Here is a 141,333-nt window from a genome sequence, read left to right on the forward strand (position 1 = left end):
CTTGCATGATTGACACACGATGAACTGAGGTGGGGTTGATGAGAGACGATAGAAGATTATAATGAAGAAAATAAATGCTAACCCTAAATATTTTTAAATAAATTAAATATTATTGATCTGCTTCATTGATGTACCAGGTACCATGGCCCATGGTCAAGGTGTGATATCTTAACAAGTTCAGTCCACTTGTCGTGCCATTCTACATGTAAAGGGAAAACCCATAATTAGTAATGTGAGCATCCATATGATGTGTCCCTGAATAGGGTCAAATTGGGCTTGACAGGACGACCAGCAGTAGCCTATCTATGTAAAGGGGAACTGGCAAAGTGTGGATGGGTCATTCAAGGCAACACGTGGAAGGAGGGGAAGAGGGCTGAGGAGGCATGAAACACGAGAGGCAGGGATGGATAACGTTGAGTTACCTCACTCCCTCAGAGTAAATCTCTCACCAGCTCATCAGTGGCCGAGGAGGACAGGCTTACAGCGGGCTCACGACAGGACTCCAAAAGGTACGGTCAACTCCTTCTTTTGAAGTTGTTTATTCAATCCATTCCAAATATCCATCTGATTGTTATATATTTTCAGAATGCAGCACAGATCAGTGTATTCGTTTATTGTTGTGAATGAATGCTATTTAAACAATAATATGCAGTATAATTGTATCATCAGATCTGTGTTGGTCAAGAGAAGTATAACTGCAAAACAACAAAAAGTTGTTTAATTGACTCCCTACTGTGCACAAAAGTTTCATGTCTAGTTCCACAAGTTCTAGTTGAGTCTAAAGTATACATTATGTCCTTGATTTTGTAAGAAAATATAGCATTCAGCTATACAGGTATATCTGGTATATATTTGATTTTGAATGGTGTATTTAGAGCAGCACACCAGCCAGATGATGAAAAGCTAAATACAATAAATAAGTACACAAACTAGTGAGTCCATGACCTATGGAGAGCGTTCTATAGTCATGGTTTAGAAAACACCACCAATCCTCACTATGTGGTACTAACATTTAGCCAACGGCACTGAAAAATATAACCAATTTATTATTTTCCGGAAGGAAGTCCTGCTTTGTGTGTAAACTGATATTTGGTTGACGTGTTAATTGTATTGAATATTTGCAAAAAAAAAAGAGCTGTCACACCATTTGATTAATCAATTGGACTAAAATAATCGTTATACTCACTTTGACCATATGCTATTCAAATGACACACAAACACACACACGCTGCACTAAGAAAGCCCACTTATCTTCCTTGAAGTCCCAGCAGAAGCTGGCCATTAGGTTAATGATTTGACCTGCAGGAGATAATAAACTTAGGGCTGAATAGTGGAGATTGGCTGTGACATGGTTCTGTGGTTGGACCATCTGCCTCAGCTCTAAGCTCCATGATTCACGGGCGCCACGGCAACAAGAAGACACCTTACACACCACTTCCTCCAATATGTACTTCTACCATCAGGAGCCATCATCCTGGTGGATAGATGTGCCCTTATCTTGGCACTTTATTAATTCTACTCTCTAACTAAAGACCCCAGAATAAATATCTAAAGTATACATATTCACTATAATTATAAATAATACAACTTATAATAATTGTATTATTGCCTTGCATTAACGTTGATTTACATTTGCACATATTGCGATAATTTACCAGTGCCATGATATAGGCCATCGTGCTGCATGCGTGCAGGGAGAATTGACTGGCGTGACACACATAAACGTGCACCCGCCCACATGCCCACACGCACGCACGCACGCACGCACGCACGCACGCACGCACGCACGCACGCACGCACGCACGCACGCACGCACACACGCACACACGCACGCACACACCCAGCAACAGGTGGTGATTGGGATTTAGCTGTCACCTCACGGTCTCAGTATTTAATAACAGCTAACTACTCTTTAATGCACGGCAGCTTGTATCTAACAATACACTCATGTACTAAAACGGGAAGGTAGAGGCAGAATATGCTATATCAACTAATACTAATAGGGAATACACCAAATTCTATATAATAGACCCAGGAAAAGATATATAACCCCTCACATCCCTTTATAAGCCATATACTGCTGATCCCTGTATCCCTTCTCACTACATAAAAAACATGTATCAAACTGCAACCTTATACAGCATCTGTAATCCGTGTATATATGTTGTAATCATAAACATGAAATGCATTGCACTGAAACCAATGATATGCAATGCTTATTTGAGAGTCCTGCATTAGCCGGAAGTCAAGCCCTTATGGCCTCGGGCCACATCGGGTCAGTGATCGGACCAGCAGCAACAAGCTGGGGATGGAGAGCAGTCACGCCGAGGGAGGGTTAATCCATTCGTCCTGCCAAGAACCCTTATGTTTGTGTGTCCGCCTGTCCGCTGTCCTATTTTAGTGATCTGCTATTTGTGAAGATGTCTGCGTAATTAGTTCCTAAATCGTAGTTATGGTGAATATAACTTCAATACCCATATATCTAACCTCTCATGTCTTGTTCATAGGGAGTCTTCCAGCTCTGAGTATGACAAAGAAGAAACAATGCCATCAGGAATAAGTTGGATTCAAGAGAACCTCAAATTGACTTCATTTGGACCCCTTGACCAAGCTCTTTGAAACATCTTGAGTACTCTTTCTCTGTAATGGCGTGCTGTCCAATGCCTTTCCCTGTATCACAAATGAAAAACCCAGCGTGACTTTTCCTTCCGCTCGGAGTCGTATCTTAAACCGGAGAACAGGAACCATGACTCTGCATGAGTCTCTCTCCCGGCCCACCCTGCTGCCCCCCGCCCTCCTCTCCTCTGTGCTCCTGCTGCTGCTGCTGCTCCGCCCGGCGCCAGCCCTGGGGGGCTCCGACTACGACTACGGAGCCCACCCCCGCTTCATGTGCATGCCTGTGCCCGTGGACCTGGACCCTTCCTGCTTCCCCATGGGGGGGCCTAGCATGGGGGGGTCAGGGCCCAGTGGGTCGGCGCACCACGGCAGCACCACAGGGCCGCCTCCCCCCAGTGGGTGGGGGATGACGGACGAGGCCAAGACCACCATACTCCACCTGCGGGAGAGCCTGGTCCAGCAGAAGGAGACCATCTTGGACCAGAGGGAGACCATCAGGGAGCTCACCGCCAAGCTGGCCCTGTGCGAGGGCTTCGGTCACCATGCCGACGAACATCACGGCACCGCGGGCAAGCACTCCCGCCACGGAGGAGGAGGTCGCCCTACCTTTGCTGACAACGGGCCGCATCACGGCCCCCGACAGGGTCACCATGGTAACCTCGCACCGGAGGCGCCGCACCACCCGCCGGTCAGAGGTCACGGCACAAACAACAACAACCAGGGGAAGGATAAACACACGACGGCGGGGGAGGCGAGCTCGTCGCCGGAGCAGATGGAGAATATGCTGCACTCACTGAAGGACCGGCTGGAGAACCTGCAGGTGAGAGGATGAGCTAAAGGTTGAAGCCATTAAGGAGAAGGGTAGGAAAATTGATTAAAAATGAATGAGCGAGGGTGATTAACAATGTATAGGGGAAATAACTCGAGGTTAAGGTTGAGGGTAGATTGAGATCTGCAGGACGCCCAGAAAATGTCTTTCCTGAATCAGGTGCTGGACCGTAGGAATAATTTAGGATAAGCTAAAAGCATAGCTTATCCAGCTACTTCTAGTAGCTACCAGCGGCAGCAAATACCAGAACACCTGAGAGGATCTTCTTCTGTCTCTGATGGATACATGAGTCGGGCAGCAAGCACCGAACTCAGTGTGGCTGTACTGGAGGTGGGTTGAGTTGGGATAATGGGATTTAGCTTATTGTTTCTTATTCCCTGGTTCTACTCCTCTCTCTCTAGGTCAGGTAGGACATTTGTGTGGTCTTGACATCAAGACCACAATGAATCCACTGTGACCAGTAATTGTGACCAAAGATACCAGAGATCGGTGCCAGTGTGTGGGGGGTTTGGGAGAGGGGGGGGGGGGGGGCACAGTTCGAAGATCAGAATCAATTATGTGATCTACCTTGAGTGGGAGCTAATCAGGACATACACGCAGACAAAGCCTGGATTAGCTGAGAGGCAATGAGACGCAGAGAAGGACAGGAGAATACAAAAGGAATGTCAAATAAACTGTTTATCTTGCGACTCGTGTAAGTGTTTGTGTTTTGATGAGGTGTCACACCTGAACATGTATCGTGGGCCATCTCATCAGTCTAAAGTTGCTCTGTATCAAAGTGAGGAAATAGTGATAGAGCAATCGTGAAACAGTGATATATAATCCTATCCTTTGATCAATATGAATTGTGGTCTCATTCATCTGCTCTAACTGCTCCCCATGAACAGAAGAGGAACACGTCCAACACGTACTCCAACTCCTTGAAGGACCTGCTGCAGAGGAGGATCGCCACCCTCGAGCAGCAGCTGCAGCGGCGCACTGCGGCCCTCAGCGGCCCGGATCACCATGACGACCACGACGACACTCATCCCGATGACAGTGGACACCGCGATGGCGACCACGGCGAAGGGGAACACGGAGATGACACACACCCCAAAGAACAGCACGAGGAGGAAGAGGGAGGCCACGAAGACGGCAGCCACAGCGACGGAGTCCGCAGGGAGGAGCACGGCGACGGCCACGCGAGCGACGACGACGACCATCGCCATGACGACGAGGAGGACGATGGTGACCATGACGATCGCGAAGAGGGCCATCCCGACGGGAGCCAAAGCAGCAATGAGGCGGAGAGTCACGGTTTCCCTCCCCACACGGGATACCGCTCGCACTTCCACCACAACAAACTGGAGGACATGCTGAGTCAGCTGCATCTGTCAGGTACACTGTCCATCCGTCAGCAAGAATCACCTGGTGTCACCATAACCTGCAGTCCATGAAAACTGCAAGGCGAGACAAAGTTGTAACGGAACCGATGCTATCCCTCTCCGTTCACAGGGCCTAGCAGGAAGAACGTCAAGAGTTCAAATGCCTTCCAGATCGGCTTCCCCATTAGAACCAACTACATGTACGGGCGGCTGAAGAAGAGCCTCCTCCACGAGATCTTTGCCCTGACCCTGTGTCTGTGGATCAAGGCGGGCACGGGCCCGGGCCTGGGGACGCCCTTCTCATACTCGGCGCCCGGGCAGGCTAATGAGCTGGTGCTCATCGAATGGGGGAGCAACCCCATGGAGCTGTTGATCGATGATAAGGTGGGAAGAACTAGAGCATGCACACCTGTGGAGAGCTGGATTAAGCCATAGCTGGCTGTGAGTGTTGTGACCATGCATCGTGTAACACCTTGTCAATCAGCTTAGCTCTAAGACTCTCTCCCTCCACCTGATCTATAAGATGGTGTCAATCTGCTCGGGACTCACATTAGAAAGTGTCAGACCGAATTCAATAATAAGGGTCATCTTTGTTCAATGGTGTCTTATTGACCCATTATTTTTCCCAACACCATCTGGAAGTCTAAATCCATTAAAATACTGGAAAACAACCACCAGATTAGGCCTACAGTATGTCCTGGGTACAGACTCTGGGAACAGTGTTCAGTCCATCTATTTCTAGTACATATAATGGAACCTCTTCTCAATCTCCACCATTCCTCCCTCAGGCGGTGTCGCTGCCGCTGTCTCTGGGCGATGGGAAGTGGCACCATGTGTGTGTGACGTGGTCGACCCGGGACGGCCAGTGGGAGGTGTTTCAGGACGGGGTGCAGAGGGGATCTGGGGCCAACCTCTCTGCTTGGCACCCCATCAAGCCTGGAGGCATCTTCATCCTGGGACAGGAGCAGGTAAAACCCCCTCCTTGATGACCTGTTTCAAGGATAAGGTCTGAGCAATGTGTAGGCTCCATGTGGCTATTCTTTTCCCAAAGACTCACAATGCAATTTGAATGATTAACGTCTCGCCTGCATGTCTGTTCTCGTGTGGCCAGGATACTCTGGGCGGCCGTTTTGATGCGACCCAGTCGTTTGTCGGGGAGATCTCAGACCTGCAGATGTGGTCCCATGTCCTGACTCCCGGGGACATCTACAGCCTGGCGTCCTGTGGCAGCCATCTCAGCGGGGACGTCATAGCCTGGTCTGAAACCGAAGTGGAACTTCACGGAGGGGCCACCAAATACCCCTTTGACCCCTGTCACTGAGGGGCGGCCACCCGTGGAAACCTTTGAGGAGCCGAGGACGTTAGGGTTGAAACCTTGAAGGGCAAAGAACGACCACAATACCTGAACAACATCTGTTCTTCAGTCACATCGACCTGTATTCTGCTTCTTGATTGATCGCTCTGTGGCATCTAGCTCCTTTCCCGCTTTTTAAAACAATGCCTTCCTTATGTTTCAAACATTTTCTTTGTCATAAATTGTATTTATGTAATGCATTACCATGTACATACCTAATGTGTGAAGAGAATTGAGTTTTACTTTAATCACACATACAATGTGACATATTGTCATGTTCTTAATTAGATAGCGCACGATTCTGTCAGGTATTTTTGTAGAGGGCTGATATCGATTTTTATCATTTAAATGTGCTGTTAGATAACTATGTTGTGTAATCTGAATGAGAAGAACTGTGTCGATTGAAAGTGTTTGGGAATGAATGATCTCGATTCTAAAGGAAAACTATTCCTATGGAAGATATACAGCTAATTTACAAAAGAAACCAAAGAAATTCCCCATGTAGTCTTATTTAACATCCTAAATATGTTAACCCTTTTTTGTATTTTAATTTTTTTGTATTGGAGAACTGTGACTAGTTTGATGGCTCAGTTAGGTTACGTTATTTGAAAAATTTGGCTGGATTTAGCATTTCTACAATTAATCTTCTGAAAAGCACATACAATGCATAGCTTGAACAAGAGAATAGAAAATACCCTAGTGACAAAATGATATAGTAAGCTTACAACTTCAAGAACACTATCACAGCAATCATTTCTGTAATAGTTATATATAATTATATAACTAAAGGACTAAGGTAGAAAATAGAATATTTTTCACACAATATTAGTCATTTGTTTATATTGTTTTCACAATGGGGATTGCTCAACAGCTCTGGCCTTGACTGTATACTTGTGTATATCAAAACGTCATTACATTGCATTGAAGTAGGATTTCAACATTTATTTGCAATTATGTTGTAACATTTTTAGAAAATAACTCAAAAAGAAGTTATCATTTATTCTGTAGAGGCCTTTTTTTAAATGGGTCCCCAATCAATTAAACATAGATACATACATACATACATACATAACTGTCTTAACTTGTCATTAGTTAGAATCATTGTTTCAATAAAAACACCAAATTGCTCTAGTTCATTTCAGTTCACCTTTTATTGTTACACAGTAGTTTCCTGACACAACATACCTCGGTTTTTGTTTTGCTACATTTACAGATGATCTACCCATCCTGCAATAAACAAAAATAAATAAATACAAAATAAACTACATTTCTGGAAGAGAGGTGGTTGAGGAATCAGGTACCATCAGCCCAGTTTCAGTCATGTGGCTGATCATTAAGATCCATCCGTCAGTGTTGGGATAACTTATTGTAAATGTCCCAACAGCTTTTGGCAACTTTGCACATCAAGATTCCCCGGTAGATCAAGGCCCTGTCATATGACAAGTTCGAACCTTCATTCAATAGGAGCGCAGGGGCGGGGAGGCGGGGCTTTTAGTTTAGTGTATTTTGGTAAAACCCAGGTGAACAGAAGGCATTCCTTAATCTTTCCCACAAGGACCACGCTTCAGTTATGTCTTAGAAGCAACATCAGGTCAGATTAAAGGCTTGCCTCTACATTTAGCCGATGCACCAGAGGGCAAGGGCAGTGGTGCACAACAAGCAGATCTATTGCAATATATTGATCAAGTATATCTTTGCTGCTTCCTGTAGTGGGAACGGACCTGGCGATGGGGTTAGTGTTCACAGTTACATGTATCCCCACAAGTCACAGCAAAACCTTCAAGGACTTTGCAGGCATGTCAAATCACTGATAGAGGGCGCTAAGAGAGTATTAGTATCAACAGTCAAATATGAGCATTTGAAAAAGCTTCAAAATTGCAAAGAAAATAACAAAATGATAAAGTGCGGGACAGTTATCCTACAGAGCTGCAGCATTTCCAACCAACAGGTTCAATTCCAAGCAACTGGCAAACTAATGCACATAATTTAATAACTATGGAGCAGCCAAGAAACAATTTTCCACTTGGTACATAAGTAATAAGCATTGTTGAGGTTTGAATTCTTCAGAGTAATAACCGTGTTTAACATCTGGACAGCGAGGAGGAAGCTAACCGCCCGTGGCACAGCTCCCTGCTTGTGCTTTGTTCGACCCACTCAGTCAACCAACAGTTCACTTCTAACGTCACATCTTGATTAGCATGTCTTGACAAATGACAAAATTATCATAATCACGCTGATCATGATTCTCCATAATAAAAACAAAACATGATTCACAGATGAGCGACTTCAATCTCAAATCCTACATGTATATCCATCAGCACGTCTTCTCACGTCTCCAATAAATGTACAAAATATCCGCATGGCCCAACTCGCCCTATAATGCCTCCATCGATTAACATGCAGTCCTACAGTAGCTTGTAAAAAATGTGATTCTTCTAACAAAGACACAATAAATTAAAATCACTTCTATGTGTATTGTAAACAAATAAGCTAACAACTATTTACACAAAAAAAGGTGACAGTATAACAAAGCTGCCATTCAACGTCTTGCTAAAACCCAGCACAACGCAAAAACCTGGAAGTGTCCAAACCACCTATATTAAACGTAGATATTAAACGTAAAAAGTGAGAAAGATGTGTAAAGTGAGAAAGATGCAAGCAGTTATCTAGCAGCAGTAACCTGGGGGGGGGGGGGGAGAATGTGGTATGCCAATATATCAAGTCATAAACATGAGCCCAACTCGTACGTTTATATTGTGTTAGAAAGGCATTCAACAAGCCATCGAGAACAGCACCATGCTACTCTACTCGAGAATGACTATTGCTCATGAATACCAAGAAACATACAAGCGTCTCAGCCCAGTAAACCAGCTTAAGATTCCGCAAAAACAAAAACAGCTCAGCTAAATAGAAGTTGGCAACCGAAAATGACTCATTATCCGGCAAATAGTTAGATAACTTAGAGACCCAACTAGGCCGTACAAATGTAACTTCGTGAATGTAAATATGAACAGCGATGAACAACAATACTTTGGTGTGTTTTTTACAATGCTACCAGAGCAAGAACCTGTAGCTAAGCGGTCAATACCTACTTGGTAAATGTTGAACAAAAATAATTAAAGTTGTGACTTGAGTACTAGGATTGCTTGCTACCCTGAAGAAGACAAATTTCACAGTTCACCTTGACGTCAAACGAGTGAGGAGCGTAGTTAGAAAGGGGAAGTAGTAGTAGTACGGTGTGCTCTTAATGTGGCGTTATGGTCGCAGCAGTAGTAATCCTAGCATCACTAAGGTAGTAAAGGCAACCACAGTGAAGGAGCTCTTTACTCCGAGTATAGCTTCTGAAAAGTCGTACAAACCGGATGGGAAGGGGGCCTCGTGTCGGGACACAAGATGAGTTTGAAAGAGACAAACGCGTTGGCTAACTGACCAAGGAACAGTCCAGAATGATGGAGACAAAAATGCTGGGAGGACTCATAAGATGAGGGGGGAAAAAGACAGGAATTGGAAGCAAAACCCCTGCTGGGAGAAAGCATCTACGGCTGCTCTTCTTTCTTCTTCAGTGATATACGCTTCTTCCTTGCCGCCAGCATCTCATAGAAGGGATCCACGCTGACCGCAGAGCTGCAGAGAGACAGGGGAGCAGGAAGGAAAAGACAACAGATTCTAGGTCAGATGGGACCCCATGCGCCTCAGTGTCTTCCCAAACCTTTCCAATAGGACAGCAGTCAGCTGGGCTGTGGTCATGAAGAGACGTGTCGGGGATAAGCACCTTGCGCATGGTTAACTTGACGTTGGGGTTCGACCGCATACCGATTGAACTCAATTAATCCAACACTAGACTTCCGTGCCCTACCCCTAGCCTGGTGGGTCCCCCAATTAACAGAGCAAACACTACATCAACATTTAATAGGTCAACCTTCTCAACAGGACTCTCCCCATCATGTGGATGCTCCCACCAAGTTCTCCACCAATACAGAAAGGGAACACGTATCCATTACATACACAATAACCCCATGGTTCCCTCAATCCCTCTCTACGTACGTGATGCTGTGGATCCACTCGTCCTTCTCGTCGGGGGTAGGGGCTGAGATCCGGTATACCATGTGGTTCCCCTCCACCACGCGGCCGTCAGCCTCCGTCTTGCAGGCCTTGATCAGCTGACCGCGGTTGTTGGGGAGGTAGAGCTCAAAGCAGTTCTGAGAGGGGGGGGACGGACGGACTTGTCAATACTTCAGTGCCTGAAGCTTCCCAAAATCTCAGCTTCAGCTTATCACTCAAAACAACAAACAGGGAATAACGTACCGGTTTCCTTGGATCTTCGACCTCCCGGATGCTTAGGTTCTCCAGAGGAATGATGCCCCTAGGCTCCTTATCCTACAGGACAGAGACCGTTCGGTTGAGTTAAGCCATGTTCAAGCATTCAGCTTAACTGTTCAGTTGTATACTCCACCGTGGTTGGCCACTCAGTGAACGCACAGCTTCCTCCACCCCGAGACTCACCGTGGTGTACTCAAAGTAGTAGAGGCAGTTGTCCGTAAGGATGAACCATCTCCGCTTCCAGGTCTTCACCCGCCCCCCTGAAACACAAGAGCCCGGTAAACACCACCGCAACGGACCGAGCAACACGGCCGCAGCCTGGTAAAATGAATGGACAGTGTGGGTGTGTCCTCCAAGCAGCCTAGCCAGGGGACTGCGCTCCCCACAGTGAACAGGGTCTAAGGCTGTCTTGAGCGGTACGTACCTCCTGAGAAACAAGCAGCAACGGCAGCGGCAGCAGAGGGTGGAAATCAGCAGGAGGAGGAGGAGGAGGAGGAGGAGGAGGAGGAGGAGGAGGAGAAGCAGAGACAACAGGGCCCAGAGGATTTAGTGGACCGAATGGACAGAGGCGGGAAATAGTGGTGGGGAGGGGGGGGGGGAGAAGAAGAGGAAGGGAAGGAAGGAAGGAGATAGTATTAGTCACACACCAATTACAGGCCCCCGCCATGCAAGGAAGAACAATCAGTCAAAATAGGCTACTGTGACACGAGAACATCTTTGCTTTTCTCTCAGCTCATCATGGATTAATGCCACAGCAGCCTGTACACGTATTCGCTGGCCAGCTATTGACATTGGCGAAATCTTCAGAACCAAAACCCAACAAAATCTGATGTGTTGTTATCTGACATTTTCAAGAGATAGAGACGAGATAGAGATAGACATGTCCCAGCCCAAAGGCATAGAAAAGAAAAGAGCACAGTATGTTATGGATCATTCACCCTAAACAGACTTAAATGTTAAAACGGGTGCAAGTAGGGCAGCGTGGACAGCACAGGGTTAATTCTCAACTAAATATAGCGCTCTCTACAGAGCGTAGCAGCACTCCCCTGCAGTTCCCGTCAATGATATCTCACCAAGTTTGAGCAGCCAGCCTTCTCGGTCGGGGTTGAAGAAGGTGTGCGTCAGGTCATTTCCGTCATCTTCTGGGATTTTAAAGGGCTCGTTTTTAATGCTATCATACAGGTTCTAGAGGAGAAAGGACGCCAGGATGAGCACAATAGATATCCATGATAGTGCATCATTCACCACGTTTCCTAATGTGACAGGTGGAATAGGATGGCTGATGGACGGAAAACAAGATGGCGGGCCACATACTCTGAGCAGATCCTCTGGCAAGTCTCCCCCTTCATTGATGCCCCGGTTCATGGAGATGAAGCGGTCCACCCCCGGCTTGTCCCTCACGTTTGGGTTGTGAAGGCTGGTGTTCAACATGATGATAGCGAAAGACAGCACGTAACACGTGTCTGGGAGGAGGGGGAGGCGAGGAGACCAAACACAAGTTAATACAACCATACGTGGCTAGGGTAGAGGAGGTCCAACAGCGTGCGAGTGTGTGGCTGCGTGGGCCTCTATTTATACCGGTGCTTTGGAAGACCCCGGGGTTGCAGTGGCAGTATCTCTGAGCAAAGGCCTCCATCATGCGGTCTATCTTCTGCGCCTCACCGGGCAGACGGAAGCTCCACAGGAACTGTCTGCAAGGAGACAGAGGGGGGCGGCGGGGGAGCAGTGAGGTCAACCGACTAGACGTACAGAACAAAACAGGCACCGTCAGTCCTGAGACCGAAACCAGCAGAACGAGGTGAACGCCCACCTGAGGGCCTGGACGAGGTTGAGGTCGGTGAACTCGTGGAGGTCAACGAAGGCTTGCAGTACTTTGAGGTTGAAGTCATCCCTGAAGGAGTAATAACACATACCAGGGTAAGTATGTCTACAAGCTAAAGAGTGTCAGGAGAGTGTGTGTGACGGGGTGAGCGTGAGGGAGTGATTTGGAAAGAGAAACAAGACAACTCTCACCTCTCGCCAAGGTAATCCCCGATAGCAGTTTTGTTGAGGCCTTCTCCTTTATAAAGGAACTGAGCAACGTCCTCTGCAGTGTGTCGTAGCAAGTCGTTCTCCACTAGAAATACTATTCCCTACGGAGCGGATTTAAAACATGTTACCTTAACCAAAATCATGCATGCCCAAATAAGACCAAAGGGAATTACTGTCAAAGCGCTCTACCTTTTTGGGGTCCATGTTGAATTTCTTCCTCCCCATTGCGACATGCCTACTTTTTTGTAGAGTTTTGCTGTGTTGAATGAAAAAATAACACAACTGAAATATTGCACCATTCAACGGCGGGGTTTAGGTGGTGCCTACACACAAAAGGCGCAGCACATTGTCGTTCTTCTCACCTGCCCTCTGTGCTGCTCTCCAGCCCCTCCACCTCCAAGATTGCCTCCCTCAGCTCCTCGCGGAGCCTCTGGATCTCCTGCAGCAGGGCGCCTTTCCTCCTGCGGATGTCCTCCAGCTCAGAGCGCTCCTCTGGGCTCAGGTCTACTGGGACTGGGGCAGGAGGAGTTAAAGAATACAACCATTACTTCTGCTGCCTCAGATGCACCAAATCAGGTCAGAGATATGACCGAAGTGAGGCATTAACAATGTGGCTATTCCCCAGGCACATGCTGGCTGGTGGCCATTATATCCTCTGCCAGTATTGTTTAAAGACAAGTTATAATACAGTCAATGGAAGGAAGGAAGTGTGGTCACATTAATAAGCAATGGCTCAATGTGGTATCCATCAGAGCTTTAGTACCATTCATCACCACAAATGTACTAAATTTGGGTTATTATCTATCGTTTGCTTCTTCCCTGTTGACCACACCCGGAGTTTGATCACAGCCGCTATGTGAAACCGTACTGGGTGCAGCAGTTTGTTGTCAGATCAATAGGAGAAGTTAAAAGACCCAGTTAAAAGAATTCCCATGAATAGAGCTATGTGGTTGTGACTTTTGAACGCTTTGGGAGGACTGCACACTCAAATGGTTAATCTTTTATCAGACTTAATATCTAACCTAAATTCACACAGGCAACACTATTTACTTTCGACTATGGTTTGGGTCAATGTACTGCCTGGATACAATGTCCTTTTATGCATTTTCTTTTTCCCTATCGTAATTTATGCTTAACTATACAAGAACAATTGTAATTCAAACTGGTCCCGCCACGTGGTCCAGCAATTGTATGTAGTCCATATGTAGAACAGGCCTATAGAAACCAGAGATCCCATAGATGGAGTTGTAATCCACCCAAAAGGGTCGCATATTTATTATTTAGCATCTCTATTTAACGCTTCCATCGTCATGCAAATCATATGAGAAACTGCATCCTCCTATTGTCGGACAATGGTGTTGGACACACATCATCACACATGCTGTACTATAGGACTGCTTTGTATTCCAGATCCAGACATGACTGCACAATGACAGCTGCACTTCAATAACAACCACGCCCACAGCCCATGATGAATTACATGACAACCAGTGGCTTTAAATGGCTTATTGTTTGGGTTAAATAAAAGGTTGACTATTATTAATATAGCGGTTCTTCAGAAGCCGTTGCTGTAGAATAAACATAGTAGGCTGAGGCAGCCATTCCCTATTTATATTACATTTAGAGTCCCTTTAACACTTAACAATCAACGCAATTAACAACGAGTATCAAACGAGGCCATCGTTGAATAAAACGACACAAACTAACATTGAAATCGTGACACGAATTGTGTTTTCGGCTAAACTGAAAACTTTCGGCTAAGCTGAAACAATTCTTTCATGCCATGTTAAAGCAAATAAACATCCGAGTGGCGACAGCGCTAGCGTTAGCTCCCTTAGCGATAGCAAACTGAAACAGCGATTTTAAATGCTTACTGTAGTCCAGGTCATCCATTTTTGGCGCTTTGCTTTTAGGCATATATATTTCAGAGTCGACTGTCATTCAACAGCAGAAAAGTATGGATATATATGTGAATATATCCTCAAGATTATAGTGAAACGGATAGATAACAGTCCTGCGCAATCGCAGCCAGGGCCAGAGACAAAGAAGGTGGCGACAGCGGAAGTGAAGTAGTGCTGTCGGGCTGCACAACACTGCTTCCAAGCTTTTATTTGTCATTTTGTTTCAATCGATTTCTCACTATTCTGCATAAATACTTTGCAATGGCATAGAATTTAGACAACTTGAATGTTTATTTTTGTCTGTTCATGTTTTAATTGGATTTGATGTGTTGTCTGACTTGTTAATGTGCATATAAAAAGCCTACGAGCCTACGAGTAATGCAAACTTACTTCAGTATTAAGCAACCTGTCACGTTAAGCTTTACAAAATTCAACGTTGCGTTTAATAAAATGCATAAAGTGTATGTCAAACCTGAAAGGCTGCATACATTTGTCAAATGGGCTTTATTAAAGGAACATTTCAAGGGGTCCACTGCGTACACAAAATGTAAAAACAAGTTAATCAGAATTATTGAGGGTTGACGAATTGGATCCTTAAAAGTGTAAACTAGAGATATGTTCGTTTGTAATAAGATTGTCTGTGACATGATGAATGCCAATTTATTCAATCTATGCTGTTCGTGAATTTCGCTAAAATAATTTAAACAAAGTTATGCAAAATAAAAACATTTAAAATGACAATGAGAGAAACCTTCCAGTTACATTTATTTTTAACAAAATATAACTATTAATTGTACATTATATATCGATACATAATCATTTTAGTAATAAGCACAATTGCATTACAAGCAGTCGAATATAGACGAGACATTTAACTGGCATTTTTTAACTGATGAGTCAACTCCAAAACATTGTCATTACAAATAGGTCTAACCTGAACATTTTTTCAGTAGATTTGTCAAAATCAATTCCTTGATGTGAGAAAAAAATAACTGTCTGACAATAATTTAATCGATTCCACCATACCTTCTTGTTTTACAATTAGCAGTTCACTTCATTTATTTGCGTGAAAACAAAAGTATATATAGGTGGCTACCTAATGGGGCCACAGCAAGCCCAGGAACAACAGAAAATTCAAGGGCTGAGAAACAACAGTTTAGAGCCAAAATATAAGGTCAGAGTAACAAGGCATTGTTTTGTTCAGGCATGACCATGTGTTGGTGCTGGCCTGGCCGTCTGCCCAGTCACCTTTAATGTACATAGTTAACTAATTATGGTGTTACATGTTTCAAATGCCTTTTGCTTCCCATCCTACATATCTCTTGATACAAACTCGAAACACTGACAATTGATGGCAAGCTTTTATAAACCTGTTTGGTTGGTAGACAGTGCAGCATAATAAATCAGCAGAATTAAATCAATCATCTTTAAAGCACATCCATAAGAAATTGCTACCATCTGAACACAAGATAGAGGGCCTTTAAAATCAATTGAATCTATGAAAGAATATATAAATGTCAGATTTTTTGTATTGTCATCTACAGCAAGAATTTAGTTGAACAGCAGCCATGTTAGTGTTGAGCTTTGGGTCTTGCTTTAAACCTTAACAGTTGCTGCAATTGGCTTATTTTACAAGACAGGTTCAGGAGAAAAAAATCTTCAGATTACTTAAGAGTAGAAAAACAGGTCGGGGGAGCTTGAGGTGAGATGTTGTGCGTGATTACATAGGATTTGCTAAAATGTTAAAATTTAAAAAAAAAGTGTGAGGGTAAACCTCCATTGTTACGTTCATTATGAGGGGGAATGGTGTCGGCTCCGATCTGATTAGGATCTGATCCCAACTTCATTGTGCGTCCATTTCAACATTTCAACAACAAATAAATAAATAAAGGCAAACAGATGAAATCCATCCAGTAATGGACGCCATTTGACAAACGTGTTTGTGTGTGTGATGTAATGAACCCCCTACGGTTCCTTTATTGGTTGGCAGTCCCTCCAGGACGTTCCCTTCAGGGCACGCGTGTTCCCGCCTCCTCTTCCTGGAATGGATGTGGGTGAACGAAACAATAGAACCAGGGTTCCATGCGTGCACACACACACACACCTGGTTGCTCAGCAATGGACGGAATACGAGATGCTAATTCTTTTTTTGATTTCTTCTAATTGAGATGAAAATCAATATGTAGAGTGCAGTAGTGGACAGGGGACGGATGGTTCCTAATGAGAGGATTAAGAGCGGAGGGGGCGGGGTGACATTTGTTACGGGCTCGTGGCTCTATTCATCTGAACGGACTTTCCATTAGTGTTCAGCGTTGATTCCCATTATCTTTATCGTAAGGCAAGAATCAGGTAGTGCTTCACTGCATGCATGCATACGGGAATGTATACATCAAACGCATGCACTGGCAGCAAGTCTAGTACAAGTCCGCCACAGGTCCAGAAACATTCACTTTTTCCCCCTCATTGTTATATCAAAAGGCCGTGCCATTTCTCCCACTTCTTGTGGTAATCTGACCCCAATCTGTGCAATGACGCATTCTTTTCATCCAATTTTCGAATGTCCTATTAATCCCTCTGCAGTCATATTCCATGTAGGAACGATCCCTTGTACTAAAGCCCTGACATGCGGCAGCCGCCATCCAGGGCTTATATTTTATTTTTACGTTGTCCAGAAGGCTTTCTCTTGCGGACGGCAACAGCGATTACATAATGCAGGAGAGTGCAATGTCGGGTCGATGACCTCGACCAATCAGAATCTGGTAATCTTTTCTCCAGAGTTACCCACGATGAGACGGGCCATGGACGGGTGAACCTTGGGGTAGATAAAGAGAAATAGGCATTTTAACCACTCGCAGGCCTAACAGCAGGTGATTAACACAAAAACATTGGCTGGAGACATATATATTCGTATAGCGATCTGCAGGAAAAAGCTGCATATGATTTTTCTAGTAAGGTCAATTCATCAATGTTTTTGGCTTTTCTCATTTCCATCTTTTACTCAGCCAATTTCAGAGACTTTATGTATTTCCATCAGAATCTTGGCTCAGGACATCATCTCTGTCAATAATTGTATTATATTAATTAAATGGCAAAAACTACAAGTAGCCCTCAAACAGGCCTCAGTAAATAGCAAAATCAGCTACTCAATTTCCACTATGTAGTTTCAACGTGTGAATGCAAGTAAACAAGACAGCATCGTGGATTTGAAGACAAAGCCTATAATTAAGGAGGCAGCAACAAGTATAGCAGGTTTTATTTCCCTCCACATCGCCTAGCTCTGAGCTCCAGCCGTTTGGTTCAAAGACGTTGCGTCTGGACACTGACCTGTGCTTGCAGGGGCCCATAAGGCACCAGTTCTCCATCCACCGTCAGGGTGCCCCGCGTGGACAAAGGCTGCAGTCTGAAGGCCCTGCAGGAAACATGGCTCACATATGGAGAGCTCAGGGAGTGGTGGGTTCCTCTTTCCATGGCGAAGAACAGCCTGAGCAACGTGGCTCTGGAGATCCCAGCCCGCACAAAGGTCAGGTGGATAAGCCCGTCGTCAAACCTGGCCTGTGGGGCGGCGTGGAGGTCGGCCCCCAGGTGCGTCTGGTACAGGGCCAGAACCAGGACGTAGTCTCCCTCGATGGTGACCCAGTCCCTGGTGGGCAGCGGCTGGTCTAGAGGGGGCAGCAGGTCGTCCCTCGGGGGGTTGAAAGGCGAGGCGAATGGACGGTTTTTTAAGGACCCGGTCGGATCGGCTAGGTCAAAGTTGAAGGACGAGGACGGCAGGCGGTAGGAGGGCGAGGGGGAGGTGGAGCCCGGGGTGTTGGGACGAGGGACCAGGTAGGACGAGGCGTGGGGCGAGGCACAGGAGGGAGAGGAAGGCGGTGTCGGGGAGAGAGAAAGAGACAGGGAGGGAAGTTTGGGTGGTAGAGAGTTTGAGTGGGAGTGCTGGAGGAGAGAGAGGGGTCTGGGCCGGGTGACATTTTGATTCTGGTCCAGGGGCTTGGGCTTGCGGGAGAAAGGAGAATGGCGAAAGGGCGAGGAAATAGTCAGAGATCGTTCACGGGGGTCCGGCGGGTAAGGGTCTCTTTGGAAGTAAGTGCCATTCAGATCCATCTCTTCTACCCCGTACGACGTGCTGGACTCTGGGTCAGCCTGCTGACCGAGAGGCTGGTTGAAGAGGGTGTTTGCTATCTGGCTGGAAGGTGCCGAGTTCTTCCTTACAGTCTTTCTGGCCTCCTGAAGGCTCAAACAAGCCTCTACCTCCTCGTCCGCCTCTCTACCCAAGTCTAAATCATGGGTCTCCCCCAGTTCTCTTTCCACTCCTGCAGAGCTGACTCCACCCTCTGTGTCCTTCCCCCTCTCATCCTCCTCCATCTCGCTGGAGTCCTGCTCTACGCCTTCTTCTTCTTCTTCCCTTTCATCCTCGTTCCCTGCTCCCCGTTCCATGACGCATTGGTCTTCGGACATACAGCGCGTCGCAGAAGCCCTTTCCTCTGCCTCCATCTCCCTCTCTCTATCCTCTGCCAGGCTGCTTGCCCTCACGACTCCCGTGCCTCCACCCCTGGCCCTCTGCCGTCTCCTCTCCCTCTCCCTCTGCCTCTCCATCTCCCGTTCGCGCTCTCCGTCGCCCCTGCGTAGGCTCCTCTGTTCGCTGATGCCCATGTCGGAGCAGGTGCGGTGGATGGGGGTTTTGCAGAAGCCATCCAGGCCCTCTGTGATGCTCCGGGAGAGGGGTCTTCTGGGAGGCGGTGGGGTGCCGTCTGGAGAGTGGGTGACCACAGACGGAGGGAGGTAGGAGAGTCGGCCTTTGTAGGATCGTAGGGACGCTATGCGCACAAGGGTGCCCAGGGTGAAGCGAGCCGAGCCCAGACCACGGTACCTGATGCAGGGTAGAGGAGAGGTACCATGGTTTAAAGTGGTCACTACGGGTAGAATCACAAATGGTGCGACATATGTAGGCATGTGGTAGTTTCCCTTTAAAAATAGAGAGGAAAAACACACACACACACCTCTCACTCTCGATGTCCACATCGGACACAAAGCCCCATGCAACGGACAGGAAGGAGAACAGTCTTCTGGGACTGGCAATGCGGCCATTGTGAGAGGGTCCGGGGCTGGTTGTCACGGAGACCAAGTCCATTGGTCGCACCCCACCCCGACAGAGCAGAAAGCAGCAGTTGAGTAGGAGGGGCTCCCTAAGGCACATGTCATACCTGTGGGAGGGACGACAAACAACAATGCTACGTAAGGGCACTTCCTGTCAGATAAAGAGAGACAATCGTTCGGTACACAATCCTTTAGTAACATTGGTCTAGATAAACAGGGCATGATTAACTCAAGCTTATTCCAAGAACTAAAAGCCTTCTATTGTTATACAGAGACGACAACAATATTAATCTTTTCCCTGTGACATTGAATAATCGTAAAAAATTAAAAGTCTCAAATAGATTGTGACTTTAGTTGTTTGAGAATAGATGCAGAGAAGAAAGATGGTTGAAAATGCCTAATAACAAAAGCAGTTACAATGGTTTCAGTAGATTGCTCCAAGGAGATACGATACAGTTCGGTCTCATCATGTCATATCAGGTCTTATCAAGTCAGAGTGTCTGAAGTCCTAAGGTTCACCTCGATGGCCACCGATGTGATAACCACATGCGGAGTTCTCTTTCTTTAGCTTATCATTTCCAGAAAATGTTCCGTAACACTTCTGTGCTCACGGATGTAATAACTGTCAACAGCGTCCACCCTAATCTCTCTTTAAGGACTGTCATCAATTCAAAATTATTTTCGCCTATCACGTTAACTGTGAACTGACTTCAGTGAGGGTTAGGATAACCTTTGACGCACAAGCATTCCATATCCAGATTATCCCAGCATACACAGTGTTGCCATCAAAACGCATATTCTACCCAAATAAAACTTGATTGCCAACGAAAGGGACCCACACATACCCTGCATTGTGGTTGATCGAGCCAGCCAGTGCATTTCCAGAGCCACAGGGCAAAATGCCAACAGGTATCTTTATTGCTTGTTCCCAGTCCGGGCGCTCCATCAGGCCATTAATCACCTATTGCAAGCAAATAACAAACAAACAAAGGCCATTTAAAAAAACTAACAACATAGTAGCCGCCTCTTCCCAGATACTGAACAGAAATACAATGCAAACCTCATGCAGCAGGCCGTCTCCAGAGATGATAATGATGCCATCCCATTCGGGGAGGGAAATTTCTCTGATGAGCTCCCTTGCATGGTTCTGACGCTCTGTAGGGAACACATTCAAATGAGTCTGCTGTTAACCAAGGAACTCACTTAAGTCAACCATCATGTTCATCTCAGCAAGCTTTAATCTTTGCTTTGTGTGCATACATCTTACCTGTTTGAATTAGGTTGTAGCTGATGTTAGCTTCTCTGACCATTGGCAGAATGTGGGTCTGGCACCACTGCATTGCCTGGCCCCTCCCACTGAAGGGGTTGACCAATAGCATTAGCCGTCGTGGACGAGGTAGGAGACTTCTTGAAAACTCTAGAAAAGGGCAAGAATGAAATCATGCATCAATTCAATGATTGTTCAGTAGCTTTGAAAAACAATCCCGAATGTAGGCATCAGCAAGCTAACAGACATTGTTTCAGGACCAAAACATGAGCGCACCCAAACCTTTAGGCATATTTGATCATCAATAACGTCAACTTTTTGTGGCATAATGCCACATTACCTTCAACAAGCCTGTCTTACATAGTTTTGCGGTGGAAAAAAGAGCCTTCAAAATAATAAGCGGAATTGAAAGGAAACTACGGTAGCTAACAACAGAATATACCTATAAAAATTCACCAGGCTAAATTGCTTAAAAATGCTAAAACAATACATTGATCAAATGGTATTAACCTACTGCATTAACTCAAGGGTTGTTGTTTTGCCATATGAAAGGGTAAGCCTTAACCACTATCAAGAGAGCAAGGAAACAAAGCAACTGACATGTCATACAATCAGCCAGGGACTGTATACATCTAAAACTAAATCCTATAAAATAAACATATTGTGAAGTTACTAATAAAGCCAATGAGTTTAAGAAGAGGACATAAGTGCGGGCCGGCAGATTAGATACAAGGAAGGCTGAGGCAGACACTATAAGGAAGGCGATAACAGATAGGAATTTGCAACAGTGAAAATAACAAAGACTATAGGCACAAAGCGGTCGCTGGTGCTGTCTCTCCCTGTGTTTCCACCTTAACATGGCAGCTGTGGGTGTATTATTGGGGCTTAAAGTGCTCTGTGATAGACACAGATGGACTGATTTAGTTTTAGTTTATTCCCGGGAAGGGGAACAAACGTTATGGAAATTGCATCAAGGGGTTAATGATGATCAATCTCACATATTTACATCACATGGTCAGCCAGTTCCTGCTGAGGTCACATCAGATCTTGTGTGTGTGCGTGTTCATGCACGCATGTGTCCACATTGAGGAAAACACACTGATGATTGGTTGAGGGAGGGTACGAATTGAGAAACAAGGGTCAACACTACGATAGGAGAATGCTGAAATAAGAAGATGGTACAGATAGCTCCAAGCTGGCGTAAATAAAGAAGTGCACATGAAGCAGGGCTTTGAGATCTACTTGGGTGGGGTTTTCTTGGGGGCACATAGTGATGGGATTGGGAGGGACGTCTGGACTAGCTGTCAGGGGCGACCCCTCTCTGTCTCTACGTTTACCACTGTGCGATACAGACCGTGTGTGCACAGGAGAGATAAGACAACAGGACAGAAAGACACAAACAATTAGGAAGCTTTACCAAAAACAAAAGAAAAAACACACTAAATGCTAACACCAATGAAACAATCACAGCCTTCTGTTAGAGGTATTATATGCATTTTATTACTTGAAATTCTAATGCATGGAGAAAAAAAAGCAATCTAACCCATCAATAATATTCTTAGCTGTACTGCATGACAATCTTTCACACCAGACTTTTGCCAAGTTATTTAGAAATTAGGTAATTCTTCAGTGAACATTCCAGCAAGCTAGCAGCCCACATGCCTGTACACAACACCATCAATCACACAGATCTGCCCAACATGCCACTTAACACACACTGACTCACCTGTGTCAGCAGTTACAATCACCCCTCTCAGCAGACACTGGACCGCAGCCGACCACCGCTCTGCTTCGGGTCTGCTCTCAGCCAGGTAGGCCCTTAGTTGTCTGCGCCGGGAAACCCCTTTCCGCCGCTTCCCTGGGGGATACCAGTAGAGCACTAGGAGGGCCGGGGCCGGGGCCCGAGGGCAGCTGCACCCCACCAGCTCCGACAGGGGCAGCAGGAGACGGGCTTCCTTCCCAGTCCGCGGCGACAGGCGCTGGACGTGGATGTGGGTGTGCGTCAGGGTCAGGGCGTAGTTAGACGCTGTAGACAGGGTGGGGGAGGCGGCCGGAGAGAGCCCCCCAGGACCGCCAGGGCTATTGGGACAGCTGTTATTGTTGCTGTTACTGCCTGATCCCCAGCTCGCAAACTGTCCGTGGAGTAGGGCTTCGGCGGGGGGAGGGGCATGAGGCTCAGGAGATCGCATCCTTGCGAATTTGACTCACAAGGTTCAGTAGGCAATTTCGAAAAAACAAGTCTCTGTATTTACAAAGCACGGACTACTTGGAGTTCATACGATTGGAGGATGGAATTGAGCAATCCTTTGCTCAGAGTTTGAGCCTTTTATCCATTCATTAGGAAAAATAAATATATAATAATCTTGACAAGCCAAAAGGTCACTTCAAAATATATTCTTCCAGTTTGAGGAAATTGCTGGGTGGAGTATCAAGCAAGTGACAATCAAACTTCTCAAAAGGTCAGAAATAGTGCTCACTGATTTAGTGTGATATAAAAGTGCTACTCAGTTTTGACAGTTTGTAACTGTTAAAGTAAACCTAAAAAAGGATTAACAAATAGCAGTCCAAGATCTTCCCTTGAGATATAGAGCAGTGTAGGAACTCTTACTTAAATTACTAATAATTAAAACTACATAAATGACTCATGTGAAACAATTGGCATTAAAATGAAGACTAACCAAAACAAATGTTAGTGATTTCTTTTAAAAGTCCCAGTTTAAGGAGGACGTATATTAACATCATTTGATTTCATGAGTGAAGGGATGAGGTTTGTGTGGTTAACAGTAGAGTGACATGTCGTCCCCAAACACACACACACGCATCATATTCTAAATGTGGCTTTTACCTCTGAAGCCAGATAGAAACAATGAAGAAGAAATTACAAACAATACAAAGAACGACAACAATTAAAACAAAAAACTAACAAAACAGAAACGGCTCCAGTGGGGTCCTGGCGTTAGGTCATATTGAAGTCTTCCTAACGCCAAGCGTCATGTCCCCTCCCATAGACGCGTATGCCTGGACAATGGAGGGGAACAGAATTAGCCGCAGACAATTACCCAACTGTTGCAAACACTTCTAATCAAAAGTGGAAGTTGGACAATGACGTTGAACAGGAGAGCAATACCTCAGAAATGTCACTTCATTGGAATAAGACATGACTCACAGGTCCTCAATTGGCCTTCGTTACTGGCCTAGTGGTTGAGCACAAGAAATATAACTTTTTGGATAAGAACTACATTTATCTCTTACACCATTTATTTTACCAACAATTGATATCACTCACTGTACAGCCAAGTACATGCAACATGAACTGATTTATGCTAAAGAACTGGCATCTGTTTAATGTCATGCATCACTCCTGAGAATTATGTCATGAGTCTTACTTCCATATCCTCATTCAACTAGTACGAGTCAATATTTTTGGAACATTACCTCAGCTGTCTATGCACCCTACCCAAATTAAACTAGTTTAGTCATTGCAGACGACTTGTATTTAATATATTACGTTGAATGTTATATAAACAGCAGCCAGAGGCAATCGATACTGGAAAGATGTCCAAGACTGATACAGAGGAAAAGATCTTGACAAGCTGGGTGTAGAACAGACATTAGTAGGCTCACTTTGTCTGGTACACAATGGCATTGCTTGTTTAGGAAGGTTTCCCAAGCATTTGAATAGACCATTTAGTAAAACCCGAAGGTAAGTTACACACACCTTGTGTGTGACAACAATGTTTCAACTTACGACTTGCCACCCATCACACGTTAGCTTACTGATGGGCAGCTAACCCAGCTCTACTGGCCAAAGACCCCAACCCACACTTAAACTGTTTTATTTAAGACATGCATTCAAGTTAATGAACATTGTGTCACCGAGACTGGAACTTAGATTTTCCTTTTTAATAAAGTGAAAACTAAACGTTGACCTGGGAGTTGGGGTTAGCTTCACCGACTAGCGAGTCAGACGTCAGTGTTAGCCGGGATAGCCGGACATTTGCGAGATAAAAACACTAGCCCCTTTTCCATCTTTCACCATTTAAAAAGTACACACAACATAAAATAGCACATAGGTTTATAATAGTTAGTGCCTGACTTGGTTTACCGACATTCAATCGAAGACGCACCAACGCAAGGTTAGCGATCAATAACGGGCATAAGGATCAACATTTGGAAAACCCGTAGGATTAGATTTTAAACGCATTAAAGCGCTAAAGCAGATCGAGAAACACAAAACCCAGGGAATATTTATACATTTCAATTAAAAATTACCTCATTGCGACTCGACCGGGACGAAAAGGGGTCGCTGGACTCCTGTGTTGTACAGAGCCTCAGGAAGTATGGAGGCGCAGCACAAGAGCCAAGGAGGAAGTCCAGTAGTGATAAGGAAAAATTGCAACACCCACCCACATTCTCCAATTATTAACCTATTATCATTTATCCACCAGGTTACCATACAAGATTCTTTACATACCCCAGACATTTATACTGCTCAATATCAAAAATTGCCTGAACGTTACTTTAATGTTTTTCCAGAAACTTACTCCAGAAGTTCGTGCTATTTACACAAAGATTGAAATAAGGTAGGCTTTTAAAAAGAAAACAGACCTCAGAAAACAAATTCCATTCTTTTATATATCCAATCTTTATTTGAATCAAATTGCATGGAAAACAAAATGGACTGGTTAGTAATTTTATTTGCTTCCTCCACGGCCACGCGCCCTTTCGAACTTCCTGCCCTTGGATCGGATGTAGGGCCTGAAAATAGAGGATAAAAGGTTAGCTTTGATTTCACAATATTAATTATATCTGAAGAATGTCTAGGGTCAAGTAAACAACTCCACTGGAGATGAAAAAACATGTCAGGGACACAACTTCTGATACATGCAGCCTAAAATAGAAATGAAAGCCCTTTCTAGAACAATCTTTGCGTGTATAAATTATATAAACATAGGAATGATACATACTTGCTGTGGCTGTGAGGAGTTCCAGGGGCTTTCCCAAAGTGCCTGTACACCTCCCTGGCCTTGCGGCGTCCTGTAGAATAGATAATTTATTATTCCTGCACAACCTTTTGGAAATGTTAAGAGGTACACCTCCAGAGCATGTTAAAGCATTACTTGGCAAATGCACTCTAACATTTCACAGCCAAATGCTTCATGAGTTTCCAGCCATCTAAATGTTATCTTTACTAAATATATTTGATATCCCCTGTATTTGAAGTAGCCATTTGTCTTTAAAACTGATGACATTCACTGCAATAATCATGGACCTAAATGAGCCAACACTGTTATCAGTTGCCAAATGTAATAACACTTCATATAATCCAATTAACTAAATTATGGAGGATAATTTACTACCAAATTGCCACAACATATTGTTTGAAAGCTTGCATGAGTATAATGATATGACAGCATCTTAAATGGATCAGAATTCCACTAGAGGAAGGTAGATAATCACATCCGACATCTTCAGTACAAGTAACTTTAGTACAGTTACAATTTCAGCGCATTGTCAAAGAACGAAAAAAGATGGATTAGCCTTCCTAGGAAAAGCAATCCCTAATCCAAGTAAGAGGTTATGGTAGCCTACTGTAAGAAAAACATGCCAATTTAGTCCCTGTAAAATTACATACCAAGAATAATCTACCGAAAAATCAATAACTGAAGTCGTGTTTACAGCAAAATAATGTCCGGTACCACCAAAGGCAGGAAGTGATGTGGACGGGTAGTGATGTCATTAGGACATCAGGAATGCATCCACTAAAAGCTATTTTCCGACTTCATCAAGAACACCCGTGACTCAATAGATAAGACACATCTCAAAAACAAAATACCAAACCACAAAACATGACATTCCTGCGATACCGAGGAGAGAGTGAGTAATCACCTGAGAGCAGCACGGTTCCCTGTCCCTTGGGGGCAGCGAGAGCCAGCTGGTCAAAGGTCATGATCTCACCACCGGCCTTCAGGATGCGACGGCGGGCGCCATCAGTAACCCTCAGTGCACAAACCTGGGGAGAGGTGTAAATCCGCCACATTGTTAGGAAGACTCTTGGACAGTTGATTATCCTGTTAAACTCTGATATTGCCATCCGTTTAACTAACTTTTGTTTATTGAAGTCCAATTTATATTAAAAAAAATAAAAAGACAGTTGGCTTTGGCACTATACCTTGAGCTTGGGGATGTCCTGAATCCTCACATCATCGGTAATTGTTCCCACAACAACCGCGGTTCTGTTCTCGCGTCCAGCCAGCCTCATTTTGCGAATCTAAAAATGTAATGAAATAAACAATGGCATTATAATAATGACGATGAGCCATCAATTTTAACTACCAAGGCCTTGTTGATCTACCATGCTAATAATATTTCAGAAGTTAAAAAAACATCAGAGGACTCAAGATTTTTTAAATTGGGGGGGGGGGGCATGCTTTTCACAGCAGCAAACACAAACATCGTATTCAGTCTCAACTGAACATGGATAAAAACATGCATCTTTATTTTAAGCTCAGGTAACTGGTTAACACTACATAAGCATTATGGCCTTGTATATTACAAAATCATTACTGTGTCGGTTAAAAGCCTTTAACAAATGACATTCAAAAACTTCTCATATCTAAAGATTATGACAGACAAGGGGGTTATGACATATAGTAGGTTATGACAGTAGACAAGGGGGGAACACTTACCAGGCTTGAGACTGAGAGGGGTGGCCTGTTGGTCTTGCTCATGAAAAGCCTCCTGAGGACCACCTTGTTGAAGGGAGCATTTGAACGACGGGCCAGAAACCTGTACAACTAGGGACAGAACACAGATGTTAAGTTATAGTTTCGGTGGATAACGTATCTCGAGCTTGAGTAACCAGTAGTCAAGTTAAAATACACTTTATACAACTGATGACTCACCTTGACCAGGAGCCTCAGGTAGATGTCCTGACTTCTTGGCTCCTTTCTGTGCACCTTACGGTCCTTGTTGTGTCTGATGTCGACTCCCTACAAAGGAGATGAGGGGGACGGTATTATGAGTGCAATGCAAGGATTCGGTCACCTTAGCGTGCATGTCAATACACCGCTGATAAATCAAAAGCCATCAACTCCGCATGAAACGAAAACAGGCATCATTACACCGAGGCGTATTATTATGACCATTACTAGTTAGCTGAATGGCTTTTGGGTAGAACACGTTGGCACTGCGGTAGCATACATTTTGTATTAGTTCCTGTTCAGTCAGAAATGCTTAAGCCGCAAATACATCCCTTGTTGGAAATATATTAGACCGTACGAAATAGGCTGAACAATATACATGATATGTACTATAACGTGGAGTTACTGGTAACATTAAGCCATGAATCGTTAAGACTGGGGACACCGTTGCCTACGCGAACAGAGAAAGATAACATGCATGCATATGTAGCACAATCAAAATATAACATTTGTTTGTCTCGTTAATGTTTCAGGGTGAGGACTCATTTGTTTTGAGGAGAACAGGGATGTACAACAAGGCGGATGATCATGGATAGTTTATGTAGTAGCTTCTAAAATGCCATAGCATCACCTACCATCTTGGACTTGGAGCGAAAAGGGAGAAGGAAGAGCGGAGGTCTCGCGATACACAATTCTCCGTAATCACGGGCTCCTCATTGGCTATTGGGCTTCTGCTTCCGGCACAACGGGTCAATTTGTAGTGTCGTCGTTTAGGATAGTGCTTCCAGAGGCCTTGTGAAATTATATAGTAATTCAAATAATTCATTCGATTTATTTTATTATTACTTTATTTAAAATTGTCATGGTTTTATTTTATTGAAATCACAAGCTCTTTGTCCAAGTATAATACAATTCAGTGAGATGTACTTGTCTGCTGCTGTCTGAGGTGACACAAGTAAACAGTCCACACTAAGGAGATGCCTCCAACAAACACTGTCCGTGCCACCGGAGGGACCAGGGCAAAGTTCAATGCCTGAGAATGTGAGGTACAAAAGACAGAAAGTACAAATGGCAGAGTTTATTATTGGTGGTTATTATTATGGATTGCGTAGATTATTATAAATAATACTGACAATCTCACCTGCATTGTAGACCAGTAAACCACTCCAGTCTGGTATACACACAGAACAAGACAGAGAGAGTCTAATTGCACAATATATAATTGCATAAAAACATTAATGTTTGCTAAATATATATCAGTGGATATTCTTATTAGATAGCCTTTTCAGCTACCTTGTATGAAGTCCAGAATTTGCCCCTCCAGTCTTCTAGGGGGTCCTCTTTTCTTTCTAGTAGGCTGAGGCCTAATACAAAATACAGACACTTTTCAGATCGAGGAGTGCACACCCTGACTTCCAGGACAGAAACAAAGCCATCCACAGCAAACAGGTGTATTCATGATAGAATCATCACTTCTGGCCCATGCATCCCACTCACCTATGAAAAAGGCACTGATGGTTGCAGGGGCTGCAACAAGCTGATCCAACCCCACTTTCAGTGTTATCTTTCGGAGCCCGCCCCCTGGCAGCAGTCTTTCAAGACCCCTCAGCCAATGGTAATTAAAGTTGGCATGGAAACAGAACCCGACAAGTGCCACTTTGGCTGTCTGGGACCAGTCAATACCAGCTGTACTTCTGTCTGCCTGTGGTGAATCCCCTGATTCAGAGGCTGCGGTGCTAGGCCCAGCGCCCCCCAGCACGCTCTGCTGGAGGATATCAGCAGAGGCAAACAGTGCTGTGTATCCCACCATGTTGCTGACGTACGGGTGAGCCTTCAACAGGGCCCAGGCTCGGCCCATAGTTGCAACACTGTGGAACAATCAGGGCATTAGTAGAGGCCCTGCTTGGTGGATGTGGGGCTATGCTCATTCACAACCGAGCCACTGGGTGTCACTGTTTTAGCAGAACAGCCTCTGTATCCTTGTGACGCTTGAATATTGTCAAACGGCAAACAGTGTTGCGGCATTCAAAAGTGTTAAGCACATTTATTTTTTAAATAATTAAAAAATTCAAATAAGGTACTGCAGTACAATAACCGCAAAAGGTTCTTTAGAGGTTCTGTAACAATTGATTACTGAATTGTTGTCATTTCATGTTGTAAGTGTCAGATGAATGTAAGCATACCTTTAAAACAGGCTCTTCCCAATAACTTAGTCACAAAGAAAGAAAAAAGGCGGTTTTCTTTAAGCTTCACTGGTTGATAACTAGACATATCATTTTACGCTGAAAGAAGCCCTCTCTCTTGGTCAAAGGTTGGCCGCTGGACCACAGAATGCATGATAAGACTCTATCAGCAGACTGAGGAAGAATGTTAGGAAACACCACATGTGAACTATTTATTTAAAAGGTAATAGTATGTAGTAACTCACAGTAGATATAAGTATTTTTATTTCGATTTGTTATGATAATTAGCCTCATTGTTTTCATTTGCTGTCTATGGAACGGTGGCTGGAGACTTACCAATGAACAAACGGCCCCAGTGGGTAAAGAGAAAAGGGGAGACCAAATCATTATGCCGGTAGTGCCTACTGGTCTGAGGCACATGGGCTGACTATAAATAGAGGCCACTCCTGTAGCATGTGCAGCCCCTCTTTCTCATGGTATTTACACTTCTAGGCACATCTAAAACTAATCTCCCTCCAGGGCCTATAGCCTAGAGCAAGAAACATTTTAATATTTGTGTTAATATGTCAAATTAGCGTTTGCTAATATGTCAAAAAAGCCTTTGCCCTATGGCACTCTGATTAGTCTTGATAATATTGAGTCCTATAGGCCTACAGATCAAAACATGAACCATCCCCAGATATGAAAGCAGAAAACAGTTTCACAAAAACAATTAGTGCTAGGATTTGCTTTTTATGCACTCACTTTCTTTCTGTCTCTTGTGGCTGTTGAAGGAGACCAGCCTATTCACTCCTTTAGAGCCATAGATATGTAAAACTGAGTGGGCTCCATAGAACTGTAAGGATAATTAATGCCAGTAGCAACCATGTCGGCTCTTCGTTCTGAGAATGTGATAATTAGGGCCAGTTTAAGCAGATCAATGAAGGGCTTGGGAACTGCCTTAACTGGTGTGTGTCTGTGTCTCTTTGTATTTAACAAGCTGCCTTTAGTGGGCCAGACAATGTGTACGTGTGCCCACACTTCCACAAACGGTTGACTTCTCTGATAATTGGCTCTCCCTATTTTTATGTTTCCAATAGTCTCTCACTCTGACTCACACATCTGCGTACACAGACCCCTGACACACGCACACACACACACGCACAAACACACACACGCATGCACGCACGCACTCACTCACTTACTCACAAACACATCCACATGCACACACTCTCACACACACAGACACACACACACACACACACACAAACACACACACACACACACTCACTCTCTCTCTCTCTCTCTCTCTCTCTCTCTCTCTCTCTCTCTCTCTCTCTCTCTCTCTCTCTCTCTCTCTCTCTCTCTCTCTCTCTCTCTCTCTCTCTCTCTCTCTCTCTCTCTCAAACACACACACAGAAGGACACACACACACAGAATGATCAAAACCGCCTCTCTCGACACTAATTCACTCACCTTGGGGTGAAGCTTCACAGCAGATGCAGACATAGAGATACAAAGCAACCTGATTACTATCAAGGTAAGCCTGATTTTCTGCTAAAACAAAATGATCAAAATGAATTAAAATAATTGCATTGAGCGGACACATACATGATACATACGTATAATTGATTTAATCTAGCATCTTGAGTGATTCATTAGCCATGCTCAGTGTCAGTTTATTACAGTAAATTCCCTGTAATAAACTGACATTTTTGACCATTGTACAAGGTGCAGGTATTCCTTCTTTAAGTGCAATGAAAAGCAAACACTGTAGAAAAGCCTTGCTGTAAATTCTCTGAAAATAACTTTAATCAAAAGTGTGCTATATAATAATTAATAATTCATAAATAAAATAATTAACATTTTTTCTATTAATGCACTGTATCTGTCTATGTGTTGTTCATTTATTTTGAAATAAATAACTATATCTCTATCTCTTTATCTAATTTCAATGATTCTTCCACTTAGTCCAGCCAATCTTATTTGTAGTCATGCGACCGTCCAATTACTTTGCGCTGGAGGCGGGTATGGAGCAGGCGGTCCCCTGGGGTTGCGACCTCTTCACTTTTGTGACATCTGCCGCCGGTCACATGATGAGGACCCTACAGAAACCCCGCAAAAACCGTCCCTCCAAGCGACAGGTCAACCACCGGCGCTTCCTGCACAACATGATACAGAGGTCAGTATCAGGAGGGTGAATCTGTATGTGTGTGATTATTATTGTCTCCTCTCTATTGTTGACTTAAAAAAACAACACAACAACATGGCATTTCCAACAACTGATCTCACTATCTCTCCCAACAGGAAGTTCTCCAACATCGAGGCTGCAAACCAGCGACTAGCGTCTGCTCTACTTTGTACCAAGGAGGAAAACACATCTCCCTCCTCCCCGGGCCAGAAGCCTGTGACACCAGAACCATCCGTAAAACCCACCACTGGTGATGGTCTTGCTGAAACAGCCAATGACCCCATGACAAACACATCAAAAGACATTGAGCAGGCTTCAAAGTTGGGTTCTGACTCGGCCTATGGCTCCATTGAAATGGAGATCAGTAAACAGAGGCAGCCAGAGTCTAGACATTTTTTGGTAAGCCTTCCCAAATCGCAGGCCAGCACCGGCCCATGGAGAGGGAAGAGCCAGGGGCACGGAGCCCCAAATCCGGCACTCCAAAATATGATCGGAAACGAGAACCAAGCTAAATCAACTTCCTTCTTGAACTCTCCTGAACACACAGAGTTCAACCATCAACCTGGAGTCTCGCAGACCGCCTGTGACAGATATGAAAAGACAACCCAAAGAAACAGAATTCATCGCTCAGAAGTCAATATCTGTACTGCGAGGCTCAATGAAACTGACGACAACAACAACAACAACCAAGACCGACATTTCAAATCTGCCTCAGACTCAGATGTCATCTTTCATCTGGACGAGGACCTTGACCTGTCCCTCTCGCCGCCCTTCTCTCCGGATCTTTCCCCGCTCTCCCTCGACTCTTGTGACTTCTCCGTACAGTCCATGCTGGACATGTCCACCTGCTTCCAGAAGAACCACAAGGAGGACACCGTGGAGAACCAGTGGACAGACATGATGGAGGTCTTGCAGACAGAGGTCATATGTAGGGACGACCTAGAAGACTGCATGAACATGGAGGAGTTTTTTGAAAATGTGTGCATCTGTCAAGAGAGTTCCTCGGAACTGGAAGGCGATGTGTGCTGTGATGACATCACCACGTCATCTATGAATCATGAGCGAGGAACTTGCATGGGGCATGAGATCTTCCAGATCCAGAGCAATGATAATTGTGGATCCGAGGCAGAGCATTTGAAATGTATTGAAGGTAAATACGGGTATGGAGGTTCTGATGCTTTTCAGAGTGACCTTGGATTGCCTTTCAAAAATTTGACCAGTGATCAGAGAACCTCCCAAAATCTTCCAGCCAGCAGAAGTGAGATAGTCTTTAATGAAACAGCCTCAGACCAAGACAAAGACAACCAATCAAATTCAATCTTTAGCATTTACCTTTGCAACAACTCAACACTCAACACATACTCCTGTGCACAACAGGAGAGTTCCTGTGCATTTGAAGCGTGTAATAACAAAACAGGCACACACTTTGAAGGTGTGGCTCAGTCCTTCTCTGCTCTTACTGAAACCCAGTACCATCCCATAATCACCCCTCCATTTGAGAACGACTGGCTGTTCACAGAGATTGTGTAGCAGAGGATGAGTGAGAAAAACGAGTTTCTTATCTCAAAACCATTCCTCAAGGAGCATCGGGATTTCAGTTTTCGACTGATTAACTTGCATACACAATACATGTTGTCCTATTTTATTAATTTAATGATATTACCAGGTAAAATGTGCTACTATTTATTTGTGAATCTATTTATTTTATTTCTTTAATAATTAACTTAATGTGCATTCTGTGAAATGTTTATTTAACGGTAATTGCAGCAAGTAAAAAAAATATATAAATATAATAAATTATCAGCTGGGTGATTTGTGTATGACAGTGTATGTATGCACCTGAAAGAAAGAAAAAGCACTGTTCAACAGTGCTGAAAACCAACCCCATGTAATATACTGACCCCATTCTTATGGTTCATAATGTAAGCATCTTAAAACACAAAAGCAGCAGTTAATTTGAGCGCTAGTGTCAAATCCCACTAGAACGAGGCCGCATTAAGACGGATTGGACTGTTGCAATACTTTCTGTGAATAGAAAGGTTGGATGGATGCTATTTTTAAATATGTAGATAAATATTGCCAATATAAATGCACCATGCTTGACATTATTATCATTGAGTGTCATATGTTGTTGTTTACGAGCAATCATATTCCTTACCTAATTCACTCAGTTTGCTTGATTGTTTGTATGGTCATTGTATAGTAATGTTATGGGGATGATATTCCTATTACGGCCTAACACAAGAAATAGAACATGGCTTGAATGATCTTAAAATATGGGTGTAATAATTACATGTTGAACTTGAGGATTGAACTTCCAATGTAAATTAACACCGGGGCAAACCTTTGCAATGACATTAATCACCATTGCACTGTAGACTTATCACGAAACACAATAATGAACAAGATCAGGAAAACCCTTATAACCAAAGACTACAATTAGCTATTTAGCAATACATACCAGATAATGAATTAAGATTTAAAAACACTGATTCATGTAATTCCTTGTTTGATAAAAAACAACAACACAACACCTGTGGTCTAAGCTACACATCCTTTTCCACTTTATTCTCAATTGAAATAAAGGTGCAAACATCAGCCAACATCGGTATGTGGACGTAAAAATGTGTAGTACTACAAATGTGAGCCGTCCAATGTCTTTGTGTTTCTGTATCTGAGCCTCCTGCATACTTAAAGCTGTGTCAAACAGGCAAACAGGTGCTATGTACATTCCTAACAAAAATGCAAATAAAGACCTTTATGTCCTGGAAAATAAATACAACATACGTGAAAAGTGCTCAGATATCTTCAAGGCCAGGGTTTAAAAAGACAATGTCTATTTTAGAACTGTAAAAATAACAAGATTAATAGTCAGGTCCGGTCTAAGTTAACGCCATACGCATCGATAATTATGTAAGTAGTTTAAATTTAAAAAAAGGAAATAATTAGGACTTAAAAGCCTGCTTGCCCTTTACTTCAGGAGTCTTTTTAGACACAATACCGATGCCAGTGTAATACAAGTGCCATATTAATTACACTCTGTAATTCCGTTTTCCAATTTTCTTAACAGATTTTTGGGTGAAAGGCTTAGGAAAGAAAATCACCAGGTTGTTCTCTGAATGCTAGCCCTCTGTCGTCTACATTGATCTAGATCTACAATGATATTACCCTAAATATAACAAATCAAAGTCCCTTTTACCATCCATACGCCCACCATTTGGTTAAACAAAAAGCTCTCGTTTTTATAGAATAGAATACAGTTTATCAACATAAATGAATCATACATTTACAAGATGGCTGATTAAAACAAACATGATGCATTAGCTTAAAAATGACCCCATCAATCTTTAAAAGAAGCAGAAAAGCATTATTCCTTTGAGTAAAAAGTTACATTTATACAGTTCTCAACAGGCTAGAGTTAAGGTTGTTTTTGCAATGGTACACAACATGTAAAAGTCAACTTTTTTTTGTTTGTTCTGTAAGCAAAAATACATACAGCAAATAAACCAAAGAGTATGCCCAATATGTTGAACAGCACTAAACACCTGATTACCAAATAGCCATTCACCAGCGGATCAGCTAATAACCTGTTATGCCATCCGGAACCGTCACAAGACACTGACAGGCTGAAGAGACCGCATCGAGGGGAGGGCCCAGCCCAAACACCAGCACCAGCCACAACCACCGGGAGCCACCATGATATGCAGACCATAATAAACACTGACGGAACGCAACCAGCAATCGATAACTTAAGTTCATATTCAGAGCAACAAAAAAATATACAAATTCCAATTCCTGTAAGAAGTATTATATTAAGACTTAAGTTAAGCAGATGACTCATACACGCTACTTTAATCACTAACTACATACTATTTCTACGCTATTATTTGCAGCAACCGGAATACAGGAGGTGCGTTTTAGCATGGCTGCCTGCAGGTTGTTTCTTTTCTGCATGGATGGTATCGTTTTTATTTTGTATTTATATCATTATGACAATACGGTATGAAAAACATCATTTGGACTGGTCGAGTGAGTAACAACGTGAGGTAACTTTGATGCTTATCCAGTGCCAGCGGAGACCCTGATGTTTCTGAGAGGTGTTGCTGGCTTTGCGCCAGATGCACATACGGTGTGGAATCCCCCTCTGAGTTACCCTGCCTCACTGTCGTCACCCTCCACTGTCCACTCTCATCGGCTCTCTCCACCTCTCGTAGTTCTTTGCACTAGGTTTTATCATTTCAAGTTCAAATCACAATTTAGAAAACATGGTAAAAAGTTATTTCACAAACAAGCACTCTGAGCCTCGACACACACACCTTTCGTTCTGACTGAGTCGGCAAGGTCTAATTGACACATTGACCTTTGACCTTTTCACGTGGCATGCTTGCTATTCTCTAACATGTAAGATTGTTTAAACCCCTGGGAGGGTCAGTCACTCTCCTGTTCTGCACCAGCGGCTCCTCCACAACAAGGCGGTGCGACGAGGAGCTGCGTTAACATGGCTTAATACCGAGATAGCGGACACGAGCGATGGTAGCCGTTAGCATTCGCTGCTCATTCAAGCTTTGCGCGGGATCAGCTGATATGATATGATCTAGCTAGGCCTGAGGGGCTGAGCCCGGGGAGGAAGGAAGGACGGGAGTTTAGTTTTTCTCGACGAATGACACATCCTTGCGATTGACATGCTTTTGCGTCCGTTTGAACGCTTGAGTAAATGCGTAACCACTGCTTTTCATCTCTGAGCCTTTTCGAATCGATGTCTGCGTATTTTATCACAGGCGACATTATCAAGAACCTTGAACAGTCTTATGTGTTGATGTCTAGGTGTGTGTGTGTGTGTGTGTGTGTTGATATCTGCTCGTGTATGCACCATGTTTTGGGGATATGTCTTTTTCATCGACGGTCTATAAATATGGATGTAGTGTGTTTCTGTGGCATACCCCCCACCCAACGCCTCTGAGTAGCAGAGGACCAATACATGCATGTTTATGTATGTCTGTGTGTTTGTGTGTGTGTGTGTGTGTGTGTCTGCGTGTGTGTATGTGTCCTCCATGTATCTGTGTGTGTGTGTGTGTGTGTGTGTGTCACTCGGCGTTGTTGGCAGTGTTGTTGAGGGTGTAAGGGGGCAGGGCCTCCAGGCTGTGGGGGTCCGACGAGGACGGGGTGGGGGTGCCCGGGAGCCCGGAGGAGGGGGTGGGCGAGGCGGGGGGCTCCTCAGAGTCCGAGTTCTCCAGGGAGAAGTCGTCCACCAGGGCTCTGCGGCCGCGCAGGGCCAGGGGCAGGGGGGCGCGCCTGTGGAGAGAGGAGAGCGGAGGAGGGGGTCAGGGGAGACCATTAACACATTAACATGAGCCATGAGTGCTTTTTGGAAATTTATTTTTGCAATAATATTGTCGGTGATTGTTGTCTTTGCGATAAATGATGAAGTCATTATAGCGAGAAAGACAGTGTGGACCATGAAATTCTGGTGAAGAAAGGATAAGCGGAGGACAAAACACATAATAATAATAATAATACAAACAAATAAAGAGACAAAACAACAAAGAAACTGAAACGGACTCACAAACACATCCACACCAACACGCGTGTGCTACACAGACGAATGGACCTACTTTTCTGGTCTCCATTCAGGGAGGCTGGGTGGTGGTGGTGATGACAGAGATGAACAATGTTAGATGGATACAAGTCATGCGACACAAACACAACAAAAAACAAACAAACAAAATCATAGACCGTTATTGGGGGACAAATTAAAATTCATGGAATGAATCTTGTTTGAACTCTGTGTGTTTCTCTCCAGCGTTGGATCTGCCTCTGTCTCTCTCTCCCTCTCTCTCCTGTGTGGTTTCTCTCTGCAACTTTCTCTCTCTCTCTCTCTCTCTCTCTCTCTCTCTCTCTCTCTCTCCTGTGTGGTGTCTCTCTCTCTCTCTCCTGTGTGGTCTCTCTCTCTCTCTCTCTCTCTCTCTCTCTCTCTCTCTCTCTCTCTCTCTCTCTCTCTCTCTCTCTCTCTCTCTCTCTCTCTCTCTCTCTCTCTCTCTCTCTCTCTCTCTCTCTCTCTCTCTGTGTGATCCCCTCTCTCTCTCCAGCAGTAGATATGTCTCTGGAGCCCCGCGGCCCACCGGACAGGAGCAGCCCCAGGCCGGGTTACCTGAGCTGGCTGCGCAGCGCGGTGATCTCCCGCGCCATGCTCTGGCCGCCATCCGACATCTCCTCCAGCTCCCTCTGCAGCTTCCTCCGCAGGGCGTTGGAGCGCGAGTTCTCCTCCTCCACCTCCTCCAGCTGCCTCTTCAGCTGCCTCAGGCGACCCATGGATTTGTCCAACTGGAAAGGAGGAGCAGGAGGGGGAGAAAAGGAGGGGGAGAGGGAGGAGGAGAGAGCAGAGAGGGGTAGGCAAGGGAGAGGGGAAATACAGGAGCAAGGGAGAAGGAGAGGGAGAATTGTTAGGAGGTGAACAGAGCAGGAGAAGGGTAGCGTAGGGCATGTGATTAACCTCAATCAGGAGGATTGATGGTGTTGAGGGGGGAGATTAAATCCATCAGATTAGGACGTAGGATGTTTTTAAAGGGGGTCTGTGTGTCGCATTTCGCAGACAGATTATTTTGAGCCCCCCAACCTTTGTTCTATCCTTTCTCACACACAGACGCCAGGGCTGGATTAGGCTTATCTTGGATTGAGACTGATTCCTCTCCCCTTTAAGGCTCCTGTTCTACATGCTTTTTTGAAACGGTTCAGTGAGAGCTGTGAGCTTTGCCCTGGTCACTCTCTCACATTGTGGTTCATATATCTGTTAATAGGCGGTGGAGAACGTTTGGGTCTGACTGCAGATGTTTCTGTAGCCTGTATGCCTGCATGACATCCATCAGAAGGTTTCCTCACCTGCTCCCGGTACTGGTCTGCATGCCTCCTCTCGTCCTCAGACTGCATCATCACCTCCTTCAGCTTCTTCTCTGTTTTCCGCACCAGTTTGTTGGCTATGGCTCGTTCTCTGGGAGAACACGGGGTTTGGGTTACATAGCGGATTACACAAACTAATGAATAGGGGTTTGAAATTCTGGTATGTGCGCGTGTGTGTGTGGGTGACTTTGTGTGTGTGTGTGTGTGTATGAGAGTGTGTATGTATTTTTGTGTATGCATACATTTCTTGGATCGTGGTTGTGTGTGTATACAAATGTTTTCAGATGTTTGTGCATGTGTGCATGGGAGTGCATATATACAAGTGTTATATACACACAAGGATGTTTGTGCATGTATGTTTTAGCATACATACATTTGTTTGTGTGTGTTTGTGCATTCGCTTGTGCGTATATGCTTGCGTGCGTGTGTGCCTACGTGTATGTGTGTGTGTGTGTGTACGTGCATGCATGTCTGTGTGTGCGTGTGTGTGCATGCATGTGCGCGTGTATGTCTACGTGCGTGTGTGCGTTTGTGTGTCTGTGTGTGTGCGTGTACCTGCGTGCATGTGTGTGCGTGTGTGTGTGTGTGTGTGCGGCCCCCTCACTGTCTCTCCTGCTCCAGCTGCTCCTCCATGGAGTCTATCTTGGCCTCCAGGGCCGCCACGCTCAGCTTGTGCTTCCCCCGGACCGCCCCCTCCATCTCCCCCAGCCGGGACTTCAGCTCCTTGTTGCCCCGCTCCAGCTGCTCCCGCCCGGCCTCCGCCTTCTGGGTCAGGGTCCTCTCCCCCTGCAGCTGCACCGTCAGCGTCTCCACCTGCACACACACACACACACACACACACACACACACACACACACACACACACACACACACACACACACACACACACACACACACACACACACACACACACACACACACACACACACACACACACACACACACACACACACACACAGCGCCCCAGACCACCATGAGCAACATGTGTTTGAGTGTGAGTTTAAGTGTCAGTGTGCGTCCCTTCCTTGAAGAGTGTGACTGGGTGTGTGTAGAGATTGTATCAATTCACAACTACTAGTGTGCGTGTGTGTACCTGTAGTGCGTTCTTGCGCTGTCTCTCGGCCAGCAGTTCAGTGTTGGTCTGCTCCTCCTCCAGCTCCTCCTCCAACTGGGTGATGCGTGACTCCAGCCTCCTCTTCTCCTCGCTCAGGAGAGACCTGGAGACACACACACACAGACACAGACACACACACACACACACACACACACACACACACACACACACACACACACACACACACACAGACACAGACACAGACACAGACACACACACACACACACACACACACACACACACACACACACACACACACACACACACACACACAGACACAGACACAGACACAGACACACACACACACACACACACACACACACACACACACACACACACACACACAGTGTTAGTGGAGCTCACGTCCGTATACCAACATAAAGTGACCGTGAAGCGCATGTGGTGCATGGTATGTCTGTGGTGCAACGGTACTGACTTTCCAGAGCTGCTGTTGACCATCTCGTCCGCCAGCTCGTCTCTCTCCTGCTGGGCTTGTCTCTTCTGCCTGTCCGACACTGACAGCTCCTGCAGGCAGGAATACCAACAGATCACAGAGATGATAATGATATAATATTGTTATATATAATACACAATAGAGCAGGTGTTTCTCTCTATTTACCCATCCCTGTCACTCACATGTGCACCAAATATAACTAACACAATACTATCGCCAATAATTATACAGTAAAGTCATTTTATATATAATATGGATATGCATAATATATATATAAAATTATACATAATATGATTATAAAAAATGGTATGATAATAATATAATAATTATATTGTATTTTAATACAATTCGAACATAATATAGCATACTCAAAAAGTACATCAAAACCTATAGAAATAGACACAGACAGACACACAGACACACACAAAGTCAGACACAGACACACAAACAGACACATACAGACAGACACATAGAGACAGCCAGACAGACACACGCACAGACACACACACAGCCAGACAGACACACGCACAGACACATACACAGACAGACACACACACACACACACAGAGAGACACACACACAGACAGACAGACAGACACACAGACAGACAGACAGACAGACACAGACAGACACACACAAAGCCAGACACACACACAGACACACACACAGACAGACACACAGACAGACAGACAGACACACAGGCAGACACAGACACAGACAGAGAGGCAGACACACAGACACACAGGCAGACGGACAGCCTCGGACCTCGGTGAGCTGCAGCAGCTCAGCCTCCAGGGTCTGCAGGCGCTTCTCGCTGTCCTTGGAGTGGGCCAGCACCTCCTCGCGGGCCAGCTTGGTCTCGTCCAGCTCCCGCAGGATCTCCTTCATCTGGGACTGCAGCCGACGCAGCTGCTTCACCGCCTCCTCCCGGCCGCGCGTCCCCGCCTCCACCTGGGCCTCCGCCTCCTGCAGCTCCGCCTCCAGCGTCTTCTTCACCGCCATGGCCTGCGACCGCTGGCTCCGCTCCTCCTCCAGATGGACCTCCAGCTCCCGCAGCTGGGGAGGGTTGGGAGGAAGAGGTGGTGGTTAGGGGGTGGGAGTTGGTGTGTGTGTGTGTGTGTGTGTGTGTGTGTGTGTGTGTGTGTGTGTGTGTGTGTGTGTGTGTGTGTGTGTGTGTGTGTGTGTGTGTGTGTGTGTGTGTGTGTGTGTGTGTGTGTCTATGTGTGTGTGTGTGTGTGTGTGTGTGTGTGTGTGTGTGTGTGTGTGTGTGTGTGTGTGTGTGTGTGTGATTGGAGTAATCATGGGGGACTTTAAATGTTTCTAAGCAATCCAACTGACAGTCATTGTGGTGATCCTTATTGCCTTAACATCCTTATTAATTGATTACAAAACTGGACATCATGAAAAGTTTCGGCTTTTCAATACTACTCAAAGACAATAAAACAAGTGTATTGTATTATTATACCATTTAAATAATAGGATTATTATGATTAGTAGCATCACTATGGATATTATTTGTTTGAGATAGCAATGGCGACTTTCTGATCAGAACAACAGCATGCGTCCCCCCCGTCCCCTCTCCTCCGTCTCCCCTCCCCTCTCACCTGTTTGCTGAGGGTGCGGCGCTTCTCCTCGCCCTTCTCCTCGTTGGTGCTGATCTCTCTCTCGAACTGGGCCTTCAGGGCCTGCAGGGTGACCTCCAGCCGGAGGCGGGAGTTCTCGGCCTCCGACAGCTCCTCCTCCAGCTCCTGGGTCTGCCCCCGCAGGCTCTGAGCCTCCGTCTCCAGGGCCCGCCGCGAGCGCTCCAGCTCGTGAACCTGGACACAGTCAACACAACTTTAATCGTACAGACCCTCGAACACAGTTTCAGCTTCAGTGGGCTTCAAGGGCCACTTCTTCTCAGCCCTCTAAAGGGCAAGGAATAAACTTTGATATATAACAAGGAAGAAAGCTTGAGAAGGAACACAGAAGAGAGAGACAGAGACAGAGACAGAGAGAGAGAGAGAGAGAGAGAGAGAGAGAGAGAGAGAGAGAGAGAGAGAGAGAGAGAGAGAGAGAGAGAGAGAGAGAGAGAGAGAGAGAGAGAGAGAGAGAGAGAAATATGACTTATTACGTTTTTGCCAACGTCGTCTTGCTGGTTGACCAGCTGTTCCATCTCCTGACGCAGCTGCTTATTGGACCTCTCCAGCTCCTCCCTCTGATCCGTGGCCTCCTACACACAAAGAAATCAAGATCCACAATCATATATATTGTTTTTCCATTTAAAGAAAATCCCAACTTAAAACCAAAACGTAATATTGAATACTACAAATGTTTTGGCCAACAGGTGATAGTGAGCGCTGCGTTGCCGTGGGTTACCTGCAGGGCCCGGACCAGCGACAGGGAGCGGGTCTCCTTTTCCCGGTTGTCGGCCTCAGCCCGGTCCTTCTCCTCCGCCAGACGGGCACTCACGGCCTTCTCCTCCGCCAGTAACTGCAGGGATCACAGGGCAAAGGTCGGGGGTCATAGGACATATGAAGACTTTGTTTAGATATAATATCCTCATAGCCCATCATTAATGTTTAATCATGGGGGAGGATAGCGGAGGGGGGGGGGTCGACCTGACTCTGAGCTGGGTTTGATTAAGCATCCTATAGAAGGTGTCTACCCTCTACCTGCTCCCTAATTAAATGGATTTGGAAGCCCTCAGTTGGCGCATCAAACCGATGTCTCCTAAAGCCTCGGGCCTCCGAACTGATCTACTCTCCCTGCTCACCTGGTCAAACTTCTTCTGCCTCTTCTCCAGGGCGGAGCAGTTCTGCCTCTCCTTCTGCAGGGCCAGCGTCATGTCCTCGATCTCCTCCCTGAGACGCTCCCTCTGCCTCTCCACGCGCTCCTTCTCCTCCTCCTTCTGCCGCTCCCGCTGCACCGCGCCGTCCAGCTCCCGCTGCAGCTTCCTGCGCGCCTCCTCCGCCGACTCCGCCGCCGAGTTCACCTCCTCCGACTGCTTGCGGAGCTCGCCCAGCTGTCAGTCGGGGAAGCGTTGTTCGGTTGTGACCCTCGCTCGAATGTATGAGTGGTTTATAAATGTCCCTCGCCCCGGGGGGCTGGTTCAAGAAGCAGGTTTGAATGCCTTAGAACGTAAACAGAACTCAATGGTGGAGCGAGTGCCTCCCTGCACTGTCTGGACTTTTGGTTTCAGAACAGCTGAATTCCCAAGGCCTCGTTGCCATTTCTGGGTTGTCTTTTTGACTACTTGAAGCCTTTCCAGCCTGCGCCAGACCATGATTTATCCACTTCAATTTTTTTTTGCTAGCTCTGCTATTGCAGAGCTAGTTCGCTCTGCTATCACTGAGCTAACTCGCTCTGCTATCACAGAGCTAGCTCGCTCTGTACCGGGCTCGCGCCAGCTCATCTTCACAGATCAGTCGCCATGGTACCCCTTCTAGCCTTAAAGACCAGCAGGGGCCCACGCACAAACAGCCCACCTCATCTCAGCAATGTGGGGTGCATTAGTTAAATTGTCGTTAAAGTTAATTAATGTACTGTCTATTGAATTGACCGTTTTTGTGTTTTTAAGTTTCTCATGGTTACGGTCCAAAAATCCTATTAGATGGAGAATTTTAATAACTGAACAGGGAGGATATCGAACGAATGATTGGCGAAAACTATAAAATTGAGAGTTGAGCCACCTTGCATTCGTGGACATGGGACTACTTATACCAAACATTTCGCGTGGGCCAACAGCGACCTCTGTTTCTTAGAGTGCGTGAGGACGTCCATGGGCCTACCTGCTGGGCGTGGGTCTGGACCTGGCGCCCGTTCTCCTTGGCCCGCTCCTCCTCCTCCTCCAGTCGCTCCATCATGCCCAGCTTCTCGTCCTCCAGCGCCCGCACCCTGGAGCCCAGGCCCAGCTTCTGACGCGTCTCCTCCTGCAGCGTTTCCTGACAGACACACTCCAGAGTCACCGCCCAGCTCTCATGGCCTCTAAGCTTGTGGGCATGGCAAGAGGATTGTGTGTGTATGTGTGTGTGCCACTGTCTGTGTGTGTGTGTGTGTGTGTGTGTGTGTGTGTGTGTGTGTGTGTGTGTGTGTGTGTGTGTGTGTGTGTGTGTGTGTGTGTGTGTGTGTGTGTGTGTGTGTGTGTGTGTGTGTGTGTGAATAGCCCCATCATTACCTGTGCATCACGCAGCTGGCTCTCGAGGCTGCTGACCTCCCTGGTGAGACGGAGGGACTTGGAGTCGGTGGAGGACAGATTGACCGAGATGTTCTCAATCTCACTCTAGAAGAAGTCACGGAAGGGGGGAGCCTCATTAACATCAGCAACAAGGTGTACAGAGACACACATCAATGATAAACTATAAACAATAAGAAATATATGCACATTGTTCCCGACGTTCAGTTAGCATGACGTGTCTTGTTGTATATATTTTTTGTTAAGGGTTGAATATGAATGAGTTTTGGCCATAGACGTCTTCACGTCTTGGCCTGGGTGCCAGGCGCTGCATCCCCAGTGTGTACTGCTAAACCACAGCTACCTACTGTACCCCCTCACTGGTTCCCACCTGAAGCTTGAGGAGCCGCTCCTCCCGCTCCTCCCTCTCGCGGTCGGCCTGCCCCAGGCGGACGGTCAGCTCCTGCAGTTGGCCCTCGGCCCGCTTGCGGCCCCGGTCGCTCTCCATGCGGCCCCCCTGCAGGCTCTTGAGCTCCGAGGTCAGGTTGAGCCGCTCCTCCTCCAGCATGATCTTGGCCTTCTCCAGGGACTGGCGCGCCTGAGGGGTGGGGAACGGGGGGTTAGTGACGCTTCCGCTGTCGGAAGGAGAATGCTCAAAATAAGTACGCTAGAGAACAGCAAGTGCCTGGCTTCAAGCAGTGCAAGTATTAAAAAGGTGTTCAATCATTTTTATGCATATTCTAGAATTTTTATAAATTCTGTTATTTCTCTTTTTTTCGATATTCTTTTGAATCATCAGGATAATACCCACAGGTATTATTCGTCATCCGCACAGACACACACACACACACACACACACACACACACACACACACACACACACACACACACACACACACACACACACACACACACACACACACACACACACTGTCCTCCCCCCTCACCCTCTTGCTGTTGTCCAGCTGCTCCTGCAGGTTGTCGATGGTGGAGCTGTGCTTGATGCGGAGCTCCGACAGCTGCACCTCGTGGCGCCTTGTCTCCTCCTCCACGCAACGCTGGAGGTCGCTGAGCTCCGCCTCCCTCCGAGACCTGGGGGAGGGGCCGGGCCATGGGGCCGGTGGGTCAGGTATGAGTTGCATCACCCGCTGATCTCTCCCACACTATCACACCCCCTCTTCTGAAGTGTTACTAAATGGTTCTTCCCCAGCCTCTCAGGAGTTACATTGGGGCCCAGTAGTGGGTTCAGGCCTCTGTGCTTGGAGCTCCACACTATATATGTTATATGTCGCTGGTCTTGGACAACAACCTGTGTTTTCTTTAATTGGTACCTTCACAATATGAATACACCTTTACTTGATCTAAATAGATAATGTTTATCATAGATAAACATGTTTTTCGGGGCCCTATTTTGGCTGGTGATAGCTAGTCACTCTGACACATGGTGGTAACATAGGGGCCCACTAATTCTGAAATTCAAGTATATTATTGACAATATATCAGCCATAATATTAGCCAGTCAAAGTAGCATCGTATGAGCATGATATTTGAATTGTAATATATTGTTAAAAAGAAAACTCATGCAAACTTATCACAAAGTTTCTGGAATTTGTAGTGGGTATTTTGTAGATATGATTAGAAATAGTTAGAAATAGTGGAGCCATCACTCAGCTACTAGTGAGTGAAAGTCATTGAGAGAATCTCTGTTTTAATTAACTGTCTCTGCCTCTGGCATCAATTTAGATTCTAGAGCGCTGCCGGCTCCTTTCCGACCGATCACGGTCTCTCTTCCATGATTTCTTGGGGGAATCCATTGAGAAGGGTTGCCTTCACGCATCTGTCAATCACAGGTGGGTGAAGGCAACACTTCTCCATGTTGGAGAAACTCAGGAATTGTACCTACACTAAATATAGACACATCTACAGAAACCATAGTGTCTGTAGTGGATAGTACCTGAGCTCCTGCTGGGTGGCGGTGGTGTCCAGGGTGTCCTCCAGTTCCGTCTTCAGGGCCTCCAGCTCCTCCCCCAGGTCCCTCCTCTGCTTCTCCGCCCGCTCCCTCATCCCCCGCTCGTTCTCCACCTCCTCCTTCAGCTCCGACACCTGAGACATGGCCTCCCGCAGGGCCCTCTGCGCCTCGGCACGGCGGGCCCCCTCCTCCTCCAGCCTGGGGAGGGAGAGAGAGAGAGAGGGAGAGAGAGAGAGAGAGGGAGCGGGGGAGAGAGAGAGAGAGAGAGGGAGCGGGGGAGAGAGAGAGAGAGAGAGGGAGAGAGGGGGGAGAGAGAGGGAGACAGAGAGAGAGAGAGAGAGGGAGAGAGGGGGGAGAGAGAGGGAGACAGAGAGAGAGAGAGAGAGAGAGAGAGAGAGAGAGAGAGAGAGCGAGAGAGAGAGAGAGACAGAGAGACAGAGAGACAGAGAGACAGAGAGACAGAGAGAGAGAGAGAGAGAGAGAGAGAGAGAGAGAGAGAGAGAGAGGGGAGTACAGGGATAGAGGGGGCCAGAGAGCGAGAGAGAGACAGATACAGAAATAGAGTGAGTCATACAGAGAAAGTGGCAGAGAGAAACCACACAGGAGAAAATGGTTTGACCTTTGTTAGTCATTTCGGTTTAGTTGCACGACATACACATGTTATTGCATTACTTGATTATAGTTAAACCGTCCATCGCACATTCCCTGAAGGATGCACAAATCCTATATTTATCTCCTACTTATCTCAGTGAAATCCATGGCCATTAACAATCATTTGACGTGTCATGGATCATTTGTCGTATCCCAGGCTCCTGTGAACCAGTGTGTGTCCCACCTGCCCTGCAGAGAGGTGATCTCCTTCTCCTTCTGGGCCAGGCTGCCCCTCAGCTCTGACGACAGCATGCCAATGTCCGAGAGCTGCTCCTGGGCCTCGGCCGACTCGGTCTCCATCCTCCTCTTCCATTTCTCCTGCTCCAGGCGGCCCTGCTCCTCACGCTTCAGGCGCTCTGAACCCGAGAGAGAAAAACAGAAGAAGCAGACGTCAGTCCGCAATGAGGGCACTGCTGAAAGCCTTCGACAGGCCAGCAGACGACATGGAGGCAACTCGGCGTTAGCCAGCATGGCACTCAGCTGGGCGGTCCGCTGATTATGTATAATCCTTAACGAGTCAACGTTCTACCACTCCGTGAGAGAGTTTAGCTGGTCTGAGCCAGACGATAGAGTGAGGGGTACCTTCTAGGTCGGCGATCACAGCCTCCTGTTTGTTCTTCAGCTTGTTCAGGCTCTTGGTCTTCTCCTCCTCTTCAGTCAGCTGCTCACTCACCTCGCTCAGACGCTCCTCCAACTGCTTCTTCTCCTGGAAAAACAAAGATGGAAGCGATGGTTTGAGGTGCTGAAACAATGAATGCGCTCTCTCTCTCTCTCTCTCTCTCTCTCTCTCTCTCTCGTACCTTGCTCAGTCGGTCTCTCTGCTCGGCCGTGCCCAGCAGATCGGTCTCCAGACTCTTTGCCTTGGTCTCCAGGGAGACCTTCTCCAGCAGGAGGCGCTGTCTGGACCCCTCCTCCTCCTCCAACTGCTCCTCTAGGTCCTAGGGGGAGACACAACGATGGGGGGGGGGGGGGGGGGGGGTGAATGTGGTGCACAGAAAGTGTGATGCTATCCTAAGCTTGATTAATTCAATACACATATCCACTGGCATCAGTCAGGCTCACCTTCAGCAATTAGTAAAAGGTTTGACGTGATCTCTTTATACACATAATATAAGTACAATAGTGTTAGATCTGATTGTTTGTTGAAGGGATCCCCTCATCCTCCGCACCTGCACATTCTGCTGCAGTTTCTTCTTTTCATTGGTCAGCTGCACGCCCCTCTCCTCCTCGTCCTCCAATCGGCTCTCCAGCTCACTCAGCACTTCCTCCAGCTCCTGCTTCCTACTGGCCAGCCGCGCCCTCATCTCCTCGGCCTCGGCGAACAGCTCCGCCTCCGCCAGCAGCTGGTCGGCCAGCACCGTCTTCTCGTCTTGCAGCTGAGGGCGTGAGGCGCACGTCAGTCAGATAAGCTTCCCGACTACAACTTCGGACAGGACTACAAATAAGCCACAACCCTTTAAGCTCTGCTGCCAGCAGTATATCAGACATCCTGCATCCCTAATCCCCAGCTGAGTCCAGGTTAAGCAACACGTATGCAAGAGCCCTACAAACTAATTAGTGCCAGAAAAGGAGGTAAAACAAGGCAACATAAACCGGGGCTTGGCTGTGTTACAGCTAAGTTGAGATGAGTGTCGTGAAGCCCACCTGTGTGTGCTTCCTGTCAAGCTCCACGTAGTCCAGCTCCACCCGCCCCAGATTGTCCTTAGCCTTCTGTAGCTCCGCCTCCCGGGACTGGATCTCCTCGTCCTGCCGCGTCACTTGTAGCAGAGGCTTAACCTGGAAAACAAACCGAGCCAGGGGTCAAAGGTCAGACTCCCACCTGCCACACCATTCCATTCATTTCCCTCTTGCTCTCTCTCTCTCTCTCTCTCTCTCTCTCTCTCTCTCTCTCTCTCTCTCTCTCTCTCTCAACCCCTATGGTTTGTGTTGTGCTCTGTGTGAGTGTGGCTCTATCCCTGCTAATGACCCCCACTGCTAATTGGACGGGCTAAACCAGTGGGCAGATGGTGCCAGCATGGGGTGCTACCTTGGTGAACAGTCTCCACCACTGCCAGTTGCGGAGCTTCAGGTAGGCCGCGCAGTTCCTCTGCATCACCCTCAGCGCGCTCAGCTGCTGCTGCTTCTTCAGGAAGGCCCTGGGGAGGGGGGGGACGCACACACACACACACAGCACAGCAGGGTCAGCACCACCAGGCCGGGCGAGGAGAGGAGTTGCTCAGCAGCTAGCTTGTTAGTTTGGGCTCAGCCGGGGGGGGGGGGGGGGGGGGTCGTACTTGCGGGCCAGGTATCCGCGGGCGGCGCTCTGGAAGCGGATGATGGTGTCGGTGATCTTCAGGTCGCGCTCCTCCTCCAGGTGGCCCAGCACGCCCGCCCGGAAGAACACCTTGCTCTGGCCCACGCGGAACAGGTTGAGGTCCAGCTCCAGGGCCCGGATCTGGGGGAGGAGGGAGGGGAGAGGGCCGGGTGGTTGTTATGCAGGGAGTGGGGTGGTGGTGGTGGCAGGTCTCTGTTGGTGAGCTGAGACTGTGTTAAGTGTGGCTGGTGGTGGGGACTTACCATGAGCTCTGACGCCTGCTTCCCATCCATGAAGGTGCGAGGGATGGCGTTGGGTGTAAGGATCTCATATCTGGAAGATAGGTAGAAAAATGTTGATTTAATTTAGTGTTTGAATATGAGAGAGACAGAGAGACAGAGAGACAGAGAGACAGAGAGACAGACAGACAGACAGACAGACAGACAGACAGACAGACAGACAGACAGACAGACAGACAGACAGACAGACAGACAGACAGACAGACAGACAGACAGACAGACAGACAGACAGAGAGAGAGAGAGAGAGAGAGAGAGAGAGAGAGAGAGAGAGAGAGAGAGAGAGAGACAGAGACAGAGACAGAGACAGAGACAGAGACAGAGACAGAGAGAGACAGGGAGAGAAATGTGGTTGTGGACCGGTGGAGAGACTTACCAAACATATTTACAGGTGATGGATGAGGAACTTGAGTGAGAGGTGTTATTGTGTGCGTGTTTGTGTGCATGTGTGTGTGTGTGTGTGTGTGTGTGTGTGTGTGTGTGTGTGTGTGTGTGTGTGTGTGTGTGTGTGTGTGTGTGTGTGTGTGCGCTCGTGTCTGTGTGTGTGTGTGTGTGTGTGGTTGAAAGAAAGAGACAGATGGTTGTGAAAGGAGTTGGGTTGCTTGAGTTGGCTGTCTAGTATAGCTTCTAACACAGGGGTAAAACAAGAACAGTCTTCACACACACACACACACACACACACACACACACACACACACACACACACACACACACACACACACACACACACACACACACACACACACACACACACACACACACACACACACACACACACACACACACACACAGCATCCCTACCTCTGTCTGAACTCCTGGAAGGGGATGCGGTTGGGGAAGCCCTGTCTGCAGATACGGATCCCCTCCAGAACCCCGTTACACCGCAGCTGGTCCAGGACCAGGTTGGGACTCAGCTTACCAGCCTGGAGGGGGGGACGGTGAAGAGGGATCAGGACCAGAACAACACATGGGTACAGGAGACAGAAAGAGGAAGGGCAATGTTTTGATGAAGGAATGGGGGGAAATAGTGTGTTTTGGGGGGAAGGGGTAAAAATAAGCAGTAAATAAGAGGAGTTGTGGGAAGAAAATTCGAAAGCAATGTGGATGTTATATGTGGTGTGGAGAGAACATGGTGGTGGAGGGCCGCGTGGATGCTCTGAGCGCGCACCTTCTTCTCGTGGTTTGGGATGATGCAGCGCAGGAAGTTGGGGTTGGTGTTCCTGAGCGTGGCCATCAGCTTGGTGAGCGACTCCTTGTACAGCTGGCCCACCGTGCGGAACATCCCCTTCTTGGTCTTCAGCCCGGCCGCCCCGAACGTCACGGGGCCGCTGCTCTCCCCGCTGGACACCTGATCCAGACCCACGATCCTCTCCACTGCACACACACACACACACACACACACACACACACACACACACACACACACACACACACACACACACACACACACACACACACACACACACACACACAGGCGCACACACACGCATAGGCACGCACACACACATAATATGTCTTATTACTAAGCCACCAAATGGTTAATAATCAGTGAAGATAAAGAAGGCCAGTTCTACACATGTGATTCAAGCTGTTGAGTTTGGACTGAAACCATTTTGGTTCTAAAGTCACTTCATAAGGAGGCGGCATCTTTACCCGATCTTTAAAGCCAAAATGGAGCCCAGTCTGCAAAACTCATCAACTATATCAGACTCTGGCTGGCTTGGGTAATTAGATGGTATGAATGGACTTTGGCGCTTATTCAGGATTATATTTTTGTCTACTGTTTGCACAAACAATTGTCAACAGAGAATGTTTTTTTTATTATGGCTCGACTAATTTTACAATCCTGAATATTGTCCGAATGATGGAAACTAGATGTCGCTTCAATGAAGATGCGTGACTACTGTGATTATGTGCTAGAATCAAATGAATTAGGTATGCATGTATAAGTGATGAAGAGCTAGCTAACACAACCACAGCACGCTAGCTAGAAGCCAAAAAACGCGGTCAGTCTGCCGACGACAACGATAGCAGCCAACAACACGACTTGGAAAACTACAAACACAAACGCCTAAACTAGAAACACAAATACCAAACTACAAACACATACGCCTAAACTACAAACACAAACGCCTAAACTACAAACACAAAACGGCCTAAACTACGAAACTAACTCACACACGCTATAGAACACACACAAAAACACAAGGCTAGCTAAATCGTCCAAACAGAAACAACTAAACAAACAGACAGACAACAACCAAGAGGGGGGGGGGGGGGTGAGAGGCAGGACGGAGGGATGCGGCGAGGAGGAGGCGTGGAGGAGAAGGACACCTACTGTCGCCGCCATTAGCCTGGATCGTGGCATAGGAGTCAAAGAAGTAAACACGAGGAAGAGTCTGAATGTCTGAGGCGGGAAGCCGGAGGATGCACAGGAGAGGAAAGAAGGTATGGAGGAAGAAAGGGGGGGGGAAAGGGGAAGGGAAGGAGGTGAGTGGAAGGGAGCAGGATGGATGAGGATCGTTAGTAAGCAGGATGAGATGGGGAGTACACAAGGAGCAACAGGGGGAGGAGGAGGAGGAGGAGGAGGAGGAGGAGGAGGAGGAGGAGGAGGAGGAGGAGGAGGAGGGCAGAAACAACAGATGTGATGTCAAACAATTAATGTTAAATGATAGAGAGAAACAAAAGAGAGATAAATTAAAGTCAAGACACTTTGCAGCTGAGGTCATTAATGCGAAATTGGTTATCACATAAAAAGCAATATAAACAAGTCCGATTTTGACAGGAAATTAGAATGGCATTAACAAACAATAACGGTATATACTGTGCACCAGAATAAAGGAAAGCACTTGGGGCTGATGTGAATCTGGGAGCGCGGGTCTCACCCTCTCTCCACAGCTCAGATATGAAGTGGTCCGAGGACTGGTGGAGCAGAGACGCCACGTTGTCATTGAGTGGATCCATGTTCTTCACCAGCCAGTCGTTGGCCTTGTAGTCCACCTGGTCGACGATAACAAGCACACACGTTTTAACTCCGATACACAGCTCGGTATAAGTTAGCCAACCATTCTTCATTATTTACAATTCCATAGTTGACATTTATTTTCCATTTTTTTTATCAAAAGTGACGTAAACAGGGAAACAGGGGCGTGGCCTTACTCAAGGATGTTTACAACTAGACTACGGACATTGGCCTTTAAACCAGCAACCGTTCAGCAAAGATTCCACCACTATACTAACCTGTAGTATCAATGTGCGACTCACACTCTTATAAAGTATCAATGGGGCAGTCTGATGCATTCAGGAGAGCTTCACTACCTTTCCGGCGTAGTGAATGATGGCGAAGTCGGCCTCCTGGCGTGGCTGTCGGGGTTTGAAGAACTTGGGATGGGTGCCTTGTTCACCAGACAGCTTGTCCACAAAGGAGCGGTCCGTCGCCCGGGGAAACCAGCATTCCTCATCCAGCAGAGCCAGGACGCCCGGGGGGTGGGCCTGGGGGGGGGGGGGGGGGGCGGCCATTAAACCCACCATGAATGTGGCTTGGATAGATGCATGCGCCACTGTGCGCACACTAAGTAATTGGAAATGCGGGCAGGGAACCGAAGACCACTCTGGATCCATCCTAAATCATCGTGTGTTTGCGGCTATCCCATAATGTGAGGCCTATCATATACAGATATTAATATATGGCCATATCTGACATCTGTCTGCAGAACAGAGTTTAGATTTATTATCAATATGTATGAAATAGCACCAGCGGACACACATGTGTCCCATACGGTCAAGAACCCTGTGTGCGTGTGTGTGTGTACCGGTCTCTCGATGAGGTCGATGCAGGGCTGCAGGTCCAGGCCGAAGTCGATGAAGTTCCACTCGATGCCCTCCCGCTGGTACTCCTCCTGCTCCAGGATGAACATGGTGTGGTTGAAGAGCTGCTGCAGCTTCTCGTTGGTGTAGTTGATGCACAGCTGCTCGAAGGAGTTCAGCTGAGAGGGGAGGCAAAGGAGCGGGAGGTTAGACCACAGCCCGGGGGCAGTCCAGGGGCCGGCTCGCTTCAGTCAGCACGAACAACTTAACGTTAAGAGTCCATTAACCAGACTATAAAGATTCGACGCCAGGTTCACACACACACACACACACACACACACACACACACACACACACACACACACACACACACACACACACACACACACACACACACACACACACACACACACACACACACACACACACAGGCACACAATCTATAGCAGGGATAGTGCCTCTATTTATATTTTTTATCACAGAATACGTTACATTCACGGAAATACCGAACGAAAGCAAGAACACCCAAACCCACCTGGAAGATCTCAAAGCCAGCGATGTCCAGGATGCCTATGAAGGAGGCGCCCTGCCTCTGCCTGCGGTCCAGAGCTCTGTTTATCCGGTGGACCAGCCATCTGAACAGACGCTCGTACGTAGCCTTGGCCAGGGCCTCCACCGCAAAGTCTGCCTGGAGACAGAGACGAGGACAACGGTCAGATAATGGGGCAAAATGGTTCTATTCAATTAAATTTGATTTGTATAGCCCTTAATAACAGGAGCAGTTTCAAAAAGCTTAACAGGCCATATATTTATATGTATACTGATGGAGAGGAGGATCGATTAACAGATGGACAGATCGATAGATAGACTTAAAGTCCTCACCTGCTCTTTGGTCTGGGCTTTCTGGACGTATTCTCGCCCTACTTTGATCCTGGGTGTGAGGATGGCTCGGGTGAACTCAACCACACTGATGCCAAGCAGGTGGCACATTTTCTGGGCAGCCGTGTCGTCGGGCATGGAGGCCTGGTCGTGGTGCTTCTCCTTGGTGAAGGAGATGTTCCCAAACTGGAGACCCGCAGAGATGACCTTTAACATGGCTACGGGCCAGACAGGGGGAAAACAGAAGAAGAAGTGGAAAATAATGAGGACAATTAGGTATAACATGGCAAAACAATTTATGAGGCGCTTTAATTCAAAAGCCGTTCATTGATTTGTTGTCCTTGATGTCCTTAACCAGCAGTGAGGGGTTATGCATCTGGCTCAGGGATGCCCGTAGGTAGACGACAGCTCTGGGGGGTTCAAAACCTAGAACACTTTGCCTGGAACCTTTCACCCACCCAGCCTCTAGAGATTATCCTGGTATTTATTTTAGATCCTTTATATGTGACACTTACTCTGACCCCTGACCTTAACCCAAGCCATGCCCTCCTGTCTCTTACCCAGGGACTCATCGGGGTTGAAGCCCATGATGGTCATGGACTCCATGGTCTGGGTGAAGTTATCAGCGTCGCTCTGGCCCGGGATCGGGATGGAGCCCCCGCTCAGAAAGCGGTACTCGTCAGGGTTCCCCAGCAGCAGGTCGGCTGGGGAGAGGAGAGACCACCGATCATGTGATAGAGCAGGTGAGTGAGTAAGGACTCTAGAGTAACATCCACCCTACATGCTGTGCTAGTAGTTTGGAGCTCGGGGGTGTGGACCTTTGCCTTTAGGGAAGAAAGTGTTGAAATGAGTGTTTTCTCATTTTTGATTCTCAAAGTGTGGAGCCAATCCAAGTCCATTTATTTATGTGGCACTTAAACCACAATAGGTTCTTTCAAATAAATGTCCTCAGAAGACCAACACAGGTGTTTCTCATAACACATAATTAAGGGTCTGTTACTTTTCTGTACAAAGGGAACAGGTCTTAGTTTATCTTAGTTTAGTGTACTGGTGTCCTGGTCCATAAACATAGCACACCTATAACACGTTTTATGTGTGACACCTCTGTGAAAGGGTCTATTACAGTCTCACAGGGCTTCACATGTCCCATTTGACATATATGTATCTCGGTAGCTTTGTATGTCTCTCTCCTCACCCCTGGTGGCGTCTGACGCCCCAGACAGCAGCTGGTAGAAGATGTGGAAGGTCCTCTCGTCTTTGGCCTGGCGGATGGCCCGGGACTTCTCCAGGAGGTCTGGGCTCAGGGGTCAAGGGTCCTTACATGCTCAGTGGGCCGGACACCAGGCGGTGCCCTCTATGTGTAACACTTTGACTATAACCGGGGTCCACTACAGAGATTGGGTGGTGAGTGGGGACCCCGAAACAGGCAGCTCTTGGGTTTGCATGAAAGGATACAGGTTTCAATGTTAGCACCGACGATGTAGCCAGCCACATCGAAATTAATGCGAATGAATTTACCCTGAAGGGAAAGAATAGAAATAGGTAGATTATGTCTTCTCAATCAATATCAATACACAATACATCCCTAATGCTACTATTACTACTACTAGTACTACAACTGCTATTACTAGTACTACTACTGCTACTTTATTAATTCAAATAATAATAATACAAATAAAAATGCATAAATACAATTAAATGTTATTATTTGTACCACAACTACTACTACCACTACCAATACCACTACCACTAATAATAATTAAAAAAATATATGTAATAATAAAATATATATTTTACATATAATAATAAAATAATCAACAACTATTGCTTTCTTCAAAGTAATGCAAGGCTTTACAAAGATGTCAACCAGTCTTACAAATCTGGAAGAGTTGTCGTTCTTGACCGTCTTTGCGTTGCCAAAGGCCTCCAGGATGGGGTTGGCCTGTAGCAGCTGTCTCTCCAGCTCCCCCTGGGACACACAGCACAGCCTGAGTCAGCTCCCAGACCGCCACCACCGACACATGGAGGACACCTCCATGCTCCCTCATCACCATAATGCACCAACACGCTTCTTTTAATCATTTGTTTTCTTTGCATTTTCAGCAATAAAACAGATGTGGCTAATAGAGTTCAGCTTAACGGAGGCATGAGGAGCCGTAGCACACACAGCATTCACACAACCAGGACTGTTCTAACACCCCCACCCCCAACACTGCCCCCTCACAGCCTAACAGGAGCTCATCCATTAGTCCATAAGTGATGGCATTAATATTTAAACAGGCATCCCTGCAGGCAATGTACACCCCACCACACAGCTAGGGAAGGGACCAAGGGGAAGGCCTGGTGCTGGCTGCTGTACTTAGGGGTCAGATCTGTGATGCTAATAATCTCCAGTCGCTGAAGTCTGCTGAATTGCATTACTCTGGCTGTCGCATTGGCAAGCGCAGTACTGATTGTTGCAGTAGCAGTAGCAGCAGCAGCAGCAGAAGGCAAGCAGACACTAGGTGTTTTGTATTGGAAGAGCTATCTATGGGAGCTCGCTACGCAAGCATGGACTACAATACCATCAAGCCACATTAGGAGGAGACACACACACAAACACACATGCATGCACGCACATACACACACTAACACACACAAACACAAACATATGTAGACTAGGACGCCGATGATGCTTGTATTGATATCAAGCACACATTTCAAACAATGGGTACATTGAGTTGACACCTATAAACTCCACCAGATGCTGAGCTGCATTCCTGTGTCCATACTGATATATGACAGCTATACTAATAGCTAGCCTCAACAGCTACCCTTAGAGCTCAAATTCCAACATTTGGAACATTTTTGACATACTCTACTGTTCTGTAATGTGAATGAACTCATTGTTAGCCATCTGTGAATGTTAGAAGGATAATGTTTGCTTTCAAAACAAACCCCGGAGCATTTGTTGTGTGATAAACAGAGTGAAGTATGTCAACCCTGGGGCCCTCTGACCATTTACTCAGCTTTATTCAGATGGCACGCTGGTCATAGGTAGCCACTGGGGCTCCATATCCTCTTACATTGAGAATCCTATCATATACACGTATATACTAGGTTATAATAATAAGAATTGAGTTATATGTAATATTCCAACATGTTAATCCCATCTGAAGAAGCATAAAATTGTAAGCAAACAAATAAATAAATAACGTTAGCGTTTGTACGCTTTTATACTCACATATTGCATACTCTGGGGAGTTACAAAGGAATTGGTTTTAGGAGGAAGAGGATGGGTGGAAAGAATAAACAACAAATGAGTTAAATGGACACAAAAAATAAATAACACAGCAACAGCAATGCAAAAAGAACAAGAACAGCGTCAACAAAACAAGGACTACAAACATTTTGGAAAGAAATGCAACGCTGTTGTGCTTAGTTATTAAAGACCGTTGTAAATATTGTAAGTACATTTCAGAAGCTAAAGAACAACCTCACCCAATAACCAAACCCCCCCCCAAAAGCAGTTTAGACCCCGTCTCTTCCATTTTAAACAATTTAATTAGCACTAACGAGTGCCAGGGGATATCAATTATTTGTGGCATCGTCTGCTATCAGTTTCACTGAATCGGTAATGGCCCCTGCAGCGCCCTGTATCACCATAGAGGGCGCTGTCACAGAGGGTTGGATCCTAGGGATGGGTTGCTCTTTGAGCCAGCTGTCAGGGGCTCATTAGCCGTGTCATTAGGAGTGAGTTCAGAGCAGAGTAGACCAGAAGAAGATAGAACAGGACAGGAGCACTCACCCTGTTCACCAAACAGCCTCTAGGTAGAGACCTAGTGCCGTCCATCTGAGCAAGCAAGAAGGACAGAACAACCACAGACAGAGAGAGACAGGAAGGGGAGGCGTGTGAGAGTAGAACTGAATCCGACAGTATTGAGAAGATGGAAGGGAATGAAGAACCCAGCCTTACTAAAAGGAGGCTTTCTGCATTTATTATATTATGTAAGATGCATAGTAACATCTTACATAACATGTAAGATGTTACTAACATAGTATTTAGCAATACCTTTTGAAAAAAACAGTATTAAGGAAGACAGGGAGAAGGTGAAATATATTTGATGCCCATTTCTTGATAAGATAAGATACTTGAAATCCCCAGGAGTAAATGTTTAGTAATTGCAGATTGAAATGAATAGGCTAATGTGCTAATAGTGGAGCAGGTGTACTGATAGATGTAAAGGATGGAGAGATAATACAGAAGACATGTGCGAGTAACACCTGATCCTTCCAGCAAAGTCAGTGCAAAGTCCCGGGTTAACAAGGCGTCCCATCCCTCCATTACCCCTGGGCGGGCCTACCGTAGAAGACTCCTGTTTTCTTCCTGGAGCTCCAGTCTTGTGGGAGGAGGCCACGTGGGCCAGATACTGGATCACTTTCTTAGTGTTCTCCGTTTTCCCTGCACCAGACTCGCCTCTGGAAGACAACCACACACACACACACACACACGCACACGCACACGCACACGCACACGCACACACACACACACACACACACACACACACACACACACACACACACACACACACACACACACACACACACACACACACAGATATATCCATGTAAATTGTGGACAGTAACACAATCTTTTTTTATAAAAGTGGGATCCTCAAAAGAGAAAACCCCAATAAACACACACATGGTGTGGATAATAAAAGGTGTATCCAAGCAGAATAAGGAGAGGGGAACACAGGAACAAAGGAGCCAGCACACATTCATCAGCCTGGAGTGTGGAGCCCCTACTGAGCAGGGAACCACACAAGGGCCAAACAGAAAGCAGGTGTGCAGGAACAGTGGGGCTCATGGTTCTGGGGCTGTTACCCGGGGCTAGTAAACCCTGTCTGGGTGGAAGAGATGATCTCCAAACAGAAGCCCTGTCCCCAAAAGGGGGTGAGAACCCCAGTTCAGTAGGAACATAAACTGGGAACCTTTACAATGACAGGAAGTGGCAGGAGAGGAAGGAAGACATGAGGACAAAAGGGGGTTGGCAGATGGCAGGCCTTGAGACAAGTAGAGACACAAGACACACAAACACTGATGTCCATGGAAACACAAACACACACACACACACACACACACACACACACACACACACACACACACACACACACACACACACACACACACACACACACACACACACACACACACACACACACACACACACACACACACACACACACACACACACACACACACACACACACACACACACACACACCATTCAAGGACACAAAGCCGATGGACCTTCAATCACCACACAGCAATCACAGAGGTAAAGTCCGGCTACTCACGTGCACAGTATTGACTGGTCTTCTCTGTCTGTGGAGGGAAGATATAGAAAGGGAAAGGTCAGACGGACTCGTACTGACTTGGACATGTGCTTGCACACCAGTTCCTCCTCCCAATGATAAAGCAATCATCGGGTTCAGGGCCAGATACATGGACAGTGTGGTGAAGAGGAATCACATCCATTGTCATTTGAACCGTGTTTGTTATGCTTTTCATAGCATTGCCGCTGGTAACTAATTATAACCCTGAACATAACCGTCATAATCATTTGAGGTATTTGGATTGCACTTTGGTCCTTGTTCTGAACACTATTTGATCAAAGGTGTAGGATTTACTTTCTATTAAACCTCTACAGTTTAACTGGCAAAACAAGTAGAGCCATGGCCCTCATTATAAAAGCCTGCTTCATCTGCATATTGTTTGTGTTAGTGAAACATACCCCTTTCAAGAATTGCTTTTAAAATGCATAAACCAACATTGATCTATCAACATCGTCTTTCCCTCTGCAGTGTGAACCTGTCTGTGAACCCTTAGTTTGTTCTTCTGTGAACTCTTTGTTCACAGAGGAGAAGTGATTTGGTAAGAAGAAGCAGGAGTGTTGCTCAACTGGTCTTCTTTTACCAGCAGCGCACCACCCTGGGTCCGACACAATGGGCTCTCTGAGTTACCGCCAGGCTCTTTTCATTCAGATGTTGCTATAACCATTCCCACGCATGAAGCCAGAAAGAATTACCACCGGTCATACAAGTTGGATATTGTACATATTAACACACCTTTAAACACCTTTAGATATGGCAGCGGGCGAGAGATAGAGGGGGGGGGGGGGGGGGTGTCTCGATTCTGAGAATGTGAGAAAGTACGGGAGTGCCCGTGAAAGGCAGGATCATCGTTCTTATCCAAATAATCTCATCCCGACGCCAAAACGTTGCACAACAGCCCCATCATGGCTTTTTCATACGCACTTGAAAACAGTTAGGACATGACAGTTGGAGGACATGAAAACACCCGTCATCATCATAATGATTAGTGTCGGCTTAAGCTGTTCATCTAAACCGGTTGTGGCGTTTCACCTCACCGCCTTAGCTCTAGCTCCTTGCCAAAGGTTGTCAAGTCCTCTCTCACCTGTACAACACCCACTTGACAAAAGATGACATAACTTTGAGTGTTGTTCAGGGAGCAGGTCTCAGGATCATAAATAACGGGTGAAGGAGTGTGATTATGTTTTACGACCACAGAGTGGCTGATAAGGGGCTGGTGATGTTTACCAAGGGTCAGAGGTAGGGGGGTCTGGTGCGTACCTTGCAGCATGCTGCGGTAGGCCGCCTCTGAGATGGCGTAGATGTGCGGGGGCATCTCATGCCGCTTCTTGCCGCGGTACATCTCCACGATGGACTCGGTGTAGACCTGCAGGTTCTTGTAGGGGTTGACCACCACGCAGAACAGCCCTGAGTAGGTCTACACACACGCACACGCACACGCACACACACACACACACACACACACACACACACACACACACACACACACACACACACACACACACACACACACACACACACACATACAAGCACAAGCACAAAAACAAGCAATATTAACTCTCGCCCTTGTGCCACCTCTTTGCAAAAGTAACCAGAGATGCTTGTACCCCCCCTCCCCCTCATGCACCCACCCCCACACACCCACCCCCACACACAGGAATAACTTTGTAAAACGACCCCAAGCCTAAGTCAACCCTTCCCTATCGGTTTCACAGGTGATGCCAGAGTGCTGGACACTAGCGCACAAACTCACACCACACCACGCAGGTTTCACCCCCACACACGCAGACACACTGTTCCCAGTCTTATCCGGTCTATGTGGCTTTAGCCTTTAATACTGTTAAGTATGTATGTATGTGTGTGTGTGTGGGGAGGGAATGCATAGGGTGTATGTATGTATGTATGATTAATTAATTCATTAAGTGTGTATCTGAATGTGTGTGTATGTGTGTGTGCGTGTGTGTGTGTGGGGCTGGAGGGGGCATGAGTATTTATGTATATGTATGTGGGAGTGTGTGTGTGCGTGAGGGTGTGTGGTTACTAGTGTATGTGTGTGTGTGTGTGTGTGTGTGTGTGTGTGTGTGTGTGTGTGTGTGTGTGTGTGTGTGTGTGTGTGTGTGTGTGTGTGTGTGTGTGTGTGTGTGTGTGTGTGCATGTGTGTATGAATGATTGAATGATTCATTTATGCGTGTATGTGGACATGTATATGTGTGTATATTTGTGTGTACGTGTGTATATGTGTTTATATTTGTGTATATGTGTGTATATGTGTGTGTATGTGTTTGTATATGTGTGTGTATGTGTGTGTGTGCGTCTGTACTCTGTGAACTGCATGTGTTTCCTTCACAGTGGCCCCCTGACTTACGTAGATGAGGCCGGAGTAGTATCTCTCCCGCAGGTTGTGAAGCACCGAGGCCTCGTTCAGGCAGGTGAGGTCGGCCATGTCCTCCACCTTGCTGAAGCGCGGCGGGTTCATCCGCTGCACCTCCTCCCTGGATAGGGTGAGCTTCCTCTGGCTGTCAGTCAGCTCCACCTCCACCTCGTCCCCGCGCTCCTCCCGGATACTGGCCGACTGGGGGGTGGAGGAAAGAGGAGAGTAAAGGGACAGGAATAGGCCGAGAGACATCGAGAGGAGGGAGCGAAGAGGGAGAGAGAGAGGGGAGACAGAGTTGGGAGAGAGAGAGAGAGAGAGAGAGAGAGAGAGAGAGAGAGAGAGAGAGAGAGAGAGAGAGAGAGAGAGAGAGAGAGAGAGAGAGAGAGAGAGAGAGAGGGAGACAGAGAGAGACAGAGAGGAGAGGGATGGAGAGGGATGAAGAGGGGAGTAAAGTGTGAGAGTATAGAAAGAGAATTATAGAGTGAAAAGATAGGAGGACAAGGAGATTAATTGAAACATTGAGAAATAGGGAGAGTAGGAGGAGAGGAGGAAATGGGAGAAAAAGAGAGCGAGACAGCGGGGAAGAGACAGAGAGATGGGGGTAGAGGGCAAACGTGAGAGAATTGTTGAAAGAAGGAGAGAGAGAGAGAGAGAGAGAGAGAGAGAGAGAGAGAGAGAGAGAGAGAGAGAGAGAGAGAGAGTGAGTGTCACAAAGTGAGAACATTGACACAATAGCAGGGAAGAGGCGTGAGGGAGGCAAGGGGAAGTGTCCCTCTGAGCGGCACATTCTTCATGTTGTGGTCAACTGGCTGGAGGAGATGCTGACGGCAGTGTGAAGCATGGGGTCAGGAGGCCTCCAACGCTGATAGACTGTCCGTGCGTGTGTGTGTGTGTGTGTGTGTGTGTGTGTGTGTGTGTGTGTGTGTGTGTGTGTGTGTGTGTGTGTGTGTGTGTGTGTGTTTCAAGACTCAAGGAAACCACCAGAATAGGCACTGTTGTCTATAGGATGGAGATGGACCGATTTGGATGCATAAAGTTGAGAATGTGGCCGTGTCTCTGCGTGTATGTGTGTGTGTTTGTGTTTGCATATGTGTTGGTGTGCATGTGCTCATTTATGCGCATGCGTGTATGCAAGGGCCCATGTGCATGTGTGTACTTGGTGCTGTGTGTATATGAATGAGTGAGTCCTTCCCTCAGATCATGAGTGTAAAATGAAGTCAGTGTCTCTGGCTCTGGCCTCTTTACTATTAGCAGGCTGAAGGAGAGTATTGTTCTATTCATAGAGCCCTCTATCAAAGCTGCCCAATGGCATGAGGGAGAGAGACAGAGGGAGAGAGACAGAGAGAGAGACAGCACAAGATAAGATGGAACTCACATTCATATGTCGCTTTCTCTGAAAGACAGACCAATAGATTTGCATACTGCTGGAATATTATTTTGCGTTACAAAGCAGTGGGACAAAAGGAGGGGAGCTGCGGCCTCATGGTAGTGGTTAGGTCTAAATGTGTTTAGCAGGAATCACAAGGACTTCAATAGGCGGTCATGGAGAGAACAAAGCTGTAAAAGAATTCAAACGCAGGGAAATACACAGCGCATGGCCACTCATTACATTTCACGTGCACACAAGAACACATTACAAACAATCACACACAGACAGCCCACACTGACACTGACCCACACAACACTATTTCACACACACACACACACACACACACACACACACACACACACACACACACACACACACACACACACACACACACACACACACACACACACACACACACACACACACACACTCACACACACACACACACACACACACACACACACTCCCTGCATCCCCCCCCCCCCCCCCACACACACACACACACACACACACACACACACACACACACACACACACACACACACACACACACACACACACGGACACACACGCACACACACACACACACACACACACACACACACACACACACACACACACACACACACACACACACACACACACACACACACACACACACACACACACACACACACACACTCAAAGACACTCACAGACACTAAGACAAATAGACACTCACACACACAGACACACCCACACTGCCTCGCCTCGTCCCACCTGTTTGACACACCCAACCGTGGAGAGGCATGTACACACCCGAAGCTAATAATTTACCAGAAAACATTTTCACTGTAGTTAGTAGAAAATGATAGTGGAAAATCTGATCCGACACAATCAAAGACTCCCCTATCCAAACCTAGATTCCTACAGTCACGATTTCAAACAAGGCTGAATGGCCCATGAGTGAACCACGCCCTCCCCAGGGCAAGGGGAGCTCACCTCGAAGCCATGCTTCTCTGAGGGGACCCACACCAGCCTCTTGGCCGCCCAATCTGCCTGGCTGGCCGATGAGAACGAGGCCGTGGGGTTGGCGGTGGGGGAGCCCGGCATCACTCCCGACGTCAGAAAGCGGGTGACATCATTGACGCCGCCCCCTGTTGGCTTGGACATGGTACTGCTGGCACTGCTTAAAAGGAGAGAACAAGAGAAGGAGTTAGATATGAATGAACGTGGGCGTTTGGGGGGTTATGTTTTGCTCTTCGTCACAGACCCAGGGCTGCTTGAGCGGATGCACACTAGAACGCTGGAGAGGGTAGCGTATAGTCTGTGTTTAGCCATGACCCTGATTAGCACGCCAAGACAGCACACAAACACACATGTGCACACACACACACATGCACGCACACAAACACATACACGCACATACACAGGCGAGAAAGGAGAGCAGGCAGCCTAGCATCCAGGCCATATACAATGGAGCCCGGGCCAGGGATGGCCTAGTTGAGAGACACGGCAACTCAAGGAGACAACTGACATGGAAGAAGAGGGAGTAGGGGGGGGGGGGGAAAGAAATTTGTCAACTGACTCAATAAACTGACATGACAGCATGAGTTAGAGACAGTGAGAGAGGGGGGAGGAAGAGGAAAGGTGGAGAAAACTAGAGGAGAGAATTGGTGTGGCCAGATCTGAAGGTTCACTTTCTGAAGAAGACGATGCCTTCTTCCTCTCTCAGTCTGACCGACTCAACACACTAACGTAGTGAGGTCACATGTTGCTCCCAAAACAGTGGAGCGTGACTGTGGATTTGCGAGGATGTGGTTGACGGGGGAGACACAACTAAGGCTGGTTACTACTACTCGCACCAATCGTGAAGCATGTACTCCCAAGGCGACCTTAGACACGAGTAAGAACTCATTCTATCATCGAAAGAATTACTCAAGTTATTGCTTCTTTGTTGTTCAAACTAATGACAATAACCTGTTCTATGGAGGATTGATTATCGATGTAAGTTTTCAATCATTGATTGACAAAAGAGTCAGCTACCCATACATCCCATAATAATCTACAGATTGGTGAATGCTCTTTTTCTCTCAGGGGTAAATGAAGGCCTTATAAATTATTTGAATAATTTCACAATTCCCATTTAAGGTTCCCAAAGAAGTAACGTTAAATATTGCCATCAGTATGAGCTATTTTTCAAAGAGAGGCGTGTGCTTTATGTTCAGTCAGTGATCAAATGTTAGATTTCGAGCCTAGATGCCTATCATGGGTGATTAAAATGAGCTGCCCACATACAGTCAGCATGACACAGTCCACACCGTGTGAAAGGTATTCTCTCTCTCTCTCCCTCTCTCTCTCTCTCTCTCTCTCTCTCTCTCTCTCAGGCTGTGTTCTTGCGTGTTTGAGCTACCTGTCTGCTCCGTGCCTAGCTTGGTATGTCATCGGTCCTGATTCCGTCTGCCCCTGGCTCTTGCTGAGTGTCTGTCTGCGTGTCAGGCAGTCTGTGACATGAAACCAAAATGCTGTCAGCAGCATACCTGTCACTAAGGTCACCATGGGTGTGGAGGAGGAGGAATCCCAACAAAAGAATGGCCACCACCCATGGAGTCACTATGTGACACATTTAGTAGAATAGGAGAATAAACATTCCACGAAGGACCTACCCAAAGAGCAACTCACTCATCGTAAACTAGCACGTTGAATGATGTGTATCACTCCAATTAATTATCTTCAGGCCAATGGGTGTAATCATAATGTACCCAATTAGGGTTGCCAAACATTTTACATTTCACTACAATATTCTGATAAGAACATGAAATAATATTTGTTACATGTACATGTATCAACGTCAGCTGCCGGTTCAACACCGTTATAGGCCTACACTTATTGGAACATCTGGAATTTGGTGCATTACAGCAAGAATGAGCACCAGACCAGCACGTTAGAAGACTCTCCTCCATAGCAACACCTAGGCTACCCCGCAGCAGCAGACTCACACAGACAATACATTCAGAGTTTGAAGAGGGGGTCATTCACTGCAGGGGTCGTGTCGTGTGTGTATGCATTCATGTGTTAATGCGTGCGCGAGCTTGTGCGTCAGGGGTGGGGGTGCTAAAGACGTATTTTAATTATTGGTGGCGATGATGCTGATCGAACCGCAACGCTTCAGTAATATGTGATGCTGTCGCAACGCATTCAAACAGACGTAGACAGACGTGACATTTCCTCCCTAATTACACCACGTCTCTGCTTATGGCATTGAGATCATTCTTTATAGATCATATGAATTAGGCTGGTGTTCAAATCGTGCAACAATCGCAAGCACAGTTGAAACCCAACGAGTAAACGATCACATTATCACCATTAATGTGATAATTAATATGTAGCCCAATAACAATCGTAGAAATCATAACCATTTTCATAATCATGTTTTATATGTTGTATACGTCTATGGTGAAATCTTCATACGACACTATATTGTGCTACAGCCTGCGGCCAGGCAATGTCGATATGAAGCCTATAGGCAAGGGCGTGAATGGGGATCACACCAGCACCCCTTTTCCAACACACTAGCATTTCTAGGCGTCATGCCACCAGCCTTCAGACTATCCTAGCGAGGTTAGCCAACCCCACCGAAACATAATACGTCGCCTTTCACAGGATATCACACTCGCTATTTACGACTGGATTAGTATAATTAAATCGCTCACCTTCAGGATCCTACCCGAAAAGCGAATAAGGCTACAGTGCGAGGCAAATCAAAGGTGGTTGGTTCTTTTGTTTTTTTTCCCCCTGATTAATAAGTGTGTACCTACCGCAAATGCGGCTTTATCATTGCACCGCTTTCTCAGTGAGCGCCGCACACACTTCAGTGGGAATAAAGATACAGAAGAGGGCGGGCCTTCGGGCTCGGCCGGAGAAAGCGCTTCCTACATATACACCAATCAAACGCGAGAACAGATTTCGAGGCGCGCCTCCGTCACAAGGACGTCCAACCAAAGCGTACAACCCTGCGCTGGACCCGCCTTATGAATGAGACAAATGCGCACCGCCTTTTCGCTGCTGTTACACCAGAGTCGCGGTGACAAACGAGGCTGGAGACAGCGAAAGAAAAACTCCACCATCACCTCACACTTTGTATTAAATGTAAAAGGCGGAGCGGTGCAGCAGGTGCCGACGCATCACTGGCGCTATACAAAAAGAAACGCGCACTCGGTTGGTGAATCTAAATGGTAAACCTCCCAGACGGTCTGCTGTCTGGCTCTCTGATAGAATAGGCCTACGAGAGGACGACCACAAAGGTTTGTCTTGAGTAATCTGACACGGGGTCTGTGAAGAACCCCCCCCCCCCCTCTCCCTGCTGGCCTGCTGGAAACCACGCAAGACAAGCGAGGAAGACGCCTCAGATTCTCAACGAATAGTGAATTTAGTATCGCCCATGGTCGCCTTGGTGTAAGGTTATTTACGCAGAGATGTTAGTTAAGTTTTGATATCGATTGGTGGTTTATTTCTGGTGTGAAACAGGTCTAATGGAAAGGCTACTAATATGCCTGAAAGTGACCCGGTGGTCCATAACATGGATGGTGCATAGTTGCAGGACACCCAGCCCTATGCATTCAGGAGGCATAGAAGAACAAGACAGTAACGTAAATATGCGTGCTTTATTCACTCCACAAAGTGCCAGTTCACCTGGAAGCCCTCTGTCACAAGAATCCGTGAAATTACAAAGTAGGCCTTTATACTGTAGTCTAGCCTAGTAGAAAAATAGGACCGGGAACTACTGGTGTTAATTGACTAGTGTAGTGGTTTGAATTCGTGGTACAGATGAAAATAACAATGATGACGTGGAGAAAAATATAAAAATACAAGATAGATTAGGTCTACTTGAATGCGTAAACTGCCAGGGGAACAGAATAATCCATCTGACAAATGTATAGATAGGGGGGAAGTGATCGATGCCATTTGGGCCCCAAGTTCAAGTTACTTTCCATAACAAGTGGTGACAAGGAGGAAGACATTGCCAGCCATGTGGTCTATTAATAGAACAGGGTGACCGTCAAAGACTCAAAGTGTAAAAAGGGAAGAGAAACGCAGGACAGTGAGTACACAAGCAAACCACTACAGAAAATAATGCCTGGTCAAAGGTAACATCTCAGACTGATCATGAACTCACACACACTGCTGCTACGCCCTGCCCACCGCTTCTGACCCAGATGCAGAAGAGCCTAGACCAGTGCCTCCAGTGGTATTAGTTACACACATTGCCACTGATCAGATCATCCACAAATAATTCATAGGTTAATACACTGTCCAAAACAAAAAAGTGGTGAAAACACACTGAGCACATATTGGAGCCATGGTCGCTACAAAGCTGCCGTCTTTGCAAGTATAGATTACTAATTTGTCAAAATATACATCATTATCCATGCAGCATGATTAGCTTATGAAGCAATCACGTAGGCCCTGGGTTACGATAATAAGCCTTTGACATTATATCCCAAATAATCCACTTTATAAAACACATCATTTAGATAAGAATGATCAAGCAAGTATATAGAACCAAATTTGCAACCAATTTGAATAATATAAGATTTATTCTGCCTAATGTAGGCCTATTCCAAGATGACTAACAGACCTCCTACTTCACACAATACAAAATAGTTAATATGTTCAAAAGCATAAACAGACTGTACTGCCATCCACCAGGGTCCAGTACAAAATAAGGTATGGTAATTATCTTGATTTAAAGGCACCGCCCACTGTTCTCTCACATGTTGTGAGATGGACATAAACCAAGAAGCTAACCAAAATAAGGATTGAAATTCAATTTGATGAGTCAGTTCATGAAGAGAAATCATGTTACCGAATTTCCCCTTTAAATGTACACAACTGGTTAATGGGAAATTGTGTTTTTGAATTTTTGGTTTTTGGTCTTGTTTTATATTGTCTGTTGGAGCGACCCCTTCCCTTCATCTTAATTAATAGCCCTTACCGTGGCTTTAATTAATTCTGGGGCATGGACCTTTTAGCCTACAATGGCGTTATACAATCTCAGGAAAATAAAAAATATACGATTGTAATGACTGGGAAATGTATAGTGTAAAGAGCAATTAGATGCTATTCAATAAATTGATTAATTTATCAGTTAATAATGCATACAATGACAGCAGGTTCTTCCCCACTGCTGTATTTCAGTGTATACCCCCTTAAAGTGCACACTCAGCATTCATGTGAATACCAACCTTTGCATGTTATATTCATATTAGCATTACATGTTTATAAACTCGAACAGTACATTACATGCAAAGGAAACTGCTGGGAATTGCTGCTACTTTCCAAGAAGTTTCCCTGTGTTGATTCAGTTTCTCATTGGCTCTAACAAGTAGTCCACCACTTAATGGAAAACCAGGCAGAACCTTAGGCAACTTGTACAAGACATGAAGATTAATTTGCCTTACTTACCGTAACAAAAAACATTCAAACATCAAATCCACATTACAAGGATCATTATGGAGAAAGTTCCTTGAAGAAACTCTTTGTGACTGAAGTCCATACATATTCCAAATAACATTTTCATCAAACAAGTAGTTTGAAGTGCAGTGAACGGTTACAGTCATCGGGGGGCGCCGTTTCATACGCTGACAGCTAGATGGTGAGCCAAATGAGCATATTGCGTTTGTGAGAGGCCGGCCAGAGACTCAACAGGCATGTTTAATGATTGTGCAAGATCGCCAGGACCAATCAGCCAACTGGGCCAGTGTAGAAACCCATCTCCCCATTAGAGTTACCCCCAACGCTTCTGTCTTTTAGCCCATCTGGCCTACTCTGCCTATCTTTATCTGTATCTCTGCCACTAGAGTCTGTATCTTTTTCAGTCTGCCATCCTGTCTCTTTCAATGTGTCTCTATTTTCAATAAAGACAACATAAAATGTGTCTATATTTTCTCTCTTGTCCTTAAATAACTAATTCCTAATAGCTTGACATTAACAATAAATGTACTCTCACTCTTTACCCTTCCCTCATTGTTCCTTTAAATATCTGAAATTCTCAGCTTTTCTATTTATTCCTCGTCTGCTTCCTTATTCCTTCAAGGGTTCTTTCCTATATTTACTGTTTCTCTGTCCTTAAGCCCCACCAACGACCCCCCCCCACTGAGTCAGTTGTCGTGGGGGTGCTCTGAGGGGAAGGGCCGCTGGGTGATGCTGGTCTGGAGGCCGTTCTGGGGGTCACTGTCCGGGGACCCCAGCTGCAGGGCCACCTCGTTCTCGTAGCAGAAGGACGAGCTCTGGCTGCACTTCTGCTCCGCCAGCTCCTTAGCGCTGCAGGTCGGCGTGCTGGGGATCTCGTATGTCCGGTTGAAGAAGGAGTAGTCCACCTGGAAAAGGAAGGGAAAATACAGCTCTAGTTGTAAAGCGAGACACACGCATGGACCTCCATCAGTCGGTCTCAGTTATAAACTGTGGAGTCCACACCTTGGCTGGCCTCTTAAGAGAACGCTCAGTTGTTTGAGTTTTATGTACTGTTGTCAGTATCTGTTTAGGGCTCATTTACTGTTTTGCAACCCTTTGATTTAGCGAGTAATAATTGTGGCAGGATGGGATCGCAACATTCAATGTTGGGAGGTGGTTTGGTCACTTGTAGTTTATCCGTGTTTTTCTTGTCAGTTTCCATTCAGCAAATCCCTTCTTCGCTCTGAGTTTTGTGGGGAAACGTAACCCTAGATTTGCTGCCTGCGGAACCCCCCTGTGAATGCCTCAGCTCTCCTACCTGGTAGCAGTCTTTCCTCTCAAATAGCACGGGCTCGAAGCGCTGTCCCCAGTGGATCTCGGAGGCCAGGTAGGAGCTCCGGCACTGCGTGGTCATGGCCGTGGCCTCCACCATGCCCTCCAGGATCACCACCACCTCCATCTCAGAGTCCTTCTCCAGCGTGCTGCGGTCCATCTCGTAGAAGGGCGACTCGTCGTCGATCTCGTGCACGATGGTGACCGGGGAGACCAGGAAGACGCGGTCGGAGCCTGTGTCAAAGCCCACGTTGATGTCGGCGTTGTCCAGCGGGAGGTACTCTCCTTCTGGGGTCACCCGTGGCTGGGAGGGAAGAGAGGAGAGGGGTCGATGATGGGGAGATGGAGGAGTAATGAGCAGTGGTTCGACACACTGAACTCAACTTCACATACAAATAGATGGGTTCGTTTTTCAATAAGGGCAATACAGTCATATAGACGAGCCAAGCAGTGACTGAGTGAATCAGAATGGCTGGTTCTTTGCCCCTCAGTTTTTTATATTGAAAATAATTGGCCTTAAATGTTGAGATAAGATTTACTGAATTCATTCCAGACAGCAAATTGTGGTTATTTCAAATCTCAAAAAGGTGTCAATTCAATTTGTAATAAAAAGGATTGAAAAACACACATTTTCCTTTCTCACGACCAACCAATGACAAACCGTCTGTAACCATTACAGATTTGACTCATAAATGAGCCTAGCTAGACCTGTCTTAAACGAGTGTGCCAGTTTGTTATTGACAATGTCTATATTGAGATGTAACTCTGATCTAAATATATTTTTTTAACTGACCTCTCTTCGCTTTGTACGAGTGGTTAGTGGTGTGTAAACACAGAATCAAAACCATCTGAGAAACCTACCGAGCCAGGGCGTATGCCCTCACTTGTGATGGACGAGCAGTTATTTGAACAAAAAACATATTGCTGATTTACATCTGGACAGAGACGTTAACAATTAACCTGGGGTCTTTGCAAACCATCCAAAACTTTTAAGTGGTATGCCATACCTAAGGCTATAGCTAACCAAGTGCATTTTATTGTGCAATCTCCAGCATCAGCGTAGAGAGATGGGCATGTCCGATCTGATCCATGTCAACCTAATCCCATCAATCCGGTCCCCTCTTTGGCATTGCCATGTTATCAAGTTATTAAATATCAAACTGTTAAACCTCATCCTTCAACAGAGGTTGACTATGTGACGTCACATGCGTCATCCCATCACAATCCCCACACTTCCCTGGGACAACAAGATGACGGCAGCCAGACAGGGAGGTAGGGAGCGGGGAGCAGACAGCAGCAGACAGCGCTGCACAACAACAGGGGAGGATTGCGGGTCGGTGGACGCTGGTTCTCAGTTCAAGAATCCTGCGCAAGTTAATCCTTGCTAAATCTTCTAAACCCCCCTGAGGGAGTATACAACAAGCTCTTATTAACTACAGATGACACACGATACAGGCCAGATGGCCTCCCTCTCTCTCTCTCTCTCTCTCTCTCTCTCTCTCTCTCTCTCTCTCTCTCTCTCTCTCTCTCTCTCTCTCTCTCTCTCTCTCTCTCTCTCTCTCTCTCTCTCTCTCTCTCTCTCTCTGTCTCTCTCTGTCTCTCTCTGTCTATCTGCTAAAACCTAACATTTTCTTTCTCTGTCCTTGACTAGCTTTTTTTTTTGCCCCTGGTTTAGGTTGGTTTACTCTGAAATGGTGATAGTTACAAGTGACAAGATAATTACAGAACACCCTGTTTTTTTTGCCTAACTTGTGAACTGCCTATGGATACAAACTTCATAACTGTAAAGCATGAAGAGCTACTCTTGATTTACTTGGGCATGTCATTTCACAAGTGTGTCACACTTAAATATTAAATGAAATAATAGATTCATTTCATATTCCTTCATTTCAACAGGGACCAGTGCAAAGATTACTAAGAAAGTCGAATGCAGCAGAGGCTCAGAGTGACTGACTGTCCCGGTAATCATTCAGTCGAGTTTGCAGAACACATTAAAGTAGATAAGACCACCCGAGTATACAAACATATATTGGTGGTCATAACCTCAGCCTTATTTAAACCTCCCTCCCTCCGCTTACCTTGAGCAGCTGGGCCCTCACGTGAGCCTCTACCAGGTGGCTCTTGCGCAGGTTGGCCACCCTCCACATCATGCACAGTTTCCCGTCCCGCAGCGCCACCACCGCCGCGTCCGAGAACACCAGCGTCTCGTTGCGCTTCTTGGGCTTGGCGATCTTTGCCATGACCGCCCCGATGATGAAGGCGTCGATGATGCAGCCCACGATGCATTGCAGCACGACGGCCATCACCGCCAGGGGACACTCCTCGGTTATGCTGCGGAAGCCGTACCCGATGGAGGTCTGAGTCTCTAGCGAGAAGAGGAAGGCCGCCATGAAGCTGTTTACCTGGAGGAAGCACGGCTCGAACACCACCACCACAGGCGCCGGCCCTCCGCCCGACTCTCCCCCGGTGCCCGGGGCCCCCTCGGTCCCCGGGGGCCCGCCGGAGACGGGGGCGAGGCGGACGGAGAGGTCCCCGTGCGCGGAGGCGATGAGCCAGAAGGCGAACCCGAAGAGCAGCCAGGAGAGGAGGAAGGAGAGGGTGAAGATGACCAGCATCCAGCGCCAGCGGATGTCCACGCAGGTGGTGAAGAGGTCGCTGAGGTACCGCTGGCCCCTCTCGCTCATGTTGACGAAGGTGACGTTGCAGCGCCCGTCCTTGCCCACAAAGCGCTGCCGAGGCCGGCGGCTGGGGCGGCGGGCGGGGCGGCGGCTGGCCGGGGAGGACAGAGAGTCCTTCCCTCTTCCTCCTCCTCCTCCTCCTCCCATACCGCCACCTCTCCCGCTCCGCAGCCCCGAGCACAGCCCACCTCTCACCCCGCCTTCTCGTGCTCCACCTCCCCCGGCCGCCTCCTCCAAGGCGCCCGGCCTCCGTGCGTCGTGGCTGTTGCCCTGCAGGCCCGAGGCCTTGCCGTTGTGGGTGGGGGACGGGCTGGTGGGGGTCCCCGCGCTCAGGGGACTCCCCCCGGCCCCTGCCGTGTCTGCAGCACTCTGCGCCAGCCTCATGACCTCCTCCTCCTCTACCGGCCCATCAACCACAGCGCTGAAGCGTCGCTTCACCCGAGCTGCTCCCATCATGCACTCTGTATTCCCAGTCCCAGTCCCTCAGGAATGCACAGCCCTATCCAGTTGTCCTGGACTGTAAATTCTTGGTCAGATACTGTTTGGGTAAATGAACAAACGGGTTGTTTTCCTTCAAAACAATAGATATCAGTGTTTGTAGTCAAATGGTGTCCCTGTGAACTGATGAGTGTGAGTTCATATAAGCAAATGGTAAACATGAGATGATTCCATTCAGGGCCATTGCCCGTCCAACTCCCACCGGAGGAATGTGTGTTTCGGAGGAAAATGTTCAGCAGCCCAAAAAGGGTTTTGACATAGTTAAATCCACATCGTCCACAAATCCATATACTCACTGTAGGATTAATGTTTGTTAAGTTGAAAATGGTTCCCGATATTCTCAATACACTGCTAGTCACAGGTTGCAACTATGTAGGTAAGAGATGGACTTGACTGAAGTCAATATACGTCCGAGAGAAGCATGCAAGACATGGCAAGGTCCAATGTGATACCCTACAGGCTAGAGGGTGGAAAGGTAGCAGGCCGAGTGGAGAGATATATAATGGACATACATTTAAAGATGGAGACATGTGAAGGGTTCACATCGTAAGGCACTATGTACGACACTTACTACATCATGCAAACACAGGACAATGAACAAGCAGGTACTGTTTGACATAGAACATATTCAAGGTAGGCTTTACTCAAACAGAATTATATTCCGATGCCTCTACCATGCATTGTAGAACAAGCTAATTAACATGCTGATTCTTACGATCCAAGGTCCAAAATCCAAATCCTTAAGACCAACACAATAACCAAGAGAAAAAAAATACAATCTACTTGTTGAACTCATTTGTAGCTTTGCTCATATTTGATCATTCAATCACCTAAGGAAAGTAAAATTAATGTAATGTTTGAATGGAGAAATGCAACATGTGTTATGTGCACTCACTTATTGTCCTGGTCTTAGTTTACTGCGGACAGTGCTGCACCTGTTATATCACAGTCTTCACAAGTGAGATCAATGTTACATTTGGTCGTTCATCTCAAATCAGCCACTACTCTTGTGTGTAGCTTCAGGTTACGACTATAACAGTACGGTATCCACTACCTCCTTCTGCTTGAATCCTGTTTTGGTACAAACTAATTAACTGACTGTTGATAGGATGACATGAGCATATCCACTGCTACTTCAGTAAACTGCTAGCTACATATTATCAAAAGCATATCTACCTTTGTGATATCAGAGTGTTCCTTCATTATAGCTGTAGATTAAGGAGTTCCAAGGGGCAGATAGAAACATGAACAAAAGGGTATTACACACAAACAGTACACACAAGACACACAATTCAGAAGAAAGAGAGAAAGAGATGTGATATGTTTGACTGTTCTGATGAAAACATTGCAAAAGTATTGCAGAATATGGGATGATATAGATGAGTGCTGAACACTGAGCTTGCAAACCAATCACCTAGACATCCTGTCTTAGGGTCGCCGATCATCAGGTTGTAAAACTTGCAGATTCACAGGATCTGGTCTAGTCCAGCATAGCAGAGAGCATACTGCATTAATCCAAACAATGATTAGCTTGTTGGCTGGAGAACCGAACATTTGAACTCACGTGAACAAGATCAGACCGAGAGATGGGATGAGACCAAGACTGTAGGAAATGAAGCTGGAGACGATAGCTTCTGGTTATGAATGAAGAACTTTCAAAAGACACTAAGCATAAAGTAAATTCTCTATAGATGGATCAGGCATGCAGAGTTCTAGGATGCATTAAAAAGGGCAAAGACAGAGAAGGGAAAAACACATCGTAGGACGTTGGGTGAAGAGATTAAATAATTTTTGAGGCATCGAGCATTGGAGAAAGGTGCTGCTCGTCACAAGTCTTTACCTTCAAAACACTTGGAACAAGTCTGTCAGGGTCTGAATGTCAGGGGCCCTGATTCACGACTCAGCCAAACAATATGGAAACCCATGTGCTTAAAGAAGTGACAGAAGGGCCGAACCCAACGACTACAACAAGTGGAAGTGGGGGAAAAGATCCCTCCGGAAGTGAGACGTAACGTAAGGGTTCATCTTCACTGGCTGACGGATTTCCTCCTCTCAAACATGTCCACTGGAAGCACTGGGCGTTGGAAAGCAGAGATATCTCCAGGTCTAACTTACTTCCGGCAAGTTCTAACACAAGTAAATGAGAAGAATAGAAAACATTTTAGGCTAGTCTTGTAAATCATTTTAAATATTTCATGTAAATATTCATGAAAAGTATAAAAAAAACATATTCAATAACCCTTATCCAAACATTATATAATGATTCATTTATAATTATAACATAGAAAAAAAAGTGTTATGAAAGCATAGAAATATTGTATAAACATACATTTTAATGAGAACCCAAATTTCTTCTGGTATCTTTATGGTTCCTTTTGAAGAGAACCCAAAAACAACATCCCTACTCCTTCAAAAATAGTGGCGGTCTTCTTCACAGAGTTGATCCATAGAACAGCCTGAGGAGACCGCCATACCCAAACTCGGCAGTCATGGTGTCTGAAAGAAAAAAGGGAAAGGAAAGATCTCTTAAGATAAAGCTATGATCAGCAAATTATCAATTGTGGCCAGAATAGTGATCCTGATATGTGGCGTTCATAACACACACATTACCAAAGCCATGATTAAAGCGTTCCGAGGACGAATGATCAAAACAAACAAGAAGACAGAGCTATCATTACATATTGCAAGGGAAATGGATTAGTAATCCATAGTGCTATCCTCTTGAGTAAGGTGAGATGGGTAATTAAGTGATTATGCTACACATACTGCCATTGGATACCAGGCTAAATGATAGGATGTGGGAATAATTGATTATATATCATTATTACAAATGGTCAGTGTCTCTTCCGTTGGGTAGAAGTGATGTATTAGATTGATAGTATGTTGTACGTCCTGGCGCTTAAAAATAGTACTTAGCATTGTGTAGCATCTTATCCTAGCTAGCTGTGTTGTATAAGGGGGTGTTTGCCCTTTGGTTCTATGAACATCCTTACTGTACCGACAGCAATATATTCTTCCTATTTCATCTGAAAAATGTACTAATTGTAAGTCGCTTTGGATAAAACAATCTGCTAAATGCCCTAAATGTAAATGTAAATGTAAATGTAAATGAGAACAATAAAGATTTCAGCTGATAGACATATCTCAGAGGAGGGCCCTGTGGCCTAATGGATAAGGCATCAGCCTCCGAAGCTGGGGATTGTGGGTTCAAGTCCCACCAGGGTCACATTTATGGGTCAGCAGTTGTAAGGCTGTTTGAATTCTATAAAAGGCAGAGGCCTTTCTATAGGTGAAGTCTTGAACACAGTCAAGTACCACCTGTCTGGAAATGAACTAAGTAGATTGCCACCCAAGCCCAGATCCATAACATAGCATACACCGGAAGTATACTACGAAGAAAACAGCCTGTGGTTGGCAAAAATCATACCATCATATACTGGTGGACTTAATCAACCTATGGATGCAGCCATTTGACAATTTATGTGAGTGACAGTGCTTACAGCCAATCAGACACTGCTTGGCTTAACTTGCTCTATGTATCAGATTAACAGGATGAGTTTCATGGTGACGTAGAGCGAATAACAGAAGGGCTGAGACTGGGTCCCAAAGGCTCTCAGCCCCATATGTGTCACGCACACTCTTATGAGCTATGTGGAATCACATGTCGCTATGGGGTCACACTCGGTCACCACAGCGGAACTCAGTGGGAAAAAACGACACTGGTCTTTTTATCAACTTCCAAAAGCCGAACTGGTTATTAGGAAGAACCCAATGTACTCGCATTCTTAAACGTGTAAACTAGGCAACACTTTTTTGATACATTGCTTAACAAACATAAATGCCCTTCTTGCGTTGCCTATAAAGCACCAGAGTTCGGCCAGGTCTGAAGGGCTGCACTCTGACGAGGGATAAATAATAATAATAATAATAATACATTTAATTTATAGTGCCCTTTTCATCCGAAGATCTCAAAGGGCTACAGGATAAAAGCAAAAAAAAAAAAAAAAAGGGGGTTTAAAAACATCTAAGAATGAACCTGAATAAAGGTTTTTTTAAAAAGAAATGTTTTAAGACCTTTTTTAAAGCAATCAGTAAACAACATGTATTGGTTAACACCGACGATCCCACAAAATATGTGGATATGAAATGGTGTTCTGCAGCTCATCAGCAGAATTAGTCTTTAGTTGACCATCATAATCACGCATCAATGAGTGTATATGAACAGTTTGGACATTGGAATGTGATAAAATTAGGACAGCGATAGCTCTCAGCCTGCAAGAAAGCCTATTAACATGATTCCAAACCTGTAAATATTCCATGAGTTCCCTGTAAGCCACCCTTGTTAAACAGTTTAGTTTATTCTTACGCCATAGACCCATGGACTGACCAACACATAGTTATCTTTTTGATGCAAGGATCTATGGCCTAACGGATAACTGATAAGGCATCAGCCTGGAGCTGGGGAGCTGGGGATTGTGAGTGTGAGTCTCACCAGAGCCCCATTGAGGTACTTATGCATTCTTCCCTCAACCGCCAGCCTCACATAGCTTATATGGACCAGGGGTCAATCATCTCAACCTAACAGAAAGCCTCTAGAAGCAAAATCCAAACCCCTTCCTTGAAATTGGCTTACAAATTAAAGTAATGCTTAATTGAATGTGTGAATGATGTAACTGTTGATCAATATAGAAGGCCCTGTGGGATCACCTCTGGGAATTGTGGGTTTGAGTGTTTCTTGAAATCAACCGTCTGTCGTCTGATGAAGATTTACCTCTTGGGACAAGGGGCAATACAACTGGGGTTCTGTTGCCGCAGGATAACCCAGACTCCCTCTCTAATTCACTCCAATTCAGTGTCTACAGTGCATTTAGCAACTTGGCATGCGAGAATAGAGTTGGAGTTATTAGACGTCATCTACGACCAGATTTCAATTCAATGTAAGGAGAGTTGGAGTTATTAGACGTCATCTACGACCAGATTGTAATTCAATTTAACGTTTCAACCCAGAATACACAATCATAAATAGCTTTGTCGGTGTTTCAAGTCAATGCTACTCGGACTACAAACGGATCGCGAACGGAAACCAGAAAGCTTCTGATACCAAAATGCCCGGTGGCATTAGTCTCTGGGGGCGGCTTTATGAACCTGAGTCTCATTTAGGATCTTGGTATGTTGCCCTTTTCCATAACATACTATGGGGATGCTCTGAGCACCATGCCCAGCCCAGCCAAGCGTTAAGCTAAGTGAAGCCCACTTTCACCTCTCCGATTTCAAATATGTTCAACTTCGACTCTGACATGTTGGCACTGCTTGGTGCCATCCCATGTGGCCTTGGTACCTAAAAATAATATCAATGCATTTCTTAATGCAATTTATAAATAAAGACACTTTACTGCAGAAATAGAAACGGATGGAAGGAAAAACAATTAAAAAATAATGCTTAAAGGCACCCAGTGCAACTTTCGAGGCTTAAAAATAAACATTAAATTTCTAGTCTTTTTTACACGTAGTAAGTTTCAATAACTCCATACCATTACATACCGACATTCAAGCAGCAAAGATGAGACGTCGTTGTGTGGTGAGAACTGATAGAAAATCGATAACAACAACAATGCTGCCATTTTCTTTATTTTTTGTAACCTACAATAAATAAAGCAGGCTTCCAGTCAATGGAAAAATGGCTTCTCCCCACCGGCGATTGTTGTTGTTTACGATTTTCTATCAGTTCTCACCACACAGCGACGTCTCATCTTTGCTCCTTGAATGTCGATATGTAATGGTATGGAGTTATTGAAACTTACTACGTGTAAAAAAGACTAGAAATTGAATGTTTATTTTTCATTGAATGTTTACATAAAGTTGCACTGACACGGACTCCTATGGACGTAGGGATTAAGCTGAATAGGGTTATTGGTTCGACCCCCAATGTTCTCAGCCTACTCATAAGCCCAGTGATGGAGCCTTTGTTGTAACATTTGGGGGGGCACATTAAGCAGGTCGTCCCCCAGTATTTTAGGGTGAAATGTCTTAATTTATATAAAGGATAGCACAAAACTCAGACCGCAACGCTACAAGCCTTTGTAGGGGATTTGTTGACTTTGAGATGTATATGTATATGCTTATGACATTTTCCTGACAAGATATTGGTTAGGTGTGTAGCAGATAGCTACATTTGTGGCATGATGTGTTATTTTGTGTTTATTTAAACCCTATTATGCTTTTTCGACTTTTATGACCTATAAACGTTTATTATAATGATTGATAGTCACGTTTAACCATACACAAAAAACGATGTCGATTTTCGGGAAACTCTTCCTCTCATCTGGGCGCTTTCAGCATTCTCTGTCAACGCTCGGTTTCGTCCTTCTCCGCCCCCTCGCCCCCCTCCTGCCAACCCAACTCCGTTGTGATTGGTTACCTTCCTTGAAGCGCGCGCGCGGGCAGTTTGACCAGGCATATGGGGGCGCGGCAGAAGTGCATCTACGTAGATGATTTCCCGGAAATGTGAACAACTGAATCGAAACGTTGCAAACGTTGTCCCGAGTGTTTAGCGCTCTGCACAGCCACCCCAGACAGTCAGCAGGGAATACGTCGAAATGCATGTACGTCATTATTTGACACTTTAGTATGGTTAAACATGACTATCAATCATTATAACAACGTTTATAGGTCATAAAAGTTGAAAAAGCATAATAGGTCCCCTTTAATGTTTTAAATCCTGTTGTCCATCACGTTCACTATTTAAACATCCAAAGGTTTAACTCAAAGCTGTTGTCTTTTACATAGGGCCCTGTGGCCTAATGGATAAGGCATCAGCCTCCGAAGCTGGGGATTGTGGGTTCAAGTCCCACCAGGGTCACAATTAAGGTTCTATCTATGTTATGCACTCCCATGGGTACACATCTCGATCTAGGGAAGCAGGTATTTTACTTCTTGCGAGACATCAATCACGTTCTTGGTTCTCGCCACATCCTTTAAATGGCTTTTGATATAATGAGTTTCTTATGTGTTTGTTCCCTCGAGATTAAGTTATTGTGAAAAGTAACATGTATGGACCTGTGGTCTAATGGATATGGCATCAGCCTCCGAATCTGAGGTTTGTGGGTTCATGTCCCACCAGGATTGAGTTTATGTTGCTTCAACGATGAGTTCACATAACTATCTTCAAAGTTGCAGATCTGGTCAAGTGTTCCAGCTTAAATTCAAAAGCGATAATCCTCTGTGAGTGGGCACCTCTGCCAACTACTTGAGTTACTTCCGTCACTTTGGATATTTACTCATGTCTGTTTAATTCACCTACTGAGCCATACATCAATACATGTTGAAGGAAAACATAACATACTTGTAATGTTTTCAAATATGTAGTATGTTGTTAAATCTATATGGTAATATTTAAAGTTGATGTTTGGTTTGAGCTCTGGGATTGTTGGATACATATGGGTTTACTGGGTTATATCCTCATGTAAGGGGCTAGACCGGGACTAGGATGGTTTTTCTCTATAAAGTGGGGAGGAAGTATATTGCTGCAGCAGTGATCGGAGGCTGGAGATTATAACCGTGCTTGTGACTCCAGTAATCTCATCTATCGTTTTGCTAATCCCTTGAGGATTTTACATAAGAATCGCTACCATTCGGGAAAATTGGCAAGAATGTGTATAAACACACTCAGGTATATGATACTGTATCGACATTCGTAGCACAGCCACAATAAATAGGAAATAGGTTGAACAACGGACATGTCAACAACATTTTGACTTTGTCATTGTGACATTAATAAATACATTAGATGACATTCCCACCCAAAATTAATGTGTTCATGCAAAAAAATGTCAGGACTTCCTCTTTCAGTGAAATGTATGTAGTATTCACAGGCCATCGATAAACAACCAGTACTTAACCCTGCAGACAGCAAAAGAAAAATATATTATTGTTTCTTAACTGAATAACATCATGATAGGGTAGTTTCTCCTGAATTCCCAATCTTATGTCATGTTTAATCATCCACCAACCAACCAAGCAGACCCTAGACACACTCTCTCCCTATTGTGTTCTGCTCACAGATTTGAGCCTCTGCAACTAAGTCTTCTGTATTACAGAGATAGAATTTACCTAGAATTTTAATTTAAGGGAAAGCAGATGGCGGAGGCTGATTCTGTAATAACGGTGGAGCTAAGGGCTGTGCCTGCATTGACACTTTAAAACGAGTGGTCACTGATAGCTCTGACCTTGGTCTCCGTGCTGTTAGCAACTGCCAAGAGGAGGAAAAAAAAAAGTAACAAAACTCCAGGCTGTCAGACCTTCAATCTCTGGCATGGGCAGCAGACACTGGGCGGCTGGTGACATACACTGGGCTGAGGTGGTCAGGGACTGTGTCTGTGCACGACTGTGTGTGTCCGGGTGCGCGTTGGCATGTGTGTGCGTTTGAATTGGGCCCAAAACATTGTGTAACTTGAGCAGCACCTTATCGTGTTGAGGTGGCGAATGTTGATGACGCCTCTCACGTGAGAAAAGCAGTGTATGGGGCCGGTAGGATAGGGGGGGAGGCTCTCGGAACAGTGAACACTTCATCCACTCCCTGGCAGCCTCAGTGCTGCCTCATTCTATAACAAATGTCAAGGCAATTGAGGTACTGCTACCATGTATCAGGGCAAATCGATGTCCAATCTCTTCATTATTGGTCACTGGTGTGACTAGATCAAGTACTTCAGAATATATTCTTATCAGTCACTGTAGAACCAGACGCAGACCTGAGGACCATGAGATAATTTACAGCCACAATTTGGGCACTTAACATGTTTCTCTATTTGAGCGTATTTAGCCTTTAATAAACTCAACCTTGGTAACAGCCAATCAACAAACAGCCGTGATTAGATCATTCAGAATTTGTGGTTAATAACAGTCTAAAAATACTCTGAGGTGACACTTGCAAAACCAATTTCCTGGCATTAGCACACAACTTGTGGAATTTAGTGTGAATCCACTGTCGTTGCTTCTTCCCGACCCCCCTCCCACCAACTATTCAATCACATCTCTATCTCTCTCTCTACCGCCATCATCTCTCCTCTCTCTCTACCGGCTCCATCTCTAACTCTACCTCCAGTGCTCCTCTATCTCTACCTCGATCTCCTCTCACGTCCCCTGCCTCAATCCAGATTATCTGACCATATTAAGGTGCTACTCGGATTAGGTTCCCCAGAATATGATTTCAGTGTCAGTGAATAAGCCTCGGGACAAAATTGGTTCTCTTTGTCACTTTGTCTTTGTTCCTTTCCATTTTGGTCTCCCTTTTACTTACTGAAACCAAATATGTCCCCTGCGACTTTCAAAAATAGAACTTTAGATAGAGAGTCTACAGCATGTGCATCACTCTATAATTTCACTCTGAAAGTTGGTTGATGATTAACTATTTTATCATTTTAGGTTATAGCTATTTGAGGCCAAATCTTTTGTTCTCATTGGGAAGCCAAATCAATAATGCTTAGAATAATCTAAATGAATCATTGCCAGCAGCGACTACTGGAAACTAAAATCCTCATTGTATTTCATGACATAAATACTCTCTGATGGACAGTGTAAATTGGTGCGTGGGTGCCAAGGTTTCCCCATTAGGGCTGCAATATTCCTCAGAGTTATTGACGGTCAACATTATCAAGAGTGGCAGCAATGTCCCCTTGCTCTAAATGTGCCATATATTTGGCATTGGGACACTGAGGCATGCCTTTTGGCGTTGATGTGACAGTCCATATATGGAGCTATCAATAATCAACATTGACCAGTGGAGGTTTGAAAGCAGGCCACCGGTTAGCTTTCTGTGTCAAATGTCACATGGCCGCCCTTTTGTTTTTGTGATGAGTTTATATCTGTTCATGTCGCTAACAATTTCAGCTGGCTTTCGCTGCATATAAGCATAACCAAATGTGGCATTGGCTAAATTCATTGTTTAATTTAAAGGATCAGATTATCATGTAGAAATGCACAGGTCACAAAGTAATACTGTCCATTTGATCGATACAACAGTAGGGGATTGATGAACTGGTCATTACATCACTCACAACGTATGACTCTTCCACAACGGTGACAGTACAACAGCCTGACCAGCACAACAGAAGGTTACATGAGCATCACCACCGAATAAAGAACTCTCTAAAGCTCTTCTAATGAAACGAGTGGACTTGTGACAACTGTCTGGTATGGGGAAAACAAGCTTGGTTGCCTTTAAAAACAGTTTGACCCAGTATTTCTGCACCATGCTGGAATCTATTTGCAGACACCAGAATCCTAGCAATCCATGCCATGTGGATGACGGTGAGCAGATGGAATATATATTCAAGAGCTAATTCATAAAGCTGCTTACACTTTCCCATCACTTCCACACCATCAGCCGTATACTATACACAACAAGAAAATCAAGCTATATATCTTCATAATCAAACACTATCCATAGTCTTTGATTATATACATATATAGCTTGCGTGTCTCTCCAAATCACTCAAGACAATGGACCGTGATCATGACTATTGTCTTGAGTTATTTAGAGAGACAATGGCTTGACCCTCTTTTCAACTGCACACCACTGTTATGTATCAATTTATCTATGTGTGTCAATAAAACTGTTGATGATTTGCACCGTGTAGCGACAACAAATATATTTTCCTACAGCTATTAATATTTCAGGGACTACAGGGAGGTCCCTGTTTGCTATGTCAGGACCCTTGCCAGGCAAGCAGCAACGCATAGTATACATTTGTGTCCTACTGAAGTGGTGAAAGATACTTAACATTTGAGAAAAAGAGATGTTGCCATGAAAAGGAGGGCAGAAGGTTGAATCTATTATAACTCATACTGAGCTCAAATGTTGTGGTTGTTATATTTACCAGGAGTAATACCTGTCCCTCTCTAATGTAAAAATATCAATGATTAGAAAAGGTTCTGAAAAGGCATATCACAACAAAGATTGACAAGGCTAACATCACAAGGCCCGTAGAAAACATCATAGCGCACAGTCAAATGCTTCTTCATTGTTATTCTTTACTTCTGAAATATAACAGTGCTGACATTAAAGCCCCACAAACACGCACACACACACACACACACACACACACACACACACACACACACACACACACACACACACACACACACACACACACACACACACACACACACACACACACACACACACACACACATCACAACAAACATCACTTGAAAAATTAAAACAAATCAAACGCAAAACTATTCTCAAACGTTATTGCTCTTGCTACTGATGTTTAACTAAATGACCCTAGTAAGATTCCCCTGGAAAAAATGACCTTGATGTTGTGCGGTAGTCTGAAAGTCAGTCAAATTCTCGAAAGCAATCGAGAATTTTGCTTTTAATTAGGCGTTTAATAGTCATGTGATCAGTTCCACAATCGTTGTATGATAATACAAATTTCCACAAAGACAATTATACACAGAGCTCAAAGCTTTGGGGGCAACTCATAACTTCATGACATATTAGCCTACATTTTAATAATGCGTAGAACACCATGGGCTACGCAGAAGTGCTGTGGTTACCACCTGCATGGCTGCACGTCGTTTTGAATGGATATTTAGTTGCGGTACAAAAGTTAGAATATAAAAGTATCCTGTGAGTATCCACAACAGTTCCCGGCATGATATTGCATAGTTTCACTGATGAAGAAACAACGCGCGCACCTGTTTCGGAGGGACGCATTCCCACAGCGCGGGAACATCTAGGCTGACCGCAACTCGGTCAAATCAAATATCACACTTCATATGGCAGTCACTTACCTTCCGTTGGCTATTTTGGTATATGCGGTGGGTTTTGGCGATGGTACACTCAATAAAAAAAAAATATTCACTGACTTTCGAACCTAGCCTGGTTGTGCTGCGCGCATGGTGTGTCCCGCCGTGTCACGAGCTCGTTACATGCCATACTCTTTGATGCACTGCCGCTCCACGCTCGTCTGATATCTCCGTCTAAACATCTCGGGGAATACAATCTGACACACTGTGACACCGATGTACTTTTAGTAAGCTATATAAGGATTTAACCCAATTGGACATAACGGAACTTACAGTTAGTTGGAGATAACGGTTAGTTTGTGTGTGTGTGTGTGTGTGTGTGTGTGTGTGTGTGTGTGTGTGTGTGTGTGTGTGTGTGTGTGTGTGTGTGTGTGTGTGTGTGTGTGTGTGTGTGTGTGTGTGGGTGGTGGAGGGTGGAGGGTGTGTTCGTGCGCGTACTAGCGCTCTCGCAGTGATTTAATCTGTTTTAATCTCAAGGAGTCCATGAAGTGACCTATGATGTCATGAAGGTATATTGGACAAGTGAGTAATGTAATTCAGATTTGTCCAAGCATGATAGAATGAAAAAGTATGCTAATACATTTATGGGGCCATCATGACAAATATACCGAAAAATCGACTACAGTTGATATAAATTGAAATATATATATGTATATATATATATGTATGTATATATATATATATATATATATATATATATATATATATATATATATATATAGAGAGAGAGAGAGAGAGAGAGAGAGAGAGAGAGAGAGAGAGAGAGAGAGCGAGAGAGGGGGGAGGGGGGAGGGAGCGAGAGTGATCTCTATATGTGTCAACATATAGAGATCAACATGTGTCAAATGGTCAATGCACATGTGTTAACATGTGTCAAATGGTCAATGCCTGTGTCGTGTCGAAGCTAATTATTCACCATTATTGTAGTTTGCTGAAGATGTCTAATCCACAACATTTGGCATGACATTGAAAATGAAATCTGAACACATCAGACATATTTACATAATATTTACAGATATTGCTATACTGTTGTTATCTTTATGGCTCATTGCCATTTAACTACGAGCATATTCTCGCCTTGTCCATTGCTGGTGGTACACTGTTTTGTGGATGCAGTACCAGCATTCAGCCAGCAGTGGGCAGATCTAAACTACTTTTACCTTGGACAAATGAAGGGGGAATGTCTGTTCAGATCGGACAGGGGACTGCGGAGTGGGTTGGAGGGCTCGGGGGGGGGGGGGGGGGGGGGGGGGGTGGTGGATGTGGGGATCTGTCTGGGATGTGCTAAGCACCTCCAAGTCAGGATTTAAAAATGGTAATTAGCTAATAACACAAGATACCTATAGATTAGCCAGAGGCCTCACACCTGGTTTGTGAGGGTCAATTGAAAGGACAGGGAGAAACACAGCAGATGTGAGGATACTACAGAGGCCGAACTTCACACCTTAGGGTGTGAAGTCTTTAAAAACATTTTACAGCGTAGACGATGCATTTTAAAACAAGACAGTGCCCGCCTCTAGATCTACACTGACATTCTACGTAAGAAAAAATATTTGTGCCTTCTTAAGCATCATTTGTATCAGTCTGCCAAACATTTTGTAAATGTTCCCACTTGGGTAAAAATAATGCAAACACCATGTTATATTTAATGTGTTATTCTGCCGCCTCAGTATAAAACATGATTGACAGAGTAATAGAGATGGGTGTTGCTAAATCACTTGAGAGCGTGTTGTTGTAAAGGAATCATACTCCCTGCTGGCCGTTTGGACGCTGGTTGCTGTGAAAGCCATCGCCAGGGGCCCTGGGGAGGCCCAAGGCTCGGCTTTCTCTGAGGAGCCTCTGCACTGGTCCAACCTCAACATTTTGTCACGACTCTAGGTTTTTTCTCTATATCTAAGGCTCTGCAAGCCACGTGTATACTGAGTCAGACATTATGGAAGAATCAGCCTCTTGTTCTGTGATGTAGGGAGACAATGACAACACCAGTGAATAGTCAATGGGAAGTGACCCTCCCCCCCAGTGCACTTGAATAACATCTTCCAAGGATGTGTGGAGATCAGCAGGTTTTGTTTCGACCTGTGCACCTCTCTGAGAAGAGCCATTGACTTGACCCCGTCTTGGTTTGAATAACCAAACAGGGCACCAAAGGCCCTCAAATAAAATCCCATCCCGGGACAGTGTGGAGATCAACTGATAGCCTGGCATGGCAGAGGAAGTGATAACTGTGAACACAGAGCGGGGCAGGGGGATCAATAACTCATCGCCCGTCTGTAATCAGCCCGCCTGCTCCAACGACCGTTTGTCACATGGCACAAACGTCCGCCCATTTAATCAAGTCCGCTACGGCGGCGACAGTGAACCCATAGGCAATCTGTCAGTCGCTTTGTTAAGAAATGAAGTCTCTTAATTAGCCAAATGAACAGAGTGAGCAAGGACGGCCAGAAGGCAGGTTAGGGAGCTGTTAGCGGGGATGTCTGTGATCATAATTTGTTGTCTGGGAGGAGTTGTGCCTGCCTTAATAAATGATGACACATACAATAATAATAACAAAGAGTGTTTTTTTAAGGAGGCAGGGGTGTGATTTAGAATTCCTTTGGGTTTTCCCCCACTTAACCCGCTGTGACCTAGGAATACAACTATTAAATATAAGGAAAAAATTATCGTATGCATCCTATGCAAAAAATAATGAACCAAGGATGTTGAATGTGGAGAGAATGATGGCGTCTACGATGGGCTCAAATGCAAGGGTTCATTGGGTTTACCCCCTTTCCAACCTATCGGTTCTTTACTTGGTCGGCAAGGATGCCTGCAAACCAAATAATGATCTGCCAGCGTAGCACTGCTATTATAATATGGTTTACATGTGTGGATGCACAACGAATGAAAACAGGCCTTGATTTAATGATTGTTTGGTATTAACCGGACCTAGCCTGTGTATCAACAGTTTGATGTCAATGAATATTACGTGTCTAGTGATTTGTGATCCTCCGACAGCCTACCTATGTTTTCACAACAGGCTCCAGACAACTCTGAAATGATCTTTCATTTTCCAATGGCAACATGTGGAACCAATAAGTTTCAACCATATTCACAGTTGCTGGAGCAGCCGCCGCACATTCAGGCAGCGATATTATTTGATATTAGCATTTGCCGGTGTGATATCCACTACATGGACTCGCAGAATGTCCAAATCCAATCGGTCTCCCCGTCTCGTGTTCTGTCCACGGTCTGGTATGTGCATATTTCATTTTGAACTGGCACCCCATAGTTCAGATTGATTCAAATACAGTGTTGTGATCCTTGACTGATCAGCCATCACCACCACATAGGAGCACCCCCCAGTAGCACCCTTACAAGGCTCCCTAGGTCAGCACCTGTCCATCTCTTAGTAAAACAGGGGGGGGGGGGGGGGGGGGGACTTGAGCTCATCACTGCTGTCTCCCTGAAAGCCCTCACCACCAGCACCCCCTGCCCCTCCCGGCACCCCCTTCCCCAGTTTGGCATGCCCATGCCAGGTATTTGTTCAAATTCCTCACACCCCGCGGGGATAGGTATGCTCCCTCTCCTCTTTACCGCCTCTTCTTTCCAGCACATGTATGCAGCACCGATCCCGGGACCGGAGACGTGGGCCATGCATCCCAAAAGTCCTGGTGGACAGAGTCAACCGGTAAACAGTTTCCCCAGTCGTCTCCAGGCAGACAGCATGGGCAGACCCCCCCCAGCTGTGGCTTCCAGACTGCCGCCGTGGCCAAAAACAACGCCTTCGGTTCCAAGCAGGGTTCAGAAAGGCGCTTTTGATAGCGGATGAAAAACGCTGTGATTTAATCAGAGACCCCTTCCTGACATGGAAAAATGTTTTTGCTGTGCTGGGAGCACTAAAGTATATAGTTCATCTCCATGATTCAGACATCAGATGGCCATATAAAGGCAGGGTGCGCGCGTGACGCAGGCTGTGTGGATATGATTGGATGTGGTATTGACATTGGGTTGTAAGTGAAGTGCATTAGTTAGTGCCGTGGCGAGGTGACAGCACATTAACTGCACCAGTACTGATCCAAATCCCCCCAGAGTCACTCTCACTCCTCTACAAGTACTATCAAGCATTATCAAGCATTAACAAGCATTCAGAACGATATGTTCAATAACTGCTGTTCAAAAACATTGGTAACAACAATAATCTGTATGAGAATCTGTATGAATATGAATATTTATCAATATACATTGATATTATTTAACACCTCACTAATATGGTATCAACTGTAGAGATATGCATCTGGAACTGAATTGTTGAAGTAAAGATTAACTCATTGTCATGGTCATTTGATTCTGCAATGCAAACAGCTAACAGCCTCTTCTTGCTATAATATAGCCTATACCTCTAAATCTCAATCGGGTCTGGGATTGTCAAGAATAATTAATTTGGTATTGGTTCAATTTAATTCTACAGGTAAATTCCAATAAAAATATCAAGGTCATCTCTGTCAGGCAATTTGGCTTTTAAATGATTTCATGGTGCTGTCTTATCAAAGCTACTTTTGTATTTTAAGGTTAAGTATTTTCCTCAAATCGCTGTCATTGAAACCAGGCCTTTTCACAAAGACATTACTATAAATCTAAAACTAATGGAAATAGTATGCTGCGTTTCCAAGCAATGATCTTTTTCCTAAACCCAGCATAGAGGGCACATCAACATTGATAATGGCCTAATAAATAACATGGCATATTTCTTTGTGACCATGTACTTTGCCGCCGATTAAAATAACATTATCGGGGATTTATTATAAATCGTGAAAATAAATATAGTCTATAAATGATAGGGGGTTCACCGAGTGAATTACGTCTCCCACATTGTAGCCTATCTGAGTCATCGGGTTTTGACTCAGATGTGAATCATTCCCACCAAATATCAAATGTGACTTATTAATTAGACGGCATTATATTCCACAGTTGAGCCATTATAATGTGTATTAGTCAGAATATGTTATAGCGAACAGGCCTTATGTCTGCTGCGTTAGTGTTGGCTCTATGGGTCCATGGGCTCGTTTCTCCTTATTTATTTGGTTTTCCTAACTCAACTGGCCTTGTGAATAGTCCTGTAGGATATGATGGCTGAGTGCAGAGCGGCAGCCCCCCTCTGCTCTGCCCGCCCCTGACATCATACCCGCCACGGCCCTCCTTCCCGTGGACCGGAGACATATCAGAGAGCTGAGGAGAGCCGCTCACACACACACACACACACACACACACACACACACACACACACACACACACACACACACACACACACACACACACACACACACACACACACACACACACACACACACACACACACACACACACACACACACACACACACACACACACCGGAGACATATCAGAGAGCGAGAGCCGCTCAGACACACACACACACACACTGGAGAGACGCTGAGCAGATACTTTAGATATAGCCTCCCCTTACTTTATGTCAAAATAGACTATAAGTATTTGGTACTTTTTCAAGAAAGTTAATAAAATGAGTTTAATCATCCAAAATCTTCGTTGGAATATCATCTTTACAGCGTCTGGAATAAGCATTCTCCAAGGTAGGCTGTACTCCATATTACTTATAAACCAATGCGTCGTATCTGCTATCACTGTGATAATTATAGGAAGTCTTTCGTGTATTATACAAAAAGGGTTTACATAAGGATCCTACACAGCATGTTGTAATTTGCGATAATGAACGTTAGCATATTGTTACATTTAAAAAGCGATTTATTCAGGATGTCAAAAGTAAAATAGGCCTAATATGGTATTGGCTAATGCTGACTTTGGACATGGCCTTTATTCTGAACACAATTCAACTATTTATTTTGCGTGTTTCTTAATGATACACTTCAATCTAAGAAAAAAAATAATATTAAGACAGTCTGAAATAGATATTTGTGTGCCATGGGGGGAACACAGATGTTATTTAAAGGGGACCGTGAAGGCATCGGGCGCGCCTCTCCGCGGGGGCTCTGCAGGCCTGCACAGTAGCTCTTAACCCCGGCGCCGTGCGGGTCACCATGTGTCCTGCTCTGCACGCCATGTTTACCCCCTACGATTACTTTGAAGTCAACGCATAGCTTAGGAAACATCGATGATTCATTTTGCAAGATATACCAGAGACGGTCAAGGCCCTCCGGAGGCTCGGGTTCGTCGACGTGCAACATTCCACTGCACCAAAGTGATGAGGCTATTAACCAGTTAAATCAGGATATCTTGTATTTCTGGCCTCACTAACCTGAAATGCAATTAAAAAAATATAGACTTTGGCTTAACCGCTCACAAGTAATGACCTGTCCCTTGACCCAACGTTTAGCCTTTTACGGAATTTGATAGAAAGATAGGCTATGACCTGTAGCCCTTTTCAAAATGTGTGGACGTGACTATACATGTTTTTTACACATTCTTGAATTCGGGCGGACAAATTCATACCCGCGACATACTAATTGTTGAAAACGTATTTGCCATTTAGTGGGTTTAACATCACAAAGTCCTGTTAGTAGCATTTTCCCACCGCAAATAATCCTAAACAGCTGTAAGTGCATTGGACTTTTCAATTCTTCCTCTGCAATAAAATAACTCTGAAAAAGCTTGTATTGTTTCACATTTTTAATTTGTAATGCCTTCCCCCAAAGTTATAATAGGCCATTACGCTTCCCTAAATATGCATAAAAAATGCATCTACAACTTCTTAACCAAAAAAATGCCTTTCATGGTGAAATTCTGTGACCGAAATGAAAACTATTTAAAAATAATAATAATTGTCTTCTTTACCCAACTCTATTCACACCCTTCCTTTTCTCTTTTCCTCCAATTGGTCCCACCTCCTACCCCTCCGATTCCCTTAAATAGTTTCTGCCTCCAGCCCTTTCAGGCAGTACGTCCTAATCAATTAATACATTTTAAAATTTCCCAACCATGGACCTTCCAGGCTCCGTGCCTCCCTCTCCCTTTCCCTACACCTTCCCCTTCATCCCCAACGTCTCCCTGCCGTCTCCCTCTCCATCCATCTCTCCGTCCCCAAGCCTGGCCTCCACAGCTCTCTTCTGCTCCTTCCTGTCGCTCCTCTCCCTGCTGGGTATCACAGGGAACCTGTACACCCTGGGACTGCTCCTCAGACGCAGGAGAGGACGGAGGAGGCACAGAGCAGGAGCATGCTGCTGCCCGCACAGACTCCCGGTCCCGTCCTGCCTGGCCAGCGCTCCCTCCCCTTCCCTCTCCCCTTCTTCCTCTCCCGTCTCCTCTTCCATCAGCTCTTCCTCCTCCCTCTACCTCCAGGTACTGAGCTTGGCTCTGGCCGACCTCCTCTACCTCTTCACCGCGCCCTTCATCGTGTACGACAGCCTTGCGTCCGGCTGGGCCTTTGGGGAGCTGGGCTGCCGCCTGCTCCTCAGCTTGGACCTCCTGACAATGCACGCCTCCATCTTCACCCTGACGGCCATGAGTCTGGACCGCTACAGGGCCGTGGCGCGGCCCCTCCACGCCTCCTCCTCCAACTCCTCGGGCCCGCTGCGCGTGGGCCTGGCCTGGGGCCTGGCGCTGGCGCTGAGCCTTCCCATGATGATCACTCTGCACCTGGAGGACGGCGACAGCCAGGACGGCCAGCTCTGCGTGCCGGCCTGGGACGAGCAGAGCTCCAAGGCCTATCTCAGCATCCTCTTCTGCACCAGCATCCTGGGCCCGGGGCTGGCCATCGGGGCGCTGTACGCCACTCTGGGCCGGCTGTACTGGGTGTCTCAGACACGGCCCGCCTGGGCCAGCGGGGGCAGCACGGCCTACCCTCCCAGAGCGCCCAAGCCCAAGGTGCTGCTCCTCATCCTGGGCATTGTGATAGCCTTCTGGGCCTGCTTCCTGCCCTTCTGGATCTGGCAGCTGCTGCCCCTCTACCAGCCCGACATGCTGAGGACCATACCGGTGGGCACCCAGGTCACAGTCAACCGGATCCTGACTGGCCTGACCTATGGGAACTCCTGCGTGAATCCCTTTTTCTACACCCTGCTGACGGGAAAACGGAAACGCAATCGGCAGACGCTGACGTCGGCCAACGAGCTCTGCCGCAAGAGCAGTCCTGTGCAGTAAGATACGTACGTCTCTGGCCCTAGAGCCCCTTTCTTCTATAGGACTTTGGTATGTATATGTACTATATATTGTCACATGTAATTGACACTCAAATTCTATGGATTTCCCCACATACACAAGAGGACAGGAGAATGGTGGGAAATGAAAGCACTTTGTTTGTAGTTTGTCACGAGGAATTTGGTGCAGTCGAAAGAACATTAACAATTGGTGGGGAATTCAATATTTCAACAAACTTCATGTGTTAATTGTGTCAGATAATCTATTCTACAACTCGTGTCAGGCAAATTGACAATCTTTGGTCACAAAACATCCAAAGCAAAACGACAATGCTTCTGGCTGACATTGGGGGAGACAATATAATGTTTTGAGACACCGCACATTATGGGTCAAAGGCTATCCTTGAACAATTACAAAAACACAGACACAACTCGACATAATAAAGCTAAAGCAGCATGTTAGCTTTTAAAACCTATTTTGCTATAACACATGACACACTTCTTTGCATGGCCTTAATGTTTATCAGAATATATAATACAGCTTTTTAAAAAAATGTGCTTCCTGTAGTATATCTAAGTGTCAAGTGTTGCATTGGTTTGGTAGGAGGGAACTCACAGCAATGGTTCCTCTGACCACAAAACTACAGCTGAACCATATTATTGCTAGCCTTTACAATGTTACCAAAGAAACAAATAAGTATGTTAGTTATGTTACTAAGTTAAGGGCCAAGCAAATTAAGTTGATTTTTATTTTTCAATTATCATTTCCATTCCCATGCATATACATGCATAAAAAATATTTGGGGCCATCTTGTGTCCCAGTCTCATGTAATCTCTGCATTCTCTTTAAAACCTAAATTTTCCCATGTAACATTCACATTTATCTGGTAAAATATGACGATGGTAAACAACCCTCATTGGCTTTGCCCATACCTTGGTCTATTCTAATGTGGAGATCCTTTTTATTCTCTCAGAGATTCTCCATGTCCAAGTTGTCCCTGTCTCTGTCCCGCTCTAAGGTGTGAATACTGCTGTTTGACCGAGAGGAGTGGTGGGGGTGTTGGGGAACTGATGGTGGGGTGGGGGTGTGTGTGAGGGATACCGTGAAAGGACAGGGGTGCATATGCAGAGGGGTGGGCAGAATAAGTATGAAGGACCCGCATAGCAATGCAGGTGCAGATATATTAAAACGTGCAATAGAAACAGGGTTTAAGGGTTGGAAAACAGATTTTAATTGATGTGACTAATGTAATCAATAAACTGATTTCATGATTTTGATACAGTATTTGAATGAGTCCTGAGTCCTTGCTGTGAATCTGTGACTAAGATGCGGGAAAATAGCCCCAAAAACACGGGAAATAAATATATATGTATATATATATTTATATAGTCTACATATATTGTAAACTTTCTTTATATTTATTTTAGACCATACCTGAGGTCTTCTCCTGACCTATTGAGATACTTCCCAAAATGCCCACCATCTAAGCAGCCCATGGATGTATGCCTTGTGTCTTTATTGTTTAGCTCCTAGATACAACTCCCGATATGGTGATCAAGACACAGGGCTATTAATGCTGCAATGCCCAGCCTACAGGCCTAGACATGCTGGGGCAATGGCAGCACGTAATAACCTCCACCAGGCGTCTGCTACATAAACGCAACATAGCACCATAGTTAGAGCCCTGTCCATTGTCCACTAAATCAAAGGTTGGGGCTTTGAATCCATTTATGAATGCTGAAACGAATCAAGGCCTTGAACCATGCCACATTGTCTGCTGGTATAAGCACTTTGTGCAGTGTAATGAGTATAAAGCATTGTTTTTGAGATGCTGGACATCAGTCTTTTTGATTACTGGGCTGAATCCTCCAACCTCTGAGGCATGAGGAAATAAGTATCCTCAACTGGTAAATATACGATTAGTCTAATAATTTTGGATAGTTGTATTTTTTGTAAATACTGCCGTTAGGAATTATAAATGTTGGAAGAATTACCCTTTTTCTTCCTTTGTAACTGCAGTTGTTGAAGGCAATGGAATTGATCCACGCCAACTTAATAGGGGACAACATCATGTATATGCGAACGAGTGAGAGCGACCGCAGAGGTCCAACCCATTGACTTTAGGTGGCCGATAACTTTCAGGCCCTGCAATATCAGTTCTACCAAGGCCGGGTCAGACACCGTTGGTCTAGGTTTACATTTTACTGTAAATATTACTATTGGTTAAAGTCAAAGGGTTCTGAGCCATCTCATATAGTATTGTGGAAACATGACAGCACTGTTGGTGTATTTATTCTCATCCCTCAGTCACCAGAGACTCTCGTGGGCCTGTCCATCACAGAGGCCATCGACTTCTGGTCCCTTGGGTGATTGGTTCACTGTTTATGGGAGCTCGTCTGTACCTATGTCGTGATCAATATGAACCAGTCCATTTTACTGAACCACCGTCCTCCCTTATAGAGGGAGACATTCCAAATTGATGTCTAACGCTCTGTGAAGACGTTCATTAAGACGTATGTGTGGCTATGTATGGTGTCACCCACGCAACCAAATATCTTGCGTAGAATTGTGGCTGAATGTGATCAATCTGATATTTTTTGTAACAGTTCAGAGCGCTGCTCCTCAACCAACCATCACCACCTGAGTGTTCACATCCAGACCTCGTCTCAGTGTGACGTGTGTCTGGAAACACCAGACTATGCTCTCTGACTGTCTTTAAGCCAGGGCCCAGTAGAGCTTGACCCCCAGGCCCACTTAGACACACATAAATGTCCTGAATATAAACAGAACTATAGTTGCGAAATTAAATTAAGGGGTTAGTCAGTTTAAATCGATGGCTGGTTCAATCTGTTTTTAGAGTGATGTGATTTGTTGACCACAAATCAAAGGGTATTATGTTGCACATATCAACAAACATGACGTGCAGGTTTAAACAGCAAATAATCAAATGTAACCATTTACTAGAAGCTGCCCAGTAGCCACTGGTCCACAGCCCTGAGCTTTGCCCGACCCATGGTTTGTAATCACTGCACTATGTGATCTTATGTAATACACCCCGACAGGACTGACCACCAGTAGTACCAGCACCACCACCTACTGCGGTGTAACACAAGACACTATTACCTAATAGGTATTGTGGTTCAATAAGCAACCTGCAACACCTTCCACTCTAACTGCTGTTACCACCACCACCGTAACTACCAGTACGGCATGGACCCGCACTCAAAGCCATTTCGAACACTGAGAGATTCAGCTCAACTGAGTTTGCAAAATACATTTCAGCAGTACTGGACAGGAAATAAAATATTGTCATGCATCATTTTGTTGCTACTTTTTTAAATCACTCTACATTTCTAGTTAGTTAGTAGATGTGCCACACAATAAGGGCATACAGCTTTATTTCAACACAGACAGTGTACCAAGTATTGATTGTCTCTATCTCCAAGTTATTTTCGACTTAGTAGACAGCATTTTTGTTTATATGTTATAATTACTATTCAATGTCAATGTCAATATGACAATTGGTTGGAATAAAGAAAATAGTTGGTTCTTTCAAATTGCGTTGTTCTTTTTTGATTTGCATTGATGTTGATTTTATATCTATGACAACATTTTATCTAACATTTAAAAAAAAAAAACCTGGAAAGTTCAATATCGTGCGCCCTCCTTGCTGAGAACAGCTAGCGAGCGATCTTAAATCTGGGGCTAGATGCGGATCCACAAAATAAGGAAAAAATGGCGGAAAAGAGAATGAACACTTAAAACTTTAAAGAGTTATATTTGCGGGTGACTGTTGCGACAGCCAAGCGGCACAATGTGGAGCGACACTTCAATACCTGTCACAATAGCCTCCAGGCCAACTACCCAACTGACAGAGCCCTAAGGCCAGAAAAGGACCAGGAGTCAAGTAGCCCTTCGTACGAATCAGTACCCTTTAAGTAGCTCTCGGGTTCAAAAAGGTTGGTGACCCCAGATCTAAAGTCTGATTTGTGAGACTAGCTGTAAGCTAACTCCTAAAACTCTTTATCTCAAAATACAATTTTTATATATAGTATTCCATATTTGGAAATGTAAACGATGAACAGGGTTGATGGACCGGGGGGGGGTGTCGGGATGGCTGGTTCTACTCTCATGATACTGGGATGGCTGGTTCTACTCTCATGATACTGGGATGGCTGGTTCTACTCTCATGATACTGGGATGGCTGGTTCTACTCTCATGATACTGGGATGGCTGGTTCTACTCTCATGATACTGGGATGGCTGGTTCTACTCTCATGATACTGGGATGGCTGGTTCTACTCTCATGATACTGGGATGGCTGGTTCTACTCACATGATACTGGGATGGCTGGTTCTACTCTCATGATACTGGGATGGCTGGTTCTACTCTCTTGATACTGGGATGGCTGGTTCTACTCTCATGATACTGGGATGGCTGGTTCTACTCTCATGATACTGGGATGGCTGGTTCTACTCTCATGATACTGGGATGGCTGGTTCTACTCTCATGATACTGGGATGGCTGGTTCTACTCTCATGATACTGGGATGGCTGGTTCTACTCACATGATACTGGGATGGCTGGTTCTACTCTCATGATACTGGGATGGCTGGTTCTACTCTCTTGATACTGGGATGGCTGGTTCTACTCTCATGATACTGGGATGGCTGGTTCTACTCTCATGATACTGGGATGGCTGGTTCTACTCTCATGATACTGGGATGGCTGGTTCTACTCTCATGATACTGGGATGGCTGGTTCTACTCTCATGATACTGGGATGGCTGGTTCTACTCACATGATACTGGGATGGCTGGTTCTACTCTCATGATACTGGGATGGCTGGTTCTACTCTCTTGATACTGGGATGGCTGGTTCTACTCTCATGATACTGGGATGGCTGGTTCTACTCTCATGATACTGGGATGGCTGGTTCTACTCTCATGATACTGGGATGGCTGGTTCTACTCTCATGATACTGGGATGGCTGGTTCTACTCTCATGATACTGGGATGGCTGGTTCTACTCTCATGATACTGGGATGGCTGGTTCTACTCTCATGATGCTGGGATGGCTGGTTCTACTCTCATGATACTCATTCCATCAGGTGCCGTAAAGGCCTAAACTAACTGCCTGGCCTTCCATGTGTTTCCATTTACCTGGCGACAAGCTACCAAGCATAGAATTACCACCACAGTTATTACTCAGTGGTCTGGGCGGTCACCCCATGGGGGGCAGCCTCTGTAGTGAAGCTTATGCAATAACCCTCCACCGTTTAAAGACTAGCCACTCTGGAGACCCTTGAGGTTATCTGTCCTTAGGTCTAGTATGTTTCTGGTCAAAGGGTATAGGGATTTTTCTTCTAAAAAGCCTCTGCCGCAAACATGTGGCTGCCTTGGCTCTCCTGTGGCACCGAGTGGTTTCAGGGGCTATTGGGTCATTCCAAGATGACAGGAGATGAAGGGTTCACACTCATGTATAGCGCAACCTCGTCCAAGAAAGTCTCAAGACCGCTGTGTGGATACATAGAGCACAGTGAGTCGGTTGTTTAATTCCACTAGTGTGCATGTTGGGGTGGTTTTGGATATACTCCCATGTATCAAATGATAAAGTTCTCCCTCAAGTCTGAAGGGAAGACAGAGTGCTTGATGAACTTCAAACATGTTGTTGTTGGTCTGACCAACCAAAATGGATGGAAAATATTGCCTAAGCCTGAAGGCTGGCCAATGTCTCAACGGATTCGAGGTGATGGTTGTAACCAGTATTTAACTTGCTTGGTCCAACCATAACTTTTGTTTCCCAGCTGAAGTATAACTTTTAATTTCCTTCTATAGTTTCCTCCTCTGCTTCTCTGATCCCCACAGAGCCATAGACAAATGTTTTCTTTGAGGAACATCGCTCTGTTCTACCTGAGCGTTTTATAATCCTGCACATGTCAGTTTTCCTGGAACTGCCAAATGTCTTTCCATCCTTGGATCCCTCGCCCCGCCTCTTGGGGCCTACTCTCCACCAGTGTTTAGGGCTGCAGCAGGTGCCCCTCCCCTGGGCAGGCTGCTCAGGAAAGCACCCTGCTGGGTAGACGAGACTAGGCCGCAGCCCGGGCCAACTCCATGCTGTGAGGCGTACAAGAGGCTCCCTTTCTCTCCAGACACAGGAAAAAAAGATTCCGCTTGCACTCCAAAACGAAAAATGTAATTTTCCCATCTGTTTTTCCTCTCTAAATCACTTGTCCTCTCATCTAGTCTGTACATTTTACAGCTTCACGTCTCTTACTTGATCGATGCTTTCAGCTTGTTTGATTTGATTAGCCTAATTTGCTTAACGGATCAAATCATTTAATGTAATTAGTGTAAAATGTACTAAATACGTGGTCTTTTTTATTATTTAGCTATATTGTCCTTCTTTTTTGGAATTTATTGAGGTCAAAAGTATAATAGTATAATAAAGGTTTTATGCTGCATACTATATGGTCTACACACACACACACACACACACACACACACACACACACACACACACACACACACACACACACACACACACACACACACACACATACACACACACACACACACACACACACACACACACACACACACACACACACACACACACACACACGAACACACACACACACACACACACACACACACACACACACACACACACACACACACGCACACACACACACACACACACACACACACACACACCCACACGCACACACAAACACACACACACACACACAAATCAAATCCCTTTACTTGTAATTCCTAGTTTAACAGCAAACATCGAAGCCCAGGGGCTCACAGTAACTCTTTGTTCCACCAATGGCCACCCCATCGTGAGGCACCCTCCTCCCCGTCACGTTCCCTGTCCTCACACCTCCGTGTCAGCCGCCAGGATCAGGCGAGACCAAGGCTTCCACAGACTGGAAGGCCGGGAGGTTACATAAACCAACATACGTACTGCAGTTCGCACATGGTCTCTTACAAGGGAAGACAGTAAATATGACATGTCTGCCCCTCTCCCTCCCCCTTCCCCGCCATGCTTCACTCTGATGCCGTGACTCACGCCGTCACTGCTCTCAGTGCGGCGCCCTGTAAACAACCAAACCCCGTCGACTCAGGCGTCAGAGCTGCCTCGACACCTCTAACCTTTGACACCTCACTCATCTGAACCCCATGGTTAAGCATGCAGACGGAGCGCCATCCACATGCTAAGGCATTTTGCGTTCACCTCCTGCACACGCAGGCGCCATTGGTAGTCATTAGTATTTAGGAGGTTGAATATCATAAATTAATAAATACATGTGTGAGGGAAAAACTAATATTTTTTGGGGTATTACAGAGTGTTTTCTAAGATTCTGTTATGGACATCTACTTCTTAATCCACTTCATGGTATTTCACCATTCGGATACTCTAATAGTGTCAAAAACAACATTGAAGAAAATGTGGAAGCATGTTTAGGATATTAACAAGATTTCTTCAAAGGTCATTGCAAATAGTTCTATAAGTAGACATACTATATTTTGTGTGAAAGCAGGTCAAAGGAATAAGAGCACCATCTGCTGGCGAATATAATACAAAGTTAACTTGCAAGAAAATACAAAATACTACATTTATTCAGCTACAATACTCCTAAGTGCATTATGCTATATAGATATCCAGCCAGAGCACTGCCAGAATGCATTCAGAAACCTGTTATAGGTTATTTAAGGAAGCTTGGGTTCAAAACAAAAACCATGCAAGCAAAATTGCCAAAACATTCATTGTAGGTATGGGTTCATTGTAACTACAAAGACATGCCAACGCTAGGGTGGCTTGATGCCATCCTCCATGCCAGGCTGTAGTCCAGTGCTTATGTGTCGTACACTGATCATGTTTTGCGCCTCGCCATTTTCAAATAGTTTACTATGTGTTTTATTATAAATAGAAATATTAACCTTGATTTTCTGTTTGGGTGCCTGGTGCTCCTGGCCCTGGTAGAGGATCACAGGACCACCACAGACTCATCCTCATGAAGCCTGCTCAGTGTCATGCATGAGAAGGACCACTGGCACTCCATAAGGTGTCAACTTAATTCAAAGTTTCTTATAAGTCAGACCTTACAACAAACAGTGGCAATTGAACACCAACACCATTGGTAAATGATAACTAGACCATTATTTAACTAACTGTTAATTAATGTAACCTTATTGTGAAGTGTTCCCAACACCGGTCTCAGTTCAGCATTGAATTAGGGCCTATTCCCTCAACCTAATATATAATAGAGAGAGCAATGGGGGCTGCATACTCTAATTTAATAATTTTGAATTTTTGTTGTTCTATATTTTTTTGTTCAATAATACTACCGTAATAAAAGGAGAAGTTTATGAATACCACCTTAATAGACGAGGAAATAAAAATATGTATGCTGAAAGATGGGTAAATGTTTTTAGATCTTGCCCCCGCATTTACGTCATGTTATATGCACATAGATAAGATATACTAGTTGTCATTGTTTTCCCTTTATTTTGTGATAATGATAATTGGTAAAATAAATATCATAGTAAAAAAATCTTAAGAACCACCTAACCCATCAAAAGAAGCAAGATAGTTATAGCGATCCGACTGAAGAAAAGCAGAGTTTTCCATTCTGTTGTCAACAACCTGGGGATGGGAGGGTGGATGTCAAATCTGTTGGTCCACGTGGCCCCCCACGCGGTAATCTCGTGTTCCGCAGTAACCTGCACCTCTGTGTCCCTGCCCCTGTGTGGTCGGTAACTGAACACCTGCCATGATGGCTCTCAGTAACCCTGCCTATCTGAAGGAACCACCATGTAGACATGATGCTGGTGTCTCTTCTTATGTCGTAACAAAGAACCGCACACACTAATACTGCGGTAGTGGGATAATGCAAGAAAAAATTTGCACGCTTTTCAACAACCTAGGTGGGCCAGTAACAGGGCTAGAGAGGAGCACGGTGTTGTGTCATGACAAATATCCTCATTACATACAACTACGTCAAGAAATTGGTCTGATACAGTTAAGATAAAGATTACGAAATATGTTTTTTTTCTCATAGTCTAAACTATAATATGAAATGACATATGACATATAACTTTAATAGCTTAAATTAAAGTTATATGTCATATGTCATTTCATAAAGTTATTATTGTGTTTCGCTGCTATCAGCTATCAAAGATAAAATCTATATAAAAAATCTTGCATTATAGAGGACCACCATTTAAATTATTACAAGATCACATCGAAACATTCCAAATTTACCATCATTAACAGTTACAAAGGTGTATGCTGATTGATAGAGAAAAGTTGAAAGGAAACGATGGCCTTACCAATCAATGAAGTCTTCCTCGTCTTCCATGCGTTTTGACAGATGCCTCTGCCAAGGAATGTACTTCGGTGGCACCATCATGGTAAAGATGCAATGGGTGAGGGCGGAGCGGGCAAGGTGCCTGATTCAACCAGCTGCAGCTTCATCTCTACACTGTCAGCTGTGGCCGGACGTAAACTCACCGTACACAGGTACCTGGCGCCCCCTCGTGGCCGAAACCTGCCGAAGAAAAATATATTCAAGGCCACTTTATTTATGCATCACTTTTCATACACGAGGCAGACTGGTGTATGCAAATAAAATAATAAAATAAAATAAAATAAAGGCAAATTTAAAAAAAAGGATCGTTAAAAGTTAAAAGTGCAATGTATTTAAGATTTAGCAGAAAGCTAAAGTAAACCTAAAAGTCTTCAGTCTTATTTTGAAAGTGGTCAGAGTTGGGGGTAAATTTTACATCCTCCAGAGAGTTTATTCCAGCTATTTGTTGAATAGTAACTTAATCCTGCTTTCCCATGTTTCGTGTTTACTCTGGGGATAATTAACAGATTGGTCTCAGAAGATTTTAGTGGTCTAGAAGGCTTCTGTAGTGGAAGCAGTTATATACTTTGTCCCTAAACCATGTAGTGATTACTTATAACCACTGTTTTAGTTTCTCTTATTATTACTTACTTTATTTCATTTTATTATTATCATTTATTATTGTGATCTATGCTGCTAGGCCTACTTATTTTTTAATAATAATAATACATTTTTACTTTACCTTTATTTACTTTTTCTTGTATTGTTGGCACCAAGCCTAAGAATTGTTATCTTGTGTATTTGTACAATAAGGTTTAATAAAAGTTATTAGAGGGCTAGCATGTTTTAAAATAAATTCTCTGACATACAGTGAGGCAATGTAACGATTTAATAACATACCGGAAGCGGAAACAGCTGCCCCGCTTCCGGCTTGCTCCTCGACAACAGAACAATCTGGTGGCGCAGTGGAACCAAGTACATTTTGTTGTTAAAATATTCTTAATTGCATTGATAGGTCCCTCTGTAATAAAGGACATTGATGTCATTTGGTGGAACTCAAAACGGCGGGTGAGTGCCACGCAGCATGGCCCCTACTGCTGGGTGTAGCTTTAGCTTTAGCTTTAGCTGTGTTTACCCAGTCTGGTCAGCCATCTAACCTCAGTTAGCCGTCTACTTCATGTCTACTTCATGTCTAATTCACATTTGATATAAGGTGCAGCCTGCATCGATCGTGTTGATGCAATCACTTTATATAAACATGTTCTGCTCTAACGCTACGACTTTCGTTGTTCTAGCTAATCCGCTTGTATGTGATTCAGACTAATTTTGTCACTTACGAATTCATTTGGAGTCATGTCAGGCATGGTAATAACATTCCAAGACCAGGTTGCCATTAGCATGGGTTTTTATTTGTTTTGTTTTGAAGGCCAATCTAATTCGGAGTAGGAAACTTTATTAACCTAATCTTGTATAATTATTTCTTTATTATACCAATGCATAAATCATTCATTCATACCATGTTATTTTCTTAATTTTTAAGCCGCCGCAGCAAATGGGACCAGCCGGGGCCCGGGTCCGGTTCTGGGGGGATGGGTGAGGTGGAGCCTGCACCCACTGGGGCCCTGGATGCAGCAGCAGCCGTGGCTGCTAAGATCAATGCCATGTTGGTGGCCAAAGGAAAACTGAGACCCTCACAAATAGGAGTCCCTGGACCCCTCGACAAGGCAATGCTCTATTCTCATTACATCTATCTCATACTCGCTTTGGTCATCTTTAGAGCCACTAATGTAGTGCTGGTTCAAAAGGTGCCTATTCAGGACGGGGTGATTGCTTTGCCTCCCGTGTGGCTGCATGCAGTTTTCTTGAGAGCTGCTCATTCAAATGACTTCACACTCCACAGTGCACTTCCTTCTGTCCTAAGTAACCCGTCCTCCAAAACACGCAGATTTTTGCAGCTTTCTCAAGAACTGCACTTCCTTGGGTTCTCAGCAGTACACCCGCTTAGTCTGAAGTTAGATCAAATGAATGGTTGTCGAGAAAACTGAAAGACATAACGAGACTCCTCTGACATAGTTTGATTCATCTAACGTTAGTTAGCTCAGTGGCCAAGTGAATTGCAGACATTGAACCGTGGCTTGTGTTGGCCCGTTGCCAATGCAGTTGAAGACCTGCTGGAGTGTCGATAGAGCCCTGAAGCAACGCCCCCATTTGTGCACAAAGCGCTGTTTGTTTTGTTTGATTAATGTTGAACGTTTCGTGTTTTCAAATAAGTTGACACTGCACTTCCTTGGGTCAACAGCAATACACGCCAAGTGGGAAGTAGATCAGCTGAACGGTTCTAGAGAAGCACACAAACACACACGCACAGATTCCACAAATTATAGCTAGATGATAGAACAGACCGGTAGAGATACAATCAGACCGGTAGAGATACAATCATCATCATAGGTCAGGCACTAAGTTAAAGGTATATTTGACTGCCTTACCAATTAACTATACACACCATTCACCATTAACTATCCACAGGATACAAAAAAAACATCTGTTCATTCAACTTTTCCAGGTCGTGGGTGTTTGCAAACCTGCGATGCAGACTAAAGCTAAGGACGATCTGGTGGTGGCCGAGGTGGAGATTAACGACGTGCCCCTCACCTGCCGTAACCTACTGACCCGGGGGCAAACCCAAGATGAGGTCAGAGCCCAGAAGACACTGGTTTGGTTTAAATGTTGTTTAATTTTTAATGGCTTTGGAGTCGATCTGACATTGATCTCCCTCGGTCTGCCTTGCAGATCAGTAAAATTAGTGGCGCTGCGGTGTCCACTAGAGGGCGCTACATGGCCGCAGACGAGAAGGGCAAAGCACTGTCGGGGTCAGTACTGTTTCCAAAACACAGTCTACTAAAGGCTCTCTCCAGAGTCTCTTTTCACAACTCTCATGAGTCTATCTTCACAACTAATGGTGCTCTTAAGGTAAGACACTGCAACAGTAACATTGGTCTTTTCCTCTGCACAGGGAGCGTCCTCTTTACCTGCATGTCCAAGGCCAGACCAGGGAGCTGGTGGACAGTGAGTACTTCTCCTGAGAAGGTATCTTTAGTATCCGTGACAGTAGCGACGACGGGCCACAAGTTGACACGGATTGTGTTGCGTTCTCCCCAGGGGCTGTCAACAGAATCAAGGAGATCATCACCAACGGATTGGTGAAGGCTGTGGCTGCAACAACATCCTCTTCGTCCTACAGTCACAGTCCTGCAGCCCCAGCACCAGTTTACCAACCGCATAAACCACCTCCAGTCTCGATGGCACCCATGAGCCATGGCCACAAACCACACTATCAGTCTGGGGTATGGAATGCCATTTCCCCCCTCCTTATTCTACAGTTGGCTTCTGTGATGATGCCTCTCATTTATGTTTCTCCTACATATATTGGATTGTCTCGCCCAATTGAAATCAGCACCAGATAATTGTTGGGATCAGTCTTGATTTTCAGAGCATCCCATCCAAATGGTTGTTTAGTAGTTGAATACAACATGTCTCATTGTGCAGAATGTACTGGGCTTTTCCTAGCAGCCTCTGCCCTTGTTATATGTTCATCACTGGTGTTCCCTCTCAGATGCACTATGTGCAGGACAAACTCTTCGTGGGTCTGGAGCACGCCATCCAGGGCTTCCCCGTGAAGGAGAAGGTGGAGGGACCCGGCTGCTCCTACCTGCAGCACATCCAGGCCGAGACGGGGGCCAAAGTCTTCCTCCGGGGGAAGGGCTCGGGCTGCCTGGAGCCCACCTCTGGACGTGAGGCCTTCGAGCCCATGTACATCTACATCAGGTGAGGCCTGAGAGGAGATTCATTCACAGAAATCTGAGTGTGAAGGTTTTGCCTTACGAGAGGATTGAACCAATGTGACATGGTCTTCCCCAGCCATCCTAAACCTGAGGGGCTGGCAGCCGCCAAAACCCTCTGTCAAAACCTGCTCCAAACCGTGAGTTACCAATTTGATTGAAGTTGGTCATAGTTGGTGTATACATTTATTAAGTTAAACATAATGTGTATACAATTTACTAGTAAATGTTATTGCACTTGTATTCAATAATGCCATCAGGTTAAAGGCCATAACAATATATGCTGGGTTTAGCGGTGTGAGTATCTTAATGCACTAAACTAGATTTAACTAAGTATGTTAAAACATGTTTCTCTCTCCAGGTACATGCTGAATATTCCAACTTCCTGAACCAAATGAGTTCGATGATGCCCCCGCAAGGTAAAGGGCTCCGGCGCCTTCCTCTTCGGCTCTTTGTACCTGACGGGAACATGAGTCCATTAAGACTCCACACCTACTTGTACACGTGCTCTAAGTGCCCACCGGGGCTTCCTGACACCACCTCTCTCTTCCTCCTCCAGGCTACATGCCGCCAATAGCAGTCAACGGATTGCCCCCCCAGCCTGCCTACTACCCCCCTGCAGGCTACCAGCCGAGCTACCCCATGCCCGTCCCCCCACCCCGGCCGGTTCCCCCTCCGTACGCTGTCCCCCCGCCCATCCCCCTAGCAGCCCCCTCGGTGGTGCCCCCCCCGTACAGCCTCCCCCCTGCCCGTCTACCCGCCCCTGTTCCCGCCGTGATGCCACCGGTAAGACGGTTCGTGGGTATCTATGAATGAATGAATGAATGAATATAAAACATTAGCATAAATTAATACCATTCAACTAGGCAATGGGTTCATGATTTACCATTGCATACCAGTGAACCAAAATAATGATTGCTGAAAAGTGAAGGTAATGGTCTTCATAATTTATTAATTTGACCCGTGTATACAGCTTCTAAATGACTTGGGTTCTTGAAACCTTGTTAATATTCTCAAAGCTCCAGGTGCATTTGTCGAGATATGGGACAGCACAACACAATAGCTCACCTGCGAAAGATCAAATCAAACTCACATTTAACTCATGTTTATTGTCTCATATAGTCAATGCCCTCAAAATTAAAGTCTCTTTGACATTGTGCAAACCTGGTAATCAAAATGTTAAGGTTTATGGCCGTGGACCCTGAACATGTTCATATATCCTCCTTTCAGTCTTGAGATTTTTTTTTTTATTGACACTTAAACTGCTCTAGATTTAACCGAATGCCACACTATTGTTTATCAAACTGAATACATTTTTCAAATGTCAAGGTTTAACATTACACATTGAACTCCCATTTAGATGGAAATTCTTAGTGTATTTTTTACGTAAAGTAGCTTTCACCAAAAATATAATGCATAGAAATAAATGTGGGCCAAAGCCATTGAGAAAAACGGTAAACATTGAGTTTGGCCAAGATGCATTGATACATGAGAGGGATTTATCCCACGGTGAATGGTGCTGACGTCTGTCTCCCGCTCCTCCTCAGCTGCAGGTCACTCCCGTTCCCTCCTTCTCTCCCGCTGTGCCCGCTCTCCCCAAGGCCCCGCCCCCGGTGCAGGCAACCAATCCCCCGCAGAAAAGGCGCTTCACGGAAGAGGTGCCGGACGAGAGGGACAGCGGGCTCCTGGGTTACCAGGTGATCCCAATCTCCCCCTCCTTCGCTCCTGTCTTTATTCTGCTTTTCTTTTCTGCTCTGCTAAGCATCACTGCTTTCCTCCACAGCTGAACCGCTCCACTTTGACTTCTGTTAGATACGCCCCACCCTTTTTCTAGTAGCATCATCATATATATGTATATGTATGTATATATGTATGTATATGTATGTTTTTGTGTGTATGTTCATTGTTGTCATAGTACACAAGTAATAAAATAATAAATATTGGGACAGGGAGCAGATGATTATTATTATTATAGGGGCTAGTAGAGGATACCTGCTAATCGTGCCTGTGTGTCTTTCTGCTCATAGCATGGACCCATTCATATGACTAATTTAGGTGCAGGCTTCCCAGTGGGCAGCCCGGAGACCTCAGGACCCCTGTCACAGAGTTCCTCCAGTGCACCAAATGAGAGGGACAGGTATTGGTGACCTTCTTCCAGACTTCAAAGCAACTAGCAGTGACTCCAGAGGCCTTTGGGACCAAAATGGACTAATAAATTTGCCGCTGCTGACCCTTCTCTCCCTCTCCATCTTTCTCCAGTCGACAGCTAATGACCCCACTGCCCATGTCTTTGAACGGAGGTATGAGACCCAAGATGGAGGAGATGAGGGCACTGCAAGGCCCTCTGGGTAAGGGCATTACCCTCCATGGACAGACAAATCCCTGTCACAAATCCATAGCTTATACTTTTGGCTTATTCAAATACCCCATCTTAACCCCTCAGCATGTATGTTCCTGAATGAAAAGGCTAAAAACTACCCTGTCCTGAGGTGGACATAGTTCTAGAGTTAGCTTATTAAAGGTTTTTGGAAATGTATGGCTCTTCATGCTACCCAGTTAGCTTCACAAAATACTTTTTAAAACCACAAGATACAGAAAACACCAAAGATACACCTTTCAAAGGTGACTTGATTGTTCTGAACTTTTTAAGAGCTGCGTAGCAAATAGGACAAAGCTGGAGTCAGCATTTAATGATTGGTTGTTTATTCAGATGTATGAGAAGGAAGATGAGTGCATCTTTAAGGTGGCACCACATTGCCCTGAATGGCGGTGGGAGTGTGAACACGGCCATTGGAAATGGTATTAAATAAGTTGACCCCTTTTAGGCTCAGGAATGAAGGCATTGGAGGGACATCCCCCCCTACTATCACCAAGCTATTCCATCCACCTCAGTCCCTTTCTGATGACATCATCAGTCGGGAGTTTCGTCTTGAGTCCGGTCCCTGTGGTCTCATCACTAACGAGAATGTCTCTTTGTTTTTGTGTTTTCTCTTTTCCTCTGTGTTTTTCTTCTCTTTCATGTACCGCTGGGGGTGGGGCATGACTTCTGCTGTGACGCTGTCCGACCATTTGATTGGCTGTCGCTCGCCACCAACCAATGGCTGCTTTCGACCAATGCCCCGCCTCTGCCGACTTAAACAATGAATCCACTCTAATGACCATTTTACTTCCCCCAAACTGATACTACATTAACGTTGCACCTGTCTTCTATGTCACAAATGTTATTATCCATGGCTGTTTTTTTCTCCCCATGTCCTTCTCTTTGTCTCCCAACGTGTTGTTTCTCCATGCACCACCAAACCTCTCCTATTTCAGAGCCTTCCGTGAAGCGAGTGAAGACGGGCCTGGTGGCGTACACGGGGGACTCCTCGGACGAAGAGGAGGAGCACCGCTCTGCCCCACGGGCTCTGGGGACAGGTAACCCCGGGTTGGCTCCCCCTCCGTCCCCCAGCTGGACGCAGGGGTACCGCGGCCTCACGCCTGCAGCGCCCCGTGACAAAGCTCAGACACACCATCAGCAGCAGCCGCCCATGCCCTTCTGGATGGCCCCTTGAGGCAGAGCCAGGCCCAGCACAAACCCCTGAAATGAATTTGAATGGCCCTGTCCTTCCAGGGCGACCCAACACCTTGTGGTTGGCTTTTGACACGTGTTCACGACCACATTGAAAACGGGTTCTGCACTTTGGTCGGCAAAAAGACTTGCTGATGTTTTTTGTTTTTTTGAAGTAGCTCTCAACTATAGGTTGGAAATGCAATGTGTAAAAGACATTTGAAATCTTTAAATACATTTTTGTTAAACTACTGTGCTGGCTCCTCCATGGATAGATCAGCAATACTAAACCTTCACTTTTGGATTAATCCCCCGTGCGGAAGTAAAAAAGTCTTTTTAACAGGTAATGATGTCTCAAATTGCGTCTTTCTATTCGCCTCTTTCTACTTTCCCTTGTTAAAAGTTTCCAGGGTTAAAAGTTCTGTTTGCCATTCCTTTATGCTTTTTTGTACAAACTAAACTTAACCTCATGTCATAGACCAATTAACTTTATTTCATGATTTTGTGAAATAAATGTTATTTATTGCAGTGTATCTTTTGTCGTGTATCCCTGCCTTGCTACAAAACGCAAACAGTATACTTTATAATGCAGTACTATACTCATCAACAGTCTATATTATTATATAGATTCACTGACTGCCATTATGACAAAGAAGGTGCCATTGTAGTTAAACAGCTTTCAGATATGTGTACGTTCAACAGGGCACACTAAGCATCACATCAGTACTTAAAATGGATCAAAACAATTCTACTATTCCCCGTCGTATAGCTGAGGGCCGTTAACAGCCTTGAGGTATAGTGATGTACTGGAGATTCAGACCATCTCGATCGATGGCTCTCGAGGAGTGTTTGTCGAGTTGTATTCTGCAATGCGGCTCTCCATCACTGGGCGGAAATGGCGGATCAGCCCCTGTGGAAGAAACAAGTTCACCATTAAATATAATTATGGCTTGTATGTTTGAATCCTACCATGACATTCACTTTGTAGGTGAGGAGTCCATTGCAGCAGCAGTTTAGGGCAGTGATTAGCGTAAGACTGCTGACATAACATTGAAAATGTTTTTCTTACCTTCTATCTAATCAATGAAGCAATAATGGCAGGGGCTGCCCACATGATGAGCAATGGGGTGGTAAACCCTACCCCTACTAAAGATGGCATGACTCAGTCCTGTGAGCTAAACCAAAGTGAGGCGATTCACTGCTGGAGTCCATGAGAGTGACAGGAAGTAGATTAACCATAAAGAACATTCCATATTGTATTGGGTTATACCAAGTAAGACCTGTCCATGGGTTGTTGTGGTTTCAGGAAGGACTCACCTGTACGGGCCAGGCAGCCCCATCCCCCAGGGCGCAGATGGTATGTCCCTCTATCTGCTTGCTCAGCTCCCAAATCATATCTATTTCTGACACAGCCGCCTCACCGCGCACAAACCTCCACATCATCCCGTCCATCCAGTCCACTCCTTCAGGGCAGGCACAAGGGAGGCAAAGAGAGAACCATTTGGTTTGTTGGGTCAATGCTTCTCTGGCGAAGCATTGTGAACAGCATAGGCTTACTTGTTTAGTAGTAGTTATAGTTTAATTATGAATGAGTAACCAACGTTTAAAAATAAACTGAATTATGGCCAAGTGCAACAATTATGTTGTCGTTTATGATTGGTGGTATTATATATAATTGGTGCAAGATGAAGTATTGTCTTTCTGATTGACAACATATTGGTTGGCACTAATCTGAACCACATGTTATCGTGAATGGCGTAACCTGTGTGTGAAGTTCTCCCAAAGGTCTGATTTAGTGTTAAGTAAAAAAAATTACATTATGAATGGCAATTCCTTACCCTCCCTACAGGGGGTGCACTGGCCACAGCTTTCATGCTTATAGAACTCCACCAAACGAGCAATGGCCCTGATCACATCAGTCTGATGGGGCGGAAAACACATTTTATGTTGTTGGACAGTTGGTTATAATCAATAATATTGCAATAATTGATATAAATGAGAAGAAGCGTTGGATTTAGTTTGTACAGATTTATCCATGACGATGATGGCGGCTGTGCCCAGGGCAGTTTCTGCACGAACAAGGTCATCAAAATCCATCAGCACATCGTCACACACATGGCGAGGGATAATGGGAGTGGAGGAGCCCCCCGGAATGACACCCAGCAGGTTGTCCCACCCGCCCCTCACTCCGCCTGCCCAATCACAGGGAAGGAGGAGGGTTAGAGCACACACACACACACACACACACACACACACACACACACACACACACACACACACACACACACACACACACACACACACACACAAACGCACTCACACACACACACACACACACACCTGCGTGTCGGTCTATGAGCTCCCTCAGAGGAATAGACATTTCCTCCTCCACTGTGCACGGAGTGTTCACGTGACCGGAGATGTTGAATAGCTTTGTTCCCGAGTTCCTCTCTCTCCCGAAAGTGGCGAACCAAGCGCCACCTCGACGACAGATAGTCGGCGCCACGGCAACCGTCTCCACATTGGCAACCGTAGTCGGGCACCCAAACACCCCTAAAAGTAGCAGCAATGTGGTGGTTGATTAACACATTAATGAACCACGTAGATAACCCTAACCCTAACCCTAATAACCACAATTAAAATGATTGTAACGCAAAATATTTATAATGTACGATATATAATAAATATCGATGTGTTGTTTTCAATTACAAAAAAATCAAATAACTCCTGCAAGACACTGGCTGCATCTGCAGGATGAAGAGATAACAACCAAACCAATTACTGAGGTGTTATCCAACGCCAGGGTTGACCTGGAGCTCACCTATGTCCGCAGGGAACGGAGGTTTGAGGCGGGGTTTCCCCTGCTTCCCTTCCAGGGACTCTATCAGGGCGGTCTCCTCCCCGCAGATGTAGGCGCCTGCTCCCCGCATCACAAACACATCAAAGTCGTACCCAGAGGCGCACGCGTTCTTCCCTAAGAGGCCCGCCTGGTACGCCTCACTGATGGCAACCTGGAGAGAGCGATATCGGCAATGAGACATACGCAATGACTCAATCTTCAGACTTATCAATGATGTATGTAATATAATACTACTACTACATGTTCCACTATTACTACTACTACTACTACTACTACTACTAGTACCACATTTCAACAAGTTGGCTCCTGAAGGCCTCTATTTGACTGAATGAACAATCTGTTAAGGAATATTCACCATGGAGGCACAATATCCAGTGAAATTAGGGTTGCTTTTGAGGCAAGAATCAGGGTCCCCATATGCACACATAGACTTCCAATAAAAAACGTTAAAGGCTGTTTTATGTTACCAATGATACTCCAATAGTAGGCCTACATATTGAATGCCCACAATAAATCAAGTGGATAATCTTTTGCTTGGGTTTATAAACACATGTTGGCCTCCTACCTGTAGATTGGAGGCCTCATTGTAAAACTCTCCTCTGATGTAGATGTACGCGGCCCGGGCCTCCATGGCCCTGCCTGCGACCAGGCAGCCCTCGATCAGCTTGTGGGGGTCGTGACGCAGGATCTCCCGGTCCTTACAGGTCCCCGGCTCGCCCTCGTCGGCGTTCACCACTAGGTACTTGGGCCTGGGAGTGAAGACAGAACACGTGGCCTGTCATTCACCACACTGCACACACCACCAATGTCCCTGCCTAGAGGTTCTGCGTGGTGTGTTCTCCGTACCGGCCGTCGCTGGGCTTGTTCATGAAGCTCCACTTCATCCCAGTGGGGAAGCCGGCGCCCCCACGCCCCCTCAGCCCAGAGACCTTCACCTCCTTCAGGATCCAGTCCGAACCCTTCAGCAGGATCTCCTTGGTTTTGTACCAGTCACCTCGCTGGAGCGCTCCCTTCAGCCTGGCAAGAGGAGAGAGAGTGATCCACTACTAATGATGCCAACATGTAAGGATGGAAGAAATGCTAGCTTGACATTGCCACTGTTTATCTGTGCTTATGTATGTGTTTTTTCAAGGGAGGTTATTTAATTTGACCCCTCTGGGACCGATAGGGAAATGGAGAAAGAGAAGGGTAAGGAAGAGATGGAGAGAGAGAGAGATTGTTCATTTATTAACCTTATTTGGTTGACATGTATGCTGATTTATGTGATGAATTGTGTTTTTAATTTAGTATTGATGTTAAGTGCTCTACCCATCAGTAATGTTGTTTCTCACCTCCAGTCATGACGACCAAATAAATTGGTGAAAATCCTATCTTGATCACTCAAAGGACCAAATGTGGTCTTTTGTGGCTTTACCTGGTTAAAAAGTACAAAAACAAAGTACCAAAGAGAAGACATTTAAACTAGGCCTATCAGAATATATATATTTTAATGTTAATGTAACGGCATTTAAACACGACTTTATAAACAGGCTAACAGAGAGTGTATAACACCACTATGCAGCAGGCAGAAGCCACCAACCTGTGTCTGCGACGCGGTGCTGTAGCCTTGCAACAGACGCGGCACGGCCACCACTGACCGCGAGCATGCCCTCACGAGCACCCGGCGGAGCAGCATTCTCAGAGGTCACTATGGTCCTGTCAATTGTACAAATGATACAAACTAACTGTTCAAATACTAACAACTAGAGCATTCCCTCTTAACACAACACATGCAGGCCTACCGTTAAAGCGCCTGCGCAACAGAAGCCGCTCCGACGGAGCAGATTGACCACTAGGTCAACTCGACAGCATAGCCTACCTTGCTAGAGATGTTTCCAAGGTAACCAAAACAGTGTTCTCCAAAAAATACTTCCTAGAAGCATATATAAATTATACGCTATTACTAAAACGATCAAGGTTCATAGGAGGAGTTGAAGCTTAGTTGGGTTTATAGGATTAGGCTAACTATGTGCGTAATGTCCTGCACGCTGAGCGTGCTTCTGGTGAAGTCTCGCGGACAGCTTCAGGTGAAATACAGCACGAGAGCCGTGTGGAGCAGGGTGTTAAATGACCCTCTAATTGGTTTCAAACCTAAATTAACTCTGAGGGGGGCACAGAGTACATCTCCGTAAATCTTGGTTTATTCCTTTGGAACTATTGACAAGCTTTATGTAAAATTATGGTTTAAAGCAAAATAGGCCGTGACCAGGGTAGGCTTATGCTTGCTATAGGATAGGCCTACACCAAAAAACACACCATACACCAGGGGAAGATATAGATTTGTTTATTTGTTTCTTTACACTATCGGAAACATTATGGAAAATGAACATCTCGGAAAAGCTCAAAACTAAAACTGAAAAACAAAAAAAAAGGTATCCCTGATAGCGGAGTCTAGACCCCGTTCCCTTCACCGAAGCCAAGAAAACAAATAGCTCACATAGAAAAACACATTTCACATTGGAGGATCTGGTTAACCCTCGTTCATTCACACAGATTCCAACGCTTGTATGACAGTCTCCGTCCACAGGACCCCATCACAAGTAGTATGGCGGGGAGGATCGTCCCTCCATCACAATTTCCTCAGATCATTCGTTTTTTAAACCACCCACGGTAGGCTACATCGTACAAAATGTGTGAGGCTATCGGTCCTACCTATTTAAGCAGGTTAATAGAGCGCAAATATAATTTCTTCCCATTTTATTTTGTGTGATCACTTAGTGCAGTGCTCAAGATTACCTGAGAATAGTAACAACACAAACAAAATCCAAGGCAACATCATCCCTATATACAATCAATATTAAATATTGCTCTGTACCACTAAGCTGTTGATATTCAGTAATTTCTGGATTGATATTTTATCTTCTTTGTCTCTTATAATATTAAACATACCGTTTGTGCATGTGTTTAATGGAATGAAAATGATGGAATATCCCAAAAAGCTTCTCAAATCTCATAGTGCAAATCAATCAGGACGTAGCCTTTGTCTACAGAGCGGGGGTGGGGGGGGGGGGCAGTGCACACAAGCCCTTTTACAGCGCTACTGCTACAGCAGAGTTTGGCTACATGGGTCTAAAGGAGAAATTAGAAAAACATGTTGATTATAATAATGCAAAATCATAGAATCGACACTGGTCTCTTGGTTATCTTGGTGGGGGGGGGGGAACGAAAAGAAAACATAAGCATTATTGGCTTATTAGGCTGGGCAGTGGCCCTCAACGACGAGAACAGTCGAGAATCGATGGCTCTCCCTCCATTGGTTGAATTCAAAGTATAGTTCACGATGTCGGACACAGCAAGGTTGTGACGGTTGCTCTAGCTCAACAAGAATACGTTTTGTCTGGACTTCTCTTGTCTCTTTGCCCTAAGGTCCCTTCTCTATCCCCAAGGAAGATGGAATGTGCTCCATTCCAGGATCGCTTCAGGGATTAAATGTGCAAACAAAATGCATGAGAGAACGAATAGCCAGCAGAAGACACATAGCCCCAAAAGGACATTTTGGTATATGGAGGATGACAAATAATAAAATAAAATAAAAATGAAAATACAATTTAAAAACCTAATTTCCAAAAGCACAAAGTAAATTTTTTGTTGTAAGACTAAATAGAATAGAATCAGACGGTACGGCGGACCGTGGAAGCTGGGAACACCATCTACAACCCTCGACCAGGCCTCCCGCTGATCTTAAAGAGTCATAATAAATATAAATAAATAAATAAATACAGTAAAGGAGTGAGCCGCCAAATTAATTATTTTTTAAACTAGGAAACATGGTGGAGTGCATTGGAAGACTCGATGACACGCATCCTCTTATCCAGGAAAGATTGCTATCAACATACAAGAGTTGATGGAAAGAAGCCATGTATTTCTAATCATTCACTTTTCAGTGATACAAACCTAAGTCTTTTTCTTTTGGTCAGGCACCCTAAATAACGCATTAGCTTTAGGAAACTATAGAAATAAATCTATTTATAACAGCTCTTTCTTAATGGCTTTCATAAGAGTTCGGAACAATAAGAGAAGGTCTTTTGAACTCTGCGTTGGCTATACTACTCGCATCTCTCGCCCTGTCTCTCTCTTTTGTCAACTTAAGATTTAGGAACCAGTCCAAAAAAAATCTTTGGTATCAGCACCCGGTAAAAAGGAAAGAAAAATCCAATATTCGACATGGAAACGTACAAAATATTATTGCTAATCACGCACCAAGCAAGACTCACCGCATTTCCATTCATAGCCCCGAGAGGTCAGTGGGGACAAAAACGCAGATGGAATTCCACCTGAACCAATACGTTACAATTTATATCAAATCAATTATAGTTGTTGATTTTGCATAGACAAAATTGCTTTGATAGCCACACACTCAGAAATAAACTGGTCAAATCTATAGTATAGAAAATGTAACGATAAACGAAAAACTGAAATTATATATATATTTTTTGGAAAAGACAGAACAACATAAATACCAAGAGCCAGAAGGCAGACATTAAAAAAAACACAGAAAACCCGTTTTACTTTTTTTCCATTTTTTTTTTTTCATTAAACATCTGCTCTGGGGTTTGTTTCCAAATAAGCGCTCTAAACAGGCAGGTCCAGTCACCTGAGTGAAATTGTGTTGATAACCCCTGCCTACACAGACAAAATACCCTATTCCTCTCCGTCCTCATCCTCTTCCACCATTTCCTCTTCATCCTCGTCCTCATCCCCCCATCCATGCTGAGCAGCAGGAGAGTGGACCCCTCTGGGGTAGACCCCCACTGCCTCCCGCCTCAGCTCCTGGCCCCGCAGCAGGAGCAGCTCCTCCGGGAAGCCCTGCAGCCGGTGAGGCCCCTGGGCCAGTGCATGGAGGGCCAGATACCTTTCCTGCTCTGCCTCCCCGCCCGGGAGCAGCGGCCCGCGGGGGTGGAAGACCGAGGCGTGGCCCTGCAGGGACGGGGGCTCCAGGGGGCTGGACGGCCCCCGCTCCCCTCCCTCTCCTCCGCCGACGTCGCCGTTGTCGTCGTCGTCGTGGTGGTGGTCCGCGTGTCCGGGCATGCGGCGGGGCCGGCGGGGCCGCTGCTCCAGACAGCTGTGGCCCTTGCGGTGGCGCTGCAGGTGGTCCTCGCGGGCGAAGGCCTTGTGGCAGAGCGGGCACTCGAAGGGCCGGGCCCCGCTGTGGAGGGACAGGTGGTTCTTGAGGTCATAGGAGTGCAGGAAGCGGGCGGGGCAGTGGGTGCAGGGGTAAGGACGCTCCCCTGTGTGCTTCCGCATGTGGATCTTCAATTTATCATTCCTGGTTGAGAGGAGGACAAACGGAGAGAGAGAGAGAAGAAAGGAAAGAACAATGAGAAGTGAGGCGTGGACGACACGAGAGCACACACAACACATCAATCATGCACGTGATTTTAAGTGACGATGTGATTAAATAGAGCGTTGTTACAAGGATTATTCTAGACTTCAGTGACATGAGCACTCTCTCAACGGATGAATGGGATTAAACCCTTTTACTGTACAGTGTGGTGTACTGTGAGAGACCCTTCTACTGTACAGTGTGGTGTACTGTGAGAGACCCTTCTACTGTACAGTGTCTGGTGTACTGTGAGAGACCCTTCTACTGTACAGTGTCTGGTGTACTGTGAGAGACCCTTCTACTGTACAGTGTCTGGTGTACTGTGAGAGACCCTTCTACTGTACAGTGTCTGGTGTACTGTGAGAGACCCTTCTACTGTACAGTGTCTGGTGTACTGTGAGAGACCCTTCTACTGTACAGTGTCTGGTGTACTGTGAGAGACCCTTCTACTGTACAGTGTCTGGTGTACTGTGAGAGACCCTTCTACTGTACAGTGTCTGGTGCATTGTGTGAGACCCTTCTACTGTACAGTGTCTGGTGTACTGTGAGAGACCCTTCTACTGTACAGTGTCTGGTGCATTGTGTGAGGCCCTTCTACTGTACAGTGTCTGGTGCATTGTGTGAGGCCCTTCTACTGTACAGTGTCTGGTGCATTGTGTGAGGCCCTTCTACTGTACAGTGTCTGGTGCATTGTGTGAGGCCCTTCTACTGTACAGTGTCTGGTGCATTGTGTGAGGCCCTTCTACTGTACAGTGTCTGGTGCATTGTGCGAGGTGTGCGGCTTTGCGTACCGGGTGAAGCGGACTCCGCAGGCCGAGCACTGGAAGGGCTTCTCCCCGGTGTGTGTCCTCATGTGCCGGGGCAGCTTCCCAGCACCGTGGATGATCTTCTGACAGACGGGGCACTGCTGCGGGGTCTGGGACTTCCTCTTCCTGCCCCCGCCTCCGGCCCCGGGCAGCAGCCCCCCTCCCTCCATGGACGCAGGCAGGGAAGGGGTCATCATTTCCCGCATGCCGGAGTCCTCCCCGAGGTCCTCGCTCTCCGACAGCTTGTCGTTGGAAGGCGGCGCGGTGGGGGGGTAGGCTACGGCGCGCTGGTGTTGGTGGGGGTCCTGTGGTCGGTGCAGCCCGCCGTTGAGCGCGGTGGCCCTCTCGGGCTCTGGGACGCCTGCGTAGTCCCCGTTCTGCCTGGCCCTCGGGGCGGGGGCCTCCTGCTCCGGGCTGTGAGGCCGACTGGAGGGCAGCGAGTGGATGCTGTCGTGCAGCGGGGAGGAGTACGAGACCGGGGGCGTGGGAGGATGGGGTTTGAGGGTGTAATTCTGCAGCCGGATCTTCTTCACCTTCTTTCTGTCCGTTTTCCTCCTGGAGACCTTCTCCATCTCTCGCTCCCACAGCTTCCTCTCCTTCTCCGCTTTGAAGTACCTCTCCACCTCGTCGGCCCTGTCCTCGTCCTCCTCCCCCTCCTCCCCCACCACCTCCTCCTCCTTCTCCCCCAGGATGTCTCTGCACGCGTCGGCCACACACTTGATGCCCAGCAGCTGGGCGGCCCGCAGCACGTCCCTCATGCCCGAGCTGCGGATGGTCAGCGTGGCCGTGTAGGCGAACTCCAGCAGGGCGTCCAGGGCGTCGGGCGCCACGCAGTCCAACTGGCACACGCTGAAGCCTCCCCCGCCGCCACCCCCTGCGTCCCCGCCCTGCCCTCCCCCCTCCTCGGCGCCAAACAGCCGGCGGAAGTAGAGACTGACGGCCGCCATGACGGAGCGGTGGGTGGGGTAGCGCTCCCCGCGGGAGGTCAGCGTGAGGTCACATAGCAGCCCCGCCCTCCTCTGGTCGTTGAGGCGGGAGAGCAGCTCGTTGCTGTGCTCTGGGAAGGGGATCCCGATCAGACCGTCCTCTCCTGGAGACATGGCGACCTGCAGGCAGGTAGTAATAATAATACATTTGACTTTTAAAAAAGCGCCTCTCAGGGTACCATAGGATGCTGTACAAATAAAGTGCATGTACACAATAAAAGTACATACATAGTGAATAGCAGTCACACACATTGTCAAATAACACTTTCAATATGGACATAATACACGCAGACAGGGACTAAAAAACCAAGTACCATTGAAGCACTATACAAAGTTAAAAGTAGGAACAAGTTGTAAGGCATAGGGAGTCCTCACACAGAGGACTTTGATGCTTTCTAACTCCCTGAACTAATCATGAATTGCAGCATTATTTAAGGGTCACTGCCGGATATCTGTTAATTGGAGTTTGCCTGTCTTACCCATATTTAAACGTTGTTTAATTTAAAATAAATAATTTCACATACAGTAGGGGTGTTTTGTTGGTTGCCATTTTATTTTCTATTAGCCTCTTTCATTGCCTTTCAGAGTTACAGTAGCCTAGCTCCTGTCCATGTGAAGGGAATACACTTTGAATTACTTTCCAAAGATAAGTCGCCTATTGTTAACAAATGTAGACAACAAGATTTTAATTTGTCTACAAACACAGATAATAAGCGCCACTAAATCAGAGTTATACAGGCGAACGCCAATCAATAGATACGTATCTTGCCATGTCCCATTAAGCGTTTGCAAAGCATAATTAACACATGGTGATTCAATTAGTAAATTAGTGAATAATCAATATTAATTAGACTTATTGAATTATCTTATCGTCTTTATAATTTATTACGGATCATGAATTTATCTTATTAATTAGTATTCATATAGGGACACTGCTTTGTAAATGATTAATGCTACAAAGTTGCAGTCATTATCAAGTTCTAGTACAGTATATATATATATATATATATACATATATATATATATATATACATATATATATATATATATATATATATATATATATACATATATATATACATATACACACACACACACACACACACACACACACACACACACACACACACACACACACACACACACACACACACACACACACACACACACACACACACACACACACACACACACACACACACACTATATATAATATTTAATAAATATATATATGTCTAATATATATTATACCCACACTATATAAAACCTGTTTATATTTGAATAAATACCAAACCGCTTTCTGGCTAAACCGGTTTATAGAAACTAGTGCCACCTTCAGTTAATCTGCCAGAAATGTTATTATACCGTTTACTTGCCAGTTGGTTTACAGATAATTGTCCATCATCGTGACTCAAACACAGGGAGTCCTAGTTTCATGCTAAGCACATTTCTAATATGGGCTTAGCCCTCTCTCTCCGTCTCTCCCTCTCACTCCACCCATTATCCCTCCCACCCGCTTTGCCCTAAGAGAGGGCAAGACGGTTTTAGTATGCAAGATGGCGGCGAGGGAGAGATATATATATTAAAATAAAGACTGTTCTGTACATATTTTTCAAAGAGAAGACTGAAATAATAATTATGTGTTACTTCTCTTCAAAGACAGTACTGTAACTGTAATGCTGGTGTTTAATTAGGAGTGTAATGTAGGCAGCGACACAAAACAAAAAAAATCGGTTGGTTTAGTAACATAAGGAACGTTTAGCCGTTTGATTATATGGCTGAGAAGAGTCCAAAGGACGCATTCGAGAAACAACATAAGGAAAAAAAAACATGAGTGAGAATATGCAGGAGGGAAAGAAAACAGCTGCAAGAACAAGGAACTGATTAATCCTCCAAGAACCCCCCCCCCCCCCACCTAAAGTAAATCTTAGGGTGAACATCTTATATATACTTTATCGATGTGTTCTTGGTTCTTATTGCTCATTTTCTATCAAGGAAGTGAGGTCTAAGACATGAAAATATTTCATGAATCATACATATACTTAGACTGCTAATAGTTCTCCGGTGTCCTCAGCTCACCTCCTCTCTATACCTGCTCGACAACGTCTCCCACACACACCTGAGCGGACCTGATTTTCCACAAACAACAGCCTCTCCAGACCCCCCCCCTACACACACACACCCTCCTCCTTCTCTTTTATTTCCCTACCATAGCAACCGGCAGCCCCCTGGCCATCCAATAATAGTCTTAACCTAGCTCAGAGAGCTCTGCGCAACAACAACACACACACCTGACTAACCTGCTTCAAAACACACCCTATTAAACACACACACACACACACACACACACACACACACACACACACACACACACACACACACACACACACACACACACACACACACACACACACACACACACACACACACACACACACACACACACACACACACACTAGTCGTCTGTGGTGTTCCTGATGCTAGTCTCCCTCTACTATGTGTAATATGTACATGCACCCCGCCCTTTCCAATAATGATTTAAAAAAAACATTGTTTCCTCGTGTGTGCCCTGTTCAGTTATCATTGACGGTTAAATGATTCAGTTTGAGCCGTTGTCACTTTCTAGAACCATCCCGGGCCTGGTTTGAGATGTTCCAAAGGTCCTACCGTCCCCGTTTTCATTGACACGGTCCCATAAAACTGAAGACAAACTGCTGAATGCGGCCCATGCCATCACTCTTTGTATTCCTCTTGCTGCAACACTAGGAAACATATTTGCATACATTTTCAACTTGGGCTTTTCACCTTTTCCCGGCCGCCATGGTCAGAAGCAGCTTCAGGCTTTGACTCTGGGGTCTGTCAGCCGCAGCTGTCTTTGCACTTTTTGCGTAAAGGGGAATCGCCGTCACCCAAGCTATTTTCTAATACATGAGAGTACTGCTACATAAGCGTGTTGTGGGAACCATATTTGCGGCCTGAAACATAGTCTCTGTGAAAAATGAACCGAGAATGTTGAAAGGCCTTAGTCATTGCTCTGCTAAGTAGGTATGAAAATTAAGTTAGGATCACTACAATAAGTCATTCCTCAAATCAATCTTAAACAAATACTTTCAGAACGACTATACTCACACTAGTTGCGATATATCATATTTGAACAGCAAGGTCTGAACCAACATTTTATTTCGGTCATGACTCATAATGTACAGAAACAGACTTCCAGCTGGGTAAGAAATGAGGGCAAATTAAAGGATGTAGCACATCAGTACTACATGGATAGAAATCTCAAATAAAAAAAATCATAAAACAATATTATTGCACTATTGTCAAATTCTACCCTGCATTTAGTTGAAACAGGTTATAAGCAAACTTTATACATCTATCGAACCAAAATGACTCAACTATTGGGGGTAGATTAGAAGTTGTGATTTTATTTCTGAATGTTCTTTTGCAGTTAATTGGACAATCACAGAGTAATGTACTTAAAAAAAGAATGAACCCATCAATTATGATTAACACAGATCTCATATTTGCAGACAAATATCCAGTATTACAATGTCCTAAATGGACTTAGTGACACTGTTTTTTGTGAGACTATGCACACACATTACCAATTCACATAAAAATTCTTCAGACAATGTTATTTTGAACTGAGAGGCGGAGGAATGGAAAGCATTTGAGAAGACAAGGGGGAACAAAGACAGTCAGGGGCTGAGAAGGAGCACACAGCCGTCCAAATTAATATCTGACACACACACACACACACACACACACACACACACACACACACACACACACACACACACACACACACACACACACACACACACACACACACACACACACACACACACACACACACACACACACACACACACACACAGTTATTTTGGGCAGATTCCTTAGAAAGGGGATGTGTTGGAAGAGAAAGAAATTCCTGTCACTTTTACAGCAATGAGTCACTTAATAATGGCACACCCTTAGATTCACATGCCTTGCTACCATATTACCGCCCTTCTTCAACCGGTCTAGTTGCCAACAAACCCCAAATGACCAACTATATGACATACAACGTTCACTTATTCATATAAATGTACTAAAGTAATCATGAACATGTACTTGGTTATGTCAAGGTTGATTGGACATCAGCAAGGGAATTTAATATTTGTATGTGAACTGTAAGCAAACAATGCTTTGTTGCAAATGGTTCGTCTTCTACTCATAATATACAAATTGCCTCACAATATGTTAAATAACATGGTCTCCTCCACATGGTGAATTGATATCTAAATAATAAAAAAGAATATTTTCTTTATACTCTGGACATTTATAACAACTGCTGAAACAATTATTACTTGCCATTCTTCTCTGGGTATCCATGATGACATAAAGTAAGTATCGGAAAAAAGAAATACGCACACCTGCCTGACCAAGACCACGGCTCTCAATGGCACAAAATAGCACTTTCCGTTGGACCTCTACCACATGTTGGTTCACAGTGAAGTGAAAGGTCCATACTGTTAATATAATACAGTCTCCAATGTGTGTCATTGTCTCATGTCTCTTAGTCTGGAATTATAAACTCTCCTTTCACAAACAGACACCAAGAAATTCCCGCGCACACAAACACACAGGCTCGTATGTGAATTTACGGTTTGATTTTTTTCTTTCCGTTAAACACTAAGTTTTCCCAATCCTCCTCAATTATATCAGAGAGAGGGGGAAAATGTGACTACGCTATTCCCTGAAAACTGTGGCCAAGCGAGGGGAGAAATGCTCTTCAAATGCTGAAATCTGATGTCAGACGTTTTCCAAAGTCACTCTGAGAGAGTGTGGGAGCATTTGTAAGCTTTGCTAGTGTTCCCGTGCCCATGGGCGAGTCCATGGATGTTGATTGGTCAAACCAAATTTTACTAAGAAGAAATATCTAAATCTTAGACCTCCTAAGGAAAGACATAGAAAATAAACCACGTCTTTAAATTTCCACCTTGTTTAAGAAAAACAATACCTTCATTATTTTCTGATGGATAATATTAAGACCTGGCATTGTAACATAATGGTCTCCATTAGAAACAAAAGGCAATGGTTTATTTTGCACAGCTTACAAATATATCCAGTTGAAAATTCAGTAAACTGTCATTTGTGGATGCACGCACGCACGCACGCACGCACGCACGCACGCACACGCACACGCACGCACGCACGCACGCACGCACGCACGCACGCACACGCACACGCACACACACACACACTAGGAAAAACTCTGGGAGTCAAAGCCTCTATAGGTTATTTCATTCAAGTGTATTCACAACCGCATTGCACTTACACTTTAACCTAAACACTGCCAAAAACAACAATAAAAAAAAACCGCTATTAAAGAGTCGGAAAATAGGAGTCACCCACCCCCGTACCATTTCTTGTCCTTGTGCTGCTCTTCCTCTCTTCCCTCCTCTTCCTCCCTGCTTGCCTGGTCCAGCCTCTAACATTCTCTCAACCTCGCTATACATCTAGCCTGCTTGAGGAGGTACATTGGGCATGGGCTGGGCTGGGGGGGGGTAGAGTGTGGAGGGGTAGTTCTGGTGGAGGGCGGGGGGGTTGCTAGATGAGAGGGTGCACACGACTGACAACACAAAGCTGCATTCAGCCCAATATAGAACAGCCCCCGCGTAGAAGCATTTAAGCGCAGGACGTCAACGACACACGCACACGCACACACACACACACACACACACACACACACACACACACACACACACACACACACACACACACAGTCAGGGGGAGAAACCAGAATGCTGACTAGACACAAACGATGGCGGAGGACTTTGAATAATTTGTCTTTGCCGTGCGATAAAAAAAAAAAGCAGCAGCGCGTCTCCGGGGACCTTCTGCGACCAGGCCCCCTGGTCGAGACATTTGCATTTTACTACAAGATACAAGAACATTTAGGGTACAACATTTGAATTACTATTTGAATTAGTTAAAAGCCAAACTTGACAATGTGGACATTACGATGGCTGCCTCCTGCCACTTCCCCACCACAGACAATGGCAGGCAGGGGGTTTTCTGCGCATGTTCTCTACCAAACTGTGCTCCTGCAACCAAGCCCTGCTCTGTCCTACGGTAAACTGGGGCAGTGGTGTGTGTGTGTGTGTGTGTGTGTGTGTGTGTGTGTGTGTGTGTGTGTGTGTGTGTGTGTGTGTGTGTGTGTGTGTGTGTGTGTGTGTGTGTGTGTGTGTGTGTGTGTGTGTGTCTGTTAAATTATTCATTCCGCTGGTGGAGAATGGAGGCCTGGTCGTTCCAGGCCTTCCCCTGACCCACCGCCCGGTCACCCCAACGCCACTGTGGACTCACAGGGCTATCTATCAATCTGTTGACCCCATGCATAGTGTGGGCAGCCCCCTACAGAGTGTGGTAACGTAAACATTTTGGATGTACACACAGGCACCCCTCCCGTTCCCCTCCTGCTAAAAAAATGCTTTGTTTCATACATCAGTTGGAACAAAGTTCACCCAAATGCTCTCCGGGGACTTTGAAATGAAAGGCTTAAACCAAAAGAAAAAGTGATGTAGCACATCAGTACTACATGGATAGAAATCTCAAATAAAAGATTGGGAAATTATATTATAATTAACCCTGTACGATACACAGAATAAAATGGTTAATTCTTTGAAATAGTCATACAAATAAAATGTTGTACTATAGGGTCCAGGACTCCTGAGCACACCAACATATACATATCACAAAAACAAGTTAAGTTTGGTTGGCTGGAGATAACACTTTCTCACACGTACATTTGTTGTCCTTTCACACAGAAAGGGGGAGTGTGTGAAGTAACAAAGATACACAAATCAGAGCCTGGAGAATAGAAAAGGTGCAAGATTTGAGGAGAGGAGAGACAACAAAAGGAACAGGGGGCATGTCCGTTTCCTCCTGCTCCTCCTTAGAAAACCCCAGAAAAGAAAGGAGGGGGCGGGGGAACAGGGAGGTGGGGGGGTGTGGGGGGGGGGTACAGGAGATCGCGGCGAGGTAGTGAGGGAGTTTAGAGAAGGAGGGAGTAGGTGGCAGGCTGGCTCGAGATGCAAAGAACTGATAAGAGCAGGAGGGGAGGGTTAAGACAGGAATATCTAGTCCCGTACTCGAACAATCTGTGTAAGCAAGGAGCCATGAAACCAGAGCAGAGGGGGTTTTGTTACAGCAGGGGCGAGGGAGAAGAAGGGGTGAGTGATGGAAAAAAATAAAAGAGACGGGGGGGGGGGGAAGAGAGGCAGTGACAAGATGACACAGAAAAACAAAAACAGAGTGAGAGGAACACACACACACACACACACACACACACACACACACACACACACACACACACACACACACACACACACACACACACACACACACACACACACACACACACACACACACACACACACACAGGAAGCAGCAATAGTCCGTGCAGGTGTTTTGTATGAAGTTTTTGCGGGGGTTGTCAGGAGAAATGTGGTAGCAGCCAGCATTATCGCCACTGAAAGGGGAGATTCACCATGATAAAGAACGCACACACAAGAAGGCATGCTGACAGAGTTGTTTCACATATTGCTCTAGATCTCCTTATCTGGTCAGCAGTTTCTTCCCCCATTATGGTCTGTGTGTCAAAGACACACACACACACACACACGCATACACACAGATAGATAGATACGCTCTAGTTTCTGTGAAACGATACACTGGCGATATGTTAGATCTTAATTTGAACACACACAGACACACTTCTTTTTTTAACTTCTCAGGGTCCAAAGTTAAAATCCTATTGAATAAACTTCTAGGTTACAAAAGTGGAAACTTAACTGTTATTGCCAACAGTAGCAGCATAGATTCCTTTAACAACTGGTTGGTCCGTTCAGATACAAACCAGATCGTCCTTTAACATTAGAATTGGAGAGGCAATTAGCACGTGTGTCCTGGTGTTTTAACTCAGTGAATGCACGGCATCATCTAAATCCTTACCCAGCGGTCTACATTTGATTTTTAATATTCTGTCGACTCTCTTGAAGTCTTTTTTTCTGAATAAAAGCTGAAAAAGCTTTTGGCGGTTAGTGTCTAATGGGCTCTTTGCTTTCAAGACCATAAATAGTTGCATATGCAGGAAGTATTAATACATCTTTATATTACAGTTAATGCAATGATTAGTCAGCTGGTATGTTCCCCTCTCTTTCTAAATGTCTCCATGGTATATCTTTAGATATACCATGGATATTTTTAGATCCATTATAGCTTATGTATTCATATAATGCTGCTGGTATCTATTCCCTTATCTACACCTGTGTGTTAAGTCTGTATGACTATTGTCCATAAGGTCCGATTTGTTATTTATATTTTACCTCCATGTTCGATTTACTCACTTATAATATATAACCCTACAACAACAGTGATTACAACTTATTTTTGTAAATATAATTTAAGTGTATTGTTCAGAAAAAAATAAATCTGCTCGTTGTTTTTTTTTGGAAACATGATTCAATCATAATTCTCTATTTAATAAGGAGTGTTAAATGGATTAAAAGGGAAGAAATGTATCATTTAAAATAGTTTATATCATAAACCAATTAAGCACCAACAGACCATCTTGAATAAAATGTATTTTATCATTGTGTTGTTGAAACATTACATAGAAAGGAAAGGAAAAATATTATTATAAGTACGATTTTAATATTATAAGCATGTCACAATTCAGATTATTAAATAAGATGGTCTCTCTGAAGGAAGATGGGCTCTCTGATGGATGAAGCAAATAACGTGGAGCGATTTATATTAGTAAATATGAATGGTGTTATATTTGTGATTATTGGAAAATATTTTTTTAAGAATGTAATAATATTAATATTTAGTATCAGAATGAAAAATGGTAAGACATTTTGTCAGGCACGGAAATGTGTGTGTGTGTGTGTGTGTGTGTGTGTGTGTGTGTGTGTGTGTGTGTGTGTGTGTGTGTGTGTGTGTGTGTGTGTGTGTGTGTGTGTGTGTGTGTGTGTGTGTGTGTGTGTGTGTGTGTGTGTGTGTGTGTCACAGCCATTTAGGGAGGGTTAGTATTGCAAAAGTATCTCTCTGGCTCACATAGATAGACACCAACATGAAAATGTCGCAAAACTAACTGATCCTGATCAGCTTCCTGTTCCTGCGTCGGCCGGGGACACGACGACCACGCGAAGAGCAGCCGATAGGGATCACGAGACGCGCTGATAACAGTACAAAGCAGAACAGACAAAATACCCTAAAGAGAGACCGAACATAGTGGAAACGTGTGTGAGAAAGCCCCTGGGTACACAGCCAATTAGTGGCCATTACAGGTCTTACATGTGATTAGATGTAAATGCCTGATGGAGGAACTCAAGGCCAGCTTACTGACTAAATCATTCAAAATCACCAAATGATGAACACATGCATTGATGGTGGCCATTGATAATGGGCCCAGAGTGGATTCATGGTTCATGAAGAGTTTGCATTAGAGATTGTTTTGGTAACAGTCGTTACATTTGCATATATAATTCAGGTTGGGGTTGGAGAGGGATGGCACACATGGTCTTTGGTGTGCAGTTTTCGATCTCCAAATAAATACACTATTGAAAATTTGTAAAACTGATTAATGAATGCTATTTATTATCTCTATATGTGGGGCAATGATGCAACATCCTGGAACCCCTTTTGGCCCTACAGGAGATGTGCAGCGTGTACCTGTCTTACACACGTTTTAGTTTTTCCCCCTCTATTCTCTGAAAGTCGGTTCCACCGTACTATTTATGATAAACTCCCACTTCAATTGAAACTGAACCTCTTGTGGCGTTTCGCAAAGCGCTGATTCACGATCACTCCCTTTTTCTCTGTATCACCAGGCCGCCAAGCTTTACTGTAAGCGTCGTGACCCATCGCTGTGGTCGGTCGGGCTCGGGGGAGGTCGGGTGGCGTGGGACTGCAGGCTGGTGGTCGAGGAGGGAAGCAGGGCAGCTTAATGGTAGAGAAACCCATGACCGAAAAGAGGAAGTGGAAGACGCATAACTTCCTCTATTGACACCCATCATCGTGGAGGGGGAGGGGGGCTGAGGACCCAGTGGTTGTAGCTACCTTCAGGGGTAAACCTTTCCTCTATCATCAGGGCCCGTATGGAGACACACGTGGAGAGTATTACTGTAAAGATGGTTCTTTTCCAAGTGTGTGGCAACACTAGATAGGGAGAGATACGCTCTCCCCAAATGTAATGCGTTGGTTACTTCATTTTCATTTGGTCTTTTACGTTGTTATATGGAATTACAGCCAACAGGTGTTTCAAGTGGTTTACAATCTTTTCAAAGAACAACCTTGGTGGCAATAAAAACATAGTTCGGGGCCTTCACTTTCCATTCAATTTATGTGGCAAGAGCTTATTATTTTACAAAGAGACGAGTGCGATGGCAAGAGTCAGATCTCTGGGACATGAGATGAGGTCCAACGTTAGAGTCAAGGATGTTGTGAGATGATCAAGAGTGTGAGTGACTGCTTCGTGGTTTCGGCTTGTGGTGAGGTGTTAGGCAATAAGGGAAACATAGGAGAAAGACCCTGAACATATTACACAACCAGAGGGAACCAAGGGCATGATTAGCATCCCCTCACATCCCCCAACGCCCACTGCGCTTGAAACCGAAACACGTATGCTGTGCGAACTGGGGGAATTCAAATAAAAGGGTCACATGCCCTAAAGCATGCATTTCCTGCAATGTGTGTGTGTGCGGGCGTGCGCGAGCGTGTGTTTGTGTATGTGTGTGTGTGTGTGTGTGTGTGGTCTGTAAATGTGTTCCCTCCCAATTTACAGACCACTCTATATCACTTCTCCCTTCCCCATCCCTGCTTCACAGACACACTCCAGTCACCGGTCATACTCAACAGATTCATCACATGATTTGTCACGGGAACACAACACACCCATCGCATCATACGGCAACAGATGGACGAGCTGACAGAAAATCACAGAGTTTCTGCAACGCCATAGATTAAAAAAGGCAGCATTAAGACTTGGGCGAAGCCAATTCATACAACCGATGAAAGTGTACCAATTGTACTCACACACTCCATCTCTAGTTAGGTGCACATGTTAAGTTTTGCAAAACAGTGTTGCAGATCTGACTACATTAATAGTGGCAGTTACCACAAACACACACACAGACACACAGACACACAGACACACACACACACACCCCCCTTCGGTAATTCATACCTGCAGTCCATAAACACAGGGAAAGGTTGGTGTGAAAAAGGATGTCCTCCCGCTTCCAGCTTCTTCCTCCCCCCGTTTCACTTTGTCACCAAGGGTAGGTCGGGAGATAACACACCTGGGGGAGTGAAGCAAAATTATGTAAGCCAATACCTATTTAACGAACCAACTCCAAACCGCCTCAAGGGAACGCAAGACTGAACTGAACTGAAACCAAGATAGATCTAGTCTATATATGTCCATTTACACATCGTAGATGCGATGTGACGATAGGACGGAGGGCATAGTAGCAACGTGCCTGTGTGTGGTGAGGGCTATACACAGTGAAAGAACCCCTGGGTTCTGAACCTCCCACTTTGAGGTGTTCAGTAGAGATATTCAAACAATGAAACAAAGAACTATGCTGGAAACGCTATCTTCCACCTAGTACGCACACGCACACGCACACACACACACACACACACACACACACACACACACACACACACACACACACACACACACACACACACACACACACACACACACGAGAAGGTCTTATGGTCTAGATGTGTATGAGGGGCTGTTTGTATGAGTTAGTACTTTTGAGGGGTACAAGCATTGTCCCGACAACACATTATAATAATATACATATAGTACCCTGAGAGAACGCGCTGGATATTAAGTATTGAAGCAGAGGAGGCTGGGCTACCTAACCCACAAGAAACTGAGCTGGCAGGGAGAAGGTCAGCTGAGGACATATAGAGACGGATGTATAATGGATTAGGCAGTCTCTTATGTATGGGCAAAACTGTGCTATAACACACAGAGGCACACACACACACACACACACACACACACACACACACACACACACACACACACACACACACACACACACACACACACACACACACACACACACACACACACACACACACACACAATTTTATAAACAGTCAGACGGACAAACTGGGATATCCAAGAGGTCTGGTGCTTCAATTGCAGGATAACGTGGCGGCGTCACTAACAGTGAGTTTAGTTGCACTGTCTAACAACCTGGAGCCCCTTATAGAGCCAGGGTGAGTAGTGAAGGTGAACGCCTGAACCTGCACCACGGCATTATAAAGTGCACTGGCTGCTCCTGTGGGCTGAGGCCTTAATCAAACAAGCCTTAACCCAGCCAAGGAGAGACCAAACCCAAGCCAGTTGAGCTGGTTAAGCCGGTCTGTCAGAGGGGCAAGTCAGCAACCGTGCGGGAGAAAGCCAGCCTACGAAGCCCACTTGTGTGACAAAAAGCACTCCCAGCTCCCATTAGTATAACAAGAATTTCATTATAGCCATACGTCAACTGTGCATGAAAAACGAATCCACAACAGACTACTCAGATCAAATATGACATTGGTTTTGCAACTGTTTTTTTTTGTTTTTGTTTTTTGGTTTCAGGGGACCTAAGTTAGAGAAACGGTGCAAGCTAGGCAGGGGGGCATCTGAATGTACCTATGGAAAGCCAATCGGCGGCGAGTGTGCGTGAGAGCAGGTGAGGGTTTGGATGTCAGCCGGTACTCGCGGCTAAAATTAGCATCCGAGTCTCCAGAACCGCCCTCGCCAACCCCGCGCGCTCACCTGGCTACAGACACCCCAGGTGACCAACGAACATCGGCAAAGCACGTCTTTCTGAAATAAACAGCCGTCTTTTATCTCATTTATACTGTAAGAACATTCCCCACGAAACAATATCGCGAACTAACAGAGAAAGCGAAATAGTCGACGCGCCACCCGAGAGTTACCGAATACCCATGACGTGGTAAGTCCTCTCGTGACCCTGATCAGAACCCAGAGGGGGATGACGAGACTCCGGTGACACTCACTGATGTTCAATATATTTAACTGAAAAGGTGAGCCTGCTTGTGACACCGCTGTTTTAATATCAGATATCAGTGTGGAAGCATAGTTACCTGGATGCCGGTGTGTCACCTGTATTTCCTCGTCGCCTCCCACCTGCCCGGCTCCAATACTTCCTGAATTATTCCGTCACACCCTGAGTCTCCCCCTCAAACGGCTCGCGGCCGGGGGTCGACGCGCGCGCGCGGGTCCCCTTTCAGAGACCTCGACAACCCGAGCGGACACGAGGAGATTTACCCAAGCCAAACACCCCTTTCCCTGCTGTGTCGGTCGTTTTGATCCCACTCTCTCTACCGCCTCCCTGCAGACCGCCGGCTCACAGACTGTTTACCCCCCCTGTTTGACTTCGCTGGCCCACTCCAACTTCCAGCTCCTCCTTTCTGAGAACCAGGAAGCGGCTTGCCCTACTTTACACCCGGCCGCGGATTGGCAGGGCTCGCGAGGGACCGCTAGGGTGGGCAGGGCACAGGAGGGGTCGGCCACGGTGCTATAGGCCAGTGGTGATGTCTGTCGCCCCGGCGGAGGAGGGAGGAGATGCACGAGGGGAGGGCTGGGCAGGCTCTGGGAGACTCCCCTTACTTCTTGGACACGTTGAGACAGGATAACGTTCGGGCATCTCTGTGCTGCCTCTCCTGAGGTTGGTGTACACATGGTCCACACCACCGGCATGGGACAGCGGGGGGAAGGCTATCAACGTGTAGGCTATTGTAGCTGATCACTGGGAGAATGCAAATGCGTTCCTGGATGTATATTTAGGGCAGCGCGCGGCTGTATTTAGTGACTCAGCATATTCCCTCCGAGGCCATCTGGAGGTGATCACGGAGGGAGAGGGAGGCGGTGGAGATACAAGCCCGCTCGCCTCTAAACAGGTGCACTGACTCCGGTCCAAAACTGTTTTGACTCCAGATTTGAGTTAAACTGAAGAAACACCACTGGAACAATATTATGGGATGGTTCTACACCTACATATTCTTAAATCTGTTTTATTTTTTCAAATGAGTGTTTAAAGATGTATAAAGCCTATAGGAAGACGTGAACATGTTTTTATGACGCCAGTGAAGACCTTCTCCAGAACACATCGACCCCCTCCAGGAACCCACACACTAACTCTTATTGGTGCTAATGCGATGGGAATCACCAGTTGACAATTATTCTGCGCTTCTGCCGTCTACTTAAACCTGCCACTAGGCTATAGCATAGTAAAAACAGTTCTACAGAAATACAGATATTGAATTTATATTTCTGTAACTGTTTTACTCAAAAATTTGTATTATGTTTATACACATTTTTTTTTATTATGTATTATGTTATTGTCCTGTTATCCAGCACAATAACATTTTGCACAAATGTGTAAGACTACACACATGTATAACTACAAATGTATAACTACACATGCTCATTCGGTTGGTCTTGTTGGATAGTTTCAATATGTATTTCCAACAATGGTATTATATTACAAACTGTACTATATATGGCCTGTATGACCTTCTGATGTGACTTATGACTTCTCTGTGAAATTGGTTCCAAAGCCATAAATATTGCTTATTCCCGTACAGCCTTGTCATGCATCATGCTAAGGTTTGATTTCAGTTAGTGAATAACTTGTACACACACACACACACACACACACACACACACACACACACACACACACACACACACACACACACACACACACACACACACACACACACACACACACACACACACACACACACACACACACACAAAATGACCCTTGGATCCTCATCTAAGTCTCCTGCACTTCCACATAGTGTCTCAGAATAGGGCTTCTCTCTGTGAAGTCTATTTCAGAGCCAAAATGGCAGGCAGCAATTATAGTCCTATTACTCCCCACACCAACACCACCACCACCCCACCCCTATTCACGGCTTGTAATCCGTGCTGCCCTGCCATAATTAACCTGTGTGTAGACAACCTGTGCAAGGGAGTCTCTGCTCCTATTATAGGCATCATGTTACATTATCGGGGCAATACCACGCTGTTGGGCATCGCTTAAACCAATAAACGCTGTAAAAACGTGCATCGCAACGTCATCTTCACGGTTCCGTATTCCTGCAGCAGCAGTGATAGAGAGCAGCTCCAACAGATATAGCTATGTTGCTCCATCTTGTGGCAATCGGCCGTTACTGCAAAAAGGGTGGAACTGAGGTCAAGTTTGTCCTTCCCATACTGTAAGACATGTAACGTGACTGCATTAATTCCCGAGGACAGGAAAGATAAAAAATAAATTAAAAGGAAGATCGAATTACGCTACGACTATACTCTAGTCTAGTCCTTCAATAACCGTCTTCATAAACCCTTCCCATATTATATTAAAATATATTTTGTTTTGAGGGAAAAAATCCTCCTTCAGTACAATTTCCATCTTCAGCAGGTGGAAATAAAAGGCACCCTGAACACTATAAGGGGCAAGGAAGGACAAGATGGGTGGGTAAATCGAAGGAAATGAGAGAAGCCCAGCCAATCGAGGTGTCCTGTGTGTGTGTGTGTGTGTGTGTGTGTGTGTGTGTGTGTGTGTGTGTGTGTGTGTGTGTGTGTGTGTGTGTGTGTGTGTGTGTGTGTGTGTGTGTGTGTGTGCACGAGCGTGTGTGTGTGTGTGTGTGTGTGTGTGTGTGTGTGTCGCGTAGCACACCAGGCTCTAATCCGGCTTCATGTGAGGATATTCGTTTTGTTCCTGTCAAGAGCCGGAGAGATCTAAGTGTCCCCACATTCACAGGCTTAACCTTGCATTTGAATCGCCTGCCCTCTGCTGAGAGGGGCCGGATTAACCCTCCCGGAGCCTAGCCAGCACACCAGGGGCCCTTAGAACCTGTACACCAGTCTTCAACCATTCATTCATCATTAACCCTGCCAGTTATCTAGTCACTATCCCATCCACCCATTCAGTCATTAACCCATCCGTTCATTCACTAACCCATCCACTCAGTCACCAACCCATCCACTCAGTCACCAACCCTTCCCGTCACTAACCCATGCATTATTTCAGTCATTAACCCATCCATTAATTAAATCATTAACTCTTCCATTCAGTCACTAGCCCATCCGTTCAGTCACTAACCCATCCATTCATTAGATCACTAACCCATCAATTCATTCATTCATTAACTCTTCCATTCAGTCACTAACCCATCCATTCATTCGATCACTAACCCATCCATTCATTCATTCATTAACCCATCCATTCAGTCACTAACCTATCATTCAGACATTAACCCATCCATTCATTCATTCATTCACCCATCCATTCAGTCACTAACCTATCATTCAGACATTAACCCATCCATTCATTCATTCATTAACCCATCCATTCATTCATTTATTCATTCATTAATTAACCAATCCATTCAGTCACTAACACATCTAATAATTAATTCATTAACCCATCCATTCTGTCAATAACCCATGTATTCATTCAATCATTAACTCTTCTATTCAGTCAATAACCCATTCATTCATTAACCCAACGATTCATTAAATAACCCATCCATTCAGTCAATAACCCATCTATTCATTCATTCAGCAATTAACCCATCCATCCTTTCAGACATAAGTTCATTCATTCTGTCATTAACCATGAATTCAGGAATTGACTATTCATTCTTTCACCAACCCGCTAATTAATTCAGTCATTGCCCTATTCATTCAGACATTAACACATTTATTCCATAAAATCCTTTGATTCATTCAGTCATGCTTTCATAATGACATAATTATATATAAGTGTAAGAACAGGTGTACATGCAAACGCTGTTAAAGTAAACACATCGTCACACTTCAGTAAGCACATAGTCAACAATAAATCTCCTTTATTCTTACAACCACAGATACACAGCTGTCTTCACCATCCTCGGCAACATCCTCATCAAGTATGTTTTTTCTCTTTTTCAAACAATGTCATCCTAATGATTTGCACCAACGTCATCATCTTTCTCTAATAGCGTTGTTTAGGCGTAGGTTTGCTCCAAAGCTAATGCTGAGATAAATATAAAATAAAGATTTTGTCCTTGAATGTAAAGTCTAGGCAACATGGTATCAAGGGGTTAATTTAGGAACAGGTAGCTACCACACAAAACACCAAACATTACTGGAGCTCCCACAAAGGGCGCGGCGGAGTGACATACAAGAGGAGGGGGCTGGAACTGAGCACGTGGCCATAATAAAACAACACTAAAACAAAAACAGGTGAGAGGAATGGAGTGATTTTCAACCCTGATAAAGAGATGAAAATAGGCCAAGATGGCAGAGAGGGAAAGACAAAGTGTGGGAGGAGGAGGCGAACACAGACTTTAACTTATTTACAAGGAGTGAGGTGGAGCACATATAACTCAAAGCCACAATGTACAAAGGAGCAATATTAAATGTGACACAAAAACACATCCTTCTTTAAACAGTTTTTTTTGCAGTGTGACCATGAAGGTTTAAGACTTTTTTTGTCTTACTCGAAAAAAGCTAAACACCACGCATCTGGAACAACAAAACTACGAGAGAACTGCTGCTAATAGTTTGGATTGCTATGAGAACAACTTCACAGTAATAATTCAATACAACCTTATAGCTATTGATCCGGTGATAAAGTATTACACCTTGGTGAGCAATGGGAAGCGAGAGGGGGCGGAGCTGGAAACCTGGAAGTATCTGCTGATTAGCTGCATGAGGAAATGTAGTGACACTCTTCTTTTTAAAACAAGATTGTGTTCTTTTCTTTTTCTGCTATCTGATAATACCCTAAACCTTTTTTTCTCAGTGTCTCATAAGACTAAAAGCTTATTGTTTTTTATGATTAAGAAAATGCACAGATATACAACCGTCTCTCCTGACTCCCAGCTATTGCTTTAGCCTACATCTATGCTGTGATGTCATTTCCCCTTCAGCTCCCCTGCCTTCCTCCACAATCAAAGATATGATTACACTTTGATTCAACCTTTAACCCTACCCTAGACTGCCCTGCTAAATATACATATAGCATCTAACTGGATTGATTGCTTCATCAAGAATCTCACAAACACCTGTTGTTCTCATCACTTAGGACGAATCACATTCAGTCTGTGATTGTGAGTCAGATACAACATGTCCATGATGCGGTAACCCGTCTCATCAAGTAATGTTCATCTCCAACAGAAAGGGGTACAGAAAACAGCTTTAAACACCTGTAAACCCCAACTGCTCTGCTAAACAGCTGCCCCTACAAAACCCAGAGCCCCTACAAAACCAGTTCATGAGCTCCGCTGGGACCTGCTGGCTCTCTCCCTCCAGTCTCCTTCTCCTCTATATGTTGGCAGCGAGTTTGTGTCTCAGTCCCTCAGAGTCCTTACTGGCCAGAGGCAGCTCTGGGTCTTTCTTGGCAGTGTTGTGGGAGCCGGTCTGGGTGGCGGCCGGGGGACCGGCTGCCTGGGGGAGGGCTGCTCCGTGGGAGGTCGCAGCAGGTGGCTGGGCGGGTGGCTGAGCGCTGTGGGCAGTGTGTGCAGGGTGTGCACCGAGTTTTGGAGAATGGGTCGGAATAGCAGCGGTGGTCGGCGCTTGGTTGGGGGTATTGGAGGAGGATGCAGCATGGACCGCAGACGTGTTGGGGGTGGTGGGGGTGGTGGTGGTGGTGGCGGTGGTGGTGGCGGTGGTGTTGATGGGGTTGGAGTTAGCAGCGCTGGGGGTTGCTTCAGGTTGTTTTGCAGCATTGCCTGCAGCAGGCGAAGGCCCGGTAGGAGACTGAAGCACGGGATGCACTGAGAACTTTATTTTACTGGGGGGTCTAGTAGCTGTAGCCGAAGGGTTGGGGGCTGGAACCGGGCTCATTGAGGGCATCTGGGTCGGGGACTGTCTTGGCATCTGGGAAGGGGCAAGGGCTGAGCTGGGGGTCAAAGCTCTGGGTGAGGCGGGGGCAGAGAGATGGACGGGGGGAGAGGTGGGAGATTGACCTGGGTGTGGGGAGGGGGATAGAGGGGTAGCATGAGCTGGGTTCAGGCTCTGACCGGCACCCAGGGACAGAGCGCAGCTAGGGGGGCCAGGGGGTAGGGCGGAGACAGGAGGGGGCATTTGGGTGGACGTAGGGGTGTGTGGACGGGGCGGGGTGGGAGGGGGGGTGGGAGAGGCGGTGGGAGTCTGAGCGGGACTAAGGCTGGACAGGGGAGACGGGGAGGGAGGCGTGTGGGAGGCTTTGGCTCTGGGACTCTGGGGACAGGCCGGGGGGGAGGAGGGGGGAGAGGAGCTGGTGAGCGGTGACCTCGCCCCATAGGTTGGAGGCATGGGGACGGGGGTGGGGACGGAGGGCAGCGGAGGAGGAGGGGTGGAGCAGGGAGAGGGAGAGGAGGAGCGCGGGGAGGGTGGAGGGATGGGCTTGGGGCAAGGCACTGGGCTCGAGGATGGATGAGGCGTGGAGCTGCACGGGGGAGAGGAGGCGCGAGAAGGAAGAGGAGGACCAGGCTTTGGCCGAGGGGTCGGCGAGAGCACCGCGGGGGGGGTGGAGGGGGTGGGGGCGGGGCTGGCCGGGGAGAGGGGAGTTGGCTTAGGAGAGCAAGGTAAGGGAACTGCCGTGGTGGGCATGGCCGCGCCCATGATGGTGGCGGGGTGTGCAGGCACGGGGGCGCAGTGAGGGTCAGCGTAGGGGTGGACAGGTGCAGTGATGCATACTGGGGGCTGAATAAGGGCTATGCTCTGGGCCCGGGGACCACCAAAGGGAGGCACAGCCAATGGCAGTTGTGAAGCGTTTGAATTAAAGCTCAGAATGCCTGCGCTGCCGCCTCTGGCCAGTCCGCCCACCAAGAAAGGGGGCGGCAGCAGGTTGCCCCCAGAGGCCTTCCGGTGCAGAGGGGGATGAGGATGAACCCCGACCCAGGAGCGGTGAGGCAGAGTGGGCTGTGAGGCCGACAGCAGCCTGGCCTCCTTGGTGAGCCGACCCAGGGCGG

At 45.6% G+C, this 141,333-nt stretch overlaps 12 protein-coding genes and 2 non-coding genes across 18 annotated transcripts in view; 5 read left to right on the forward strand and 9 right to left on the reverse strand.

Moving 5' to 3' along the window:
- Positions 1-2,809: 2,809 nt before the first annotated feature.
- si:dkey-283b15.2 (neuronal pentraxin-1) lies at positions 2,810-7,286 on the forward strand (the record flags this gene model as incomplete). Its single annotated transcript, XM_056601890.1, has 5 exons — positions 2,810-3,436; positions 4,333-4,822; positions 4,940-5,193; positions 5,598-5,777; positions 5,921-7,286. Coding segments are annotated over 5 exons (1,761 nt in total), but the record flags the coding sequence as incomplete, so codon positions are not given.
- cyth2 (cytohesin 2) lies at positions 7,042-14,561 on the reverse strand. Its single transcript, XM_056602347.1, has 12 exons — positions 14,389-14,561; positions 12,877-13,027; positions 12,704-12,770; positions 12,497-12,615; positions 12,294-12,374; positions 12,062-12,174; positions 11,798-11,946; positions 11,557-11,668; positions 10,667-10,743; positions 10,469-10,540; positions 10,208-10,362; positions 7,042-9,787 (listed from the first exon to the last, which is right to left on the reverse strand). Exons 1-12 carry the CDS (start codon positions 14,453-14,455, stop codon positions 9,700-9,702), a joined length of 1,251 nt encoding a protein of 416 aa, XP_056458322.1. The 5' UTR covers positions 14,456-14,561; the 3' UTR covers positions 7,042-9,699.
- Positions 14,562-15,902: 1,341 nt separating this feature from the next.
- Positions 15,903-25,302, reverse strand: sphk2 (sphingosine kinase 2). The gene is made up of 8 exons (XM_056602316.1): positions 25,049-25,302; positions 22,503-23,794; positions 20,777-20,926; positions 20,570-20,664; positions 20,355-20,470; positions 19,413-19,616; positions 17,740-19,282; positions 15,903-17,227 (listed from the first exon to the last, which is right to left on the reverse strand). Exons 2-8 carry the CDS (start codon positions 22,963-22,965, stop codon positions 17,165-17,167), a joined length of 2,634 nt encoding a protein of 877 aa, XP_056458291.1. The 5' UTR covers positions 22,966-23,794; positions 25,049-25,302; the 3' UTR covers positions 15,903-17,164.
- Positions 25,303-25,402: 100 nt separating this feature from the next.
- Positions 25,403-28,433, reverse strand: rpl18 (ribosomal protein L18). The gene is made up of 7 exons (XM_056602365.1): positions 28,335-28,433; positions 27,682-27,768; positions 27,466-27,573; positions 26,949-27,047; positions 26,666-26,789; positions 25,744-25,813; positions 25,403-25,534 (listed from the first exon to the last, which is right to left on the reverse strand). Exons 1-7 carry the CDS (start codon positions 28,335-28,337, stop codon positions 25,471-25,473), a joined length of 555 nt encoding a protein of 184 aa, XP_056458340.1. The 5' UTR covers positions 28,338-28,433; the 3' UTR covers positions 25,403-25,470.
- A 105-nt stretch (positions 28,434-28,538) lies between these two features.
- Positions 28,539-30,277, reverse strand: si:ch211-120k19.1 (uncharacterized protein LOC563199 homolog). Of its 2 annotated transcripts, XM_056602363.1 has the most exons (6): positions 30,219-30,231; positions 29,883-30,056; positions 29,197-29,567; positions 28,993-29,063; positions 28,841-28,870; positions 28,539-28,732 (listed from the first exon to the last, which is right to left on the reverse strand). In XM_056602363.1, the coding sequence occupies exons 3-6, from the start codon at positions 29,555-29,557 to the stop codon at positions 28,613-28,615; spliced, it is 582 nt and encodes a 193-aa protein (XP_056458338.1). In that variant the 5' UTR covers positions 29,558-29,567; positions 29,883-30,056; positions 30,219-30,231; the 3' UTR covers positions 28,539-28,612. The 2 variants fall into 2 exon arrangements, with proteins under 2 accessions (XP_056458338.1, XP_056458337.1); XM_056602362.1 differs by lacking the exon at positions 29,883-30,056 and having other exon boundaries at positions 30,219-30,277.
- Positions 30,278-32,798: 2,521 nt separating this feature from the next.
- On the reverse strand, positions 32,799-67,520 carry myh14 (myosin, heavy chain 14, non-muscle). Its single transcript, XM_056602302.1, has 44 exons — positions 67,479-67,520; positions 64,663-64,849; positions 62,304-62,510; positions 61,199-61,355; positions 59,903-59,930; positions 58,907-59,021; positions 58,351-58,395; positions 56,440-56,532; positions 56,019-56,082; positions 55,759-55,857; positions 55,124-55,267; positions 54,567-54,781; positions 54,220-54,372; positions 53,690-53,863; positions 53,196-53,369; positions 52,763-52,877; positions 52,216-52,284; positions 51,046-51,251; positions 50,679-50,800; positions 49,844-49,913; positions 49,561-49,721; positions 49,314-49,422; positions 48,932-49,063; positions 48,457-48,663; positions 48,088-48,225; positions 47,870-47,993; positions 47,472-47,643; positions 46,622-46,834; positions 45,615-45,759; positions 45,059-45,265; positions 44,671-44,775; positions 44,285-44,437; positions 43,270-43,518; positions 42,873-42,986; positions 42,628-42,726; positions 42,119-42,331; positions 41,280-41,570; positions 40,497-40,585; positions 40,040-40,163; positions 39,551-39,759; positions 38,929-39,037; positions 38,201-38,373; positions 37,665-37,688; positions 32,799-37,344 (listed from the first exon to the last, which is right to left on the reverse strand). The coding sequence occupies exons 1-44, from the start codon at positions 67,496-67,498 to the stop codon at positions 37,137-37,139; spliced, it is 6,225 nt and encodes a 2,074-aa protein (XP_056458277.1). The 5' UTR covers positions 67,499-67,520; the 3' UTR covers positions 32,799-37,136.
- A 588-nt stretch (positions 67,521-68,108) lies between these two features.
- Positions 68,109-86,734, reverse strand: kcnj14 (potassium inwardly rectifying channel subfamily J member 14). The gene is made up of 5 exons (XM_056602341.1): positions 86,418-86,734; positions 76,951-77,117; positions 73,524-76,748; positions 71,432-71,749; positions 68,109-71,039 (listed from the first exon to the last, which is right to left on the reverse strand). The coding sequence occupies exons 3-5, from the start codon at positions 74,577-74,579 to the stop codon at positions 70,821-70,823; spliced, it is 1,593 nt and encodes a 530-aa protein (XP_056458316.1). The 5' UTR covers positions 74,580-76,748; positions 76,951-77,117; positions 86,418-86,734; the 3' UTR covers positions 68,109-70,820.
- trnar-ccg (transfer RNA arginine (anticodon CCG)) lies at positions 77,775-77,847 on the forward strand. The gene has a single exon. It is a non-coding gene; the product is annotated as a tRNA-Arg (tRNA).
- On the forward strand, positions 81,408-81,480 carry trnar-ccg (transfer RNA arginine (anticodon CCG)). Its single transcript has one exon. It is a non-coding gene; the product is annotated as a tRNA-Arg (tRNA).
- A 4,986-nt stretch (positions 86,735-91,720) lies between the features above and the next one.
- uts2r3 (urotensin-2 receptor 3) lies at positions 91,721-95,575 on the forward strand. The gene is made up of 2 exons (XM_056602348.1): positions 91,721-92,017; positions 93,315-95,575. The coding sequence occupies exon 2, from the start codon at positions 93,381-93,383 to the stop codon at positions 94,539-94,541; it is 1,161 nt and encodes a 386-aa protein (XP_056458323.1). The 5' UTR covers positions 91,721-92,017; positions 93,315-93,380; the 3' UTR covers positions 94,542-95,575.
- Positions 95,576-104,819: 9,244 nt separating this feature from the next.
- khdc4 (KH domain containing 4, pre-mRNA splicing factor) lies at positions 104,820-112,925 on the forward strand. Of its 3 annotated transcripts, none has more exons than XM_056602327.1 (14): positions 104,820-104,961; positions 105,434-105,617; positions 106,457-106,585; positions 106,684-106,763; positions 106,907-106,959; positions 107,053-107,237; positions 107,507-107,718; positions 107,812-107,872; positions 108,094-108,151; positions 108,292-108,518; positions 109,280-109,429; positions 109,760-109,869; positions 109,992-110,080; positions 111,048-112,925. In XM_056602327.1, the coding sequence occupies exons 1-14, from the start codon at positions 104,933-104,935 to the stop codon at positions 111,284-111,286; spliced, it is 1,806 nt and encodes a 601-aa protein (XP_056458302.1). In that variant the 5' UTR covers positions 104,820-104,932; the 3' UTR covers positions 111,287-112,925. The 3 variants fall into 3 exon arrangements, 2 of the variants coding, with proteins under 2 accessions (XP_056458302.1, XP_056458303.1); XR_008896955.1 differs by having other exon boundaries at positions 104,826-104,961; positions 109,788-109,869; positions 111,048-111,058; XM_056602328.1 differs by lacking the exon at positions 111,048-112,925 and having other exon boundaries at positions 104,826-104,961; positions 109,788-109,869; positions 109,992-110,085.
- LOC130391966 (NADH dehydrogenase [ubiquinone] flavoprotein 1, mitochondrial-like) lies at positions 111,729-116,073 on the reverse strand. Of its 2 annotated transcripts, none has more exons than XM_056602344.1 (11): positions 116,001-116,073; positions 115,722-115,837; positions 115,474-115,556; positions 114,989-115,159; positions 114,708-114,891; positions 114,104-114,293; positions 113,623-113,835; positions 113,308-113,474; positions 113,121-113,202; positions 112,600-112,745; positions 111,729-112,192 (listed from the first exon to the last, which is right to left on the reverse strand). In XM_056602344.1, exons 2-11 carry the CDS (start codon positions 115,815-115,817, stop codon positions 112,097-112,099), a joined length of 1,428 nt encoding a protein of 475 aa, XP_056458319.1. In that variant the 5' UTR covers positions 115,818-115,837; positions 116,001-116,073; the 3' UTR covers positions 111,729-112,096. The 2 variants fall into 2 exon arrangements, with proteins under 2 accessions (XP_056458319.1, XP_056458320.1); XM_056602345.1 differs by having other exon boundaries at positions 115,924-116,006.
- A 2,735-nt stretch (positions 116,074-118,808) lies between these two features.
- Positions 118,809-134,812, reverse strand: zbtb7b (zinc finger and BTB domain containing 7B). Its single transcript, XM_056602335.1, has 4 exons — positions 134,467-134,812; positions 132,533-132,647; positions 120,296-121,416; positions 118,809-119,447 (listed from the first exon to the last, which is right to left on the reverse strand). Exons 3-4 carry the CDS (start codon positions 121,408-121,410, stop codon positions 118,823-118,825), a joined length of 1,740 nt encoding a protein of 579 aa, XP_056458310.1. The 5' UTR covers positions 121,411-121,416; positions 132,533-132,647; positions 134,467-134,812; the 3' UTR covers positions 118,809-118,822.
- A 5,368-nt stretch (positions 134,813-140,180) lies between these two features.
- The window catches only part of LOC130391663 (potassium/sodium hyperpolarization-activated cyclic nucleotide-gated channel 3-like), a 17,757-nt gene continuing 16,604 nt past the window's right edge, over positions 140,181-141,333 (reverse strand). Inside the window, exons 9-10 of the mRNA XM_056601891.1 lie at positions 140,475-141,333; positions 140,181-140,346 (exon numbers count right to left, since the gene is read on the reverse strand). The exon at positions 140,475-141,333 is cut by the window's right edge and continues 912 nt beyond it. Coding sequence (XP_056457866.1) covers positions 140,181-140,346; positions 140,475-141,333 — 1,025 coding nt within the window. The remainder of the gene's footprint in view (positions 140,347-140,474) is intronic.

The sequence above is a fragment of the Gadus chalcogrammus genome, chromosome 11, assembly GCF_026213295.1.
Source record: "Gadus chalcogrammus isolate NIFS_2021 chromosome 11, NIFS_Gcha_1.0, whole genome shotgun sequence".
Taxonomy (NCBI): domain Eukaryota; kingdom Metazoa; phylum Chordata; class Actinopteri; order Gadiformes; family Gadidae; genus Gadus; species Gadus chalcogrammus.

Excerpts from the sequence above, each read along its gene's own strand:
- cyth2 (XM_056602347.1), bottom strand. The coding sequence starts at position 14,455 with ATGACAGTCGACTCTGAAATATATATGCCTAAAAGCAAAGCGCCAAAA. Across the intron at positions 10,541-10,666 it reads ACTACTTTGAGTACACCACG|GATAAGGAGCCTAGGGGCAT; the intron begins GTGAGTCTCGGG and ends TCTGTCCTGTAG. Across the intron at positions 10,363-10,468 it reads TCGAAGATCCAAGGAAACCG|AACTGCTTTGAGCTCTACCT; the intron begins GTACGTTATTCC and ends CCCCCCTCTCAG.
- sphk2 (XM_056602316.1), bottom strand. The coding sequence starts at position 22,965 with ATGCGATCTCCTGAGCCTCATGCCCCTCCCCCCGCCGAAGCCCTACTC. Across the intron at positions 20,927-22,502 it reads GATTGTAACTGCTGACACAG|AGTTTTCAAGAAGTCTCCTA; the intron begins GTGAGTCAGTGT and ends GCCCTTTTCTAG. Across the intron at positions 19,617-20,354 it reads TCGATCAACCACAATGCAGG|GTATGACATGTGCCTTAGGG; the intron begins GTATGTGTGGGT and ends TCCCTCCCACAG.
- rpl18 (XM_056602365.1), bottom strand. Across the intron at positions 27,048-27,465 it reads CCCTCTCAGTCTCAAGCCTG|ATTCGCAAAATGAGGCTGGC; the intron begins GTAAGTGTTCCC and ends TTACATTTTTAG. Across the intron at positions 25,814-26,665 it reads GGGAACCGTGCTGCTCTCAG|GACGCCGCAAGGCCAGGGAG; the intron begins GTGATTACTCAC and ends TCTATTCTACAG.
- si:ch211-120k19.1 (XM_056602362.1), bottom strand. The coding sequence starts at position 29,557 with ATGGGCCGAGCCTGGGCCCTGTTGAAGGCTCACCCGTACGTCAGCAAC. Across the intron at positions 29,064-29,196 it reads CATCAGTGCCTTTTTCATAG|GCCTCAGCCTACTAGAAAGA; the intron begins GTGAGTGGGATG and ends ATTTTGTATTAG. Across the intron at positions 28,733-28,840 it reads TTTACTGGTCTACAATGCAG|GCATTGAACTTTGCCCTGGT; the intron begins GTGAGATTGTCA and ends TCACATTCTCAG.
- myh14 (XM_056602302.1), bottom strand. The coding sequence starts at position 67,498 with ATGATAAAGCCGCATTTGCG. Across the intron at positions 45,266-45,614 it reads AGCTGGACAACAGCAAGAGG|GCGCGCCAGTCCCTGGAGAA; the intron begins GTGAGGGGGGAG and ends CCCACCCCTCAG. Across the intron at positions 41,571-42,118 it reads GCCGCACCCTCAGCAAACAG|CTGCGGGAGCTGGAGGTCCA; the intron begins GTGAGAGGGGAG and ends AACCCTCCCCAG.
- kcnj14 (XM_056602341.1), bottom strand. The coding sequence starts at position 74,579 with ATGATGGGAGCAGCTCGGGTGAAGCGACGCTTCAGCGCTGTGGTTGAT. Across the intron at positions 71,750-73,523 it reads TGAGGGCCCAGCTGCTCAAG|CCACGGGTGACCCCAGAAGG; the intron begins GTAAGCGGAGGG and ends CTTCCCTCCCAG. Across the intron at positions 71,040-71,431 it reads AGAGGAAAGACTGCTACCAG|GTGGACTACTCCTTCTTCAA; the intron begins GTAGGAGAGCTG and ends TTCCTTTTCCAG.
- uts2r3 (XM_056602348.1), top strand. The coding sequence starts at position 93,381 with ATGGACCTTCCAGGCTCCGTGCCTCCCTCTCCCTTTCCCTACACCTTC.
- khdc4 (XM_056602327.1), top strand. The coding sequence starts at position 104,933 with ATGTCATTTGGTGGAACTCAAAACGGCGG. Across the intron at positions 107,719-107,811 it reads CCCATGTACATCTACATCAG|CCATCCTAAACCTGAGGGGC; the intron begins GTGAGGCCTGAG and ends GGTCTTCCCCAG. Across the intron at positions 108,519-109,279 it reads TTCCCGCCGTGATGCCACCG|CTGCAGGTCACTCCCGTTCC; the intron begins GTAAGACGGTTC and ends GCTCCTCCTCAG.
- LOC130391966 (XM_056602344.1), bottom strand. The coding sequence starts at position 115,817 with ATGCTGCTCCGCCGGGTGCTCGTGAGGGCATGCTCGCGGTCAGTGGTG. Across the intron at positions 114,294-114,707 it reads ATGAGGCCTCCAATCTACAG|GTTGCCATCAGTGAGGCGTA; the intron begins GTAGGAGGCCAA and ends CGCTCTCTCCAG. Across the intron at positions 113,203-113,307 it reads TCATCGTCATGGATAAATCT|ACTGATGTGATCAGGGCCAT; the intron begins GTACAAACTAAA and ends CCGCCCCATCAG.
- zbtb7b (XM_056602335.1), bottom strand. The coding sequence starts at position 121,410 with ATGTCTCCAGGAGAGGACGGTCTGATCGGGATCCCCTTCCCAGAGCAC. Across the intron at positions 119,448-120,295 it reads TGCGGAGTCCGCTTCACCCG|GAATGATAAATTGAAGATCC; the intron begins GTACGCAAAGCC and ends CCTCTCAACCAG.